The sequence below is a fragment of the Coregonus lavaretus genome (assembly GCF_964263955.1).
Source record: "Coregonus lavaretus genome assembly, chromosome: 30".
Classification (NCBI taxonomy): domain Eukaryota; kingdom Metazoa; phylum Chordata; class Actinopteri; order Salmoniformes; family Salmonidae; genus Coregonus; species Coregonus lavaretus.
Window position 1 is genome coordinate 23,980,729 of NC_140017.1, and position 138,683 is coordinate 24,119,411.

Here is a 138,683-nt window from a genome sequence, read left to right on the forward strand (position 1 = left end):
GTAGGTGGAGGTGTGGGTACCCCTCTGGCCTCCAAACGGTGCAGGGTGTTGATGACGTCCTGCAGAGCTGTCCCCAGTTGTCGGATCTGGTCATCCTGGCCGCGGACATGTTCCTCAAGCGACCCAGGTGCTGCTGCTCCTGCTGATTCCATATTTAAGGTGTGTAATTCTGTCACGAACTCTGATGCGGATGTGGTGCGAATCAATAGCAGGACACAGGAGCTCAGTTAATCCAGACTTTACTAGAAAATCCAAAATGATAACATGGGTCAAACAACCCGGAGGCGAAACATACGCTACAGTGCATAAAGTACTCCCAAACCGAACTGCGCACGAACAATAGTGCGACGGTAAAACAAAGAGAGTCTAGCAAACAGCACTGCACCAAGCGACAGGAAAACAATTACACACAACACAAGACAGAAACCACGAGAACGTATAGGACACATAATCAACACTAAACATGAACAGGTGTACTAAACAGACCAAACCAATCAAACATAGAAAACAAAGAACGGTGGCAGCTAGTACTCCGGAGACGACGACCGCCGAAGCCTGCCCGAACAAGGAGGAGGAGCAGCCTCGGCCGAAACCGTGACACCAGGCCTCTACTTCCGGTCTATACTTACTATCTACACCTTATGGACAGAGTTATTTTTACAATAATTCTATTATATATATATATATATATATTATATATATATTTTTTTTGCTCCTGAACTTCTACTCTCAACCTCTCCGATCATTTTCATGATGTCCATCCGGTTTGCTTCTATATGCCATATCTTTCTAACTGTGCTCTTTCCCAAAAGCTCCCAACATACAACCTATATAAATCTTACCAAATGTTGCTTATTTCGGTCAGAAGCTATCGTGGCGAGGCGGAATACAAGTGCTAGTTAACAGGGCCGGTTCCATTTTTGTTTTTTTACTATACAAGTGGCACTCGCCTTGCCACGCTAGCTTTGCCCTCATGTGGGTGCTAGCAAGCAAGCTAGGTAGTGCGCTTCAATTGGTCACTCATGTCACTATATCACAGGGGATTTGCCTAAAGTTGAGCTTTCCCCAACTTTAGTCCTGCCCTGTTCAGCTCCCTCGCCCATGCTCGCTTCGCTCAATGGTCCCCCGCCCACTGCGCTTCTCTTCGCTTCTCTTCGCTTTCACCTTCCATTGAATTTGAATTGCTTCCGATGTTTCACCATGCGATGCCGCTCTATATTAATACAAGGTGATAGCTAACGTTAGTGAAGGGTCGCAGCTAACACAAAACAAATCGAAGATGTTGGCTAACATTTGCAAACTATATCCCTTGTTGAACGCACCTCTGCCCTACATTTTGTAATAGGCCTACACAAGTTTAATATCTTTACGAAGCTTAGACTCTGTGCTTTATTCATTTTTTTATTAATTCTGATATGTTGTCTACTGTTTATAATTTCTTTCTAATCAAATAATGTTAGTGTGTGAGGAGAGAGCCAAAGCCCCTAGAGCGTAGAGTGCCCTTGCCTCGCGAGGCCTGCAGTGGCGTGTCCTACGCATCACAGAAACAAACACACACATTCACACACAGATACAGAAGCTGATGCATTCTGACTGAGCTGAGGCATCTCATTTACAGCAGGGCTCTTGCCTCCAGACACACTTTCCTCCAGACTCACCTGAATCTTCATTACTGGAGAACTCCATAATAGCTCAGTCACAACTGAAAATGAAGATTAAAATATATCTGTTTATCTTTGTTTTCAATCTCATGTGTGTGGTGTGTGACAGAGAGAGAGAGCTAGGGGTTCACTGTTTTGTGATACCATTTTCTTATTGGGCATTCATGACAGTTGAAGTACTGGCTACTACTGTAATTTACCAATCAATATTCTCTATTTCTTTGTTTCCTCAAAGGCCTGTGATATTTATTTATTATTTATAGAAGTGCATTGTTGTGTTTATGGCAGAAATGTTTTTCATATCAGCCCTGTATCTTCTTGGGAAATCCAAGTTTACACCATTTGGACCTTAAAAATACATTTTGTGAACAATATTTAATTGAGATTAATAGGCTTACCGTACCAATACAGTTTAGCATACATGCAATTAAGGAATCTATATTCGATAAGTGCCTTTTTAATTGTGCGCAGCCGTGTAACCTGATGCTTGTGCTTGAGTTTCCTGCTTACTTCAGTACACTCCCTTTGTCATCAGCCTTCACACAGTGAGAACTGCAGCATTGGTCAGAGCAGATCTCACACTGATAGTATCACCGAAACCTACCGGTGCAGTCTGTCTGTCGGCGCATTTCCATACAAGATTTACCCTGTTATCATTACTCATTGTGTATTTATTATTACCTTTATTATTACGTGTTTTACTTTTCTATTATTTCTCTATTTACTTTCATTTTTGAGAAGGGCCCATAAGTAAGCATTTCACTGTTAGTCAACACCTGTTGTTTACAAAGCATGTGATTAATTAAATTTGATTACATTTTTTATTGATCCCAGTGTTTTAAGTTTTAAGTTTTAATGTTACGTGTACATGTACAGTTTAATGCCTTTCTTGCAAGCCCTTTTACAGCAAGGGTCGTTAGTGCATTTTAATAGACAAACAAAAATAAGCCTGTTTCATTTACATTTACATTTTAGTCATTTAGCAGACGCTCTTATCCAGAGCGACTTACAGTTAGTGAGTGCATACATTTTCATATACATTTCCCTTTCAGTGGAGGATGGGGAAGATTCATCTGAATGCACAGCTGGCGGAAACTGGATTACACATTGGCAGATGTATCACGGAAAACCTGTGTAGTCTGTGCATATTATAGTGTGTGCATATTTCGCTTTATTTAATGTACAGAAGGCCTACATAAAAATATATATTATAATATATTCAAAAATATATATAAATCAATGAAGAAATGTAAACGATAGCATTAAAATCAATGAATGCCACAGAACATGTATTCAGAGAACATCAATTGATTGCCCAAATGGAGTTCCAATGAACAAAGGGTTGTTGTGTTTGTCACGGGTGAGATGACGGAAACAAACGTGACACATATTCTTCGGCCTATAAATGAATGACGGTTTCTTTTGTTGACAGACTGACAAAGAAAGGTGTTAAGGCTGTAACAATGTTGTTGACTGTCTGAAATCAACAGAAACCCATCACTCCCTGAATACACACACACACACACACAAGACCTAAACCAACTCAATAGAGCCCTCACTTCACTGCTGTGAATAGAGTCATACCACCATGAACAGAGCAGATAAGAGCCCTGCACCTCTATCATGTAGACAATGCTGTAGATAAACTAGATAAACCACACATTGTCTGGGTCAGTAACTCAACCTCATTATAGACCTGAACCACTAACGAGACAGGCACAGGGTAAGTCCTAAATGGCACCCTATTCCCTACATACTGCACTACTTTTCACCAGAGCTATGGCCCTGGTCAAAAGTAGTACACTATATAGGGAATATGTACCATTTGAGACATAGCCACCCTCTCTAGTTTCCACATCTAGTAAACAATCTGCAGTGAAAAGTGTATGTTAGGTAATAACATATTTTTGATGTGATTCTAACTTCCACCCATTGATTCCTGACACTTTTATGAGGTGTCTCTCATCTCATGAGATCTCATAAATGTGATGATCTCTACAGATTGATTTACAACCAGTCAAGCAGTTTCAGCTGTTCTTATCTTCCCACTCAGGTACATACTAAGGGCTGTAACGTCAGTAGTTTCGGTGAGCACCCTACACTACACATTCAAATAGTGCATTCCTGGACATTGACATCCATCCATCCAGTGACACACACACACACACACACACACACACACACAAACACCCCCAGTGATAGCACACACCTCAAAATGAAAGGACAAACATGTCACCTAGCAGGTCCAGGTAGTGTGAGAGAGAGTGCACATTTGAGTTCAGCAAGGTCAACAAACAGTGTAAACAGACACTGTTAAAAATGATTTTCACCAGTGCCAAGGTACAGTGATGTATAGTCTAGATCAGCATGTGGTGTTGGAAGATGTATCTGAGAATAATCAGAAAATGTGCTGCTTCAAGTGATGAGGGCTGTGATGTGTAGCCAGTGCATTACAGACCTGACAAGGCCTTGTCAGAGAGAACACAATGTGTTTGCTACGGCCTGCATTAGAGCAGAGACGGAAGCAGAGAGGACAGGAGCAAAGCTTGGCAGCTGCCTGCTCATCTCAGCCGAAGGGAAGGCACTCCATAATTAAATGCTGTCTAGACACTGTTACCTGCAGTCCTACCTAGGTGAGGAGAGAGATAGTGTAGGAATTAACTCTCTCTCGCACACACTTACACGCACCACACACCACACACACACAACAGTATTTCTGATGACAATGTTTCATTTAGTACAATTAAATGAAGGAGCATTCAATGATAGCCTATAACAAAAAGCCTTTGTATAACCACAAATAGCCCTAGACTCAGGATCAAGGAAAACAGAAGAAGCTTGCTTTTAGACTTGTTTCAGAAGCATGCTTTTTGTCCCTAGTTGTTCCCTGTAGGAGCAAGGACGTGTTGCCTGGAAACGACTTTGGATGTTTTTTACAGCCTTGAGCAAAGGAGATGGAAAAGTACGAGAAAATCAAAGTGGTCGGAAGAGGAGCTTTTGGGTAAACCAAAAGTTATTAACTTTGAACTTCTTGATGAAACTACACCGCTAAGTCACAGCAATCTTATTCACACTTTGTTTGTGATGTTTAATTTGTCTTCCTGTCAAACTTAAGTTAGAAGTTAAAGTTCGCTGCTTGTCTCCTTTGCCAAATCACGGAATGTAAATATGGTTCAGGCGCGCGCATATTTTAGAAATATAATTATGCACTCATTCTATTTCTATGGCCGCCCTGTCAATATTGTACAATACTAGTACATGATGAGTGCAAAGCTACTGTGTTGTCGTTCTAGTCATAACTGTAATGTGTTATGTTATTTAACCATTATATAAATGGTCAGATTCTAGTTCTAGATTGTTTGCTAATGCCCTCATGCATGAATGCATTACAAAGCACCAATATCAGTGGCAATAATGTACAAGAGTGCACAAGCTAGTAGGCACACTGTAAGGGGATAGCCTACACCAGAACACACTTTCCCAATTCTTCCCCATGCTACTCATTCTCTGCCTTCCCATGTCATGTGTGACAGGATAGTGCACCTGTGTCGCCGGCGCAGTGACGGGGCCTTTGTGATCCTGAAGGAGATCCCAGTAGAGCAGATGTCCCGTGATGAACGCCTTGCCGCCCAGAATGAGTGCCAGGTGCTGAAGCTGCTCAACCACCCCAACATCATAGAGTACTATGAGAACTTCCTGGAGGACAAGGCTCTGATGATCGCTATGGAATATGCACCAGGTACTAGAACATTACCCCCCATTGTTTGTTACATAACACATAAGGTACATAGCTCAGTGTTCTCATGTAAGTCTGACACCTATACTGTAACATAGGGTGTCAAATATGTTTTGCTTGTCAGACGTTCCCCATGAGGTGTTATTCAGTCTCATCAGATGTCAGTCCCTGTTGTAGTGCTTCAGGAGACATATGATAAAGGGCACTGCATTATGTTACATAACTCTGGGTGGCCTGAGAGCATGATCTATTCTGCTGTAACTGTATTATTTTCCTGCTTTCGTACTGTAGGTGGAACCCTAGCTGACTACATTCAGAAGCGCTGTAACTCCCTGCTGGATGAGGACACCATCCTGCACTTCTTTGTCCAGATCCTGCTGGCCCTGTACCATGTGCACAACAAGCTCATCCTACACCGGGACCTGAAGACCCAGAACATTCTGCTTGACAAGCATCAAATGATCGTCAAAATAGGCGACTTTGGAATCTCCAAAATCCTTGTCAGCAAGAGCAAAGCCTACACTGTGAGTGGACATGACGTAGGATTGGTCACCTGACTACATGTAACGGCCAAATGCGTACTCTGATGATAAGCATAGTCATAGGCAGCACTGGCAGTAGAGTTGATCTTTTGTTTTTGTTTTATTTCCATTCAGGTGGTGGGGACCCCATGCTACATCTCTCCGGAGCTGTGTGAGGGGAAGCCCTACAACCAGAAGAGTGATATCTGGGCCCTGGGCTGTGTTCTATATGAGCTAGCCAGCCTCAAGAGAGCTTTCGAGGCTGCTGTACACATCTTTTCATAATGCACTTCATACATTGTCATTCCAATTTCATAAACTGTCCTTGCACTTTGGAATTGTAGATCCAAAAGATCAAAAAATGGCATTGAAGTTAATCATATCTTACATTAGTCTTTGAAGCACTTATCTTTCCATCTCCATGTAAAATGGATTTAATTTGTGGGATGATGCCTAAAGCTTACTGGTCCAAAAGTAAACCCATAAAGAAATCAAGGCATTAGCATAGTTTGAATATTTAACTCCTCTCCGTGGGCTTACTCACACTTCCTTCTCTTACAGAACCTACCTGCCCTAGTGTTGAAGATCATGAGCGGTACCTTTGCCCCGATTTCAGACCGGTACAGCCCAGAACTCAGGCAGCTCATCATGAACATGCTCAACCTGGACCCGTCCAAACGCCCACAGCTCAATGAGATCATGGCCCACCCTGTCTGCATCAGACCCCTGCTCAACCTCTACACTGATATAGGCAACGTCAAAATGCGCAGGTAATGAATGCCACAAAAGTCTATATCCCAAATGGCACACTATTCCCTATACAGTTCACTATATAGAGAATAGAGTGCCATTTTGGATGCAACCAAAGCCTCTAGCTTCTAGTCACCAGACTCATCATAAGAAAACAACATGTATCTGATGTATACATACATTACCATTGATGGAAATGTAGGTATACAATATTCAAAAGACATTTTGATTTCTGGTCCAGAATTGAGAAACCACTGTCCACCGTGCAGTCAGGAGGTCATGGTAGACCAGGAGGGCGAATGACCGGCACAAGGTCATTCAGAGGTCAGTGACATTCCACCCACATCCATGATTGAACCAGTTCTGTAATAATTAACACCTTTAGTATAATGTTCTGTCCTGTATTAGATGGACGGATGGGAACAGGAAAGTTGCACTCCCTCCCCCTGTCATCAGTGTACACATGGGGCAGTGGCATCTCTGCGCCCCTGCGTCTACCCATGCTCAACACAGAGGTGCTGCAGGTGGCCCTGGGACGCACACAGAAGATGGGTGTCACCAAGTCAGGCCGACTCATCACCTGGGAGGTCAGATTGGATTTCTTGATCCCCTTTTCCCTTCTCTGTCTGAAATAGGCTTGTCAACCTCAGTTAGGCTTCATAGATAAATATTTCCCTTAACCAACTAAGCTACTAGCTGCCTCTTTAATACCCTCAGATTATGCATTAGGATGGTTAAAGGCTGATAAGATAAAGGATTTGTTTTTAACAATATGAAAGTGTTATCTGGATAGTCTTTAGTAACACCAGTATTTACACATTTCCTAACCTAATGGTGCCGTGCCAGGCTCCGTCAGTAGGATCTGGTGAGCCCACTCTGCCTGGTGCAGTGGAACAGATGCAGCCGCAGTTCATCTCTCGCTTCCTGGAGGGTCAGTCTGGAGTCACCATCAAGTCTGTGTCCTGTGGGGATCTCTTCACCACCTGTATGACAGGTACAGGCCATAATAGCATCTCAAATTGCACCCTATTCCCTATATAGTGCACTAATTTTGACCAGGGCCCATAGGGCTCTGGTCAAAAGTAGTGCATTTATAGGGAATAGGGTGCCATTTGGGACGCACAGCATCATTGTGTTTCCTGCTGGTGAGGACAGCATCCGTGTCAGATCAGCCTCAGTAGGGGAGCTTCACTATAGGAAATCAATATTTATTCACTGTGTGTTTTTGTTGCCTCACACACACACACACACTGCAGTATATAATACTATCATAAAGCACTGGAGCAGCATTGGAAAGTGTGGATGTAATCACCTCTTTTACTGAACATTCATCAGTGTTTGTGTTCTCCAACCGGGATACACCGTTAGTCACAGTCAGAGTCTTGAGGGAGCTGTCATTAGTCCAATACCAAAAGCAGATAACACAGGATTAAAGAACCTCTCTGAGTCCCAGCTGTATTTCATCACCATTTATCACCGTGGTGGAGCAGAATAGTATTCCCTTGTTAGGGATTAAAACCCAAACTGTTGGCCCACACTGTGATATAGCCATACCCATCAACTCATCGTACCTATAATCTCCTCTATTTATTTTCAATTTGCAGACCGAGGTATTATTATGACGTTTGGAAGCGGAAGCAATGGCTGTCTCGGACATGGGAATGTTAATGACGTAACACAGGTACATTTGAGGTTTGTTATAAACATTATTGTCGTCAGTCGTTCTGGTGAAAAAGCTTCAAATTATTTCTCTGTATGTATTTATGTCCAGCCCAAGATCGTGGAGGCCTTACTCGGATACGAGCTGGTCCAGGTGTCATGTGGTGCTTCCCATGTGCTTGCTGTGACCAATGACAGAGAAGTATTCTCCTGGGGAAGAGGAGACAATGGTAAATGAGCAAGTTTATTTTTGGGGTTGTCAGTCACTCTCTGTCTTCTTGGTTTATGTCAGCAGTGTCTGTGGGAGAGCTTGGCATTCTAACAGAATGTTATGCTTTCTGCCCCCTCATGTTCCCTATCTGGTCCCCTCTGTGGCAGGTCGCCTGGGGCTGGGCACCCAGGACTCCCATAACTGTCCCCAGCAGGTGCGTGTGCCAGGGGAGTTTGAGGCCCACAGGGTGCTGTGTGGAGTGGATTGCTCCATGATTATCAGCACCCAGAACAGCATTCTGGCCTGTGGCAGCAACAGGTAAAGTTACCTTCTCTTATAGGCTACTTAGTAGAATATTTCAGTTCCAGTTAACCAGGAAGCAAACATCCTCTAATAGGATGAAGATGTAACAAACTAGTCTACATTTAAAATCTATTTCCTCCTCTAAACAGATGCTTGTTTTCTAGCCTAAATATTGTGCATTTATTATGACAGTAACAACCTAATTAACATATTCAGTCATTGCATGAAAGTGCTGTGAAATTGCACAGGCTTTCCACAGAGGTCACTGTTAATGCGAGTGATACTTTTCATTAACAACTCACTAAAGAGCAGCGCTCACATTAAAGGTGAAACATGCCCTTGATTTCCACTGCACCAACACCCTGCTTGCTTAAGCACTGACATAGCTCTTCATTGACTTGCTTTGTTGTGTTAAACTAAAGCATGGATGTAGAGATTATGGCATTATCTTCTGGGCCAATATCCAGTGAGGCAGCATTCTCTTACAGTGACAAACACGCTCTCTGATAGTTAACCCATCCACCAGAAATCCTCATGGGCAGGAAGCAGGGTTCTATTACAGCGAGGGTTAGGAGAATGAGCACAGTGCTATCAGACCTGGGTTCAAATACTTGATCTGTGCTTGATTGAGTTTGCCTGGTTTAATGGACCAATATAATATTCTCAAAACTGCAAACCTTGCCTATCTGCCACTACAGACAGGCTAAAGCAAACGCTCATACTATTGGAAAGAATTAAAATAGTATTTGAATCCAGGTCTGAGTGCTATAGCAGGGCAGAGTGTGGTGCTGAGTGGAGACAGCACTGCCCAGATACCTGTGGTTTAGCTACTTCCTGCCCTCCCTAACTCTCTTACCCACTCCATACTGAATATGTATCTGCCTTGAACACAGAACAAGAAACTCCCCCTCAATTAATTCTTACAGAACATGACACAGCATTTCTTAACTGTTCTCCTTACAATTGTGTAGTGTGATATTGTAGAAAACACATTTCAGCTGATAAGGTCAACTGGATCTAGTTTACTTTTAAGATATCAATGTTTCCCTTTTGATACGATTCAAACGTTCTTTAATTAATTCGCCAGAATAGTAATTTTCTTCTAAGGCTGTGTTTACGCAGGCAGCCCACTTCTGATAGTTTTCCAATAATTGGGTTTGGACCAATCAGATCAGATCTTTTGCATGCCAATAATTGGGAAAAAGATCAGAATTGGGCTGTCCATTATCCTATGAACGTGTTGCCATGAAAATAATTGCAACTCCTCTAAATGTGCTTGGTTAGGTTCAACAAGCTGGGATTGGATAAGATCAACGCTGCAGAGGAGCCAGCCCCCTGTGAACAGATTGAAGAAGTCCACTCGTTCAGTCCTGTCCAATCAGCACCGTTGAACGTGGACATGGTTGTTTACATTGACATTGGAACAGCCCACTCTGTTGCTGTCACAGGTTAAATTATATTTTGTCTTCGCCTCGTATGCCTGATATGTCACCATGCAGTTCCTGAACCCATCGTAACTAGAAACCCAAAGTTCCTATAAGCTGCAAGGACGTGACATCCCTGTGTCATGCTTACACAGTAAAACATGTAGCTGTATTGCTATATTGTCCTTTGACAATACACAATATCAATCTTCTTCACACATTTAATTCCCCTGTTCCGTGTGTCCAGAGAAGGGTCAGTGTTTCACGTTTGGTAGTAACCAGCATGGTCAGCTGGGCTGTAGCTCCCGCCGGACCAGTCGTGTGCCCTTCCCGGTGCCGGGCCTACAGGGCATCACCATGGCAGCCTGTGGGGATGCCTTCACTCTAGCCATTGGATCAGGTGTGTAGGGGGCATTGGCAATCAGGGAAGATGCTTTAAGGGGATATTTTCAGTTTATATAAAATATTGGAGAAACGTGATGCCCTCAGTAAACTTTGGATGTTAGATAACGCACTTTATTAGAAGAGCTAATTGAACACTGTACCAATCTGTTTCTGTAATGTCTATGTGAAGGTGCTTTCAGAAAATGCTTTAAGGTCCTTAATATGTTGTAACAGATGTGTATTAGACATTTTCCAAAGGGTAGAGAGTTGTGGAGAATGACACAATACATGTCAGAATGTGTCAATGATCAGCTCAACCTCCCATAGGGAGATGGCAGGCACAGTCACCTCATTGTTCAGGGCTGGCTTTGTTCAGCTCTGCTCTCCCAGGGATAGATAGAGCCATTATGCTGGCATGGCAGGAGAGGAGAGGAGAAGAGAGGGGAGGGGAGGAGAAGAGAGGAGAAGAGAGGGCAGGGGAGAAGAGGTATAAGGAGAGGAGAGGGGAGGGGGAGAGTGGGGAGGGGAGGGGAGGGGGAGAGAGGAGAAGAGAGGGCTGTCTGTTAAGGATTGTGCAGATTCATGAATCCTGGGGTGTGCGCTGAAGAACGTAACTATTCTGTTCTCTCTATCTTGGTGTAGAAGGGGAGGTGTATACCTGGGGAAAGGGGGCCCGTGGCCGCCTCGGAAGAAAAGAGGAGGATTCTGGGATACCAAAGGCAGTGCTGCTCGACGAGAGCCACCCGTTCACGGTGACGTCGGTGGCCTGTTGTCATGGCAACACTCTACTGGCAGTGAAACGTAATAGTTTACCTATTAACTTTTTGTTAAACAAAATGATGTGAAATTGCCAGTAGCACATACTGTTTGTGGTGAAATCAAACAGCAATCACTAATCCCGGGATGAAAGAAAAGTGAAATTTGAGATAAGCTCTTTAGATGATGCTGACAGAGATCCATGTTTTTTTCCTTGTAGAACAGAAGGTCTGAAAGAGCCTATTTGTTAATAGCTTGATAATTAGCTAACCCCACAATGCAGATTTACCTGTAGCTTTCTCCCAGTCAGTCAATTCGGAAGTGACCACCAAGCCCCATGTTTGGCTTTTTGTTTCTCCATAGCCTCAGGGACTGTAGTAACAGAGGCTCATTAACGGTGGATGAGGCAATCAGTTGTGTCTTGCTCTCCACAAGCAATAAAATGAACAACAGGGGCCTGCCTCCCTGTCATGCTTAGCTCGTTAGCCATTGGGGAGATGAGCTGGGGTTAGCTCTGTCTATAAACCTGAATGTAAAATCCAGTGTCTCTGATAATAGGCATCCTCTGTGCCATCTCCACAAAACCAGGCAGAGGGTTGGTTAGGTTGTATGTCTGTATCCATTTACACCAGTAATCATTTACTCACATTTCACTATTACCTTACTCTGCACATTTATAGTTATTGATTTCAGGTTGCTTGCATGCAGTTTATGGATCTTCAGGTAATGTGAATAGTTCCCCAACCTCAATAAGATAATGTATTATCCAGCCTGTGAGTAATGGTCCCTCTCATCAGGAATAGCGGACAAGCTAGCAATTCCTCTGCTTTAAAACAATGATGGTTTCCCAAATGGCACCCTATTCCCTTTGTAGTGCACTAGTATTGACCAGAGCCTGTAGGGCTCTGATCAAAAGTACTGCACTATATACGGAATAGGGTGCCAATTGGGACGCAACCAATATCTATTAAAATGACGCATGGATTAAACTAAAGCAACCCTCCCATTAACAATAGATGCAGATTTAGAAAGATTAAATTGCACATAAAATCTAATCAGTAAGTAAGAGAGACGTCTCTAATCTTTGGAAGAGACCCAAGTTACAGTCCTGTTCCAGTGTAACTCTGACCTGGCTGCGTACCATGTGGTAGTGACCTGAAACGCCAACACAGTAGCCAGAGTGCCCTCACACAGGTCATTTCACCCACATTTGACTTCCATGGGGTTTGTTATTTTATCAATGTATGAGTAGTACATTAGTCCAGATACAGTATGACTAAATCCATGGTAGACAATGGCAGTGTGTAGGCATTCGAAACATTCTTGTGCCACCACACCTACTGCATTGTGTCTAAGTGAAATAATCAAGAAGTAAATGTGGGTGTATCTACAGTACCAGTCAAACATTTGAACACACCTACTCATTCAAGGGTTTTTCTTAATTTTTTTACTATTTTCTACATTGTAGAATAATAGTGAAGACATCAAAACTATGAAATAACACATATGGAATCATGTAGTAACCAAAAAAGTGTTACACAAATCAAAATATATTTTATATTTGAGATCCTTCAAATAGCCACCCTTTGCCTTGATGACAGCTTTGCACACTCTTGGCATTCTCTCAACCAGCTTCACCTGACATGCTTTTCCAACAGTCTTGAAGGAGTTCCCACATATGCTGAGCATTTGTTGGCTGCTTTTCCTTCACTCTGCCGTCCGACTCATCCCAAACCATCTCAATTGGGTTGAAGTCGGGGGATTGTGGAGGCCAGGTCATCTGATGCAGCACTCCATCACTCTCCTTCTTGGTAAAATAGCCCTTACACAGCCTGGAGGTATGTTGGGTCAATGTCCTGTTGAAAAACAAATGATAGTCCCACTAAGCCCAAACCAGATGGGATGGTGTATCGCTGCAGAATGCTGTGGTAGCCATGCTGGTTAAGTGTGCCTTGAATTCTAAATAAATCATAGACAGTGTCACCTGCAAAGCACCCCCACACCATAACACCTCCTCCTCCATGCTTTACGGTGGGAACTACACATGCGGAAATCATCCGTTCACCCGCACCGCGTCTCACAAAGACACGGCGGTTGGAACCAAAAATCTCCAATTTGGACTCCAGACCAAAGGACAAATTTCCACCGGTCTAATGTCCATTGCTCGTGTTTCTTGGCCCAAGTAGGTCTCTTCTTCTTACTGGTGTCCTTTAGTAGTGGTTTCTTTGCAGAAATTCTACCATGAAGGCCTGATTCACACAGTCCCCTCTGAATAGTTGATGTTGAGATGTGTCTGTGACTTGAACTCTGTGAAGCATTTATTTGGGCTGCAATTTCTGAGGCTGGTAACTCTAATGAACTTATCCTCTGCAGCAGAGGTAACTCTGGGCCTTCCATTCCTGTGGTGGTCCTCATGAGAGCCAGTTTCATCATAGCGCTTGATGGTTTTTGCGACTGCACTTGAAGAAACATTCAAAGTTCTTGAAATGTTCCGTATTGACTGTCCTTCATGTCTTAAAGTAATGATGGACTGTCGTTTCTCTTTGCTTATTTGAGCTGTTCTTGCCGTAATATGGACTTGGTGTTTTACCAAATAGGGCTATCTTCTGTACCTTGTCACAACACAACTGATTGGCTCAACCGCATTAAGAAGGAAAGAAATTCCACAAATTAACTTTTAAGAAGGCACACCTGTTAATTGAAATGCATTCCAGGTGACTACCTCATTAAGCTGGTTGAGAGAATGCCAGGAGTGTGCAAAGCTGTCATCAAGGCAAAGGGTGTCACAAACCTTTGACTGGTAGTGTATATCTAAAATACATGAGGGAAATAATTCAATACCTTTCCTGAAACCTTTTACAAGACTCAGTCCCCTTATAGTATGTAACTGTACACATGCAGGCATTGTGTAAGATGGTATATTCTTGTCTGTCTTTAGTGCTAATGTAAGTGATATGTTGATGGCTTCTCTGATTACTCTTCTCTTTCTTAGCTTTGCTTGAGGAAGCCGTCCCCAGATGATACAGCTCTGTAAACCATCCCACCACCGTCCACCCCTTCGGTAGCGGTCAAGAGAGAAACAGTGGCACAAGGTGAAGGACTGCTAGACTCCGCTGAATAACCTCTTCCAGTGGCCTGTCCTTTACTAAGCCTTTAGAGGATTCCTGCACATCTTAAATAGTTTCAGTTGCTCTGTCTCAAGTCAGTTTATATTAACTTTTAATGTTATGTTTTTCATACAGTATTATGTAAACGGTGGTGCCTTATTAATGGCACAATTTATGGAACAAATGCAAATAATTCAAAACTTTTCATTTTAGAAGCTATTTAGCTTCCTAAGCTTGTGTAGCTGGTAGCTAATAGAATGCTCTACCAAAAGTATTGGAGTGAGATTGCAGGAGGAAGTCATTGGGGAGCTGTCATGCAGTAAGGCTTTGTCTTCTCTCACCAGCGAGGTTAGCATGATACAACACACAGTCCCAGGATGTCTAACTGGTTTGGTAGCTTTATTTACCCAGTATTGAGTTAGGCAAAACAGTGTGTGTGAAGAAGAAAGGCTGCTTGTTTAGGACTGCCACTACAGTGTGAGCCGACTTGTCAGTCAAATGAAGCAAACAAGTACGGCACTTTAAATCTTGAGCACATTATCAGTTCTCTCATTGTGCTTTTAGGATTAGTCCTCATCAATTGGATTAGTAACTTTTGTTTTCATTCACAATAACAGATGGTTTGTTTAGTGTCATAGTAAGGTACTTTTACACAACACATGAACAGTGAAAGTTTCTTTAAGACTGTTGACTAAAGGAGGCCACTTCTATAGTAAATGCAATTCAAGACACATAGACCTTTCAACCCTCAAGTGTTCATAGATTGTTTAAGATTTTTGATGTGGAAGTGTCACTAACAAAGCATGGCACAGGTGTGAGAGACACATTAAGAGTCAATATTGTCTCTTCAGCTGTGTGTGTGTCGTAGGCATGAGTCAGTTTGATATGATGTGCTTAATTAGAACACTGGCTTCATCCCAAAGGGCACCCTATTCTCTACATAGTGCACTACTTTTGAACAGAGCCATATGGGCCCTGGTCAAAAATAGTGCACTATATAGGGAAAAGGGTGCTATTTGGGACGCATGCACTGGCTTGATCTTACTCGGGAAAGCCTCCAAACAGGCTGGGATGGTAAGTGCTCCAGACAGAGGAAATCAATGTTATTGGCCTTCTCTTTACTATCGCTCTGTCACCCACTCTAGTATCAGTGATGTAGTGGTAAAAAAATTGGTGGGTAAACTGATCGCCGGTCGCGGTGAAAAAAGTTACTCTCCCTATACTTTCAATGCATTTTCCCCCAAAAGGTGGGTCACTGTCTAGTATCCAAGATTATGATTTCCAAGCAGATTTTTTGTTTTCCATATTGGAAGAGATGTGAATATGATTCATGTTAGTGGTTTGCCTGCAGTATTGCTAATTTGCCAAAACAATCCTATTCATTTATCTTATGTGTGGTACCACTGACAGGTTTTTCGTAACAAAATATGAAGTATCTTATTTATCAATCATTATGTAACAGATACAATGTGTATTTGCACTGTTATTACATAGTTACTGCCTTTGTTGTTGGTATATGAATATGCCATTTTATAAATTCTGTGAAATAAGAGGGAATGGTATTTTCTTGTGTTTCATTATACATACCAGATAATTGATTAACAGTGAATAGGACGCCTATTGTATGTAATACAATGCCCACTTTTCTGTAACATCAACCAAATGAGAAATGAATAAGGGAAAGACATTTGAAACGTATATTCTTTGTTTGGGTTGCTATGTCATGTCAGATTACTTATAGTAAATACTGAGCTAAATAATCTGTATTGATTGTGATGAATTGAGGCAGCAATAAATCAGGAGTTAGAAAAAGTAGAAAACATGTATTGGTTTGTTCATGATTTCTATAAATCTACTGTGTATATATAGATATAGAATGTATATAGAGCCCCACAGTGGAGGTGTCATAATACCCATAAAACCTAGCGGTCAAACTGAAATGGTTCCAATCGTTTTTCCACCATACAATTTTCCCATAGGGGACTTTAGAAACACTTAAAATAAGGGCTGTGTTTCGTGTAGGCTTATCCTGGCGTGACGTTTTGATAACCATGTAAATCTCTCTCAGACAAGGTGACTTTTATCAATATATTCGAAGTAGACATCATGCAAACCTACAAATCCCTGCAAGCTTCTGCACATCATTTCTAGCTGACACCTTTGCTAACAGGTATTGTGTCAATTTAAAACTTGCACAAGACAGTTCTCAGAATTGTCCATTTAAAGAAATGTTGCTAACATTAGATAGTTAATGCAGAGATTCTTACCTTTGCCTCGATTCGGCACGTCCAGATCATCATGGCATTTGTAGTTTTTTATGATAGCCACATTAGCAGCTAATTAGCATTTCATTTTTGGCTGATAAATACAGGCGAATATATTGATAAAAGTCACCTTGTCCTGGAGAAATTTACATGGTTATTTAAAGGTCACGCCTGGGTAAGCCTACACAAAACACAGCCTTGATTTGAAGGGTTTCTAAAATCCCCTATGGGAAAAATGAATGGTGGAAAAACGATTGGAACCATTTCCCTGTTTGACCGCTAGATTTTATGGGTACTATGACTCATACTGTGGTACTCTATTGATGACAGGGTCTATGATTTAGTAATACTACAATGCTGTGGCGGGTTTTCGCCAGTTATTTGAAGAAAGCACATGTGGCTGTGCCTGTGTGATGATGTAATCCTGAAGCAACAAGGTTGGTGATGACAACCTATGGTATTGAATAATTGTAAATGGACACAATTGTAATGATTTTAAAGACAAATTGTTGTCCTGCCATTTGAAACCACTTCCGACAATTATCGAAGTCAATGTTTCATATTGATGATCATATTTATCTGCAATTTATGAATATCAGGCTCTTCTTTTTCACGTTCACCACCAGAGGGCAGCTGTTCCTAATTAGTGATTAATGTGTCTACTTAGGGTCAATTAATCAATATATGTTATGTTTTCTGTGCAGACTTTAGGATATGTCAAAACATATGTAACTTTTTTATTCAACATTAGATACTGTATCTGTACCCTTTAAGTGAACATGCTCATTTCAAGCTATTAAATCAAGCCACATAATTTGCAGGTGAAAGCCTACATTATTTCCATTCATTTTAGATTGATATCATTCATCTCATAAAAAGAGAGTTGAATTAAATAGCTGACAAATAAATCAAATCAGAGGAGAAGATGTAATTGACCCATAGCATAGAAAAGCAGATAGGCTATGTTGATTTCACTTTCGACTCCTCCCGCAAGAAAAATAGTAGGCGGGGCTATGTACCTAAACAGATGGGATGAGAGCATTGTCTTCAATCTGTCAGTGTTACCTCTGCGGAGAGACATGCGGAAGATTTTCCTGCATTTGTAGACCCAGAGGAAGATTGTCAGAAGAAGACATCGCCAGGTTTGTATGCAATACCGTTTGTACTGTCGAGGATTCCCTTTGTTTCCATGCACTCGGTCACCCGTTTGCTGGAGAGACGGCGGAGCTGAATCGGTCAATACTTTCGTCTCGCAAACCGATCTGTCTCTGACTGGCGAAGGGGACATTAATATTGGAGAATCTCTCTGCTGACGGCCATCAGAAGAGAGACATTGGTGGCATCATACCACAAATCGCGCAAGTGGACAGGACACAGAGGCGAAGGGAGAGACATTCATCTGTAGTGTATTTCTATTAATCCTGTAGCAATGCCGGGGTTTGATTACAAGTTTCTGGAGAAACCGAAGAGACGGTTTCAATGTCCCTTATGCAGTAAAGCCATGCGCGAGCCTGTTCAAGTTTCTACGTGTGGCCACCGATTTTGTGACACATGTCTACAAGAATTTTTAAGGTAAACTGCTGGTCTGTGTCTGTCTCTCTCTCTGTGTGTCTGTCTCTCTCTCTGTGTGTCTGTCTCTCTCTGTGTGTGTGTCTGTCTCTGTGTGTGTATGACTCTCTGTGTGTGTCTCTCTGTTTGTGTCTGTCTGTCTCTGTGTGTGTGTGTCATAGTCCAGACACAGAGCGATTAGGCTATTGGATTGCAAATAATGATATTATGTTGTAATGTGTTCTGTATACACATTACCTCTCTCTCTCTCTCTCTCTCTCTCTCTCTCTCTCTCTGTGTGTGTGTGTAGGCTACATTTACATTTTAGTCATTTAGCAGACATGTGTCTTGTCTATAGGTCACACTATATGAACTAATCATGAATGTCAAGTTTTGGTTGGAAAGTATAAATCTAAACATATCCTGTAGGCGTGTCCTTCCTTTGTAAGGCCTGTGCACTCACAGGTGAAGCAACAATATAGGTAAAAGGAAGTGGTGGTGGCTTAAACCCTTAAACCAGTGGTATTCAAAGTCAGAGTCGAAATGCAAAACAAAATGCAAAAAGAAAATGCCAAAAAAACAACAAATAAATAAATAAATGAATATATACAGTTATAAGTTTACATACACTTAGGTTGGAGTCATTAAAACTCGTTTTTCAACCACTCCACAAATTTCTTGTTAACAAACTATAGTTTTGGCAAGTCGGTTAGGACATCTACTTTGTGAATTTTTCCAACAATTGTTTACAGACAGATTATTTCACTTATAATTCACTGTATCACAATTCCAGTGGGTCAGAAGATTACATACACTAAGTTGACTGTGCCTTTAAACAGCTTAGAAAATTCCAGAAAATGATGTCATGGCTTTAGAAGATTCTGATAGGCTAATTGACATCATTTGAGTCAATTGGAAGTGTACCTGTGGATCTATTTCAAGGCCTACCTTCAAACTCAGTGCCTCTTTGCTTGACATCATGGGAAAATCAAAAGAAATCAGCCAAGACCTCAGAAATTTTTTTGTAGACCTCCACAAGTCTGGTTCATCCTTGGGAGCAATTTCCAAATGCCTGAAGGTACCACGTTCATCTGTACAAACAATAGTACGCAAGTATAAACACCATGGGACCACGCAGCCGTCATACCGCTCAGGAAGGAGACGCGTTCTGTCTCCTAGAGATTAACGTACTTTGGTGTGCGAAAAGTGCAAATAAATCCCAGAACAACAGCAAAGGACCTTGTGAAGATGCTGGAGGAAACCGGTACAAAAGTATCTATATCCACAGTAAAACGGGTCCTATATCGACATAACCTGAAAGGCCGCTCAGCAAGGAAGAAACCACTGCTCCAAAACCGCCATAAAAAAAGCCAGACTGCGGTTTGCAACTGCACATGGGGACAAATATCGTACTTTTTGGAGAAATGTCCTCTGGTCTGATGAAACAAAAATAGAACTGTTTGGCCATAATGACCAACGTTATGTTTGGAGGAAAAAGGGGGTGGCTTGCAAGCCGAAGAACACCATCCCAACTGTGAAGCACGGGGGTGGCAGCATCATGCTGTGGGGGTGCTTTGCTACAGGAGGGACTGGTGCACTTCACAAAATAGATGGTATCATGAGGAAGGAAAATTATGTGGATATATTGAAGCAACATCTCAAGACATCAGTCAGGAAGTTAAAGCTTGGTCGCAAATGGGTCTTCCAAATGGACAATGACCCCAAGCATACTTCCAAAGTTGTGGTAAAATGGCTTAAGGACAACAAAGTCAAGGTATTGGACTGTCCATCACAAAGCCCTGACCTCAATCCTATAGAAAATGTGTGGGCAGAACTGAAAAAGTGTGTGCGAGCAAGGAGGACTACAAACCTGACTCAGTTACACCAGCTCTGTCAGGAGGAATGGGCCAAAATTCACACAACTTATTGTGGGAAGCTTGTGGAAGGCTACCTGAAATGTTTGACCCAAGTTAAACAATTTAAAGGCAATGCTACCAAATACTAATTGAGTGTATGTAAACTTCTGACCCACTGGGAATGTGATGAAATAAATAAAAGCTTAAATAAATAATTCTCTACTATTATTCTGACATTTCACATTCTTAGAATAAAGTGGTGATCCTAACGGATTTAAGACAGGGAATTTTTACTAGGATTAAATGTCAGGAATTGTGAAAAACTGAGTTTAAGGTGTATTTAGTGGTTAAGAGCGTTGTGCCAGTAACCGAAAGGTCGCTGGTTCTAATCCCCGAGCCGACTAGGTGAAAAATCTGTCAACGTGCCCTTGAGCAAGGCACTTAACCCTAATTGCTCCTGTAAGTCGCTCTGGATAAGAGCATCTGCTAAATGACTAAAATGTAAATGTAAAATTACGACTTCAACTGTATATATACACAGTACCAGTCAAAAGTTTGGACACCTACTCATTCAAGGGTCTTTGTTTATTTTTACTGTTTACATTGTAGAATAATAGTGAAGACATCAAAAATAAACAAAAACCCTTGAATGAGTAGGTGTGTCCAAACTTTTGACTGGTAATCTATATATATATATATTACTACTGTTCAAAAGTTTGGGGTCACTTAGAAATGTCCTTGTTTTCCATGAAAACATACATGAAATGAGTTTGAATAGGAAATATAGCAAAATTAATAGGAAATGTAGCCATTGACAAAGTTAGAAATAATGATTTTTAATATAAATAATAATTGTGTCCTTCAAACTTTGCTTTCGTCAAAGAATCCTCCATTTGCAGCAAATTCAGCCTTGCAGACCTTTGGCATTCTAGTTGTCAATTTGTTGAGGTCATCTGAAGAGATTTCACCCCATGCTTCCTGAAGCACCTCCCATAAGTTGGATTGTCTTGATGGGCACATCTTACGTACCATACGGTCAAGCTTCTCCCACAACAGCTCAATAGGGATGAGATCCGGTGACTGTGCTGGCCATTCCATTATAGACAGAATACCAGCTGACTGCTTCTTCCCTAAATAGTTATTGCATAGTTTGGAGCTGTGCTTTGGGTCATTGTCCTGTGGTAGGAGGAAATTGGCTCCAGTCAAGTGCCGTCCACAGGGTATGGCATGGCGTTGCAAAATGGAGTGATAGCCTTCCTTCTTCAAGATCCCTTTTACCCTGTACAAATCCCCCACTTTACCACCACCAAAGCACCCCCAGACCATCACATTTCCTCCACCATGCTTGACAGTTGGCATCAAGCACTCCTCCAGCATCTTTTCATTTGGTCTGCGTCTCACAAATGTTATTCTTTGTGATCCGAACACCTCAAACTTCGATTTGTCTGTCCATAACACTTTTTTCCAAACTTCCTCTGTCCAGTGTTTGTGTTCTTTTGCCCATCTTAATCTTTTCTTTTTATTGGCCAGTCTGAGATATGGCTTTTTCTTTGCAACTCTGCCTAGAAGGTCAGCATCCCAGAGTCGCCGCTTCGCTGTTGATGTTGAGACTGGTGTTTTGCGGGTACTATTTAATGAAGCTGCCAGTTGAGGACCTGTGAGGCGTCTGTTTCTCAAACTAGACACTCTAATGTATTTGTCCTCTTGCTCAGTTGTGCACCAGGGCCTCCCACTCCTCTTTCTATTCTGGTTAGAGCCAGTTTGCGCTGTTCTGTGAAGGGAGTAGTACACAGCGTTGTAGGAGGTCTTCAGTTTCTTGGCAATTTCTCGCATGGAATAGCCTTCATTTCTCAGACCAAGAATAGACTGACGAGTTTCAGAAGAAAGTTATTTGTTTCTGGCCATTTTGAGCCTGTAATCGAACCAACAATTGCTGATGCTCCAGATACTCAACTAGTCTCAAGAAGGCCAGTGTTATTGCTTCTTTAATCAGCACAACAGTTTTCAGCTGTGCTGATATAATTGCAAAAGGGTTTTCTAATGATCAATTAGCCTTTTAAAATGATCAACTTGGATTAGCAAACACAACGTGTCATTGGTACACAGGACTGATGGTTGCTGATAATGGGCCTCTGTACGCCTATGTAGATATTCCATAAAAAAATCAGCCGTTTCCAGCTACAATAGCCATTTGCAACATTAACAATGTCTACACTGTATTTCTGATCAATTTGATGTTATTTTAATGGGCAAAAAAATAGCTTTTCTTTCGAAAACAAGGACATTTCTAAGTGACCCCAAACTTTTGAACGGTAGTGTATATTTTAACAAAAAATTATGAGGACAGATTATTCAATGGGACAACATACAAAAGTTTTTGAGAAAGATAATTGGAAAAATAAAATGTTATTGAGTAAATCTATTCATTAGTTCCTTTTCATTTTGATAAGAGATACAAATGTAATGAATTGAAGGTTATTTGTTGATGTAAAAATCGAAATGTACCAATTTTTAAGGTTGTCACTATATTTGGGGTGGGGTGAGGTCACAAGAAATTATTGCGAATAAAATGGGGTATAAATGCGGAAAGAAATGGGGTCCCCACTGAAAAAGTTTGAATACCACTGCCTTAAACCATAAGGTATTTCACCTCCCCATACTATGGAATTGAAAATGTTAATAACATATTTCAACATTCACTCCTTGGAAAGTTTCACTCATGTCATTGATCCAAATATGATTTGTATATTTCTGAATCTGATATCATCCGGGTAGATATGTGTGGTATATTATGATACAGTATGATGACACAACAGCCGTTGGGGGTGTTTTTTATACATGCAAATCTCTCATGAAGTCAGTTTAGTTATTTTCCATAACTGAATTCAAGTTGGCCCAACTGGCAGAAGTCTGGGAGCCACCAATGAAAACTCAAGCTCCAAAAGGCCATTAAACAGAAGAGAAAACAATTGCTTGTGTGTATCATAATTTGGCCCAATGCAATTGTAATATTATGCATATAGTTTTCAGATAATAAAAACAGTCAAAGATTCAATGCTGTGATGAGGGTGAAATGTTTCAGTGGTTGTTGGTTTTGCAGATTTTGCTGCCATTCTAGCAGTAGTCGCCTACCATGTTATCTAATGTTAAGAACTCAGGATCAGGGACAGCCAGAGAGTGGGGAGAGGCACTTTTAAGGTTGTCTGTTGTGTGAACCTGCATGGAAATATGTCTGTGTGTAATTGTCCACGTGTGTATGCATGTTAATGTGTGTGTGTTTTCACCCGGGCAGGCAGAGAGGATCCTGGCCTATCTTCCCATCCTGTATGTCTGTCTTTTTGCCCTGAGGCTGTGGCTGTGTGCCTGCCTGACTGCGTTTTGGGTCAGGGGGAGGGTGCAGGGTGGTAGAGGTGCTCGGGTCGGGGCAGTCAGCAATGGCGCTGCCTTGGATGAGGGGGGATTAGACAGATTCCTTTATTGGAATCAGGGCACCAGTGTGCTGAGAGATTGGCAGACCATTCACTCGGAAGTCATCAAATCCGAATCACTTTATAATCATTTTATTTGTCACATGCTTCGTAAACAACCAGTGAAATGCTTACTTACAGGCCCTTCCCAACAATGCAGAGAGAAAAATAGAGAAATAATAACACGAGGAATAAATACACGATGGGCCATGTCTGAGCCCGAGAGAGGTTGCATCCCAAATGGCACCCTATCCCCTATATAGTGCACTACTTCTGACCAGGGTCCATATGGCTCTGGTCATAAGTAGTGCACTACAGTATATAGTGGATAGGGTGCCGTTTGGGACACAGTCTCGGTCACATAGTGTGAATTTTGGCAGCTATTTTAGATTTAGTTTTGAGCCACTTGAGTTCCTCATACCCCTTCACCCCTACCACATTCCTCCACCCCCATTGAAAGATGGCTGAAATACTTGGGAGTCCTACTTTATGTATATTTAATTGGATTTAAATTAAACCCTCTTCTAGTTGTTTATTGCTTCAGAAAGTATGCAGGAAGCAGAGGTGGGTCTACCTGAACTTTGTACTACGTCATCTTGGAACACAGCTTCTGTGTTATTGTTTGAGTAGACAATGACTGGACATATTTCAGTTATGGCAGGTATGGTTCCCCTTTATGTTGTTGCATTTCACTTCGTTGCCAGAGACAACCAGAAGTGGGATCTTTTTTTCACAGTATAGGTCTTATCTATTTCTCCACATATATTTAGACTATCTAGGGTTATGTCCTAAATAGCACCCTGTTCTCTGCATAGTGGAATACTATGCCCCAATGCATAGTGCCAACTGTAACATTTGGTGGAGGAGGAATAATAGTCTGGGGCTGTTGTGGCAGCAGTTTGGGGAAGGCCCTTTCCTGTTTCAGCATCACAATGCCCCCATGCACAAAGTGAGGTCCATACAGAAATGGTTTGTCGAGATCGGTGTGGACGATTTTGACTGGCCTGCACAGAGCCCTGACCTCAACCCCATCGAACACCTTTGTGATGAATTGGAACGCCGACTGCAAGCCAGGCCTAATCGCCCAACATTAGTGCCTGAGCTCACTAATGCTCTTGTGGCTGAATGAAAGCAAGTCCCCACAGCAATGTTCCAATATCTAGTGGAAAGCCTTCCCAGAGGAGTGGAAGCTGTTAAAGCAGCAAAGGGGGGACCAACTCCATATTAATGCCCATGATTTTGGAATGAGTTGTTTGACGAGCAGGTGTCCACATACTTTTGGTCATGTAGTGTACAGTGCCTTCAGAAAGTACCCCATAATGTCAAAGTGGAATTATGTTTAGGAACATTTTTACAAATTAATTAAAAATGAAAAGCTGAAATGTCACATAATAAGTTGCATGGACTCACTCTGTGTGCAATAATAGTGTTTAACATGGTTTTTTAATGACTACCTCAACTCTGTACCCCACACATACAATTATCTGTAAAGTCCCTCAGTCGAGCAGTGAATTTCAAACACAGATTCAACCACAAAGACCAGGGAGGTTTTCCAATGCCTCGCAAAGAAGGGCACCTATTGGTAGATGTGTTTAAAAAAAATAAAAAATAAAAAATAAAAAAAGCAGACATTGAATATCCCTATGAGCATGGTGAGGTTATTAGTTACTTTGGATGGTGTATCAATACACCCAGTCACTACAAAGATACAGGCATTCTTCCTAACTCAGTTGCTGGAGAGGAAGGAAACCGCTCAGGGATTTCACCATGAGGCCAATGGTGACTTTAAAACAGTTACGGAGTTTAATGGCTGTGATAGGAGAAAACTGAGGATGGATCATCAACATTGTAGTTACTCCACAATACTAACCTAATTGACAGAGTGGAAAGAAGGAAGCCTGTACAGAATACAAATATTTCAAAACATGCATCCTGTTTGCAACAAGGCACTAAAGTAAGACTGCAAAAAATGTGGCAAAGCAATTAACTTTTTGTCCTGAATCCAATACAACACATTACTGAGTACCACGCTCCATATTTTCAAGCATAGTGGTGGCGGCATCATGTTATGGGTGTGCTTGTAATTGATAAGGACTAGGCAAAATCCTAGATGAGAACCTGGTTCAGTCTGCTTTCAACCAGATAATGGTAGATTAATTCATCTTTCAGCAGGACAATAACCTAAAACACAAGGCCAAATGTACACTGGAGTTTCTTACTAAGAAGACAGTGAATGTTCCTGAGTGGCCTAGTTGCAGTTTTGACTTAAATCTACTTAAAGATCTATGACAAGACCTGAAAATGGCTGTATAGCAATGATCAACAACCAATTTGACAGAGATTTTAAAATTTTGAAAAGAATAATGGGCAAATGTTGCACAATCAGGTGTGGAAAGCTCTTCGAGACTTACCCAGAAAGACTCACAGCTGTAATCGCTGCCAAAGGTGCTCCTGCAAAGTATTGACTCGGGTGTAAATTAGAGATTTCTGTATTTAATTTTCAATACATTTGCAAACATTTCTAAAAACATGTTTTCACTTCGTCATTATGGGGTATTATGTGTAGATGGGTGTATTTTTATTTTTTTATCCATTTTGAATTCAGGCTGTAACACAACAAAATGTGGAATAAGTCAAGGGGTATGAATACTTTCTGAAGGCACTGTATATTAACATATTTTAATAAGATCTCTGAAGGCAAAGCTCTCCAAATATACTGTATCAAGATGACAAGCTCGTATATAGAAATAGAGAGACAGTTGAAGAGGAAGAGTGAGAGATCATTGGTGGTCAATGCCTTTTGCCCTTGGCTTTGTGTCTTCCTCAAAGGCCTGTCTGTCTGTGTTCTCTCTCCCAGTAGTGAAGAGAGAATATAAATCCTTTACTCCCTGCATCCCACTCAATGACTCTTTTTAAAACACAAAGACACACAGAATATTGATTTTTTTCAAGACAAAAAAAGACCAAGCCAGTGTTTTTGTAAAGTAGTGACGACTCGTGATCGTAACAGACAAAGAGAGCACGATTCAACAGACAGTTGCAGCTGCAGCATACTGTAAAGACGTGACAACCAGACAACGTCAGGGAGAGCAATCTGCACCTATTTTGTGGATTCGTAGAGTGACTAATGTTACTACCAGTTATATTTGGAGTTAATGGGGAATTGATTGCACTATTTGTTTAGCCCACATTTTTATGGATTTCCATTTCAATGTTGGTGACCTAGGATGCTTCCCAAATGGCACTCTATTCCCTACATAGTGCACTACTTTTGACCATAGCACTATGGGCCCTGGTCGGAAGTTGTGCATATATAGGGAATAGGGTGGCATTTGGGACGCGTACAATGTCAGTGACTTATAATGTCAGTGACATTATTGACTTGGTAAGCTTGCTAAACTGTAGCGCCAAACACAGCCAAGAGAGGGGGGCCTCTGTTTTCATAACACATTGTTTTCTCAGATAGCCTAGAAAACATCACACTGTTATTCTGAATGGTATTTTATCTTCTAAAACATTTTAGTGCCTCAGAGGTCTGTCCACAACGACGTTACTCTTCATCTGTCAGGATCCTATTGGTCCAGCTGACAGGGGGTTTAGGCTATTTGACAGCCACTTCACCACTCCATCGATATCACACAGAAATGAATCTAGTCAATTGATTAACCCAGTAAAAAGCCACACGTAGCAGAGTTCACTGAGTGTGTTTCCATTGGCTTAATTATACACTGTGCAAACCGAGTACACAGACTGTGCAATCCCTGCGTGCGCAACTAAGGGCAGTTGGGATCATTCTGGAGCAAGCACAAGTAAGCCTATACCAAAGCTCCCTGAGGTAATTTTTATACATTTTGTACACAGAGTGGATCCTCTCCCAGTGAGTCCCAGCTTTAGTGTACAGCTTGTGAAATCAGTCCAGGTTTCCAAGCCTGCTTTCACTTTGACACCGATAGCTCTACCAGCGTCTCTGGGACCCACCTGGATTCACCACTCTTTTGTAACAGGCCATAAAAACAGCTTATTACTTAAGAGCATGAATCACCAAATTGACACTTCCACTTACTCATAAGTATGAATTATATATGGCTACATCTCAGCATGTCTCTCTACTTCCTCTCTATCCAAGTTTAATCTCTCATCTTCAACTTTTCCTCATGGAATCCCTTGAAACAAGTGGCCTCCACACCCTCGCTTCAGGTTTTATGCTTTTCATATGCTATCGTACAATAACTTTTCCATTTTCTCTGACAGACCCACTGCTTTTGAACTAACACAATAATTAAATTTTTTGCTGAACCATGACTTTGTGATGAAAAGGCTTAGCTTGCCTGTCAGTCTGTCAGCGTGTTAGCATGTGATGCTAATGGGCAGTTTTTTCACCCAGGGAGAGATCGAGGGAATGGAGGAATGTTTAAATACAACAGGCCAACAGGCAGAACCCCTGGAGGTTCCCTGGCCCAGCTCTGATGTAGAGTCATGGGGTAGTAGAACGAGCACAGCCCTGAGGCTTATCACTTCTGCAATCAACTGTAAGTCACATGCATGTACCGTGTATGCTGATCGTGGTCTGCGTCCCAAATGGCACCCTATTCCCTACTTTTGACCAGGGCCGGAAGGCTCTGATCAAAAGTAGTGTACTGTATAGGAAATAGGGTGCCATTTGGGACGCAGCCCTGGTTGGCTTCAGCAAACCCCTTATCATAGGCCTGGGCAATTGGCTCAAGGCCTCATTAGCAAAGGAGAATAAACACTCAAACAGTATTAAAAAATAATAAAACATTCTCCCCATGATATAGGGTGAGAGTGGCCTTTCATGCCAAACCCATCCCATACATGGTATGATACATGGAGTCATATCTTGGGTTAGTGTGTGTGTGAGCCAAGGCAGTGTCACACTTGCGTTACTGTGTCGTCTCTGGCCTTGACAGGAGCAGTAATTGGTTTGTTCTGCCCCATAACTTCTTCCTGGATGTGTTTCCTCAACACTATGGTAGCCTACTGTAACTTCTTCCTGGATGGGCCTCCTCAACACTATGGTAGCCTACTGTAACTTCTGACTTCCTCTGCTGTCCCGAGGCGCTTACAGTCTAATTGGTGTGCCATTTGGGAATAGTGTGCCATTTGGGAAATTGCCATGGGGTTTATACATGTGGTGATTAATCATCCCCACAGGCCAAGGAAGTATGAGTTGGAGTGTTATGAGAGGGAAGATGATTCATTAAACATTGGCAGCATAGTGTCCATGAGATGTGGTGATTGTGTTGTGCTGTTTTACTGATGCAGGCTATAGGCCTACTCATCTCTTCACTCTGCTCCCTGACTTGTCAGTATGGCTTCCCAGTCTCCCACACATGTAAAAACACTGAAGTCCCTTTTGATGCAGCATCACCAGCATTATCAGTGCCTCCGCAATCTCCAACTTCCTCTCTCCTTCCCCACATCCCTCTTCTTCCTTCCATCCATTCCACTGTCTGGGAAAGCGAGTGCACAAAAAGCTTATTGTGAATGAGGAAAGAGTTTTGAGGGAAGAAGGGGATGATTGATGTGAGACAGTGGAGAGATACAGGTCTGGCTTTCGTCAGCCAAGGGAATCTGGTTGTGGTCTGAGACAGTGGAGAGAGAGAGGTCTGGCTTTCGTCAGCCAAGGGAATCTGGTTGTGGTCTGAGACAGTGGAGAGATACAGGTCTGGCTTTCGTCAGCCAAGGGAATCTGGTTGTGGTCTGAGACAGTGGAGAGATAGCGGTCTGGCTCTCGTCAGCCAAGGGAATCTGGTTGTGGTCTGAGACAGTGGAGAGATAGCGGTCTGGCTCTTGTCAGCCAAGGGAATCTGGGTGAGCGTCTTTGGTCTCCGTTAAAGCCAGATGAATTGACTTCTGTCTATTGTGTGTGCAGATTGATAGGGGAACGCAGAATAGAGGCACTTTTGGCCAGGGATTTAGCTTGTGTCTGTTAAATGACTAAATGGGGTCCAGGAGTACTGGTGCCCAGCTCTGTGTGTGAGCCAGGCCTGTTCTGTCAGCTGGGCCTTTGAAAAAGCGTGTGTTTGTTTGTGTGTTCAGCCGGACTAATAATGAATGGCTCAGTGAATGAGGATCTCCAGTTCCCAGCCCCACACACATCCTCCAGTATCTTCACAGAGACCTTCATAGACCCTCACAGGTGTCCAAAGGAATTTATTTATGTATGGCACATGGGGATGCGGAAGGGAACGGGTTTTCGATTTGTCTATTGCTGAGCACAACGTAGTTCACTGTGCTTCGTTGAAGGGGGTTAGCGGAGTGAAAGCCCCCAGGCCTCTGCTCTGGTCTACTCTGCTCTGCTCTGCTCTCTGGGTGGGTGTTGAAGACCTCTCAAAGCTGAGTAGTGCTGTTCCAGCCAGGCCAGCTGATGAACTGGGAATGATGGAGTCTAGAATCCATCTAGAAACACTGAGGCAGTAGTAGCCCATAAAAAGGAGGAGGGTTAAGTTGCTCCTAGACACTGATCAGTTTTGCATTTTCCCCCACTAATGGTTTCCGGTTAGGATTGATGGAGGGGAAGCTGATTATTAGATCAGTACATAGAGGAAACTTCACCCCAGAGCTAGGACATTGAGGCAGTTCCTGATATACAGTAAAGGGGGAGGCAGGGTGGACACATCCTGACATGGAATTATCCCAATGTAGGCTATCCCTATTGAGAGAAAGTAAACTAGTACTTCCTCACACGTGCATGGACTTTGAAGCGATCATTGTTTGAAAGTCCACTGATCTTTTAAAGTTGAACATGTCAGTTACACTTCCCCTCTACCTAAGCTAAGAGGCGTACTGCACCTGGTGAATCACAAATAGAGCTCTGCAAACATACAGTATGAATTATAGCTCTGCCCTTCAGAATGACTCCATGACCTATATGGTGCTCATTCACCCAAATCAACTGGTACAGTAGTCATTACTGTACATGAATGGACACACTGATTTGATGGCCTTGGCCTCTATACAGATATGGCTCAATAAAAAAATACTTGGTCTGCATTCCATTAGGTTTTTCAACATTAGTCTTACTCAGGTAACCTGGGGAATGCGTGAACCCTTTGTTTGTTGACCTCACTAAAACAATAAACCAACAAGGTTTTATTTTGTCAACATCTATGGAATACAATACCTGGAATGGAACTTACACCACCAGGATATTTGTATTGCCCTGATAAGAGGTTTCTGTTGTGGGTGTAACTGTAAAACAACGTCTACACTTGCAAGGTTGATGATGTGTGCTTGTGTTCATGTGTGAGTGTGCGGCTGGGCGTGAGTGTATGTGGTTGAGAGAGTATTGTATACTCACTGAACATTTGTGTGTCACTCACATGGCATGATATACTGTGCATGCTTAAACCTGAAGTCACCCATCCATTTAACTTAAGGGCACCATCTTTTCTCATTCAGCTCCTTGGCAGAACATAAGCCTTACTGTTCTCTAAGCGTTTTCACATAAGACCCCCTGTACCATTAGAGGAGTTATATGGATGTGAGCCAGGACATTGAAGGATGATGTCATTGTATGGGGTCTCATGGGAGGAAGCCGAGGGACTTTAGAGGTCCAGCTGACATCGCTGAGAGAAAGTTATCGGACTGTTTCACACAGCTGCAAAGTTGCAGAGGTCCTTTATTTTTTTATTTTTTTATTTTTTAAAGTCATTTAGCAGACGCTCTTATCCAGAGTGACTTACAGGAGCAATTAGGGTTAAGTGCCTTGCTCAAGGGCACATCGACAGATTGTTCACCTAGTCGGCTCGGGTATTAGAACCAGCGACCTTTTCGGTTACTGGCACAACGCTCTTAACCACTAAGCTACCTGCCTGCCGCCCATCCTTCACACAGACTCGCTCCACATGGACCGGACGGCCCAGTTGTTATTGTCAAACTCCCTTAGTGGGAACTAGGGGTCATTTGGTTGAATGTTCTAGCAATAGTCATTTTCTATGCCTTGATCACTGGCGTAAGGTCTTGGTGGTGCTAATTGCTGGTCTAAGCTAGGCAAATGTGAGCAAATCTATGTACTTATTCCGGTACTAAATTTCACACCTCTCAGAGGGAAAGCAGTTAAGATTCTTTGCTGGAATTTTCTCCCCCATTGAAATGTCTAGCCTCTCCAAACGCGCTGACCACATTCCGGCAACAATGCCCCAATGCTCCTGTTCTCTATATGTCAACTCTTTATCAACATTGTTGGTCAATGTGCAAACAAAGTGTGCGGACGAAGCATCCCTAGAGCAGGTTCGGGACTTGCTGAGACTATAGGAGGTCTTATTCAAAGGGCTCAGAGTCTGGCAGCTCTTCAGGCCAAACAAAGGCGGTAGGCATTCCAGTTATGCAGTGGAGCACCTTGCCCCTCACACAGAGAGCATGCTGGGGCCAAGCTGCCAGAGTCCCAGCCCTGTCGCTGGAGCCTGGCCAGTTGGCAGCCCTCCCCCAGCATGGCCAGTGCCTACATGTGCATGGGTATGTGTGTAATGTGAAAGGGCTAAGGTAAGGTGTTTATTGTGAAACATACTGGCCCTCGTCTCAGACTATGCCATAGCCGCTGTCTGTCACACAGCATAGTGTAATCTGCTGGAGCCTCTTCAGACCAGACAGAGCAGACCAAACGCAGGATGTGTTAGTCTACACAACAGCAAATCCAGAGAGCGCCAACTTCTCTGGGCCAGTAGTTTTTACGATTTGTACCATTTTAATTGAGATCAGGATTAATGGACAATGTAGAACGGAGAGAGTCTGGGTTAAGGATTGTGGGAACTGGGAAGCGATGAGGGCTGTTAGGAGGTGGATGGATAGGCAGATTACCCTAATGACCAATTCAAGGTTACACAGCGGACATGGGAGGGTCTGCTCGGCTATTAGAAGCGTGTCTGTGAGGGATTGTTTATGTTGTGAGAGGCTCATTAGCAGTAGGCAGGCAGGCAGCTGACTGACTGACTGACTGACTGACTGACTGACTGACGACTGGGTCTGGTTGCCGAGTGGACGCCCAGGCATGTGCGGAATCTGTGTCTGGGCTCTGAAAGGAGAGCAGCTGGCCGGGGGACAGGAAAGTGGGGAAGGTGGCGGCCCTGTCCTGCGAGGCACCTGTCTCAGTGAAAGGCTCCACTATGGAGCAGAACAGGTGTTGGCAGAGCAGTTAAGCTCTTCACTAAAAGCATACACACACATCCTGAATTATAGTCATTTATTCAGGAGAGGCCCCTTCAATGTTAAGGTCATTGCCATTCAACCCTTCCGTCCTGCCCCCTCCCCCTGGCCAGTGAAAGGGCCGTTGTGATGATGGCTTCCTTCCTTCTGCCCTACCTCTGCTGTCCCTTAACATCAGCTAGCTGTACTTACTGTGTTGGTCAACTAACTAAAAGCTAAATGACCACCACCACCACTCTCTGTCTGTGTGGCGTCCTCCCTTCTCTCTCACAGCTCATTTCAGATATGTCAACACAGCACAATGCACAGCCTCCTCCCAACCTCCCTTCTCCTCCCCCTGCACAGACGGGCTATTGATCCTATGAAAGAGCCGAGCGGAGGAAGTAACTAGCTCACGTGCGCGGCCAGATGCATCATTCACTACCGCTCTGTTCGGGATGAGAGAGCATTTGCCTCATTACAGCCTCTCATCTCATTCATATCTTAATTAATTTCCCATTCCATCCTCTCTCAATTTGGCTTTGGTACCGTGTCACTCCTTTCAGTCGTCATCCTGACCCGTAAATCAATACCGCTGAACAAGAGAAACCTGCTGAATTCTCTCTCTCTCTCTCTCTCGCTCTCGCTCTCGCTCTCGCTCTCGCTCTCGCTCTCGCTCTCGCCATAGAAAGACTTGTGTACAAAAATAGTGTCACACCAAACTGGGCCATTGTGCTTTGTTTTTATTTAGTAAAACCACATGGCTAATCGTCCCCTCTGTTCTCCCTCGTCGCACTCTCTCTGTCTCTGATTCCAAAAGCTTTGTCATTTACCTCAATGTTGTCACTCCTGCCAGGAGCAGGTTAAAGAATGTGTGCAACAGGAGCACTGCTTTCGTTTTGAGACAAAGGAGTCTTTTTGACGTCACTGCCTCGCCTGGCTAAACAAAGAAAATGCATCCTTGAAAAGAGGAGTGGACGGCAGCTTGAGCTGCAGCTGAATGCTGGTTTCAAACATGTATGGCTCAAGGAGAAGGGGACAGAGGGAAGGAGGGAATTGGATTTCTCTGGCAGGTTGTTTTTGTCTCTGTCTGAATGTATGTGGGCTTCAGATTCAGGCTGATAAGGGAAACAGGAGCCACAGCATGTCTGGTGACAAGCTACTGGGCTTATCGTGTGTGTGTGTGCGGTCGGTGTGTGTGTCTATACTGCCGGGTAAAGCACAGACAGCAGCCCCCTGTCTGCTTACTGAGCTCACTTGACACAAAAAGCCTCACCTTCCCTCACTGTTACCATGGCCACAGCCAGCACAGGGCCCTCCCAAACTGTCACCATCAGTGAGGTGCACAGCTCAGACACACCGACTTGAAATGAATTGGCTTACTGAAAAAATAAGAAAAATTGCTTTTTCCTTCATGTCAGATCAATGGAAATGCAGGTAGAGCAGAAATATAAATTATTATTATGTAACGCTGTTTTTGCTCTGAAGTGTCGCTGTTTTTGCTCTGAAGTGTCACTGTTGAAAAGTGCCAGGGTAAGGCGTCCTTTTGATCACCTTTTTGAAGGCAAGCGGCATTTAGTGAGGGAGTTTGAAGAAGGCGAGGAGGAAAGTTTGGACAGTTTTGTGGCTGTGAGCGAGGAGGAAGCCTGTGATGAGCGACTCATGGCGTACGAGTGAAGAGAAGACGCGTGGTTGTGTTCTGTGCCATCCGCTGCAATGATGACTGTGTGTGCATCCCAAATTGAACCTTATTCCCTTCATAGGCCACTAGTTTTGACAAGTGCCCATAGGGTCTATGGGCTCTGGTCGAAAGTAGTGCACTATGTAGAGAATAGGCTGTTACTTATGCAGAGGCAGGTCACACTGCCAGGCAGGCAGGCACAGGGAGAATCCACGATCATGAACTTCTCCACCGTGCACTCCTCCTCAGATCACCACACCCTCACACAAGTTCCTCACAGCTTTACTTCTGTGGAGGAGTTGAACATAACTGATAACATGCTGTTTACTTATCTACAAGCTATACCTTCAAGGCACATTAGGACATAAGGTTCAGCAATTGGGGTTTATAATTTTGTCTATTAATTTCTCATGGGTAATCTTTGTGGTGTTTTCCTGATTTAAACATCTCTCCTTCTCTTACACAACCTGCTAATGAATGAGTTCAACAACACTAAAGGCGTGGCAGAATGTTTCCACAGATGTTCCGTTGGGATTGAGCTAAATTAAGCCTCCCAGACACCACACAGCATGGATGAAAGTAGTGTACACACACCTGGTATCTCACTCACACACACAGGCCTACTGTACATTCAGGAAGTGAGATCAAGGGACAGAGAACATCCTCTGACCTCCCTGTTGGTAAAGCCATAAATAATATAAATCTCTATGGTTCAGCATTAAGCTATGGATAAAGCATTAAACACAGTAGATCAACTATATTCAATGTAAGCCCTATTAAGGTGAAGAAAGGAGAGCAAGTTGGAACTTGACCTTGGTGCTATCCCTTTTAACATAACTAGACATTTAATGTCAACAGGTTCTCCATTCAGTGCACCCATTCAGGCTTTTTGTATCAGCAACTCCTAAAAGGTGACAAGAAGGACATTTTATTTTTCTCCATTGTTCCCTTCAGACACAAATACAGGCTGCAATGAACCACTCAGGTCTTTACAGCCAGCGAAAGGCTTTATGGTTGTTGTGGGCATTGAGTATGAAATGGGAGCACGGTGGTGAATCACAGGTCAGATAGGTTAGAAACAAAAAAAATATTGCTTTCAACAGTCCTCAATTGTATCTTATTTGTCTAACTTACTCATCATCTATTGATGTGCCATAGAAGCAAGGTATAAATAGCTTGATGTTAACTTATTCACTGCATGCCTTGTCCCAAAAGCCTTTTGTTGCATTCTGCTGACATCTCACACAGAGAATGTTTTGAAAGTAATGAGTGGTGATGAGAGGTTGTTATACAAAAATAAGTCTCACCAGTGCCATCTTTAGCCAACACTAGCATACTGCTACATGTTGCATGTCTCTGTGCAGGCCTGAGAGCAGATGCAGGCTAATCAGATCTGTTTTCCATAAGACATTATTGGTAGCAGGGAGGGATTTTGTGTCCAGCCCACCTGCTGTCCCTGGGACAGTGTGCTAGGGAGAGGCAGCATGGAGATGGTGAGGTAATCTGCCTTTAGCCACCAGCTCCCTGGATTAGCACAATGCTAATGTGGGCCTGCCACCGTGTGATCCTGTTGGCAGGCCATTGTTGTTCTCTCTAATTTGTGTCCGTTTTTTGTCATCGCCTAAACTTTTCCATGGACCGGTGTGACGAAAGAAGTTCACGCAGGATTATAGGAGAAGGACACTTCAGATAGTGTTTTCTGCTTTCCTCTGTATAGTCTCTTTCTGTAGGACCTCATTACATTTACATTTTAGTCCTTTAGCAGGCTCTCTTATCCAGACTGACTTACCGTTAGTGCGTTCGTCTTAAGATAGCTAGCTGAGACAACCACATATCACAGTCGTAGTAAGAACATTTTTTCCTCAATAAAGAAGTTATCAGCAAAGTCAGTGCCAGTAGGAAAAGACAAGTGCAATAAAAACATTTAAAATAAATCATTTGTTTATGACTCATCCTTTCTCTGTGTGAGGAGTAGGAACAACAGTCACTCTCTTATGAGTGCATTATTACCGCCACACCGGCAGTCATGAGTCATGACGGCAGTCAAATTCCACGTGACCGTTTAGTCATGGTAATTAGGCTTCTCCAAGCTCTGATGCTGCTGCTGGTCATTAGTAGCCTACCAAACTTGCTAACTGCCTGGTACTCAGCACTCTATTGTCCCTCTAATCACTCTGACATCAATGCAAATGTAATCAAAAATGTAATCAAACACTTAATGAGAGCCCATGAGCTCATGTTGCGCAACATTTCTATAGGGTATGCAATTGTGTGAGAAAACAACAGAGTTTTGATGGCCTCTATTAAAAAGATGAGGATCCCCTCAGCTTTTTATAGGCTAGGCCTACTATATTTATTTCTCAACTTTCCTAATATTAAGCACATTGCTTCTCTTTACAACAGGAGTATAGCCTACCTGGCTGGCATGAAAATGAACCACGGGAAAAGCGTCCTCCATTCGCTTTTTAAGTGCATAGATGACATTAATTTTTTCCCCTGCCCCTGTTTTGAGACAGGTGAATGATAATGGTCCATTCTAAATCAAAACAAATTTCACACATATATTATTTAGTATATGTAAAGACAAGATTAAATCAAGAATAGTCTGATGGGTGACAATATTAACCTATCACTTGTGAATGATGCCCAGCTTGTGTGCAGTAAGGCAAGAAAATATGCATGGATTTTTCTGCAACCTTTTCTAATCGTAATCGCACACCTCATGTAGCCTAGCCTCTAGGCCTATACTGGATGTTTTGCTAATGTTTGTATCACAACTAAAGTAGCCAAATAACTAAAAAAAATAAGCATATTAATCCGCTTTACAACGGTTGTAGAGCCTGACTGGCATACATACGCATCGCGTGAGTTTTTCAAGTTTGGGGAAGATATTTTTCAAATTGTGAATGAAAGACTGATGAAGTGTCTACAACCTGTGCAAAAAACAAAGCAGAGCTCATGCCTTTCATGCAACTTTTTTCAAATCATTATTAGAGTCACATCATGCAACCTTAGAATATATTACAAATAAGAGCATATAGCCCAACGTTTGTATCACAACTAAAGTTACATAAATAACTCTAAATGAAGCATATGGGAGTATCTGTTTTATTCAGCTTTGTTTAATTGTATTCTTCATACTATAAAATAATACCACGGAATTCTAAGCAAATCTTGTCTGCTAAATGAACTAGTGTAGCCCACAGCCATATGGCATAGCCAGATCAGGACCTAACATAAGGACAACTCAGAGTATGCTATTCTGTTCTTCTCTGGTAGAGCACGGCGCTTGTAACGCCAGGGTAGTGGGTTCGATCCCCGGGATCACCCATACACAAAACATTTTATGCACGCATGACTGTAAGTCGCTTTGGATAAAAGCGTCTGCTAAATGGCATATTATTATTATTATTATTATTCTGAAATAGACTACATTTTCTTCATATCATGTTTCTTTAGACCTGTCTAAAATAAATAATGGATTTATTGTGATGGTGTAGGCTATATTACATGGATTTATTATACTTTTTTTAATGTAGATGTTCCAAAGGTCTGCATCAGTGGCTTGTAGGCTATGTGTGCAAGCCAGGAGATGCAAAATGTGTTTATGCTAATGAACGGTCAATTACCGTGCGACTGGCAATAATTAGCTTGACAATCGGCTGACGAAATGTCATGACCACCACAGCCCTACTCATGTCTAGAGGATGATAGACGTTCTACTCACAGTACTCTGGCTGTGTTTTTTGGTGGTGGAATGCCTTCGTTATGATATGTGTCTGCTGATTACGTCATACTTCAGTTTTGTCGTAAGTATCAAGGCAACTTTTGTGGTAAGTAGTGAAAAAGTGCCATTTTAATCTCTGGCAGTCTTAGTTTTATGCCTTCGTTAGAATGTGCAGAGGATTTACTTACGCTCTCTCAGGGATGCTGTAGTCTTTATCCCTAAAGTAGCCTGTCCCATGAGGTCACAAATAGACTTAATTTCCCAACGAGGAACCATCTCACCCCTGCATTAAGGAGCTGATACCTCCAGCAGCGTCTTAACTAATCACAGGTAGTGCTTTAGGAAGCAGTTCTTTATCCTCCAGGGATGGAATGGTACTCTTCTGTGTCTCTCATCCCTCAGGATTAACACCAAACCTGCACTCTTCTCCTCTGCCGGTGAATACCTGAGATTAGTGAGGCGTTTGTAAGAGGAGTCTGAATACCTCCTGTGAGTTTGAGAAGGGGGCAGGATGTCACCTTTTATCTCTCAGATGTACTGTGTTGATGTATGCTTTACATGTGGTCCTCTGTAGCTCAACTGGTAGAGCACGGCGCTTGTAACGCCAAGGTAGTGGGTTCGATCCCCGGGACCACCCATACACAAAAATGTATGCACGCATGACTGTAAGTCGCTTTGGATAAAAGCGTCTGCTAAATGGCATATTATTATTATATTATTATTATTATTATTCTGGCTCCAGTAGCTCACTCAGGTTGGGTCCTGGTCAAAAGTAGCGCACTACATAAGGAATAGTATGCCAATTGTGACACATCCTCAGTGTTTGAGGGGTGATGGCAGGACAGTCTCTCAGTCCTATGCTATGTGTGTATGAAAAGACGAAGTGCCTCTTTTAATAAGCCAGTCAGCGCCCGGGCTAGTCATAAGCCAGTCTCTGAGCCCCTCTGCCCAGCGTTGGTTGGAATTCTATAGGATTACTGTGGGGGCACCACAGCCCGTCAAAGGCAGCAGACGTCGCTTGCTGCAGATCACCCCCACAGCAGACATCTGCCCCCTGAAAGCAAAGCTAGAATTAGATGTGCCATCTGTCATTAAAACGTCAGGAAATGCATTTACTGTGTGTGTGTGTACCTTAATTTGAGTCCAATATATGTAAACTGAAGATTAAGCTTCCACTCTTTCTTATAGTGCCCCAGTTTACCAGAGTTGTGTGGGTGTGTGTGCAGGTAGTGAAGAGTGTATGAGCAGACAGTACTGACCAGAGTGTGGTGTTTCACACCTCTAATACCTTGACAGGAGCTCTTAGCACTTCTTCAGAGGCAAGTGGCTCCTTCTCACATGTGTGCCATGTCAAACCCAGAACCTTCATTGGCCCCTGGTGGTAGCCAAGCACTGTGAGAAGCCCAGCCCACCCCACTCCACTACCTCCACACCCTTGGTGCATCTCAAATGGCACCCTATTCCCTATATAGGGCCCATAGGGCTCTGGTCAAATGTAGTGCACTATATTGGGAATAGGGTGCCATTTGGGATGCAGCTCAAACTAAAGATCAAAGACAACCTTCTCCTTTTTATGCCCTCATCAAGCCCCTATTCTTAGATGGGTTCTCATGGGTTCAACTGAATTGCTCAGAGCAGTGATACTGCTGGTCCTGCATGGTGGTGTGTGTACAGTGTGTGTGCTTAATCTATGCTGTGAGTGTGTTGAGTATGAGGGCGGCTGCAGTCATGCGTGGTGTGCAGCCAGAGCCCAGCTAGCTCCCAGTAGGATTGATGGGACTGCTATCCATATCATCCCCCACCCTGCCCACCCTGGACCCAGATCAGCAGGAGTTAATGCAATTGAATTGATTTCCTTGTACTTCCTGTACCGTTGTTTCAGAGTGCCCTAGAGAAACAAGCGAGTGCAGATTCGTTAGCGTCATGTTTGCACCATTACTACAGCGACAACGGCTTGCTTCTAACCCAACTAGGTCAAAAGATCTGACCCATATTACTGCCGCAACATTTTTATCTTCCTATAGTGGATCGCCAGGACCGAAGTTTACCTTCATAAACCATGTCATGGGCCGTTCTAGAACTACTTGCGCGTTATTAACTATTTGTTTACACTTTGTTCAGTCATGTTACCTCATTGGCTGGCTAACAACCTGGTAACTTTACCAGTCATAAAAGTTTACTTTATTTACTTTGAAGAACTACTAAAATTGTGATTTTGTCAGTATATCCCAAAATTTGGGGGCACGGAAAAAAGGAAAAGGGATAGCTTCTTCAGGAGATCAATAGAGAGAAATTGTAATGGCATCTTTTTGTAGGCACTAACTCTGCCATGGTTCGTTGGACAAAGCCTATCGGAAAATGTATTGTGGTTTTTGGATAGATGCCAAAAATAAGGTCTGTGGTAAACACAGGCTTGGGAGATCTGATATGTTTTGTTCTATGAGATAATCTTCATCAGCTAACGTCACTTTTTGTGGATTTTGAAGAATTTATGTAATAGAAAAAGCACATAAACACTTCATAATTCATAAAGGTAATGTTACCTGACTGATATCTCATAGAACAAAAGGTATAAGATCTCCTAAGCCTCCAGACCTTATTTTCGGCAATTATTCCAAAACCCTATTCTTACCCTATCCATTTTTCCCATAGGGATGGCTGAACGAACCAGAGGTAACTCATTTCCGGGTTTAAGGAGTACAAGCTGGTGAGCTCTATGATCATAGCAGAGAGGAAGAGGAAGAGAGAGGCCCAGCTCGGCAGAAAATCTGTCTCCCTCCATAAGGTGGCGTTTTTTCGTTGTTTCGCCCGACAAGCAGGGAGTTTTTGTATGGAGGTCAATGAGTGTGTCGAATTTGGTCTACAAAGAAATTCATGGCTTATTTGCTACGTGAGGTTTATTTGTTCTAATAGAAGTTTCGTAATGTTTAAGTTGTTACGAGTGTACTGATATAAGTAGGACGCGTGACATCCTGGCAACTTGGAGAAAAAACACTTTATATCGGAGTTGTCTGGAGATGGTAGTGCTGAGCGATTAACCAAAATGTCGATCATTTTTTGTTGCCTGAAGTCGGATCAGTTATTTGAATTCCAGTTTTTTTTATTTATGTGAGCTCAGTGTGCACATTGCACAGTTTCTCTAGAGATAAATCAGATCCAGCCTGAACTGTGCGATGTAGTAGGGAGTTGTCGTTTCCAACAGGCCAATATTCTACATGGTAATTAACTACAATGACCATAATCCATTGCGCATCTACTTTTCAGGTCTGTTTCTTTTACGCCTGCTACGGAAGAGACAGAACAATGCACGATCGTGAGGTGGTATAGAGAGCGGCTGTTGCTTCCAGAGGTATCTCTACCAGAAAATACATGGTCTAAGTGATTGATAGTTGATTTTCAGCAGTCATAAAAGTTTACTTTATTTACTTTGAAGAACTACTAAAATTGTGATTTTGTCAGACAGCATAGGCAGCAGCTCTATAGAGATGAGATGATGACTTGGAATGAAATAAAGTCAGCAAATAAAACAAATGTAATATACACAACAACTGAATATATTTTATTCAAGTAAAGTAATGTGAATAAATTATGGTTAATAAGTGATAAGCAGTAATGGGCAGCAGTCACTAACATCATGGGACTTGTATAATTTTTTTTATTCTGTGTTGTTACCGTGATAAAAAATAAGATAATCGAACCGACCTCAAAAAGCAGTAACGGCTCAGCACTACGAGATGGCTATGCATATATTTATGGCATAAGGCTAGTAGCATATCATCTCTCTTCATTGAATACAGGTGGTTGACGTCAACATCCCTCATCGAATATTCAAAAAAGGATTACAAAATTTGAGATTTATCCACCAATCAAAAAAAGGTTAGGCGGTAGCTAGACAGCCCGCCGTGCCGCTTTGTGGACGACTCCAATTGTTAGGGCGGAGAGACATGTATCTTGTCAGTATATCCATAATCTTTGATCATAGCAATAAATGAATTACAGTTCTCTTTCATGTCATCATCACAAACCTGACGTTTTTAAAGTTACCATTTTCAATTTAATGCATCTCAATAGGAAAATAGTGCTTTTACACAATGTAGAACGCATCACATTTGCTAATTTATTTATCCTATTTGAGTACCATCCAAGTACATGTAGGCTAAACAGTACAGTTAAATCCAGCCTTGTATGCAGTCCTTCCCATTGGAAGAGGATTCATTACAAACCCAATTTAAGCACTTAACCCTGCCAGCTGAGCTATAGATCACCAGTCAAGGGTTGCCAGTTCAAGCGAGTTCAAGGAAACCATAAAATTACTCAGTTGACAGTATTTTCATCCGATTGACTATTACAAAAGTACAAAGTCGACAAGAAAGGGTTTCATATTGCGTGGTCTGCTGAGAAGTGCTGGGTTGGCAGTTTGTAGGCTACGTGAAGATTCTGAGGTCCTTGTTCCCCTGATGAAGACTCCATGTCTATAGCACAGTCACATTGATGGAAGGAGACGGCAACAGTGATTGTGAGGGAGTGTAAGCTCCGCCTCCCCTCCTCTCACACACTTGAGCCCAATTTGCAGATTGCTGCATCCCTCCCTCTCGCCCTCCCTCCTTCTGTTCCCCCTCTCCTCTGTGCTCTGGCAGGTGGCTGGACTCTTTGGGGAGTCGCAGTGTTTTCTGTTGCGCCGGAACACAGTCGACTTGCATCAGAGCTGTGCCACTATGAGTCACAGTGTAGACTAACGGCGTAGAGCAGACGCTCCTGGTTTCAAACCGATCAACCACCTCAGATCCCTGTCTGAACAGTGTTCAGAACCTATTCCATGATGTATTCTCTGGGAACTGCCTGTGGCTCAGAACAGACGTCTGATATCATAAAAGTCAAAGAACTATCCGTCTGTTCCTTTTCTTACAAGGATGTCAGCAAACATAGCTTTGCCCTTTTTTGCTGTCAGGTTTTGACGTGCTAGCTTGTTCCCCTAAGCTCTACTCGGGGGGGAAGAGCTGCTGCCATGCATGCAATTCGAAGCAGCATTCAAAAGCTTGATTATGATGCAATTCTAAAACCCTTGGAAAATATACCTTAACACATTATTACCCTTCAAAAACTGCCTGCGTTAGTGCTGCTAAACAAATATGGCATTTGAAAAACACATTGAAGTTTCGCTAACCTTTGAATGTGGCAGGACTGTGTGAATTAGCTCACAGATGGCTTGTGCTCACAAATGTCAGCACACTGAGTGCTCTGAGAAGTGCAAAGAAAAATGTACACTACTGTTCATAAGTCTGGGGTCACTTAGAAATCTCCTTGTTTTCGAAAGAAAAGCAATTTTATTTGTCCATTTTAAAATAACATCAACTTGATCAGGTCCTCAACTGGCAGCTTCATTAAATAGTACCTGCAAAACACCAGTCTCAACGTCAACAGTGAAGAGGCGAGTCTGGGATGCTGACCTTCTAGGCAGAGTTACAAAGAAAAAGCCATATCTCAGACTGCCCATCTTAATCTTGTATTTTTATTGGCCAGTCTGAGATATGGCTTTTTCTTTGCAACTCTGCCTAGAAGGTCAGCATCCCAGAGTCGCCTCTTCACTGTTGACGTTGAGACTGGTGTTTTGTGGGTACTATTTAATGAAGATGCCAGTTGAGGACCTGTGAGGCATCTGTTTCTCAAACTAGACACTCTAATGTATTTGTCCTCTTGCTCAGTTGTGCACCGGGGCCTCCCAATACTCTTTCTATTCTGGTTAGAGCCAGTTTGTGCTGTTCTGTGAAGGGAGTAGTACACAGCGTTGTACGAGATCTTCAGTTTCTTGGCAATTTCTCGCAACAAGAATAGACTGACGAGTTTCAGAAGAAAGTTATTTGTTTCTGGCCATTTTGAGCCTGTAATCAAACCCACAATTGCTGATGCTCCAGATACTCAACTAGTCTCAAGAAGGCCAGTGTTATTGCTTCTTTAATCAGCACAACAGTTTTCAGCTGTGCTAACATAATTGCAAAAGGGTTTTCTAATGATCAATTAGCTTTTTAAAATGATAAACTTGGATTAGCAAACACAACGTGCCATTGGAATAAAGGACTGATGGTTGCTGATAATGGGCCTCTGTACGCCTATGTAGATATTCCATAAAAAATCAGCCGTTTCCAGCTACAATAGCCATTTACAACATTAACAATGTCTACACTGTATTTCTGATCAATTTGATGTTATTTTAATGGACAAAAAAATTGCTTTTCTTTTCGAAAACAAGGACAAGTGTATATTGTTACGTAAGCAGCGCAAACTAGTGCCGTCACTTGCATCTAAACAACTTCCATCTTTGTGCATTTTTCTACAGAGCTGTCCTATGATCAATACCTGTGTCTGTAATGGCACCCTTTCCCCTATATAGTGCTCTACTTTTGACCAGGTCTCTATATGGGAATAGGTTGCCATTTGGGACGCAGCCAGGCTCACCTCAGCCCTCTTCTTTGTCCCTGGGAGGAGAAGGAACTACCTCCACTTTCTCTATGCATGAATGGCATCACCGAGACACACAGTGGGAGTGCACTATATAAAGGGAATAGGGTGTTATTTCGGACGCAGCCAATGGCTCTTTATGGTTCACCTGACCCCCACCTGAGTTATGGGAAGCTCTCATTTAACACAAAATGGCATCCTTACCAATACTGTTTATGATTCAAAAAGTATTGTCTATTTCTGAGACACATCCTCTTTGTGTGGAATAAGGAACTGATATGATGACCTTGGTATAGGCCTACAGTTGTGGCCAGAAGTATTGGCACCCTTGCACTTTATAGTATTTGGTCTCTACAATTCTTTATTTCACTGTTAATATTACAGAACCTTTGTTTTTGATTCAGAACTTAATATATCCATTTAAATCAGAAAATAAACAGAAATGGCATTGACAAAATTATTGACACCCTAGACTTAATATTTGGTAGAACAGCTTTTGGTCAGAATAACTGCAATCAAGCACTTCCTATAGCCATCGATGAGCTTCCCGCACCTCTGTACTGGCAGTTTGGCCCATTCCTCTTGTGCAAACTGTTCCAGTTCTCCCAGATTTGAAGGGTGTCTTCTCCCAACTGCTGTTTTCAGATCTCTCCATACGTTTTCAATGGGATTTAGATCTGGACTCATTGCTGGCCACTTCAGAACAGTCCAGCGTTTTGTCTTGAAACATTCCTGGGTGCTTTTTGAAGTGTGTTTGGGGTCATTGTCCTGCTGGAAGACCCATGACCTTCGACGGAGACCCAGGTTTCTGACACTGGATCTGACATTGCACTCCAAAATGCCTTGGTATTCTCCTGATTTCATGATGCCATGCACAAGTTCAAGGCACCCAGTGTCAGAGGCAGCAAAGCAACCCCAAAACATCACTGAACCTCCTCCATGTTTGACTGTAGGGAAGGGGCTCTTTTGGTTGAAGGCTTCATTTTATTTTCTGTAAACATAGAGATGGTGTGCTTTACCAAAACGCTCTAATTGGGTCTCATCTGTCCACAGGACATTCTCCCAGAAAGATTTGGGCATGTTCAGGTGTGTTTTGGCAAATTGCAGTCAGGCTTTCTGATGTCTCTCTCTCAGCAGTGGGGTCCTCCTGGGTCTCCTATCATATAACTCCCTTTCATTGAGTTGGCGATGGATGGTGCGACTTAAAACTGTCATACCTTGAATCTGTGTGGCAGTTGATCGAGGCGCTTTCTCCACCATTCGAACAATCCTTTGCTGCAATCTTCCATCAAGTTCTCTCTTGCGGCCACATCCAGGGAGGTTGGCTACAGTGGCATGGGCCTTAAACTTCTTGATAACATTACCTACGGTGAAAACAGGAACATCAAGGTCTCTGGAGATGGACTTGTAGCCTTGAGATTGTCCATGCTTGGCTACAATCCTGTGTCTGACCTCAAATAATTATGTTTATTTTTATTTTCTCCATGCTCATTGCTGTACACACAGTGACATAAAACAGGAGAATGAGTCCTTTTCTCTATTCAAACTGATTGAATGAGTGATTTCTATATTGCAGGCACCTGCAACTCACCACAGGTGAGTTCAATTCCAAAGTAAAGGAGAATCACCTGCTTGAACTCGAATTATTCCTAACTACCTCTAGAAGGTGCCAATAATATTGTCCGGGCCATTTTAGGATTTTTTTGTGGAATAAGCTAACATTTAGTAAATTATTCAGATTTTTTTGTTTTGTTCAACTACAAACCAAAGACATACATATGTGGATACCATAAAAATTCAAATAAACTCAACAGTTTTCTGGAAGAAATGGTGCACTATTTGAAAAAATATGTTTATTTTGTGTTGAGCATGAAGCTCATCTTTTGGGTGGGGATGCTCACTGTCTGAATGCTATGTCTGTCTGTAGGCTATTTAAACACCGTTTTCCCCATGGGTTTCTTCTACCTTAGTCAATACCTTTCATCCTAGTGAGGAGAGTGGCTGTGTCCCAAATGGCACCCTATTCCCTTTTATAGTGCAGAGGGACCATAGAGCTCTGTGCACTATATAAGGAATAGGGTGCCATTTGGGATGCATACAGTATGTTGAAGGGAGAGCAGGAGGAGAGAGAGAGCCATGGAAACGCTGCCAGACAACCACCCACACACTTGTCCTTGTAGTATGAGGCCTAGTCAGCTTTCCTCCACTTGCATCATTTGTGCTATTGTGGCTGAGAACAACGGTAGAAAGACTCATGAAAATGCCTTAAGAGTGTCTGTTGTAGAGTAGATACATAATACATACCGTCTGGATTCAGGCTTGAACAAACTGGGTCTTGAGGAACTAGGCCTAATACTTATAAGGCTGAATCAACTCTTGTTGATGTCCGTGACCTTCAGATAGTCAGACATGGTCAGTTCACATTAAGCTGTCACTGACTGGACATTGCCAACACCAATGATGTGAGTCAGATATGATTTTACAAATAACATTTGCTGTACAAGCATGTCCTCTATGCATGATTAAAAAAGGCTAAACATAACAAGATGTGTATATACTCAACTAAGTGAGCTTTTACAGAGTGAAACCAAAATAAACTTCACAGCATGTTTACTTGCTGCACATGAAGTACTGTAGCCAACTGTATGTTTTGATTTATCCCCAAAACCCTCCGGATATGATTGGCATATCAAAAGGTCATGGGTTTCTGCACAACGTTCAACTAATCTCAGATGAATTTTCAGAAGTGTGACATTTCACGAGTCGTCATGGCACAGTAAACTAAACTCCATAATTCTCTGAACCAGTCAGGCAGTGAGGAGTTAACCCAAGCCGCCACCACTGTGTGTGTCGGTGATGTCATTCATGCATAGAAAGTGGAGGTAGTTTCTTCTCCCTCCAGGGCCAAATAAGAATGCTGAGGTGAGGTGAGCCTCCCTGCGTCCCAAATGGCACCCTATTCCCATATAGAGCCCTATGGGTCCTGGTCAAAAGTTGTGTACTATGTTGAAAATAGGGGGTGCATATTTGGGATGCTGCCCCTGCCTTTGTCCAGGCTGTAAACTGAGTCAGCATTCAGCGGGAGCAGGGAACGCTACCCTCCCATCATATTGGGTTACATAGGTACAAACACCTGCTTCACCCTGTGTCCTCCACCTTCTTTCTCGTTCAGGAGATCCCTCTGAATGCGTCTCAAATGGCACCCTATGCCCTATATAGTGCATTTATTTTGACTGGAGTTTATAGGGCTCTAGCCAAAAAGAGTGCACTATAGGGAATAGGGTGCCATTTGGGAAGCACATTCTGACTGTTCTTTGGCTAGGGGGCATTCCATCACCCGGTCACTGCCCAATGACTCTCCCTCCACTGTCCTACAGACCTCTTCACTCATGTGGATATGGAGTGTACTTCGGATCACTTCTCTAATCTCCTTTGCCTCTTCTCTGAATGAAAAGGTACAGTATATATACAAAAGTATGTGGACACCCCTTCAAATTAGTGGATTCTGCTATTTCAGCCACACCCGTTGCTGACCGGTGTATAAAATCGAGGACACAGCCATGCAATCTCCATAGACAAACATTGGCAGTAGAATGGCCTTACTGAAGAGCTAAGTGACTTTCAATGTGGCACCGTCATATGATGCCACCTTTCCAACAAGTCAGTTTGTCAAGTGTATCCCCTGCTAGAGCTGCCCCGGTCAACTGTAAGTGCTGTTATTGTGAAGTGGAAACGTCTAGGAGCAACAACGACTCAGCTGCGAAGTGGCAGGCCACACAAGTTCACAGAATGGGACCGGCAAGTGCTGTAGCGCTTAAAATCGTTTGTCCTCGGTTGCAACACTCACTACCGAGTTCCAAACTGCCTCTGGAAGCAACGTCAGCACAATAACTGTTCGTAGGGAGCTTCATAAAATGGGTTTCCATGGCCGAGCAGCCGCACACAAGCCTAAGATCACCATGCGCAATGCCTAGTATCGGCTGGAGTGGTGTAAAGCACGCCGCCATTGGACTCTGGAGCAGTGGAAACATGTTCTCTGGAGTGATGAATCACGCTTCACCATCTGGCAGTCCGACGGACAAATCTGGGTTTGGTGGATGCCAGGAGAACGCTACCTAGCCCAATGCATAGTGCCACTGTAAAGTTTGGTGGAGGAGGAATAATGATCTGGGGCTGTTTTTCATGGTTTGGGCTAGGCCCCTTAGTTCCAGTGAAGGGACATCTTAACACTAGAAACTAGAGGCTGATAATTTGACGTTAGTTATAATACACACACACACACACACACATTCATATACTCACAAAAAACTGTTGGATTTGGGGGATTAAAGGAACTCCTGCTGAGATGAAACAAGATACCTGTTTTCTCCCAACATTCTGGAAGCAGAAGCATGGAATTGGGATCAGCTGGGAGACTGAAAGCCAGGAAACCTGAATAAAGGGAACTGATGGCATTTAAATTCTTGTTTGTGTAGAAGAGATAATCCACTTCTTTACTTGAAAATAAAATTATTTTGCATGAGGATGAACATAAAACCTCAGGGTAAGCTTCCAGAGAAGACAAGCAATCCAGGCCTGATACAGCTACTAGCCAGTCAAGTGTCTTGATGAGATCTTCTGAGTAAAATTACCTATGGGCCCTGGTCAAAAGTAGTGCACTATTTAGGGAATAGGGTAGCATTTGGGACGCATACAAACTCTCACAGCGATAGTAGAACTCTCTTTTGGACGTTAATGTGTCACAGACGTCCTGCTCTCCAGAACGCTCATAAACCCATCTGAGAGCTGTTTGTTTAGCTCTCCACAGCCATGCCCTCTACTATTGTAAACATGGTTAGGGTCTCCCTGGCAGTCAAGAGACCAGGCCTCAGGGTCATTCTTAATCCTCAGTCTGTGAGGTAGCAGCCATCAGGAGCCATCTCTTTCTCTGTGTGTGGTGGCTGTACTGTACTGTCCCTGACAGGCCGTCTGCAGTCTTCTGTAGGCCAACCAAACCTGGGGGATTTGTCTTGTTCTTCTTGGCGGCCGTCTGCCTGTCAGGAGGCGTATGGAGGGTGACGGAACAGTGTTGTGACTGCTGTCCTCATCGCTATCACTGGGCTCAATGGATGGCTGTTTAATCTGCTCTCAGGGCCTACAAGAGGATTTGAGGGCAAGAGAGAGGGTTCAATTAGGGGCTGGGGAGTGGGGGATGGGCCAGTGGGGTACAGGGAAATAATAGGGTGATGCTGGGGGGGGGACTTTCATCCATGGAGGGGAAATGGGAAATGCCCCTAATTAGAGCTGGGGTGAATGCTGTTGTCTGACCAGATAAGTGGATGATTTTGAACATGTAATTAGCTGTGGGGCATACTCATCCGGCCTTCTGCTGTTTTGGTCCACAGGCCTGCTGGATCTGATGTTGGCCTCCCTGTGCTGCAGCACAGCAGCTGTGGAGCATAGGCTACTGTCACGGTATGAGAGACAGGGAAAGGATGGGAACCCATTGACATTTTAATGTGCTGATTGTATTAAACACGGTATGTGGGTACTGAGCGGTTCTGTCTGCAGTGCTTTCCCAACATGAGTGGTTGGTTAGTTTGTTGTTTATCAGCCTCTCACCCTGTATAATCATTGACTTTGCTTGTGAGAGCTGTTTTCAAGTCAGGCACAGTTATCTCTGCCCTGTGTATCGTAGTAGGCACATATTTTTCTCCCGTGAAACTGTAGCCTAGTTGCAGTGAAACTGTTGGTATCAGTAGGGCCGTTGGTTGGTGAGTCAATATTGTTTATCCTCTCACAGCCACACAGTGCTGAGTGATTGGAGGTGGGCATTGAAGTAGTCAAGGGCAATGAACAGTCATTAGTGCAATCTTACTCTCCACTGTAAGGAGGCCTTCAAGTAGTCATAGAAATGGTTTGTCAAGAGAAGGGGAAGACTTGTATAGAAGCTATTATTAATCCAATGTCCCCTCCTCTCTCTGCTAATGTGCTGTCTCCAAGCGGCAGTGAGCTCCACAAACAAGCGGGCTGGAGAGTCGGGTAGCATTATGAACAGCGGGCCAAGCAGATGAATGCGTGGCTGGAGGACTTTCTCTGCGAAGCGGGGAGGGAATCATCCTGACAGCCTGTGACTACACTCTTTTCGCCTGTCTGCCTCTGTGTCAGGCAGAGCAGAGGAGCAGCCTGGGTGGGTCCTTTACCTGTAAACCCTGCTTTCCTGCGCTGCTTACATCTCCCCTGTCTAGTCCAGCAAGGAGCCCCTTTGTCTGTTTCTATTTCCTTTCTCTATATGGGGGAAGAGTTACTACAAAGCCCCATGTCCCAAATGGCCCCCTATTCCCTATACAGTGCACTACTTTTGTGGGCGCTGGTAAAAAATACTGCACTATATAGGGAATAGGGTGTCATTTGGGATGTAGTCCACAGCTCTGCGTCATGCAGTCAGGCCGTGTGGCTCTAAAATGCATCATCAACATCAAATAGATGAGGCTCTAATGACGGAGATGAGTAAATTATTTCACAGTACATAGGAGATGTTCTTCTGACTGGACTCTTTCCCCTGACGATCGATAGATTGTCGTTTATTAATTGCTCTCCAGCTCTCTGCTGACAGAGTGACCCTAATGGACTGGAATTACTGCTGTCTCGTAATGCATTAAACTCCCCCTCCCTCACCTCTCTCTCTCTCCCTCTCTCCCCCTCCCCCTGTCATCCCTCTGGTCTGTTATTCTGCATGCAGCTGATTCCACAGCAGCTGGAGAGGCAGGCCAGGCAGCCCAGCCTGGGAAAGTGCAGGATGATCACTGATCATGTGTTCCACCATCACGTGGCCCTGGGTCTCTGGTCCACTCCCTGGGGGCCTCAGGTTCTGTCAGTTGACATTGAGGCCAACTAGATTACAGGGTAACAAGGGCCACGGGAGCCCTGGTCAATAGGGACGTTGTGTGCATCCCAAATGGCACCCTATTCCCTATATAGTGCAAAAGTAGTGCACTATATAGGGGAAAGAGTGCAATTTGGGAGGCACCCATTGTAGGACCCTGGGAGCAGAGACCACTGCCCTCCCTGCCCCCTTCGGGCTCTTTGTTTTTCCATTAATCTATTAATGTACTTTAGAGAATGGAGAGGTCAGGAGAAGTCTGTTCATTAAAGCTTTTCTTTCTGTTGTTTACCTCGTACATGGTAGTAGGACAGACGGAGCTTCAGGGCCTTGTGGCTTCCACCCAAAACACTGAGGTTATGAAAAGGTATGCAAAGCAAAGTGTGGCCATTGTTGCAACAAGATGCCTGTCTGGCTGCGGCCTATGAAAATTATATTACGATCCCATGTATGTGCACTGGGCCACGAGGAAAGGGAAGTACATCCTCATCTCATGTCACTGACTGACTGACCCTCTTGATCCCCCTGATCCATGTCCCAGCTGCCCCTATGGCTCAGCAGGGGGCATGCAGCCCACCACTATACTACAGACACGTCTCTTTAAGGGGTGCACACATCGCACAGAGTGTGGATTTCCTGTTCGTCTACCATTCATTCAGCACGCTGTTGACATCTGACTGCTGACATTTTCACGTGATTGTACATGGAAAATCAGTTTGCACTTGGTTCGCAAGTACTCTCAGCAGGCAACCGTTATTGGTGTGTTCCAGCCCTAATGCATCTCAGGGGATCAGCCACTGATGGCCGTTTTAAAGTTGCTCTTTGTGTCACTGATTGACTCGCTTTGCTGTAAATAAAATAAAATGTTATTGGTCACATACACATATTTAGCAGATGTTATGCGGTTGTAGTGAAATGCTTGTAAGAAATAACACACACAAAAAATACTGCAAAGTTGCTTAGGAGCTAGAAGCAGAGCTGACATGTCTGTCGACGCCATGTTTATAGATCTGTTGTACAGTAGATCTCTGGGCTCAGCACGCAGTGAGCTCACCCCCACTGCCTGCCTACACTACTGCAGTGACGTCATCTCCATTTATTTACCAGAGTGAATATTTAATGGTGACATCAGGACTGGAGACGTGCTGCGTTGTTACCAGAGGGCCACCGACACCCATCTCAACTGGCCCCTTGGTAAAAGCCCTCTAAATCAGGGCAGTGAGTGAGTGTTTTATTTTTGGCGCTGCCTGTGTGATAAAACCAGAGATCCCAGATCTTCATTTGGGTTTTATTGCCGCTGGAGAAAAGAGAGGCAGCAGCTAGTTGCCCAGACCCGCCACCATCCTCACTGGGAAATCAGCAATCAATATTTCCTGAGGGAGGGAGGGAGGGACAAAGACCAGGCGTACCGTCCTCCTGCTCTTTTATAGGAAGCAGGAAGTCTCTTCACACATGATCAGATTGTCATCCCCCTGCCTTCAAAAAGAGGGGTAAAAATTTACACCTTTGACATGACAGCGAGAGAGAAAGGGAGGGGTAGGGCGGGGGCGAGCGAGAGAAGCCCTTAATGTATTCTAGATAGACAGTTCAGGCTCCAACGTGTTCTCTTTTCCTCTCCAGTAATAAAACTGTGAATTTGTGGATATAAATCCCTAGAGGGAGGGAAGATGAAAGGACAACTACATAAAAGCCAATGGCTCAGATAAAGTAATCTGGCTTTATTGTACAGTGCAGTGTGGTTGGGATGGGTGTGTGAGAGCAGAGATGCTTTTGAAGGCAACTGAAGGAGAGGCAAGGACACAGTGTGGCACTGTGTGTGGACCTCTTAGGACAGTGGTACCCTATCATGAAAATGGATTGTCAGTGATTATTAACGTGTCCTTTCCTTCTTGTGTCTTACAGTGAGGGGGTCTTCAAGTGCCCAGAGGACCAGCTGCCCCTGGACTATGCCAAGGTACGATTAAAACCCACTTACCCACTTTCTCACATGTCCCAGACAGTCCCACCCATTCAAGTTTGAATACGATATGTGTGCCAGTTAAGCAATACTTAAGCCTACAACCATAGTTAAGCCTACAACCATAGTTAAGCCTACAACCATGCCACAATCAACAGAATTCACCCTCACTTTCTGATGTGCTCCTTCTTACAAAATCATGTCTCCGGGCTACCCAGTAACACACTGATTATGAATGTAGATCTGTGTGTTGTACCACGTCCTGGTCAGGCTAAGATGAGGCCTTATTTTAACTGTGAATATGAAGGGGTGTGACCCAAATGGCACTCTATTCCCTAAATAGTGTACTACTTTTGACCAAAAGTAGTGGACTATATAGGGAATAGGGTGCCATTTTGGACACCGCAAGGACACATGAGTCACCATGTCCCTTTCCCCAGACCCATAGACCAACAGACAGAGAGAGGGCTCAGGCAGCTAGCTACCCATCCTAGTATAGGCCCACTAATTGTGCTAACGAAGGACCACAGGGTACTCATTCCCCTTGAAATGTCAGGGTTGATGACGGTCCGTTTCTCAATGCACAAAACAGTTCACTCTCGCACACTACTGTCAACATGGAAGTTTGATAGTTTAATACAGTACACATGAAAAACAAATGAGCAGACATTATTACACAACCGGAGAGAGGCTGGGGAGTGGTAAAAGCACTCTCCAGCCTAGCAGCCAAAGTCAAAAGTTGTGTTATATTTTTAAGTATTGCATTGCTGGAGAAAAGCAGGGTATTGGGTTGATCTGATAGAAAAGGGAGGCAAAATCACTAAAACAGTAGCTCTCCTAAACCTCTTCATCCCGGTCCAGAGAAAGAATACCACATCTAAATCTCTTTAATTAAACTTTTGGCTTCTTACTCAGTCTTTTCTTTTAAGCATTTAATCAGATTGTACTGTGGGGGGAGATGGTGGCAGTCTCTATTCGTAATGAAAGAATGACTCTCTCACAAACTTGATTTCCCCATTGTGCCAGAGTGTGCAACGAAAGGATAAGGACTTAATTCTGCTCTGTGCATGAGAGGACCCCAAGCTTAACGCTTAACAAAGGAATTAAAACACCAATGACCACTAATTCATCATGTCAGTTACTGTACAGTCTCACTGGCTAGTTTTCCATGAATTAATCAATTGCCCATCATGTTCTATACTAAAACATTAGCATGCTAAAGTGTGTTAGGAGTTCAGAGGAAGTAATCCAGTGAGGTGGTGACGGTGTGGTCAATGGGGTAGCGCTGCTTATGCCGAGCAGCAACTGCTAGCGAAGCTCTTAAGAAGACTGTAGTCACGACAGAGAAGCAGAACACGGGTCCCCACAGGGAGGACGTGCTCATTGCTAACCTGTCAGACACTGTTATTTACTGATGCCTTCACAGCCTCCCAGTCACCTGTAAATTACCCCCCTGCTGGTGACTAGGGGTGCGTCCCAAATGGCACCCTATTCCCTATATAGTGCACTTCTGTTGACCAGAACCCTGTGAGTAGTGCAGTATATAGGGAATAAGGTGCTGTTTGGGACACAATCTAGCTCCCTGGGTACAGCTCATTACACTATGTCCCTGTCCTTGCCCTCCCCTGAACACCGCTCAATTCTAATAATGCTCTCATTTCACCCAGGCAGTGCAACATGTCATTAAAATATGGCCCTGTTGTCAAAGAGAGGAAGCAGAATGTCAGTAATGTAAAGGGATGGGTTCTACTGTGAGACTGGAGCTGACTGTCTCTTCCAAAACACAGACAGACAGAGCTAGAGCTCCAAAGAGCTTTAGTTCCCTGATCCGCCAGGGACTATGTTATTAAAAGGTCTTTATTGCAGACTCCCAGGCTGGAACACTGAGGGAGTGTTAAGGTTTACTTTAGAGGATTTGGTTTCTTTGTCATCTTGGCTCAGCGCATGTGATTTCCAGTAGGAAATAGTATTGCGGTTATCTGCTTCAATCACACATCATGCATTATTATGCTGGGTACATGCTGCAGTACATTGTAAGAGACAGTGCTGTTCTGTAGCACAATACAATACTTGCTTTATTGGTCCATTTGCACAGATAGACTATTCTTTATTTAGTACCCAACCTGACACACAACACGCACATCACAGGCTGGGAGCAGCACACTAATTCTCTGCCATAGTGCTGTGCTCTTTTCAAATGGCAAGATTCTTCTCTACTTTATATTTTGATGATTTGAAGGCAGTTTTCATTACAGCATGGTTAATGTGATATATAATTAATCCTCACTAGTTAAACTACTGTAGTACACAGCTGTTATTTACGATGACATAACAGTTCATATAAGTTAATGGACCAATAAAAATGGACCAGTGAAAAGTTTTACTTTAGATCTACTTTTGGCCCTAATGTATTATTCACTGGACCCTTTTTAATTCCACTGCACATTTACCTTTTACAATTCAGACTTTTACAGTTCTAATAGGGTGCCAAGACCATAAACATTTACAGTGTACTTATGTATGTATAAATAACATTTAGGCTCTGGTAAAACCATAGTATCTCAATGTTTTGATTCATAGCCTATAGAGAAAGAGACCGCCTCTCGTATGAAGGCGTGTGACTACAGTTGAGCTGTTATTTGTTTTAGCGACAGCTTTGACATTTTGAGGAAGTTCCTTTTCTCTTCGTGTGACAGAGGCAGCCTGGGCACCATAGGGACGGAGATGCATGCAGTGCTGCCTCACATGGGTTGTCACACAGAGAGAGTGTGTGTGTGGCCTAAATCTGTAAAACCAGAGGATACTGTTCTGTAGGGAGCGGATTTGGCTTGATTGGATAGAGAAGGACCTCATCCTTCTTGATCAGTGACTATGGGGCGTTCTCTCTCTCTCTCCCTCCTTCCTCACTCTAATTCTCTCTCTGATGTTTTCTAAATGTCATGAACTATAATTCCATAAACATTGCAGTATGTGTTCTTGTGTTCACAGAAGTTGAATTGTTATTCCTAATTTTTGGACTGATTCATTCATGTCACATGTCCAGGACTAGTACTTTGAACTTCCTCTTCTGCTGTTTTGCTGCTGGTCGCTCAGACCCTCTTTGTCAAGGCTTCATTGTATTATTAATGCAAGCTTCCTGTCCAGGGGTTGTACTTGTACATCAAAAACCTGCCTCATGCTACAGAAACAGGAGATAGGCTGGACAAGGCGTATCTATACCTGTGAGCCAGTGCTGATCATGTCCTCATGGTTGTGTCATGGTTACAGATCTACCCTGACCCAGAGCTGGAGCAGCAGATCCTGGCTCTGCCCATCCGCTGCATCCACAGTGAGGAAGGCTGTCGCTGGACCGGACAGATGAAGCAGCTCCAGGTCAGTAGCTGCCTGCCTGGCTTTCTAACCCTTTTTACCCCCCCCCCCCCCCCCCCCAAATCTCTCCCTCATCCTCTCCCTCTCTCATCCTGTCTAAGATACCTTTTTTGTGACCATAGCCCTGTGTCTCGTGCCTCCAGTGTGTTGTGTTATCTGCTAGCGGAGGCCTGGTTAAATGCTAAATGCAGGCTGAGAGAGCGTGTCGGTGTCTGGCTGCTGACACATCCCCCCCCCCGTCTCCCTCCGTCTCCCTCAGGGTCACTTCTCCACCTGCGCCTTCAATGTGATCCCCTGCCCCAACCGCTGCTCCATCAAGCTGACGCGCCGTGACCTGCCCGACCACCTGCAGCACGACTGCCCCAAGCGCAAGGTCAAGTGCGAGTTCTGCGGCAGTGAGTTCACCGGGGAGGCCTATGAGGTAAACAACAACAAGCAGAGACCTATTTTTTCTTTTTTTTACAGAGTAGCACTTGCAAGTAAACAACCTGGTTAAGGCTACATTTTTCACTGAGTGAATAGCAATCTTTGTAGTGTCTACTCCAGGAAGCCAAGTATGTAAATGACGCTCGCTTTCGATGGTAGCAGTGTATTTAGAAATAACACTTGTGTTGGCGTGAGGGGAGAGAGGTAGAACTGTGCACCTTTCATGTGTTTTTCTCTCCGTACAGGAGAAGTGGTGCCTCAGGGTTAAAGTTAGCCTCTCTCACTAACACCTCTGTTACTGTTTACAGGCTGCCCCTCCTCTGTTTATACAGGCCCAATGTGGCCTTTCCACCATAACAGAATCATTAATATGGCTCCAGCTTTTTATAGGATAATTATTTGTTCATTTTCAGTGGCAGTGAGATCATAGAATTACTGAATACCAATAACTTTTTTTTTATCTGACCAATTGTGACCCTCCACCTCGATTCGGTCTTATGTATCAACATTAGAAATTGTGTTTTTTACGTTGGATGAAAATTGTATATCATACACTGCAGTTGAGGAACAATGGGAAAGTAATTCTGCTTTGAAAGTTGATAAACTTGTAACCCCACTTTTGAGAAAATGGCCCTTGAATGTTTTGGTACACCTACTGGAGAGCTCTTCTTTGACTACACCCATTCAGCATCGTTCACACCCTCTTAAGCCTTAGCCTCACCCATATCTTAAAGGATTCACATGTGCTAAACAGAGTGAGCTAAACAATGAACCATAATAATAATAATAATAATAATAATAATAATAATAATAATAATATTGTCAGAGGAAGGCCCTAAAAATTGTCAAAGACTCCAGCCACCCTAGTCATAGACTGTTCTCTCTGCTGCCGCACGGCAAGCGGTACCGGAGCACCAAGTCTAGGTCCAAAAGGCTTCTTAACAGCTTCTACCCCCAAGCCATTAGACTCCTGAACAGCTAATCAAATGGCCACCCAGACTATTTACATTGTTATTTTACTCTTGCTCTTTACCTACCACTTATTTTTCTTAAAACTGCATTGTTGGTTAAGGGTTTGTAAGTAAGCATTTCACTGTAAGATCTACACCTGTTTGTATTCGGCACGTGTGACAAATACAATTTGATTTGACCTGTGTGTGTGTCCTGTCTTCTCTCCCAGAACCACCAGGGTATCTGTCCCCAGGAGAGTGTGTACTGTGAGAATAAGTGTGGAGCGCGGATGATGCGCCGGCTCCTGTCCCAGCACAGTCTGGCTGAGTGTCCCAAACGCACGCAGCCCTGCAAGTACTGTGGCAAGGAGTTTGTCTTCGACACCATCCAGGTCAGTCAACAACACCAACACACCTCCTCTGACCGAACAAGCTCTAGGACTTCTTCCTTCCCTACATTCTCCTGCATGTCTTGTTTTACAATCATATTTGTCATCACTTGATTAATGGGTACATTTTATTTTCCATCAATGTAGTATTTGTATTACTGCTTGGAAGGCCAGACCTAAATTAGTGCCCAAACTCCGACCTGTGTGAATGAAGTGTTTTGAAGGTTTATTCCAGAGGTTTGTTATGAGTCCTTCCCCTATTTCACTGTGTGTGATAAAGGAACAGTGCAGTCTCAGTCCTGGATGAAGGAGGGTTCTCAGTCTCTGTAGAGCGGGATGGCACTGGGCCCACGGCTGCATGAACACTGGCTTTCATGGTGCCACCTTCTCTGTGCCAGCCCGATGTGTGTGCCTGCTGCTGTTTGTGCTGGCAGTGCCTGTGTCTGCACACATCCTGTCCTCAGGCCCAGCGGCCGGCCAGCCACTCGCACTCTCCTCTCATACCCACAGTTTATTCATTATGTCTCCCTTTCAGAGCACATGCTTTATGATGCAGAGATCAGCTCTGTAATCAACTCGTTTATCCCATTCATACATTTTAATAGACAGCCATTTGTTCAATATGATACACAACGTTTGTTAATCACTCATACAGTGATTCTGCTGTGAATAGTGCTTCATGTTATCTTGTCGATGCTATTTCTCTTAATCGGTGGCAAAGATGCTTGCATGATATACCGAGCGCATTTTGTTTGATAAAAAAATTCTGATCCTGGCTGTCTAAATCTGGCACAGTTACAGAAATGTTGATTTTCTATGTCAAATGAATGTAATAAATTAAAGAATAAATTAAATGACTTTTTTCTACCCTCCAGAACCATCAGTACCACTGCCCTCGGTTTCCAGTCGCATGTCCAAACCAGTGTGGCACCCCCAACATCGCCCGGGAGGACTTGGCCAATCACGTGAAGGAGAACTGTGGCAGTGCCCCCATCCTCTGCCCCTTCAAAGATGCCGGCTGCAAACACAGGGTAAGGCTGACCTGCTGCGCTCGAGCTGCTTTTTCATTACTTCAGACTCTGAAAGAGAAACTTTGATTCTAGCTTCTTGCAAGAGGCAGAGTTTTATTTTTCATTACTGCCCACTGCTTTATTGACGTCAAGTTTTATCATTTTTCCACTCTCGGGTTGTTTTTTGTGCATGTTTCCAAAATTATATTTGGATTATTATGCTTCATGCTCCAGTTGCGTTGAAACCCAGTAACTTATGTCCAAAGCGATGATTGTCTCCAACATACAGCGCTTTCTGCCCGTCCGTGCCTCTACGCTCTATTTTAATGAGAGTCACACATCTCCTCTGCTCTGACAGCGCATTTTAGTCTATTTTTGAAACTGACGTCAATCTGAGAAAATGTGGAGAGCTCCCAGAGTCAGAGCAGATAGGTTTCATTGTTTGTGTTGTCAGCTTCTGTCCTTCTGTTTGGAAAGCTCAGTCCATAGCAATGCAGATGGTCTGACAAAAATACATGAATGACTCTCTCCCCGACCGCGAAGGCATCAGGCAACAGAATACAACCAAGCGTGCAGATGTTCAGTACACCAAACACAAGTTTGTATGGCAGGGCTCCCAAAAGAGCAGCTGATCAGCAGACGGACACAACATTCACTTACTGTAGGAGGCTTGAATGTGAAACACAAACAGACAAAACAATCTAGTGTTCTGTGCATACTCTACCACATTATTAAATCCAACACATTTCTATACTGAGTTTGTACTATACAAAGTTTCACCCTCCTTGCTACACACAGTGATTGACCTCTCCCTAACCAGTCTCTCCTCTCTCTTTGCAGTGCCCAAAACTGGCGATTGGGCGTCACCTGGAGGACACGACCAAGGCCCACCTGACCATGATGTGCAGCCTGGTGGGGCGCCAGCGGCAGGAGATCCTGGAGCTGCGGAGGGAGATGGAGGAGCTGTCAGTCAGCAACGATGGAGTGCTCATCTGGAAGCTCAGCGACTACTCCCGTAAACTCCAGGAGGCCAAGCTCCGGAACAACCATGAGTTCTTCAGCCCGCCCTTCTACACCCATCGCTACGGCTACAAGCTGCAGGTGTCTGCGTTTCTCAACGGTAACGGCAGTGGGGAGGGCTCGCACCTGTCCATCTACATCCGGGTGCTGCCGGGGGAGTACGACAACCTGCTCGAGTGGCCCTTCTCCTACAAGGTGACCTTCTCCATCATGGACCAGAGCGACCTGTCGCTGTCCAAGCCCCAACACATCACAGAGACCTTCAACCCTGACCCCAACTGGAAGAACTTCCAGAAGCCGTGCAGCACCCGCAACTCGCTGGATGAGAGTACCCTGGGCTTCGGCTACCCCAAGTTCATCTCCCACGAAGAGATCAAGAAGAGGAACTATGTCCGAGACAACTCCATCTTCCTCAAGGCTTCCATAGAGATCCCGCAGAAGATCATGGCCTGAGGGAGAGCTGGTTTTGGTTTATCAGGAGGGAAGGGAGGGTGAAAGACAGGCTTGAGACTGATATGACATTTACCTTGAGAACTTCACCACACTTATCCTTTAGACACTGACTGACTGTCCATATCCATATAGCCACTCCAGTGTAGGAGCTTCTAGTCTGTTGGGTTGTGTTGGAGGACTGGAGGACCCCGCTATATTTAAATGGATGAGAATGCTAAGGGTTAGGTCTGCCGAAACCATCACTCTCTGATTCTTATTTGTAAATGTTTGTTTTCTAAAAAAATTCTTCTCAATCTGCAGAAAAAAGCCTTGGAAATCAACAGTGCCTAGAGAGTTTATTTAAAGTTATATTTTGTTGTTTTTCTGCAGCACAGATGTAAATATTAAGAAAGGATAGAGAGATGTTCTGGGGGTTGAAGTCATCCTTAAGCCTTTGCACTTAGAAATAATGTTTGGCTCTGGTTTGAACCATCCCATCTGATCACGAGCGGTCCAAAGAATAGGGTAAAGCGCAGGCTAGTGGAAGGAGCTCATCACAATCTCAAGCCCAACTGCCGTTTGTTTACATGCTCTTATAGTATCTCCCACTGATCCCTTAACAAATGCAAAGCTCTTGGTTAGCAAATTTGAGATTGCTGTTAAGCCTACTGTCAGCAAACAATATTACAGCTGTGAATTAAGTGTGTTTCTTCTTGTCACTGTTCCATCACTCTCTGTCTACAATTTGTCATTTGGCCAATTCTATAATGCTTAGAATGAGAGGATCATGATATTTAGACAAAAAACAACAATCATTTTTCACAGGCAGATTTATAAGCCTCTAAAGGGCATCTCCTGTGGGGTCCTGAGAAGATAGATACAGTAGATGGGTTCCTATGCTTTGCTGGTCAAAGGTGCTAATGTACAGTATGACGGTCTTTGAGTGGGTAGAACTGAATCCACTCAGTCCTGTCAAGAGGCGATATGGTACATGTGCACTTAAGTGTGAAGGGAAAGCCATGAGGTCTAGGTAGGTAGGTAGGTAGGTAGGTAGAGGAGCAGGCCCCATCTGATTCCCACGGGGGGCCAGTATAAAAAAAATATGTATTCACTAACTGTAAGTCGCTCTGGATAAGAGCGTCTGCTAAATGACTAAAATGTAAATGTAAATGTAGGTAGGTGAGAGATGAGCTCAAGACATCAACAGAAAAACATGCATCTTTCAATGCGATACAACGTGGACCACATTTTTGTACTGTAACCTGTATTCTTGAAATCTTCTCCCCCGATACTGAGGGCTTTTTTGCAGTGGAGGAACTGTTAAACGGAACCAAATTCTTTTTATATTTGAATAATGTGAGCAACATTTGTTGATAATGTGTCATAGATAGAAAGACATAGGAGTGAATTAGCTTAACAGAGGGCTGTGAACTAAAGTGCATTCATTGTTTTTACTCAGCCCAGGCGGGTATGGGGGCTGTTTGAAAGATGGTTTATGTGTGGTCCTGAGAATGACGTGTGGGTGCCTTGGAAAAGACTGCATCTCAATGGTGTGGTGCTGCTGGTTACCATGGCCACCAGCGTGCATCTTCACCTCAGCATGTAAGCTGGCCATGAGGAAAGGTTGAAGAGGAGCAGCCATGTGCAATTCACCTGTCATAGGCTCCATCAGACCAGTAACACCTGCTGTGGAGGACTTGATCATACATTCATGACATATGTGAATAAAATGTAAAAAATGCAGAAGCACATTCTGTTGTTTTTTATTCTACATGAAAATACCTGGTTTCTTGTTATAATACCAGTCAATATTTTACAATGTTAAAAAATATTTAAAGTAAAAAAATAAAAACAAACATTTTGTAAGATTATGTATTTTGCGAAGTACTTAAATGTTTTATACAACTTTTTGTTGGGATTGAGCTTGGGAATTTTATGGACACTTTTAAAAGTTTAATCTCTTCTGAATCTGAATAACTGGTTTGTTTGTTTCATTTGGATCTCGCATATTCTGTCTGAATTTCGTTTTTAAAAGTATTTATTTTAAGGCGCCATTACGTAAGCTTGATTAACTAGATTGCAAAAATGTTTTAATATGCTGATTGATGAGTGCTTCTCAATTTCTCTTTTAAAATAAAATACTATCTATTACCTCTTGCTTCACTATGCTGTTAATTTACTCTTTATGTCGTTGTACAGTATGTCTGAGTGTTCGCATCGCCTACTGAGCTCTCAGCTTCCATCTCATTGTTGACATTTTCCCCCCAGAAAATGTTTGACTGATTGCACTGATGATTCTGCTCGTCTTGTAGCACATACAGTAGACCACACTAGATACAGTGCCTGGCTCAGCTGTCTCGTAGGCAGACTTCACTTGTCTTAAACTACAGCAAATGTTACCTTAACTCTTGCTTCCTTGATGAAAAGGTGCAATTTCTGTCTGACATTCCTGCCTTTCTCAGCACTTTAAGTTTCTCTGAGTGAAATGTCTTGCCCCACCATGTTTCACTTATTTTATTTAGTCCCATGCTGAGCACCCACTCCAAGCATCATAGTCTGAATTGACTTTTCACAGTAGCGCTGTCTGAGGAGCAGGCCCCATCTGATTACAACACACAAAGCCCTCCTGGTCGCCTCCCTCCCTCGCTCCCTTCCTCCCTCTGTTCCGACACCTCCAGAGATGGAGGGAACAGAGGAAAGGGGGCAGAGGGAGAGGAAGCGAGGCAGACGCATGCCCTGCTTTGATGTGGTGCCAGGAGTTTGCTGTAGCTCTCAGCTTGAATGATGTTGAATGTGGAGGTTAAGGAAGGGGAAAACCAAATCAAATTTTATTTGTCACATGAATACAACAGGTGTAGACCTTACCGTGAAATGCTTACTTACAAGCCCTTAACCAACAATGCAGTTTTAAGAAAAATAAGAGTTAAGAAAAATATTTACTAAATAAACTAAAGTAAAAAATAAAATGACAATAAAATAACAATAGCAAGGCTATATACAGGGGATACCGGTACCGAGTCAATGTGCAGGGGTACAAGTTAGTTGAGGTAATTGAGGTAATATGTACATGTAGGTAGGGGTAAAGTGACTGCATAGATAATAGGTAATAAACAGCGAGTAGCAGCAGCATCAATGCAAATAGTCTGGGTAGCCATTTGATTAGCTGTTCAGCAGTCTTATGGCTTCGGGGGTAGAAGCTGTTAAGAAGCCTTTTGGACCTAGACTTGGCGCTCCGTACCGCTTGCCGTGCGGTAGCAGAGAGAACAGTCTATGACTAGGGTGGCTGGAGTCTTTGGCCATTTTTAGGGCCTTCCTCTGACACGCCTGGTATAGAGGTCCTAGATGGCAGGAAGCTTGGCCCCAGTGATGTACTGGGCCGTACGTACTATACCCTCTATAGCGCCTTGCGGATAGTAGGCCGAGCAGTTGCCATACCAGGCGGTGATGCAACCAGTCAGGATGCTCTCGATGGTGCAGCTGTAGAACTTCTTGAGGATCTGAGGACCCAGATGAGCTTTTACCTCCGTTACTCAAATATCCTTCAGGAAGGACACTGTCTTTCTTCACTTGTTTTAGAATAGTTTGGGGAACTCTTTTCCCCAAAAGCTAAACTTTTGAAGTTACACAAAGGGTGATGTGGAATGGCAGTTAAGCTCTACTGTCAATTCTCCAGGATATTTGGGCATAGTCCTACTTACATTTCTCTTTAAATGGCTACTTATCATTATGGGAAAATTGTTCTCAAGACAAAATATGTTTCCCTGCTGTGGGTAATGTATTCAGTGGGATGATTCATCTGTGGAAGGGAGGGGTTCTCTGGGTAGGACAATCCCCACTCTGTCTGTCCCCAGACTAATGGCTTTCCACAGAGAGAGTGGCTTAATTCTGAGCTGCCTTATATAAAGTTAAGCATAATAACCAAAAGCCATACTGACAGCCTCAAACTTTCCTGGCGCTGGGAGTTCAAACAACAACCTAGCTCGTGCTGCTCTGGGGCTGTACAGCAGCATTAAAATAGAAACGGCTAATTACATGTTAGCTTCATGTTTCCCATGCCAATGCTCAACGTACTATACAGTACTGCCCTTCTCTCTCGCTCATGTGATGCTTCACCTGGTAAATGAGCCCTTGGGTAGCCTACATCCAAGCTCTCACACTACAGTGTTGTTCCCTATAGGTTAGCTCACCCAGACGTTGGTCAACGTAAAAACATGAGTGGAGTGTCAGAGCAGGTTGGGTGAAAGAGGCTGACTAAAGAAGGAGGATCCACCCCAGCCCATAAGGCTTTCCTCTGCCATAAAACACATCAAAGAGTTGTGGTGTGGGTTTGTGTAGCGGTGCCATGTTGTCATCTCCCTCATGTTGAAGTTAAACAATGACTGGTGTGGAGCGGGAGGGAGGTTAAGTGGAGTGGTGTGTGTGGCTCGGCCCGACTGTGTCCTTCAGAGTTGAAACAACACATCCCCTGAGTGATCAACATCTGAGCTGAGAGGCTGAGGAAACAGCCCAGCGCAACAGTGGTCTCCTCAGAGCTCTGTCTGACAGATGCCTTGCACCTTGGCTACAGATAATATGGTTGAAGAGCCAGCTGATCCAACAGAGCTTTACCAGCAGTTTTTCTATACAGTACTTTACTATACCCACAATGGCAAGTGCTGGTGCTGGTAATGAAAAATAATCTGATTGTGGATATCATGCCACTTAACTAAGTTGATTCTCTCTCCCTCTGTCCCACATGTAAAAGCTGTGATGTTCAGTGTTGTGGCAGCTTTCAGATAGATCAGATAACTGCCCCAGGAACACAGAGCAGTCCTCTCACTCTCTACATACTGTAGCTGAGCAGAGCTCCCAAGGCCAGAGACCTCGGGATAGACACTGCTTTGATTCAGGGAGTCATTCGATTGAAACTGCAATATCTTCTTATTTTGTACAGCACTACTGTTGTTGCTCAGTCATAGTTATTTTGTTTCTCCAAGACAACCACAATGGTTGCTGTCTTCCTAACTTCAATGTGAAATAGTGAAACTATAAGGAAAGATGGGGGAGATTGATTTCCATCCAAGTGCCTCCTTTCACTCAATGTTGCCCTTGATCCCAAACAAACATGATCTTTATCTTTAATGGACATGATAAAGGATTACGCCAAACTGATAACAACCACAGTCAATGGTCATGTCTCATCACGATGGCACCGTACTGGATGGATGCAGTTTTGCAAGCTCAGACCCAACTTTGCTATTTTGTGATTCTTCTGGCATTTAACTATACATTATTTTCACAGAATGTATCTGTTATCATTTCTTATAACCGACAATAACTTTTGAACATCAGATCGGCAGTTACTTACCCAGATTCCGGCTTCAACTTCGACTCATCTACCCTGGGCTCTTTCTGTAATTCAGACCCAATTTTCGGGGTATTCAATAGGAAACGCTGGCATAACAGAGGCAAGAGAAGGGGTCCTGGTGAGATTAAGGCGAAGGGAAAACCGGCCACCTCGTCTCTCCATTCTATTGGCCAATGTACAGACACTTTATAATAAGATGGATGACCTCAGATCGCAGATTTGCTACCAACGGGACTCTCGTAATTATTTTCTGAAACATGGCTGTCGGACAAGATACCCCCCATGGCTATCCAACTAGATGGATTCTCCATTCACTGAGCGGACAGGACAGTGGAGTCACACACACTCACATACAATCTCAAATACAATCATCATATACACTGCTACTACTCCGATTATCATATATCCTGATGCCTAGTCACCTTACCCCTATACATATCTACCTCTATCGCGCCAGTATCCCTGCACATTGTAAATATGGTACTAGAACTGACTGACCCTGTATTTGCTTACTTATTTTCTCGTGTTGTTCTTATTTTTATTTCTTGTGTGTTTTTGCTCTACCTTTATGTTATTTTTAGTGCTACATTGCTATTGATTACTGCATTGTTGCGTTTACAGCACACAAGAAAGGCATTTCACTGCACTTGTGCACGTGACATTAAGACTTGAAACTCACCACTCTCCAGCAGACTTTACCAGCTGTGTTTCTCTTACATGTGTGTGTGCGTGTGTGTGTATGCGTACGCAATGTGCGTGCTGTGCATTGAAGTTTGGAATGGGGGTAGTTGCCTGGAGATGGGAGTCTGCCTGTAGATGGTAAATCGTTTAACCTCTACGGGATCGGTGTCCCATATACGGGAGGGTTGAGCTAACGTGCGCTAATGTGATTAGCATGACTGTTGTAAGTAACAGCAAACTTTCCAGGACATAGATTTATATGGGCAGAAAGCTTAAATTCTTGTTAATCTAACTGCACTGTCCAATTTACAGTAGCTATTACAGTGAAAAGCTACCATGCTATTGTTTGAGGAGAGTGCACAACAACAAAAAACTTATCACGGCAACTGGTTTGATACATTCAACTCTGAAGGTAAATAATGTACTTACATTCAGTAATCTAGCTCAGTTGGTAGAGCATGGCGCTTGCAACGCCAGGGTTGTGGGTTCCATTCCCACGGGGGCCAGTATGAAAAATGAATGCACTCACTAACTATAAGTCGCTCTGGATAAGAGCGTCTGCTAAATGACTAAAATGTAAATGTAATCTTGCTCTGATTTGTCCCAGAGATAAAATGTAGCATCGTTTTGTTTGATAAAATCAATTTGTGTGAAAGTTAGTGTATAAGCTAATGATCCATCATGTATGACATTCCTGGGAGTTTGTAAACTTACATTTTGTATTACCATATCATTTTTGTATGTTCTCTATAGTTATGTACTTGAAAATGTATCAATTGACCAATTCGGCACATTTGGGCAGACTTGATAAAAAATTGTCCAGTATTGCAATGTTTCACTGGATCAATCTGAAACTTTGCACACACACTGCTGCCATCTAGTGGCCAAAATCTAAATTGCGCCTAAACTGCAATATTATATTGTGGTCTTTCTCTTGCATTTCAAAGATGATGGAACAAAAAACAAAGAGAAAACACATGTTTTTTTTGTTTGTATTATCTTTTACCAGATCTAATGTGTTATATTCTCCTACATTAATTTCACATTTCCACAAACTTCAAAGTGTTTTCTTTCAAATGGTAGGAGGGGATGGCTGCAGTTTTATGGACTCTTAACCAACTGTGCTATATTGTGTGTTTTTTCGCATTGTTTGTAACTTATTTTGTACATTATGTTGCTGCTACCGTCTCTTATGACCGAAAAGAGCTTCTGGACATCAGAACAGCGATTACTCACCTTGAACTGGACGAATCATTTTTCTTTAATGAGTCGGACGAGAGGGATTTGCTCCAGACACCCGACAGGGCCCGCATCCCTGTCATTCGCAGTAGAAAGAAAAGGAGATATCGCGGAAGGAGATCGGGTTGCCTGGTAAGGAGCCGGCGACATGTGGCTAAACTGCCTTTGCAATCGATACTGTTGGCCAATTTACAATTGCTTGATAATAAAGTGGCGAACTACAAGCACGTATATCCTACCAACGGGACATTAAAAACTGTAATATTGGTGTTTGCAACGCCAGGGTTGTGGGTTCGATTCCCACAGGGGGTATGAAAAAATCAAAATAATGTATGCACTAACTGTAAGTCGCTCTGGATAAGAGCGTCTGCTAAATGACTAAAAATTTAAATGTAAATGTAATATCTTATGTTTCGCCGAGTCGTGGCTGAACGAAGACATGAATAACATACAGCTGGTGGATTATACACTGTATCAGCAGGTTAGAACAGCAGCCTCTGGTAAGACAAGGTGTGGCGGTCTATGTATATTTGTAAACAACAGCTGGTGCACGATATCTAACGAAGTTTCAAGATTTTGCTCGCCTGAGGTAGAGTATCTCATGATAAGCTGTAGACCACACTATCTACCAAGAGAGTTTTCATCTATATTCTTCGTAGCTGTCTATTTACCACCACAAACCGTTGCTGCCACTAAGACCGCACTCAATGAACTGCATAAGGCCATAAGCAAACAGGAAAACTCTCATCCAGAGGCGGCGCTCTTAGTGGCCGGGGACTTTAATGCAGGGAAACTTAAATCCGTTTACCTCATTTCTACCAGCATGTTAAATGTGCAACCAGAGGGGGAAAAAACTCTAGAGACCACCTTTACTCCACACACAGAGACACGTACAAAGCTCTCCCTCGCCCTCCATTTGGAAAATCTGACCATAATTCTATTCTCCTGATTCCTGCTTACAAGCAAAAACCCAGATGGCATTGAGGAGTACACCACACCAGTCACTGGCTTCATCAATAAGTGCATCGATGACGTCGTCCCCACAGTGACTCTATGTACATACCCCAACCAGAAGCCATGGATTACAGGCAACATCCGCACTGAGCTAAAGGGTAGAGCTCCCGCTTTCAAGGAGCAGGACTCTAACCCGGAAGTTTATAAGAAGTCCCGCTATGCCCTCCAACGTACCATAAAACAGGCAAAGCGTCAATACAGGACTAAGATCGAATCGTACTACACCGGCTACGACACTCGTCGGATGTGGCAGGGCTTGCAAACTATTACATACTACAAAGGAAAGCACAGCCACAAGCTGCCCAGTGACACGAGCCTACCAGACGAGTTAAATTACTTCTATGCCCGCTTCGAGGCAAGTAACACTGAAACATACATGAGAGCATCAGCTGTTCCGGACGACTGTGTGATCACGCTCTCCATAGCCGATGTGAGTAAGACCTTTAAACATATCAACATTCACAAGGCCGCAGGGCCAGACGGATTACCAGGACGTGTACTCCGAGCATGCGCTGACCAGCTGGGAAGTGTCTTCACTGACATTTTCAATCTCTCCCTGTCTGAGTCTGTAATACCAACATGTTTCAAGCAGACCACCATAGTCCCTGTGCCCAAGAACACTAAGGTAACCTGCCTAAATGACTACCGACCCGTAGCACTCACGTCTGTAGCTCAGCTGGTAGAGCACGGCGCTTGTAATGCCAGGGTAGTGGGTTTGATCCCCGGGACCACCCATACACAAAAAAAATTATGCACGCATGACTGTAAGTCGCTTTGAATAAAAGCGTCTGCTAAGTGGCATATTATTATGAAGTACTTTGAAAGGCTGGTCATGGCTCACATCAACACCATTATCCCAGAAACCCTAGACCCACTCCAATTTCCATACCACCCCAACAGATTCACTGATGATGCAATCTCTATTGTGCTCCACACTGCCCTTGCACACCTGGACAAAAGGAACACCTATGTGAGAATGCTGTTCATTGACTACAGCTCAGCGTTCAACACCATAGTGCCCTCAAAGCTCATCACTAAGCTAAGGATCCTGGGACTGGATCCTGGACTTCCTGACGGGCCGCCCCCAGGTGGTAAGGGTAGGTAACAACACATCCGCCACGCTGATCCTCAACATGGGGGCCACTCAGGGGTGCGTGCTCAGTCCCCTCCTGTACTCCCTGTTCACTCATGACTGCATGGCCAGGCACAACTCCAACACCATCATTAAGTTTGCCGATGACACAACAGTGGTAGGCCTGATCACCGACAACGACGAGACAGCTTATAGGGAGGAGGTCAGAGACCTGGCTGTGTGGTGCCAGGACAACAACCTCTCCCTCAACGTGCTCAAGACAAAGGAGATGATTGTGGACTACAGGAAAAAGAAGAGGACCGAGCACGCTCCCATTCTCATCGATGGGGCTGTAGTGGAGCAGGTTGAGAGCTTCAAGTTCCTTGGTGTCCACATCACCAACAGACTAACATGGTCCAAGCATACCAAGACAGTCGTGAAGAGGGCACGACAAAACCTATTTCCCAGAAGGAGACTGAAAAGATTTGGCATGGGTCCTCAGATCCTCAAAAGGTTCTACAGCTGCACCATCGAGAGCATCCTGACCGGCTGCATCACTGCCTGGTATGGCAACTGCTTGGCCTCCGACCGCAAGGCACTACAGAGGATAGTATGTACGGCCCAGTACATCACTGGGGCCAAGCTTCCTGCCATCCAGGACCTCTATACCAGGCGGTGTCAGAGGAAGGCCCTAAAGTTGTCAAAGACTCCAGCCACCCGGAGCACCAAGTCTAGGTCCAAAAGGCTTCTAAACAGCTTCTACCCCCAAGCCATAAGACTCCTGAACATCTAATCAGACTATTTGCATTGCCCCCCCCCCCCCCCCCCACCCCCTATTTTATGCTGCTGCTACTCTCTGTTTATTATCTATGCATAGTCACTTTAATATCTCTACCTACATGTACATATTACCTCAATTACCTAGACCAACCGGTGCCCCCGCACATTGACTCGTTACCAGTACCCCCTATATGTATATAGCCTCGCTATTGGTATTTTTACTGCTGCTCTTTAATTATTTGTTACAAGGTAGGGGAGGGTTTGGCCGGCAGGGATGTGGGTTCGTTTCCCACGGGGGGCCAGTATAAAAAAAATAAAAAAAATAAAAAAAATACATGTATGCATTCACTAACTGTGAGTCGCTCTGGATAAGAGCGTCTGCTAAATTACTAAAATGTAAAATGTAACTTTTATTTCGTACTATTTTATATTGTTTTTTTTGTGTGATTTTTATGGGTATTCCTTCTTAAAACTGCATTGTTGGTTAAGGGCTTGTAAGTAAGCATTTCACTGTAAGGTCTACACCTATTGTATTCGGCGCATGTGACAAATACAATTTGATTTGATTTGATTTGAATATGCATATCCTTGCTTCAGGTCCTGAGCTATAGGCAGTTAGATTTTGGTATGTCAATTTAGGCGAAAATTGAAAAAAAGGGTCAGATCCTTAAGAGGTTAAAGCCCTCTGTCTGAACGTGAGAGTGGGGAACGGGGTACGGAAGCCTGTAGCCTCTGATGTATTGATCTCCCCAGGCAGACTGTGATTCATCCAGCCAATGAGTGGTTGACCTGCTGTTTTCTACCTCTCAACAGCCAGCGGAGCAAGACCAGAGGCAGTGACCTGGAAACAGAGGCCACGGTGTGAGTCCCAAATGGCACCCTATTCACTATATAGTGCACTACTTTGGACTTTTTTCTAATGTAGTGCACTAAATAGGGAATAGGGTGCCATTTGGGACACAGCCGTGGGCCTCCCTGACAGCCTCTCCTCTCAGCAATGCCTGCCTGGATCAATGACTGACCTGCTTTACCCATTGTGGAATGGGGCTGGGAGAGGAGGCTGTGAGAGGGGGGGGAGAGCTCTGAGGCCTCCCACTCACTCACACTGCCCCCTGATCTCAATCAATACACTGCAAATTGTGTTCTGAGGTTTGGGTCTGCATGACAGGTTAGGCGAGGGATTTGTGAAAATACACACGCATGGTGGGTGCAGTGTGTGGTTATGATTTTAAAACACATTGTCATTTGTTTGTGTTTTTTATGTGCATAAAGCTGTGAATGATACTCTTCATTCATGGGTGGAACATGTTTTTTGTGCTCATTCTAATTCCCCTTGTATTTTGCAAATATCTGTATTAACAACCATAGGGGGGAGATGTGAGGGGCAAGGCTGGGTGGTAGTCCATGTGTAAGCATCTCACATACTTGTCCTCCCGACCTCACACAAAACTGTTATGTTTGAGCTCACCTCTGTTTTCGCCCCAGTTGAAAACACTAACACAGATTACTAAAGTTTCTCTCCTCTCACTTGCCCTCTGTACAAAAACTGTACAAAGACAACGCATACCTACAGAGGTCAGGACCAACGTCACCTGCTCCTAGTCTGCTCAGGGTACTGGGTGGTCAATGTCAAACATTAGGGATAAAGGATGAGCAGCCCAGACCTCACTGACAGTCTGTGGACTGAAGGCTGTGAGAGGAACTAACTGTATGTCTCCTGCAGGGGCGGCCTGTTCAATAGGGCGATATGGGCGACGCACTGCCAAACGGGAAAAGGAAGGGATTTTTTTTCTAATCAATTATATCACGGCAACAGTAGTTATCAGTGTTGTAATCTATACGTCTGATCTGCCACAGTGCCACACTGCCACTAAATGTCGAATCAGGCTAAAGTCGTGCTTCAAATGGCTCCCCCCCTTTTGGGGCGATTTCAGTCAGGTTGAAAATCGCCCAGAAGTCTGTCATAGACTCCCATGTAAAATCTATTTTTTTCAAATTTCAGAGCCTTCAATACAATCTCAATGGGTGTCTGTGGGCTTGCACTTACGCGCTTTCGTCATACGTTACGTAACCATGAACGTAACTGAGAAAAGAGTGGATTGTTTGAAAGAAGTTCCTTTTTGTCGGCGAACAAATGAAGATAAATTGGCAACGAAACAATTAGGACCTCCCAGACCAAATTTAATAATTCAACAGGTTTCTACTAAAGGCGGAAAGTCCTACACCCGAGGATTTTCCAAAAATTGGTACGAACGAAAAAAGACATTGCCACTCACTCAACTGGATGACGAGGGATACAGGCTAGCTGTCCGCCGCCACAACGATGAGGTTAGTGTTGATAATCACAAGTTTACTGGATGTGGATATGGTGTAATAAAGGCAGTTTATTCAGAGGTAAATATATCTGGAATCGCGTTCACGGACCCGTTCGTCAAACTCTTAGGGAGCTATAAATTAAGCCCCATTACTTACCATATCAGATAAGAGAAATTGCTGCAGCTACATATATTTTACATCCTGGCCCTACATAGTTCACTATTTGCATCACTTACCAAAATATTACATGTGGTCATATATGCTTGGAAATTGGAGATGCCATAGAACGTCAAAAAAGTAAACATTGCTGGAGACACATTGCCGTTTTGGAGAAGACATCGCGTTTGCTAGCGAAGAGATTTGTTGTGGCAAATGAACTTGGGCTGGGAATTGCCAGGAACCTCACGATAAGATATATGCATCAGCATTGCGAGTCTCATGATTCTATACGTATTGCGATTCGATACTGTGATTTTATTGCGCACCATATGTCTGTTGCAGAGGGATCAGAAAGCCATGAGAACGAGTTTTGATCAGTCATGGAAATAAAAGTGCTGAAAACAAATTGGCTCCCAATGTGAAAAGATTGAGAACAAGCTATGAAGGAACAATAATGGTGTTTTGGTGCAGGTACAGCCAACTAGCGCTAAAATATTGCCATATTGTCAATACAGTATATCGTAAAGTGTCACTATGTAACTCGATTTCTTTCACCCCAATCCCTCAAATTAACGGTAAATAACTGAATTGTTTGCCCCACATTTAGCTAAGATGATTAGCTAGCCAGCTAAAATGTTTTATTTAGTTAGCAGTCGCATCTACAATAGTTTACTGTCAATAACATGTCTCCAAAAATGACGTGGTGTCTCCAATTGTGTTGACATTTTACAATTGCAATGCGCATCCATGAGTATCCACTTTCTGTAGCTCAGCTGGTAGAGCATGGTGCTTGTAACGCCAAGGTAGTGGGTTCGATCCCCGGGACCACCCATACACAAAAATGTATGCACGCATGACTGTAAGTCGCTTTGGATAAAAGCGTCTGCTAAATGGCATATTATTATTATTATTATTATTATTATTATTATTATCTGAAGAGAGCCCCGAAACATTGTGTGCAGACATTTTATGCAATAAATGAAGTAGGTTCAATCTAGTAGTTCTGATCTTCTGATTGGTCCTGATGAGTTGGGCGAGGTCCCCTGCAGGCTACTGTCACTGTTGCATTGGCTCTGAGTCGGGTTCTCTGTCTTCAAATGTTCAGCCTAAGAGAGGGGATTTTTGTGTGTGTGTGTGTGTGTGTGTGTTTAACAGTGATGATGTGTGTGTGTGTGTGTGTGTTTAACAGTGATGATGTGTGTGTGTGTGTGTTTGTGTGTGTGTGTGTCCTCAGAGCAAGAACTCGTGAGTTGGAAGAACTGAGAGGCCTATGGCGTGGGTGTTGTCCTTGGCCACCTGCTGACAAGGCAGGACCCTTTTGTCCATTGTTATTGGATAGGAACAGAACTTATAACCAGCTCCTGACCTAAATAGATCTTAGCACAACATTTTACTCAACATATCATATTCCATATTCACTATAACAAATATATTTACTACGACATTAGCAAGAACCGCCACATCCTCAGCCGGCTAATCCAGTGTGTGAAGTTTTGCGGAGTGTTTGAGTTAGCTTTGCGAGGCAAAGATGAAACTGAGGGCTCCACCAACCCTGGTAAGCCAACACTTTTGAGATCAGTCAATAAATGCTTCTGGTATTGACTTATATGCTGCCCCTGTCTTCATGTTGTTGCTGGACATATCTTTTTTTAAATGTGTGTAGGTCACCTAAATCATCAGAAAAATTGCCCCTCCTGAGAATTTTTTCAGGAGCCGCCACTGGTCTCCTGTATGGTGGTCAGAAGAACCAGTATCTGACACCTCTGTGAGGATTCCCCAACTGCCCAGATGCAAACAAGCAGTGAGGTGTCTGACTGGAGAGAAGCCATACAGCCCATCAGGTTTAGAGTCAGACAGGACTGGAGAGAGCAGGGTGGATAGATATATACTGTATATGACTGGGAATACATTTGTAAACTATGTCATATCCTCATAACGCCCTATTGGTTAGTTAAACAATTGAATCCGTAATGTTTTTGGATATGCATATTTAACAGTCAGTGTCTCTGAGAGAGGGAACAAAATAATTGCATAACAAAAAAATTAACAACAACTGGGTATACATCATGATCAATGCTACTATAGCTGCATCAAGATCAATGCTACTATAGCTGCATCAAGATCAATGCTACTATAGCTGCATCATGATCAATGCTACTATAGCTGCATCAAGATCAATGCTACTATAGCTGCATCATGATCAATGCTACTATAGCTGCATCATGATCAATGCTACTATAGCTGCATCATGATCAATGCTACTATAGCTACATCATGATCAATGCTACTATAGCTGCATCATGATCAATGCTACTATAGCTGCATCAAGTTCCATGCTACTATAGCTGCATCAAGATCCATGCTACTATAGCTGCATCATGATCAATGCTACTATAGCTGCATCATGATCAATGCTACTATAGCTGCATCAAGATCCATGCTACTATAGCTGCATCATGATCAATGCTACTATAGCTGCATCATGATCAATGCTACTATAGCTGCATCAAGATCCATGCTACTATAGCTGCATCATGATCAATGCTACTATAGCTGCATCATGATCAATGCTACTATAGCTGCATCATGATCAATGCTACTATAGCTGCATCAAGTTCCATGCTACTATAGCTGCATCATGATCAATGCTACTATAGCTGCATCATGATCAATGCTACTATAGCTGCATCAAGATCCATGCTACTTACATATTTCATACTGTTTAGTTTATTGGGGAATACTGTTTTATTCACACCATAAACAAACCATAAACAATGAACATACTTGCATACATTACATTCTCTGCACATGCAAGAGAGTCCCTACACCCCAAATATATAAAGACGACTCTCTATCTCACAGTAATTAACACAGAAGCTAAAGCCCCATAAAGACACAAAACTGACAATGGTGTGATTAAGGACCATTCTGTGGAAGAAAATAAGGATGTGATTCGGAGGGGCTGGTGTGTGTGTGTGTTTTGAGATGACAGGCAGGCTCTGAGAGATCCTTACAGAGGGAGTGTGTGTCCCTTTCAGAGGAGAGGGCCTAGGCTATCATAGTCAGGGAGGACTGATTGCATTGTACTCCATAGAGAGACCACTTCATCTCAGCAGAGAGAGGGGTTGTTTCCCAAATGTCACCCTATTCCCTATATAGTGCACTACTTTTGACCAGGGAATACTTTTGACAAGGGCCTGGTCTAAAGTAGTGCATTATATAGGGAATAGGGTGCCATTTGGGGCACGCACGACTTCATCTCACGAGAGAGAGACAGAACAGCGCTAGTGTCAGGCACAGAGGATATACTGTAGCTTGAAAGAGAGTCAGCTTCATGAGTGCATACAGTAAGAACATTCACTGTCATGACCACCATACCAGGAGCTCCATGAAGCTCCACCCTGAAGCTACTGAAAGGAGAGAAACAGACAATGCAGAACAGAACAGGTTTTTCCCAAATGCAAAATGTGTATCAGAATAATGGATTGCTTCAGGACATACAACATCGACTGTATGCATCTTGAACTTACAGTAGATAGGAAAAACTGGTTGGTTGTTAGGTTGTATTCCAGCTTAATTTCTTCTTACTCCATGCATTGGCAAGGTTCGTGGTGTGTGTGTGTGTTCCATCCCCCCACCCCAAGTGCACTGTATGATGGAACCAATGGAGCTGGTGGACAAGAATCTCTCAGGACCTACCTGGATAGCACAGTGATTAATGTTTTTCCCCATGTTAAACAAAAAGCTATTCCTCCTGAGCCAGGAAATGTTTGGTCAGGGACTACATGAGGGGTATGACCCAAATGGTACCATATTCCTTACTGCCTTCAGAAAGTATTCACACCTCTTGAAATTGAGATTTTGTTTCACTGGCCTACACACAATACTCCATAATGTCAAAGAGGAATTATGTTTTTAGACATTTTTACAAATTAATACAAAATTAAAAGCTGAAATGTCTTGAGTCAATAAGTATTCAACCCCTTTGTTATGGCAAGCCTAAACAAGTTCAGGAGTAAAAATGTTCTTAACAAGTCACATAATAAGTTGCATGGACTCACTCTGTGTGCAATAATAGTGTTTAACATGGTTTTTGAATGACTACCTCATCTCTGTACCCCACACATACAATTATCTGTAAGGTCCCTCAGTCGAGCAGTGAATTTCAAACACAGATTCAACCACAAAGAGCAGGGAGATTTTCCAATGCCTCGCAAAGAAGGGCACCTGTTGGTAGATGGGTAAAAAAAAAAGCTGACATTGAATATCCCGTTGAGCATGGTGAAGTTATGAATTACACTTTGGATGGTTTATCAATACACCCAGTCACTACAAAGATACAGGGGTCTTTCCTAACTCAGTTGCCAGAGAGGAAGGAAACCGCTCAGGGATTTCACCATGACGCCAATGGTGACTTCAAATCAAATCAAATTTTATTTGCCACATGCACCGAATACAACAGGTGTAGACATTACAGTGAAATGCTTACTTACTTAACCAACAATGTATTTTTTAAAGATTTTTTAAAAAAGTGTTAAGTAAATAAAATACAAGCAAATAACTAAAGAGCAGCAGTAAAATAAAATAACAGTAGGGAGGCTATATACAGGGGGGTACCGGTGCAAAGTCAATGTGCGGGGGCACCGGCTAGTCGAGGTAATTGAGGTAATATGTACATGTGGGTAGAGTTAAAGTGACTATGCATAAATAATAGACAGAGTAGCAGCAGCGTAAAAAAGGGGGGTGGGGGTGGGGGGGCAGTGCAAATAGTCCGGGTAGCAATGATTAGCTGTTCAGGAGTCTTATGGCTTGGTTGTAGATGCTGTTGAGAAGCCTTTTGGACCAAGACTTGGTGCTCCGGTACCGCTTGCCGTGCGGTAGCAGAGAGAACAGTCTATGACTAGGGTGGCTGGAGTCTTTGACAATTTTGAGGGCGTTCCTCTGACACCGCCTGGTATAGAGGTCCTGGATGGCAGGAAGCTTGGCCCCAGTGATGTACTGGGCCGTACGCACTACCATCTGTAGTGCCTTGTGGTCGGAGGCTGAGCAGTTGCCATACCAGGCGGTGATGCAACCAGTCAGGAAGCTCTCAATGGTGCAGCTGTAGAACCTTTTGAGGATCTGAGGACCCATGCCAAATTTTTTCAGTCTCCTGAGGGGGAAGAGGCTTTGTTGTGCCCTCTACACGACTGTCTTGGTGTGTTTGGACCATGATAGTTTGTTGGTGATGTGGACAACAAGGAACTTGAAGCTCTCAACCTGTTCCACTACAGCCCCGTCGATGAGAATGGGGGCGTGCTCAGTCCTCTTTTTTTCCCTGTAGTCCACAATCATCTCCCTTGTCTTGATCACGTTGAGGGAGAGGTTGTTATCCTGACACCACATGACCAGGTCTCGGACATCCTCCCTGTCTCATCGTTATCGGTGATCAGGCCTACCACTGTTGTGTCGTCAGAAAACGTAATGATGGTGTTGGAGTCGTGCCTGGCCATGCAGTCATGGGTGAACAGGGAGTACAGGAGGGGACTGAGCACGCACCCCTGAGGGGCCCCCGTGTTGAGGATCAGCGTGGCAGATGTGTTGTTACCTACCCTTACCACCTGGGGGCGGCCCATCAGGAAGTCCAGGATCCAGTTGCAGAGGAAGGTGTTTAGTCCCAGGATCCTTAGCTTTGTGATGAGCTTTGAGGGCACAATGGTGTTGAACACTGAGCTGTAGTCAATGAACAGCATTCTCACGTAGGTGTTCTTCTTGTCCAGGTGGGAAAGGGCAGTGTGGAGTGCAATAGAGATTGCATCATCTATGGATCTGTTGGGGCGATTTGCAAATTGGAGTGGGTCTAGGGTTTCTGGGATAATGGTGTTGATGTGAGCCATGACCAGCCTTTCAAAGCACCTCATGGCTACAGACATGAGTGTTACGGGTCGGTAGTCATTTAGGCAGGCATATCTTAGTGTTATTGGGCACAAGGACTATGGTGGTCTGCTTGAAACATGTTGGTATTACAGACTCAGTCAGGGACATGTTGAAAATGTCAGTGAAGACACTTGCCAGTTGGTCAGCACATGCTCGGAGTACACGTCCTGGTAATCCGTCTGGCCCTGCGGCCTTGTGAATGTTGACCTGCTTAAAGTCTTACTCACATCGGCAACGGAGAGCGTGATCACATAGTCATCCGGAACAGCTGGTGCTCTCATGCATGCTTCAGTGTTGCTTGCCTCGAAGCGAGCATAGAAGGGATTTAGCTCGTCTGGTAGGCTTGTGTCACTGGGCAGCTCGCTGCTGTGCTTCCTTTTGTAGTCTGTAATAGTTTTCAAGCCCTGCCACATCCGACGAGTGTCAGAGCCGGTGTAGTACGATTCAATCTTAGTCCGGTATTGACTCTTTGCCTGTTTGATGATTCGTCGGAGGGCATAGCGGGATTTCTTATAAGCGTCCGGGTTAGAGTCCCGCTCCTTGAAAGCGGAAGCTCTACCCTTTGGCTCAGTGCGAATGTTGCCTGTAATCCATGGCTTCTGGTTGGGATATGTACGTACGGTCACTGTGGGGACGACATCATCGGTGACTGGTGTGGTGTACTCCTCAATGCTATCTGAAGAATCCCGGAACATATTCCAGTCTGTGCTAGCAAAAGAGTCCTGTAGCTTAGTATCTGCATCATCTGACCAGTCACTGGTGCTTCCTGCTTTAGTTTTTGCTTATAAGCAGGAATCAGGAGGATAGAGTTATGGTCAGATTTGCCAAATGTAGGGCGAGGGAGAGCTTTGTACGTGTCTCTGTGTGTGGAGTAAAGGTGGTCTAGAGTTTTCTATCCTCTGGTTGCACATTTAACATGCTGGTAGAAATTAGGTAGAACGGATTTAAGTTTCCCTGCATTAAAGTCTCTAGCCACTAGGAGCGCTGCCTCTGGATGAGCGTTTTCCTGTTTACTTATGGCCTTATACAGCTCATTGAGTGCAATCTTAATGCCAGCATTGGTTTGTGGTGGTAGATTGACAGCTAAGAAAAATATAGATTAAAAGTATCTTGGTAAATAGTGTGGTCTACAGCTTATCATGAGATACTCTACCTCAGGCGAGCAAAACTTGGAGACTTCCTTAGTATTAGATTTTGTGCACCAGCTGTTGTTTACAAATATACACAGACCGCCACCCCTTGTCTTACCGGAGTCAGCCGTTCTATCCTGCCGATGTAGCGTATATCCCGTCAGCTGTATGTTGTCCATGTCGTCGTTCAGCCACGACTCGGTGAAACATAAGATATTACAGTTTTTAATGTCCCGTTGGTAGGATATTCGTAATCTTAGGTCGTCCAATTTGTTCTCAAATGATTGAACATTGGCTAATAGGATTGATGGAAGAGGCAGTTTACTCGCTCGCCGTCGGATCCTTACAAGGCACCCCGACCTACGTCCACAATATCTCTGTCTCTTTCTCATGCGAATGACAGGGATTTGGGCCTTGTCGGGTGTCTGTGGAATATCCTTTGCGTCCAGCTCGTTGAAGAAAAAATCTTCATCCAATACGAGGTGAGTAATCGCTGTCCTGATATCCAGAAGCTCTTTTTGGTCATAAGAGACGGTGGCAGAAACATTATGCACAGAATAAATTACAAATAATGCGAAAAAACACACATAATAGTACAATTGGTTAGAGGGCTGTAAAACGGCAGCCATCTTCTCCAGCGCCACTTCTCACAAAGACTTTAAAACAGTTACAGAGTTTAATGGCTGTGATAGGAGAAAACTGAGAATGGATCAACAACATTGTAGTTACTCCACAATACTAACCTAAATGACAGAGTGAAAAGAAGGAAGCCTGTACAGTATAAAAATATTCCAAAACATGCATCCTGTTTGCAATAAGGCACTAAAGTAAAACTGAAAAAAATGTGGCTAAGAAATTAACTTTATGTCCTGAATATAAAGCCTTATGTTTGGGGCAAATCCAACACAACACATCACTGAGTACCACTCTTCATATTTTCAAGCATGGTGGTGGCTGCATCATGTTATGGGTATGCTTGTCATCGGCAAGGACTAGGGAGTTTTTTTGGGATAAAAAGACACGGAATGGAGCTAAGCACAGGCAAAATGCTAAAGGAAAACCTGATTCAGTCTGCTTTCCAACAGACACTGGGAGACAAATTTACCTTTCAGCAGGACAATAACCTTAAACAAGGCTGTAATCACTGCCATGCGGCCAGGTCAAAAGTAGTGCACTATGTAGGGAATAGAGTGCCATTTGGGACACAGACGAGGTCAAATGGGGGAAATGACCTTCAGTGCAGAGTACCATGAGGATGCACACTACATGATTGTTTGAGAGGGAGATGGGAGAAAAAGTGGAGGGTGGGGATGATGGTTATACAGCACAAGCAGCATCATAACATGACTGAGTAATGTTGTGTCTATTCCCTACTCGACTGCACACATCAATTCACAGCGTGAGACAGTGCCTGAGCTGAAGTTGTCTGAAAGTGATATGCCTCCCACTGTGTCCCTGTTCTGTTCACTCTATTTTGTTTGTTTAAATAGGCTGTAATGCCACTAACAATAACATTAACCATTAACCTTACCAATAACACTAAACTGTTACTCTGTAATATACCTGGGGTGGTTGATGGAGATATAAGGTGCATCCCAATTGGCACCCTATTCCCTATAGAGTGCACTACTTTTGACCAGGGCCCATATGGTCAGAAGTAGTGTACTGTATAGAGAATAGGATACCATTTGGGACGCAGCCATAGGCTGTGAGAATCCTATGTTTTTGAGGTCATGACTGACGACAGTAACAATAGTCTCCAGTCTGTACACTCAGTACTGTACTGTCTATCTAGCTTTACTGAACAAAAATATAAATGCAACATGTAAAGTGTTGGTCCCATGTTTCATGAGGTGAAATAAAAGAGGCCAGACATTTTTCATACGCAGAAAAAGCATATTTCTCTCAAATTTTATGGACAAATTTGTTTACATCCCTGTTAGTGAACATTTCTCCTTTGCCAAGATAATCCATCAATCTGACAGATTTGTCATATCAAGAAGCTGATTAAACAGCCTGATCATTAAACAGGTTCACCTTGTGCCGGGGACAATAAAAGGCCACTCTAAAATGTGCAGTTTTGTCACACAACAAAAAAAAATGCCACAGATGTCTCAAGTTTTGAGTGAGCGTGCAATTGGCATGTTGACTGCAGGAATGTCCACCACAGCTGTTGCCAGTGAATTTAATGTTAATTTCTCTACCATAAGCCGCCTCCAACGTCGTTTTAGAGAATTTGACAGTACATTCAACCGGCCTCACAACCGCAGACCATGTGTAACCACGCCAGCCCAGGACCTCCACATCCGGCTTCTTCACCTGCGTGATCGTCTGAGACCAGCCACCCGGACAGCTGATGAAACTGAGGAGTATTTATGTCTGTAATAAAGCCCTTTTGTGGGGAAAAACCCATTCTGATTGTGCATAGGCCCACCCACTTGGGAGCCAGGCCCACCCATGGCTGCGCTCCTGCCCAGTCATGTGAAATCCATAGATTAGGGCTTAGTGATTTTATTTGAATTGACTGATTTCCTTATATGAACTGTAACTCAGTAAAAAATATATGGTCTGCTACATGACTGCATGGGATGCCCTTGAAATGCTTCTCATCCTGCATTAGCTCTTGTGTCTGTAATCTGTGTGTTTGGGTTTAACCATTGTCACGCTAGAATCCACAACTGACTTCTTTGGAAGTCAGTCGTCCTACAGTCAGTCAATCTTGACTCTGGCCTTTAAATGACTGCTCTGTAGTTCTGACCCAGGGCCGGCTCAAGCCTTTTGGGGGCCCTAAGCGAGATTTGGTTGGGGGGCCCCCACATCACAGAAAAAACATTTTGGTGGCCCTCCTCTTGACAGTGGAGATTTTATTCCTGCAATGGGGCAGAGGGAAAAATGCAATTTTATAACAAATTTCATGCAATTATTTTGCGATGGGGCAGGGAGAACAAATGTGCAGTTTTACAGTTAATTTCCTACAATTTTACCCATTTTGCCATGGGGTGGAGAGACATGTTTGCAGTTTTAAAGTTGATTTCCTACAATTCTACACATTTTGTAATGACTTACAATAACAGTCAAAATTTTGGACACACCTACTCATTCAATTCTTTTTTTTTTTTTTTTTACTATTTTCTACATTGTAGAATAATAGTGAAGACATCAAAACTATGAAATAACACATATGGAATCATGTAGTAACCAAAAAAGTGTTTAACAAATCAAAATATGTTTTATATTTTAGATTCTTCAAAGTAGCCACCCTTTGCCTTGATGACAGCTTTGCACACTCTTGGCATTCTCTCAACCAGCTTCACCTGGAATGCTTTTCCAACAGTCTTGAAGGAGTTCCCATATATGCTGAGCACTTTTTGGCTTCTTTTCCTTCACTCTGCGGTCCAACTCATCCCAAACCATCTCAATTGGGTTGAGGTCGGGTGATTGTGGAGGCCAGGTTATCTGATGCAGCTCTCCATCACTCTCCTTCTTTAACGTTAGGTGGTTGGTAGCTGCTGTACTTAATTACGGCTACTGATTGCAGTCTGCCAGTTTGGCTTTATACATAGCTTGGGCTTTGTCGAGTAAGGCTTAAACTATGTATTTAGATTGTAGTTAGGTATTATAGGTAGGCATCGTGGGCTGTATATTATTAAGTAGTATAGGTAGGCATCGTGGGCTGTTGTGGGTAGCTGTTGTGTAGTTATTGTAGGTTACTTTTGTATTCGGCGGTGCCGGGTGTAGCACGAAGCTAGCTAGCTAACTCACCTCCTGGATTAGCTGGCGAGTAGCTATTAGCAACGGTAGCAACTAAAAACAATATCCTTTTAGCCAGCTACATTCGTTCGCAGCGACGCCGTTTTTCAAACAAAGTCAACACAGCAGCCATTGCTAGCTAGCCAACACTACCAGCTGGCTGTACTGTAGTAGCTAAATACAATATCTTTGTGCTAGCTACCCAAGGTTTAATCATTGCTGCGTTATGAAAGGTAAGCTTGGCTTCTTATATGGTGTTGAGTTAAGCTTAAACCATGTATTTAGATTGTAGGTAGGTATTGTAGTTTGGTATTATAGGTAGCTTACTCAGGTAGTTATTGAAGGTTATTGTAGGTAATTACTGTAGGTAAGTATTGTATTCGGCAGACCCCGGCGAAGCACGAGGCTAGCTTACCCACTACTTGGACCAACAAAGCTAGCTAGCTAGCTAGCGGGTAGCTACTGGTAACTTTTAGCAACTGTGGTTAGTTGTTTCCAATGTTATTTCATGCTTAAGAGTACCTGTGATTGAGCCAGCTAGCTGCTACCATTCAGCTGTTTTTCTAACCTCATCCGAGGCATTAACGTTAGGTGGTTGGTAGCTGCTGTACTTAATTACAGCTACTGATAACAGTCTGCTGTAGTTTACAACAATTCTAATTTCTAAAGTGGAAGTTGGGAGAGTTTTATTCGGGTGGTTCAGTGAAACAATTATAGTTTCTGAGGTGGAAGTTGGGAGAGTTATATTAATTTTTTTGGTGAGGGAGGCCTGCTCTCTCCTCTCCCAGATGTTTAGTTCATTTCATTCCGATCTCCTCTGCATTATTGTAGCCATCTGCTGCAGCCTGTCAACTATGCCTCTGCCTATCCCTGTTCTCTCCTCTCCGCACAGGCTACACAAACGCCTCACACCGCGTGGCTGCTGCCTCTCTAACCTGGTGGTCCCTGCACGCACCACACACCTGGAGTTCCAGGTCTCAGGCAGCCTCTGGAACTGCCGTTCTGCCGCCAACAAGGCTGACTTCATCCCAGCCTATGCTACCCTCCAGTCCCTCGACTTCCTGGCGCTGACGGAAACATGGATTACCACTGAAAACACTGCTACTCCTACTGCTCTCTCCTCATCTGACCATGTGTTCTCGCATACCCCGAGAGCATCTGGTCAGAGGGGTGGTGGCACAGGAATCCTCATCTCTCCCAAGTGGTCATTCTCAATTTTTCCCCTAACCCATCTGTCTATCTCCTCATTTGAATTCCACGCTGTCACAGTCACTAGCCCATTTAAGCTTAATATCCTTGTCATCTATCGCCCTCCAGGTTCCCTTGGAGAGTTCATCAATGAGCTTGACGCCTTGATAAGTTCCTTTCCTGAGGATGGCTCACCCTTCACAGTTTTGGGGGATTTCAACCTCCCTACGTCTACATTTGACTCATTTCTCTCTGCCTCCTTCTTTCCACTCCTCTCCTCTTTTGACCTCACCCTCTCACCATCCCCCCCCCCCCCCCACTCACAAGGCAGGCAATACGCTTGACTTCATCTTTACTAGATGTTGCTCTTCTACTAATCTCACTGCAACTCCCCTCCATGTCTCCGACCACTACTTTGTATCCTTTTCTCTCTCGCTCTCCTCCAACACTACTCACTCTGCCCCTACACAGATGGTAACGCGCCGCCGCAACCTTCGCTCTCTTTCTCCCACTACTCTCTCCTCTTCCATCCTATCATCTCTTCCCTCTGCTCAATCCTTCTCCCTCCAATCTCCTGATTCTGCCTCCTCAACCCTCCTCTCCTCCCTTTCTGCATCCTTTGACTCCCTGTGTCCCCTATCCTCCCGGCCGGCTCGGTCCTCCCCTCCAGCTCCGTGGCTTGATGACTCATTGCGAGCTCACAGAACAGAGCTCCGGGCAGCTGAGCGGAAATGGAAGAAAACTAAACTCCCTGCCGACCTGGCATCTTTTCACTCCCTCCTCTCTACATTTTCTTCATCTGTTTCTGCTGCTAAGGCCACTTTCTACCACTCTAAATTCCAAGCATCTGCCTCTAACCCTAGGAAGCTCTTTGCCACATTCTCCTCACTGCTGAATCCCCCCCCCCCCCCCCCCCCCCCCCCCCTCCCTCTCTGCGGATGACTTCATCAACCACTTTGAAAAGAAGGTTGACGACATCCGATCCTCGTTTGTTAAGTCTAATGACACTGCTGGTCCTGCTCACACTGCCCTACCCTATGCTTTGACTTCTTTCTCCCCTCTCTCTCCAGATAAAATCTTGCGACTAGTGACTGCAGGCCGCCCAACAACCTGCCCGCTTGACCCCATCCCCTCCTCTCTTCTCCAGACCATCTCCGGTGACCTTCTCCCCTACCTCACCTCGCTGATCAACTCATCCTTGACCGCTGGCCATGTCCCTTCCGTCTTCAAGAGAGCGAGAGTTGCACCCCTTCTCAAAAAACCAACACTCGATCCCACTGATGTCAACAACTACAGACCAGTATCCCTTCTTTCTTTTCTTTCCAAAACTATTGAGCGTGCCGTCTTTAGCCAACTCTCTTGCTATCTCTCTCAGAATGACCTTCTTGATCCAAACCAGTCAGGTTTCAGGACTGGTCATTCAACTGAGACTGCTCTTCTCTGTGTCACGGAGGCTCTCCGCACTGCTAAAGCTAACTCTCTCTCCTCTGCTCTTGTCCTTCTAGAGCTGTCTGCTGCCTTTGATACAGTGAACCATCAGATCCTCCTCTCCACCCTCTCCGAGCTGGGCATCTCCGGCGCGGCTCACTCCTGGATTGCGTCCTACCTGACCGGTCGCTCCTACCAAGTGGCGTGGCGAGAAGCTGTCTCCGCACCACGTGCTCTCACCACTGGTGTCCCCCAGGGCTCAGTTCTAGGCCCTCTCCTTTTCTCCCTATACACCAAGTCACTTGGCTCTGTCATATCCTCACATGGCCTCTCCTATCATTGCTACGCTGACGATACACAACTAATCTTCTCCTTTCCCCCTTCTGATAACCAGGTGGCGAATCGCATCTCTGCATGTCTGGCCGACATATCAGTATGGATGACGGATCACCACCTCAAGCTGAACCCTGGCAAGACGGAGCTGCTCTTCCTCCCGGGGAAGGACTGCCCGTTCCATGATCTCGCCATCACGGTTGACAACTCCGTTGTGTCCTCCTCCCAGAGTGCGAAGAGCCTTGGCGTGACCCTGGACAACACCCTGTCGTTCTCCGCTAACATCAAGGCGGTGACCCGATCCTGCAGGTTCATGCTCTACAACATTCGGAGAGTACGACCCTGCCTTACACAGGAAGCGGCACAGGTCCTAATCCAGGCACTTGTCATCTCCCGTCTGGATTACTGCAACTCGCTGTTGGCTGGCCTCCCTGCCTGTGCCATTAAACCCCTACAACTCATCCAGAATGCCGCAGCCCGTCTGGTGTTCAACCTTCCCAAGTTCTCTCACGTCACCCCCCTCCTCCGCACACTCCACTGGCTTCCAGTTGAGGCTCGCATCCGTTACAAGACCATGGTGCTTGCCTATGGAGCAGCGAGGGGAACGGCACCTCCGTACCTTCGGGCTCTGATCAGTCCCTACACCCAAACGAGGGCATTGCGTTCATCCACCTCTGGCCTGCTGGCTCCCCTTCCTCTGCGGAAGCATAGTTCCCGCTCAGCCCAGTCAAAACTGTTCGCTGCTCTGGCACCCCAATGGTGGAACAAGCTCCCTCACGACGCCAGGACGGCGGAGTCACTCACCACCTTCCGGAGACATTTGTAACCCCACCTCTTTAAGGAACACCTGGGATAGGATAAAGTAATCCTTCCACCCCTCCCCCCCCCCCCCCCCCCACAAAAAAAAAAAAAGTAGAATTGTAAAGTGGTTATCCCACTGGCTATAGGGTGAATGCACCAATTTGTAGTCGCTCTGGATAAGAGCGTCTGCTAAATGACGTAAATGTGCCCTTGAGCAAGACACTTAACCCTAATTGCTCCTGTAAGTCGCTCTGGATAAGAGCGTCTGCTAAATGACTAAAATGTAAATGTGAAATGTGGTCAAATAGACCTTACACAGCCTGGGGGTGTGTTTTGGGTCATTGTCCTGTTGAAAAACAAATGATAGTCCCACTAAGCGCAAACCAGATGGGATGGCGTATTGCTGTAGAATGCTGTGGTAGCCATGCTGGTTAAGTGTGCCTTGAACCCTAAATAAATCACAGACAGTGGCACTAGCAAAGCACCCACACACCATCACACCTCCTCCTCCATGCTTCACTGTGGGAACCACACATGCGGAGATCGTCCGTTCACCTACTCTGCGTCTCAAAAAGACACAGCGGTTGGAACCAAAAATCTCAAATTGGACTCATCAGACCAAAGGACAGATTTCTACCGGTCTAATGTCCATTACTCGTGTTTCTTGGCCCAAGCAAGTCTCTTCTTATTATTGGTGTCCTTTAGTAGTGGTTTCTTTGCAGCAATTCGACCATGAAGGCCTGATTCACATAGTCTCCTCTGAACAGTTGATGTTGAGATGTGCCTGTTACTTGAACTCTGTGAAGCATTTATTTTGGCTGCAATTTCTGAGGCTGGTAACTCTAATTAAGTTATCCTCTGCAGCAGAGGTAACTCTGGGTCTTCCTTTCCTGTGGCGGTCCTCATGAGAGCCAGTTTCATAATAGCGCTTGATGGTTTTTGTGACTGCACTTGAAGAAACTTTCAAAGTTCTTGAAATTTTCCGGATTGACTGACCTTCCTGTCTTAAAGTAATAATGGACTGTCATTTCTCTTAGCTTATTTTAGCTGTTCTTGCCATAATATGGACTTGGTCTTTTACCAAATAGGGCTATCTTCTGTATACCACCCCTACCTTGTCACAACACAACTGATTGGCTCAAACACATTAAGAAGGAAAGAAATTCCACAAATTAACTTTTAACAAGACACACCTGTTAATTCAAATGCATTCCAGGTGACTTCCTCATGAAGCTGGTTGAGAGAATGCCAAGAGTGTGCAAATCTGTCATCAAGGCAAAGGGTGTGAAGAATCTGAAATATAAAATATATTTTGATTTGTTTAAAAAAATTTTGGTAACTACATTATTCGATATGTGTTATTTCATTGTTTTGATGTCTTCACTATTATTCTACAATGCAGAAAATAGTAAAAATAAAGACATTATTTTTAATCTTCAACATAGGAATGCTACCAAAAATAATTTATTGAAACTGGTTACAAATGACGGAGTCACCCATGATTCACCAAATGATATTTTGAAGGAGGAAACAAAGTACTTTAAGCATATGTTTTCATTTCAGTCGCCTCCATCTCCTCTAACTGAAGCAAATTGTAGAGGTTTTTTTTCTATTGATAATGTAAAATTAACAGCCATGCAGAAAGACTCGAGAAGGTGAAATTACAGAGGAGGAACTTCTGGATGCAATTAAAGACTATAAGTCCGGGAAAACTCCAGGGTTGGATGGCATACCAGTCGAGGAATACCAAACCTATCAGACACTCAAGAAGAAGGTCTGATTTCATTATTACTGAAACAGGATACAAGTGGGAAATATAAAGATCCAGTCCATTTAAAAAACTGTGTTGTGATGCAGAAATGTCAGTGTTGTGATGCAGAAATTCTAGCAAAATGTATAGCGCATAGAATTAAAAAGGTATTGTCGGACATTATTCATTCTAATCAGACAGGTTTTTTACATGGACGATACATTGGAGAGAATATAAGGCAAGTACTGGGAACAATAGAACACTATGAAACATCTGGGAAGCCAGGCCTACTATTCATAGCAGACTGTGAAAAGGCATTTGATAAAGTACGACTGGGGTTTATATATAAATGCCTGGAGCATTTCAATTTTGGAGAATCTCTTATAAAATGGGTTAAAATCATGTATAGTAATCCTAGGTGTAAAATAGTAAATAATGGCTATTTCTCATAAAGTTTTAAACTGTCAAGAGGAGTAAAACAAGGTTGTCCACTATTTATTATTGCCATCGAGATGTTAGCTGTTAAAATCAGATCCAACAATAATATCAAGGGATTAGAAATCCAGGGCTAAAAAGGTGTCATTGTACGCTGATGATTCATGTTTTCTTTTAAATCCACAATTTGAATCCCTCCACAGCCTCATAGAGGATCTAGATACATTTTCTAACCTCTCTGGATTACAACCAAATTATGATAAATGTACTATATTACATATTGGATCACTAAAAAATACAATTTTTACATTACCATGTAATTTACCAATAAAATGGTCTGATGGTGATGTGGATATACTCGGAATACATATCCCAAATGAAATAAATGATCTCAGTCCAATACATTTTAATAGAAAATTTGCAAAAATAGAAAAGATCTTGCTACCATGGAAAGGTAAATACCTGTCAATTTGTGGAAAAATCACCCTGATTAACTCTTCAGTATTATCCCAGTTTACCTATTTGCTTATGGTCTTGCCTACGCCTAGCGAACAGTTTTTTAAATTATATGAGAAAAAAATATTCAATTTTATTTGGAACGGCAAGCCAGACAAAATTAAACAGGCCTATTTATATCATGAATATGAATTCGGAGGACAGAAATTATTAAATATTAAAGCATTAGACCTATCACTAAAAGCTTCAGTCATACAAAAGTTATACTTAAATCCGAACTGGTTCTCAAGCAAATTAGTAAGATTGTCTCACCCAATGTTCAAGAATGGTATTTTTCCCAAATGTTTCTAAAACAAACCATAGAAATGTAGTTGCAATTTCAATTTAATCCTCCAGAAACGACAGAACAAATAAAGGAACAAATATTGTGGTTAAACTCAAATAAACTAATTTATAAAAAACATTTTTTTAATTAAAGGTATAATCTTTGTAAATGATATTATCGGTAGGACTGGTGGAGTTATGTCACACATGCAGCTAACTAAAACATATGGAAATGTCTGCTCTACCCAAAATTACAACCAAATAATTGCAGCATTACCGCAAAAATGGAAAAGGAAAGTGGAAAGGGGAAAAAGTAAGGAACTTGTCTGTCGGCCTTGCATTAAAGAATATAATTTGTTAAAGAAAATTCTGATAAATAAAAAAGTATACCAGTTTAATTTAAGGACCAAAGGATTGACAGCCGTCCCATATAGATTGCAAAATAGTTGGGAAGAGATTTTTGACGTACCGATTCCATGGCATAGTGTTTATGAATTGATACGGAAAACGACCCCTGTTTCAAAACTTAGAATTTTTCAATTTAAATTATTATATAAAATTCTTGCTACCAATATAATGTTATTTATATGGGGGATACAATCTTTCCAGCTCTGCAGATTTTGCTGCGAAGAGACAGAAACATTAGATCATTTGTTTTGGTTCTGTCCATTTGTAGCTTGTTTTTGGACACAGGTCCAGGAATGGCTAAAGGATTGCAATATTTACCTGGAGCTAACCCTGCAGATAGCACTACTGGGTGATCTGAAAAGTCATAGTCAATCGATCAATAATATAATAATACTTTTAGCAAAAATATTTATTTTCAATTTACGATCTGTAGAAACAATGAGAATAGAAAGGTTTAGAACTTTTGTAAAACATCACAGTACAGTTGAAAAATATATAGCAAATAGAAATCCAATATGGATTGTGTTAAGAGATAGATGGGAGGTGTTGAATGGAGCTGAAGGATGGGACTAATAACAACAACTAATAACAACAAGATAACTAATGTAAAGCATACTGTGTCCATAATAAGTATATAGGTTATAGGTTGAGAGCTTTTGTGAAAGAGCACAGTTAGAAAAATATGGCATATAGAAGCAAACCAGATGGACATCATGAAAATGATCGGAGGAAGTTCAGGAGTAAAAACAAACAAAATATAATTATGGTAGAATTTGACTGTGTCCATAAATTGTATATAGTATGTATGGGCTGGAAGTAGAGGCCTAAGCATTGTTGTTCACTAATTTACTCCAATTGGGGAAGGGGTGGTGGAGTTGGAAAGTAATGAAGGGAAATATAATTTAAAAAAGGATATATGTGTGTGTATGGATGTATGCATATATATGTGTGTTTATACAGTGGGGAAAAAATGATTTAGTCAGCCACCAATTGTACAAGTTCTCCCACTTAAAAAGATGAGAGAGGCCTGTAATTTTCATCATAGGTACACGTCAACTATGACAACAAAATGAGGGAAAAAAATCCAGAAAATCACATTGTAGGATTTTTAATGAATTTATTTGCAAATTATGGTGGAAAATAAGTATTTGGTCAATAACAAAAGTTTCTCAATACTTTGTTATATACCCTTTGTTGGCAATGACACAGGTCAAACGTTTTCTGTAAGTCTTCACAAGGTTTTCACACACTGTTGCTGGTATTTTGGCCCATTCCTCCATGCAGACCTCCTCTAGAGCAGTGATGTTTTGGGGCTGTCGCTGGGCATCACGGACTTTCAACTCCCTCCAAAGATTTTCTATGGGGTTGAGATCTGGAGACTGGCTAGGCCACTCCAGGACCTTGAAATGCTTCTTACGAAGCCACTCCTTCGTTGCCCGGGCGGTGTGTTTGGGATCATTGTCATGCTGAAAGACCCAGCCACGTTTCATCTTCAATGCCCTTGCTGATGGAAGGAGGTTTTCACTCAAAATCTCACGATTCATTCTTTCCTTTACACGGATCAGTCGTCCTGGTCCCTTTGCAGAAAAACAGCCCCAAAGCATGATGATTCCACCCCCATGCTTCACAGTAGGTATGGTGTTCTTTGGATGCAACTCAGCATTCTTTGTCCTCCAAACACGACGAGTTGAGTTTTTACCAAAAAGTTCTATTTTGGTTTCATCTGACCATATGACATTCTCCCAATCCTCTTCTGGATCATCCAAATGCACTCTAGCAAACTTCAGATGGGCCTGGACATGTACTGGCTTAAGCAGGGGGACACGCCTGGCACTGCAGGATTTGAGTCCCTGGCGGTGTAGTGTGTTACTGATGGTAGGCTTTGTTACTTTGGTCCCAGCTCTCTGCAGGTCATTCACTAGGTCCCCCCGTGTGGTTCTGGGATTTTTGCTCACCGTTCTTGTGATCATTTTTACCCCACGGGGTGAGATCTTGCGTGGAGCCCCAGATCGAGGGAGATTATCAGTGGTCTTGTATGTCTTCCAGTTGATTTCTTCAAACCATGCTGCTTACCTATTGCAGATTCAGTCTTCCCAGCCTGGTGCAGGTCTACAATTTTGTTTCTGGTGTCCTTTGACAGCTCTTTGGTCTTGGCCATAGTGGAGTTTGGAGTGTGACTGTTTGAGGTTGTGGACAGGTGTGTTTTATACTGATAACAAGTTCAAACAGGTGCCATTAATACAGGTAACGAGTGGAGGACAGAGGAGCCTCTTAAAGAAGAAGTTACAGGTCTGTGAGAGCCAGAAATCTTGCTTGTTTGTAAGTGACCAAATACTTATTTTCCACCATAATTTGCAAATAAATTCATTAAAAATCCTACAATGTGATTTTCTGTAAAAAAAATTCTCAATTTGTCTGTCATAGTTGACGTGTACCTCTCATCTTTTTAAGTGGGAGAACTTGCACAATTGGTGGCTGACTAAATACTTTTTTCCCCCACTGTATGTGTATGTGTATGTGTGTATATATATATATATTTGCGAGAAGAAAAAAAAACATATGGGGGATTGGAAGTAATGCAGACAATTACATTGATGGAAGTTAAAATCTATCTGAAATATTAAAGCTGATCTACCCCCTAAAAAAAAAAGAAAAGAAAAAAAAAAGAAATGTAGCATTAACACTGGAGTGATAGATGTGCAGAAGATGATGTGCAAATAGAGATACTGGGGTGCAAATTAGCAAAATAAATAACAATGTAAATAACAATACGGGGATGAGGTAGTTGGGTGGGCTAATTACAGATGGGCTGTGTACAGGTGCAGTGATCGGTAAGCTGCTCTGACAACTGATGCTTAAAGTTAGTGAGGGAGATAAGTGTCTCCAGCATCAGAGATTTTTGCAGTTCGTTCCAGTCATTTGCAGCAGAGAACTGGAAGGAATGGCGGCCAAAGGAGGTGTTGGCTTTGGGGATGACCAGTGAGATATACCTGCTGGAACGCATACTACGGGTGGGTGTTGCTATGGTGACCAATGATCTAAGATAAGGCGGGGATTTGCCTAGAAGTGATTTATAGATGACCTGGAGCCAGTGGGTTTGGCGCCGAATATGTAGTGAGGGCCAGCCAACGAGAGCGTACAGGTCACAATGGTGGGTAGTATATGGGGCTTTGGTGACAAAACGGATGGCACTGTGATAGACTACATCCAATTTGCTGAGTAGAGTGTTGGAAGCTATTTTGTAAATGACATCGCCAAAGTCAAGGAACGGTAGGATAGTCAGTTTTACGAGGGCATGTTTAGCAACATGAGTGAAGGAGGCTTTGTTGTGAAATAGGAAACCGATTGAAGATTTAACTTTGGATTGGAGATGCTTAATGTGAGTCTGGAAGGAGAGTTTACGGTCTAACCAGACCCCTAGGTATTTGTAGTTGTCCACATATTCTAAGTCAGACCCACCGAGAGTAGTGATTCTAGTCGGGCGGGCGGGTGCAAGCAGCGTTCGATTGAAGAGCATGCATTTAGTTTTACTAGCGTTTAAGAGCAGTTGGTGTCACGCCCTGACTCTGAGGACTTGTATTTGTTGAGTCAGGGTGTGTATTTTCTGGGTTTGTGTTTGCTATGTCGATGTTCTGTGTTTAAGATCTAGAATGGGTAGATCTATGTTGGCCTGTGTGGTTCCCAATCAGAGGCAGCTGTTGCTCGTTGTCTCTGATTGGGGACCATACTTAGGCAGCCTGTTGGCACCGGTTGGTTGTGGGATCTTGTTCTGTGTAAGGTATGTTGTTTGTATGCTACCTTGGACTTCACGTTTCGTTTGTTGTTTTGTCGTGTGTTTAGTTGTTAATAAACATGAATGCATATCACGCTGCGCCTTGGTCCTTCTCGTCCGTAAGCGATCGTGACAGTTGGAGGCTACGGTAGGAGTGTTGTATGGCATTGAAGCTCGTTTGGAGGTTTGTTAACACAGTGTCCAGTGAAGGGCCAGATGTATACAAAATGGTGTCGTCTGCGTAGAGGTGGATCTGAGAGTCACCAGCAGCAAGAGCGACATCAATGATATACACAGAGAATAGAGTCGACCCGAGAATTGAACCCTGTGGCACCCCCATAGAGACTGCCAAAGGTCCAGACAACAGGCCCTCTGCAACAGAAAATAAAAACAATTGTTTCTTATTGGACATCTCTCTCTCTCTCTCTCTCTCTCTCTCTCTCTCTCTCTCTCTCTCTCTCTCTCTCTCTCTCTCTCTCTCTCTCTCTCTCTCTCTCTCTCTCTCTCTCTCTCTCTCTCTCTCTCTCTCTCTCTCTCTCTCTCTCTCTCTCTCTCTCTCTCTCTCTCTCTCTCATATCATCCTGAGCCTCTTATCCTAGAAACATTAGAGGCTTTAATCTCATTAGTCAATTCAGGTCAAGTAGACAAACAGGAGTAGTGTAAATGCTCCACAGGTGTCTGTGTCCTCAATATAACCCAGTTTCACTTATAACGAGCAGCAATAATGTTTGCTCATTTTTTTCTATAAGCAATGCCTTTTTTCTGGCCACTCTTCCGTAAAGCCCAACTCTGTGGAGTGTACGGCTTAAAGTGGTCCTTTGGACAGATACTCCAATCTCCGCTGTGGAGCTTTGCAGCTCCTTCAGGGTTATCTTTGGTCTCTTTGTTGCCTCTCTGATTAATGCCCTCCTTGCCTGGTCCGTGAGTTTTGGTGGGCGGCCCTCTCTTGGCAGGTTTGTTGTGGTGCCATATTCTTTCCATTTTTTAATAATGGATTTAATGGTGCTCCGTGGGATGTTCAAAGTTTCAGATATTTTTTTATAACCCAACCCTGATCTGTACTTCTCCAAAACTTTGTCCCTGACCTGTTTGGAGAGCTCCTTGGTCTTCATGGTGCCGCTTGCTTGGTGGTGCCCCTTGCTTTGTGGTGTTGCAGACTCTGGGGCCTTTCAGAACAGATGTATATATACTGAGATCATGTGACACTTAGATTGCACAGAGGTGGACTTTATTTAACTAATTATGTGACTTCTGAAGGTAATTGGTTGCACCATATCTTATTTAGGGGCTTCATAGCAAAGGGGGTGAATACATATGCACGCACCACTTTTCCATTATTTATTTTTTAGAATTTTTGGAAACTAGTTTTTTTTTTTTTTTTTCACTTCACCAATTTGGACTATTTTGTGAATGTCCATTACATGAAATCCAAATAAAAATCCATTTAAATTACAGGTTGTAATGCAACAAAATACGAAAAACGCCAAGGGGATGAATACTTTTGCAAGGCACTGTATACAGTATGTCTGGGACTCTTCTCCTACAGCCGAGAATCAAGCCAGCCATGTTCAGTATGCCACCAGTGGATCTGAGAGCTATCCAACCTGTTCGCCCACCCTGCCTGCCTCAATTACACTTTCAATTTTACCTGTCCCAAATGTTGTAGTTGTTCTCCTGCAATGATAGGAAGAGGAGGTCAATCTAATCCCCACTGACACTTGAAATAGTTTCAAATTGCTGTCAGTGTTTACAAAAGGAACATTTCATTTTCATTTTGGAAAATGGGAGGAAACCAGAAATACAGAGAAAATAGAAAATCTTGAGCAGATGGTCAGAGGAAAATTATCCACTGAACATGACCTGCCTGGCTCTCTGAGCCCCTAATGGGAATACTGTCATTTAGAGCAGGGATCTGCTGAACTCATCATGAAGGACAACAGTTTCTCGCGGGTCTACGTACCCACATCCACATTTCTAAATTGCACCTTGTGTATTCTACTATTCTAACTCACAAAAGTACGTTGTGACCCTGACTGAGTTTTGGTCAAGGGCCTATCCCTGCTTTAGAGTAATCAGTAGAGAAACAGGCAATACTATGTTGATATAGAGGAACTATTGCCCAACAATGAAGAGATGGCACAGTGCATGTTATGTTTGTTTGTCTGTGTGTGTGTGCTTGGAACCATGTGTGGGGTGTGGCATGTATGTGTGTGCGTATGTGTATGGTAAAGGAAGTTTTACATCAGAAAATAGTGATTTGATGTTTTGATGTATTGAAACATGCAGCACCATCCATACTTGACTTGGACAGTTTTCCTACATCTGTGCTGAGGCTCAAATGTCTCATCTTCCCCCACGAGCATCTGCTACAGGCACTGAACCCACCCAGCCCTGTTTAAATCTGGGTCAAATCTCACACTATCCCACAGTGTCAGTCTGAAACCAATAACAAAGTTATCCAAAAATAATAGTGTGGATTATGTATAATGTAGTATTCTGACGGATGACATATAAAAAGTAAATACTGTATACTGCCATGTGTTGAAATACCACCCCCCAATCTGCCACATAACCTGTCCTCCAGGGTCGCTATGCTATATGAATCAGTCTCCTGCTCCCTCCCCTGCCAGCTCTGCCTTCAGGGGGAAAGTCAGATGAGTTTACCTGAGGAATGACCAGTTTTGGTTGGCCAGTGGGTGTTGATTTTGACCATCTGACAGAGGGAGTAGACTGACTGACTGTGGGAGAAGAGAACACATCAGCTGGGAAAAGGTAGAGTGGAGTGAGTGGTTGCCAGGGTGAGCATAATCTGTTCCACTAAACTGGCCTCTGATAGGCCAGAGCTGCCATTGAGGGAAATAATCCTGCCAATTGAAAACAATTGATGTTTTGTTGCCAGGCCAAGCAGTCCCGACACAAAGCTGTGAGTGTCTGCTAAATGACTAAAATGTAATGTAAATGTCATTCATCTCATTAGTTAACTCTGTGAGAAGCAGACAGCCTTTTCTCCACAGAAACTGCACAGTTACCTGTGTCATCTTCTTAGAACCAACATTAAATTTTAACTCTTAACATTGTTGATTTGTACCATTTGGGACGCACACCAAGAGCACAACACTGGACTGGGCGCCATTCACAACCTCCCAGCAACCAGCAGCCAATGTTGGTAGAAAGAGGAGATTGTGGATATTATTATGGATTTAACAAGTCTGATCAAATCCAAATTGAGTCACTGCTTGTGAAAAGGATGTAGCTGGAGCTCCATCAACCTCAAACCGAACAAGTGGCCAGGGACTTTAATGCAGGGAAACTTAAATCCGTTTTACCTCATTTCTACCAGCATGTTAAATGTGCAACCAGAGGGAAAAAAACTGGCTTCATCAATAAGTGCATCGATGACGTCGTCCCCACAGTGACTGTACGTACCCCAACCAGAAGCCATGAATTACAGGCTCCTCCTTCAAGGAGCGGGACTCTAACCCGGAAGCTTATAAGAAATCACGCTATGCCCTCTGACGAACCATCATCTGTAGCCATGAAGTGCTTTGAAAGGCTGGTCATGGCTCACATCAACACCATTATCCCGGAAACCCACAGATGATAAAATCTCTATTGCGCTCCACACTGCCCTTTCACACCTGGACAAAAGGAACACCTATGTGAGAATGCTGTTCATTGACTACAGCTCAGCGTTCAACACCATAGTGCTCTCAAAGCTCATCACTAAGCTAAGGACCCTGGGACTAAACACCTCCCTCTGAAACTGGATCCTGGACTTCCTGACGGGCCGCCCCCAGGTGGTAAGGGTAGGTAACAACACATCCGCCACGCTGATCCTCAACACTGGGGCCCCTCAGGGGTGCGTGCTCAGTCCCCTCCTGTACTCCCTGTTCACTCATGACTGCATGGCCTGGCACGACTCCAACACCATCATTAAGTTTCCCGATGACACAACAGTGGTAGGCCTGATCACCGACAACGACGAGACAGCCTATAGGGAGGAGGTCAGAGACCTGACAAAGGAGATGATTGTGGACTACAGGAAAAAGAAGAGGACTGACCACACCCCCATTCTCATCGACGGGGCTGTAGTGGAGCAGATTGAGGGCTTCAAGTTCCTTGGTGTCCACATCACCAACAAACTAACATGGTCCAAGCACACCAAGACAGTCGTGAAGAGGGCACGACAAAACCTATTCCTCCTAAGGAGACTGAAAAGATTTGGCATGGGTCCTCAGATCCTCAAAATGTTCTACAGCTGCACCATCGAGAGCATCCTGACTGGTTGCATCACTGCCTGGTATGGCAACTGCTCGGCCTCCGAGCGCAAGGCACTACAGAGGGTAGTGCGTACAGCCCAGTACATCACTGGGGCCAAGCTTCCTGCCATCCAGGACCTCTATACCAGGCGGTGTCAGAGGAAGGCTCTAAAAGCCACCCTAGTCATAGACGGTTCTCTCTGCTATCGCACGGCAAGCGGTACCAGAGCACCAAGTCTAGGTCCAAGAGGCTACTAAACAGCTTTTACCCCCAAGCTATAAGACTCCTGAACATCTAATCAAATAGCTACCCAGACTATTTGCATTGCCCCCCCCCCCAACCCCTCTTTTACGCTGCTGCTACTTTCTGTTTATTATCTATGCATATTCACTTTAATAACTCTACCTACATGTACATATTACCCCAATTACCTCGACTAACCGGTGCCCCCGCACATTGACTCGGTATCGGTACTCCCTGTATATAGCATCGCAATTGTTATTTTTACTGCTGCTCTTTAATTATTTGTTACTTTTATTTCGTATTATTTTATATTGTATTTTTTTGGGGGGGGGGGGTGTGGGTATTCTTTCTTAAAACTGCATTGTTGGTTAAGGGCTTGTAAGTAAGTATTTCACTGTAAGGTCTACACCTGTTGTATTCGGCGCATGTGACAAATACAATTTGATTTGATTTGATTTGAACAAGACTAGGTCAATAAAACCACAGTGTGCTGTGGTTTGGAGCAGTGGATTGGCTCTATTTACATATTTTATTGAATCAGAGCCACTTCGCAGACAGACCCCCTCTCTCTCCATGTCTAAATCAGAATTAGATAACAATATCCCCCCCTTTGATTTCCTGCTTTTTGAAGTCACAGGACTGTTCTTAGGGCTCTATTCAATCCGTATTGCAGAAGGTCAGCATTACAGCGTGATTGAAATTTAAAGGCAATGTTCCCGCTTTAGCGGACACTGCATTCACGGTAAAAGCTGCATATGTTGGCTCAATCGGAAATTACCTTTATATTTCTAACGAGATACAGATTGAATAAAGCGATACAGATTGGATAGAGCCCTTAATCTAGTCAGTGAGTGAATCCAATTGCAGTACACTGACATTGTGACTTGTACAAAGCAGATGAAAAACAACACAGTTAGCACGTTCCTCTCTGAGCTTGGTATCCATCAGCATTTTTCAGTTTTGCTTCTACTAATGTCTCGCTCTCTCATCCAAAAAAGGTTAAAGAGGATGCAATAAAAAATGGTAAGAAACTCTAGACAGAGTTTATTGTACGTAGTTTACTTCTGGGTACAAACGTCAGTAGCTGTACTGTAGCACTGTTCAAATGCTCTACATTACACAACCATTCTCATTACAGCACGATGCTAGCTGACATTAGCAGAGAGAGCATCAAAGCCAACCAACACCAAAGGGAGCTCTCTCTCTCTCTCTGATAACAATCCTCAGTACACACGACAACACCCAACTACATTACACTATCTCTCTCTACATGTGATTGACCTCCTGATAATGAGCAGTTTAATTTTTATGAATATATCGGCTCCCGACCCTAATCTAACACGAGGTGGCAGTGCATCCTGATTCATGCATCTCAAATAGCCAGGCGATAATTGTCAGCTGCGCATGAGTAATTTAATTGAGCGGGCACACTTAAACAATGGGCTTTAATTGCATTATTCTGTTGGGCCATGACAACAATGGGTAGGCTGAAACCTGCCCTCTCAGAAGTGCTAATTGCATATGTAAATCAGTAATATTTGGCCTTAACAAGGGGGGAGAATGAATGTCCTATAGACAGACTACTCTGATTCATGTAAAGCAGGACTGGCAAGCTTTCATTTCACTGGTGTTTAGTGTGAGAGACTGAGGCTGAGCCCCATCCAGTTCCAGCTATCATCTGTGTTGGACTTGATCTGATTGCCACATACATCGCCACACGTTCAAAGATAAATGTGATTTTATGGGCTCCCTTTTGAATGATTTAGTGAACTAATCCAAACTTCCCAGGTTTTACTGGCTCACATGTTTGTGTCACGCTTGGTGGAGAGAGTGAGAGAGTGGAGGACCAATGGGGAGTAAGAGGTCACAGCTCTCCATGAATTCCCCATAGGAGTTCCACCTCTCTCTCTCTTCCTCCTCCCTCATTTTTATCATTCCCCTTCTCCTTTCAGCCCTGCTTGGAGCCAGCACCACACACACACAAGTCACATGTCCCAAAGGTCACTGATGCTACAGTTGAAGTCGGAAGTTTACATACGCCATAGCCAAATACATTTAAACTCAGTTTTGCACAATTCCTGACATTTAATCCTAGTAAAAATTCCCTGTCTTAGGTCAGTTAGGATCACCACTTTATTTTAAGAATGTGAAATGTCAGAATAATTGTCACGGATTCAGCCGAGGCTGCTCCTCCTTGCTCGGGCAGGCTTCGGCGTTCGTCGTCCCCGGAGTACTAGCTGCTGCCGATCGATGTTTCGGTGTTTGTCTTGTTTAGTCTTTATTGTGTACACCTGTTTCCCATTATGTTGTATTGTATTCCCTATATTAACCCCTGTCTCTCATTGGTTATTGTGCGTGATTGTTCTTTGTCATTCCGGCAGTTGCTTTGGTGTACGGGTTATTGTGTTTTCCTCCCTTTTTGGAGGTTTGTTGTTTTTGTACTCTATTTACTGTGTTCAGTAAAAGTACGTTGCCAGCCGCTCTGTGTCCTGCGTTTGACTCACACACCACGACATGGAGTCAGCAGGAGCGGCGGTGCCAGCTGGATCAATGGAGGAGCGCGAAGCACAACAAGTGGCCATGATCCAGGCTCTCGGCACCGCCATGGAACGGGTGGTGAACACCATGGAGCGATGGGAAAGAGGAGGTTTGCCCACACCTCCTCCGACGATACCACCACCATCAGCTACACCCATCGCTTCACCTCCGGGGTCCAGTGGGATTCGGCTCTCGCTCCCGAGGGCTTATGATGGCACAGCGGCCGAGTGTCAGGGTTTCCTGCTCCAAGTGGAACTCTACCTGGCAACCATCCACCCGGTGCCCTCGGGATACGAGAGCGTGTCCGCCCTCATCTCCTGTCTGTCCGGCAAGGCGCTGGAGTGGGCCAACGCCGAGTGGGGGGAAATAGATGCCGCTACAGTCAACTATGCGGAGTTCACCTGCCGCTTCAGGGCGGTGTTCGATCATCCCCCAGAGGGGAAGGCGGCGGGTGAGCGTCTGTTTCACCTCAGACAGGGGAAGAGGAGCGCGGAGGAGTTCGCACTGGACTTCCGGACTCTGGCTGCCAACGCGGGATGGAATGAGAGGGCCCTCATCGACCACTACAGATGTAGCCTGAGGGAGGACGTGCGTCGGGAATTGGCCTGCAGGGACAACAACCTAAGCTTCGATCAGCTGGTGGACATGTCGATTCGCCTAGATACCCTGTTGGCTACCTGCGGACATCCGGAGTCGGGGCCGTCCATTCCATCCCCCAGCACTTCCGAGCCAAGCCCTATGGAGCTCGGGGGTGCTGGTGCTAGGGAGACCAGGAGAGAGACCAGGAGAGAGGCCGTCCGCTGCACCAACTGTGGCCGCAGAGGACACACTGCGGGTCGGTGCTGGGGAGGGTCTCCTTGGAATCGAGGCAGTAGGCAGCGCACTGATGAGTCATTCCAGGTGAGTAAGCACCCAACTCACCCAGAGCTCTCTGTTGCGCATATGTGTATTAAAGTTGTGTTTCCCGAGGTTTCTCCTCACTCCCAGCATAAGGCACTAGTAGATTCAGGCGCAGCTGGGAATTTTATCGATCGCCGGTTCATGTATAAGTTAGGGATTCCTATTGTACCAGTTGATGTGCCCTTCCCCATCCATGCCCTAGATATCCTCCCTTTGGGGTCGGGATTGATTAGGGAGGTCACAGCGCCACTTAAGATGAAGACACAGGAGGGCCATGAGGAGATTATACGGTTATATCTGATTGATTCTCCTGCGTTTCCCGTGGTGTTGGGGCTTCCCTGGTTAACATCTCATGACCCCAACATTTCATGGCAACAGAGGGTTCTCAAGGGATGGTCTGATCAGTGTGTCGGGCGGTGTGTAGGTGTTTCCGTAGGGGCAACGACGGTTGAAAGCCCAAACCAAGTTCCCACCAAGCACATTCCACCTGAGTATGCCGATTTGGCACTCGCCTTCTGTAAAAAGAAGGCGACTCAATTACCACCTCATCGACAGGGGGATTGTGCGATAGACCTCCAGGTAGGCGCTGCGCTTCCTCGTAGTCATGTGTATCCTCTGTCTCAGGAGGAGACGGCGGCTATGGAGACATACGTCACCGAATCTCTGAGACAGGGATACATACGATCGTCCACTTCCCCTGCGTCCTCGAGTTTCTTTTTTGTGAAGAAGAAGGATGGGGGTTTACGCCCGTGTATTGATTACCGTGGTCTCAATCAGATTACAATCAAATACAGCTATCCTCTCCCTCTGATTGCTAGTATGACGGAGTCATTACACTGGGCGCGATTCTTCACAAAATTGGATCTCAGGAGCGCGTACAACCTGGTGTGCATTAGGGAGGGAGATGAGTGGAAGACAGCATTTAGGACCACCTCGGGTCACTATGAGTACCTCGTCATGCCATACGGTTTAATGAATGCTCCTTCAGTCTTCCAATCGTTTGTGGACGAGATTTTCCGGGACTTGCATGGACAGGGTGTAGTGGTGTATATTGATGACATTCTAATATACTCCGCTACACGAGCCGAGCATGTGTCCCTGGTGCGTCGGGTGCTTGGTAGACTGTTGGAGCATGACCTGTAGGCAAAGGCGGAGAAATGTCTGTTCTTCCAGGAGTCCATCTCCTTCCTGGGACATCGGTTGTCCGCGTCAGGGGTGGAGATGGAGATTGACCGCGTTTCAGCCGTGCGTAATTGGCAGACTCCCACCACGGTGAAGGAGGTGCAGCGGTTCTTGGGTTTTGCCAATTACTACCGGAGGTTTATCCGGGGCTTTGGACAGGTAGCAGCTCCCATCACCTCCCTGCTAAAGGGGGGCCCAGTGCATCTGCAGTGGTTGGCTGAGGCGGACAGGGCGTTTAGACATCTGAAGGACCTGTTCACCTCGGCTCCGGTGCTGGCACATCCGGATCCCTCTTTGGCGTTCCAAGTTGAGGTGGATGCGTCCGAGGTGGGGATCGGTGCTATACTGTCTCAGCGCTCGGGTACGCCACCAAAACTCTGCCCCTGTGCTTTCTATTCTAAGAAGCTCAGTCCGGCGGAGCGCAATTATGACGTGGGGGACAGGGAGCTGCTAGTGGTGGTTCAAGCCCTGAAGGTGTGGAGGCATTGGCTTGAGGGGGCTAAACACCCTTTTCTCATTCTGACTGACCATCGTAACCTGGAGTACATCCGGGCAGCGAGGAGACTGAACCCTCGCCAGGCTAGGTGGGCCATGTTTCTTACCCGATTTGGATTTAAGCTCACCTATAGACCAGCGTCACTGAACGCTAAGGCAGACGCCCTGTCCCGACGATATGACACAGAGGAGAGGTCCATAGAGCCCACTCCCATACTTCCGGAGTCTTGTCTGGTGGCACCGGTGGTGTGGGAGGTCGATGCGGACATCGAGCGGGCGTTACGTGCCAACCCTACTCCCTCACAGTGTCCAGAGGGACGGAGGTACGTGCCGCTCGAGGTTCGTGATCGATTGATATATTGGGCTCACACGTCACCCTCCTCTGGTCATCCTGGTATTGGTCGGACAGTGCACTGCCTTAGTGGGAAGTACTGGTCGCCCACTTTAGCTAAGGACGTGAGGGTTTACGTTTCCTCCTGCTCGGTGTGTGCCCAGTGTAAGGCGCCTAGACACCTGCCCAGAGGGAAGTTACAACCCCTACCCGTTCCACAACGGCCGTGGTCTCACCTATCGGTGGATTTTGTCACGGACCTTCCCCCCTCCCAGGGGAACACTACGATCTTGGTCGTTGTGGATCGGTTTTCTAAGGCCTGCCGTCTCATTCCTATGCCAGGTCTCCCTACAAACTGCTGACGCCCTGTTTACTCACGTCTTCCGGCACTATGGGGTGCCTGAGGATATAGTGTCTGATCGGGGTCCCCAGTTCACCTCTAGAGTCTGGAGGGCATTTATGGAACGTCTGGGGGTCTCAATTAGCCTTACCTCAGGTTTTCACCCTGAGAGTAATGGGCAGGTGGAGAGAGTGAACCAAGATGTGGGTAGGTTTCTGAGGTCCTATTGCCAGGACCGGCAGGAAGAGTGGTCGGGGTATATCCCCTGGGCAGAGATAGCCCAAAACTCAATCCGCCACTCCTCCACTAATCTTACGCCTTTTCAGTGTGTGCTGGGTTATCAGCCGGTCCTGGCACCCTGGCATCAGAGCCAGATCGAAGCCCCTGCGGTGGATGAGTGGTTTCGGCGCTCGGAGGAAACATGGAACGCTGCACATGTCCATCTGCAGCGGGCTATCAGGCGGCAAAAGGTGAGCGCCGATCGCCACCGCAGTGAGGCTCCGGTGTATGCACCGGGAGATCGGGTCTGGCTCTCGACCCGAAACCTGCCCCTTCGCCTGCCCTGCCGGAAGCTGGGTCGGAGGTTTGTGGGGCCATTTAAAGTCCTGAGGAGATTGAACGAGGTATGTTATAGGTTACAACTGCATATTAATTACCGCATTAACCCCTCGTTCCATGTGTCTCTCCACAGGCCGGTGGTAGCTGGTCCACTCCATGAGAATGAGGTACGAGAGGCTCCTCCGCCCCCACTAGACATCGAGGGGGCTCCGGCGTACTCGGTCCGTTCCATCTTGGATTCGAGGCGTCGGATGGGGGGTCTGCAGTATCTCGTGGAGTGGGAGGGGTACGGTCCGGAGGAATGGTGCTGGGTCCCTAGGAGGGACATCCTAGATCCCGCCCTGTTGAGGGATTTCCACCGGAGTCATCCGACTCGCCCTGCTCCGCGTCCTCCTGGCCGTCCCCGAGGCCGGGGTCGGCGCATGGCTGGAGCCGCGCGTCAAGGGGGGGTACTGTCACGGATTCAGCCGGGGCTGCTCCTCCTCCTTGCTCGGGCAGGCTTCGGCGTTCGTCGTCCCCGGAGTACTAGCTGCTGCCGATCGATGTTTCGGTGTTTGTCTTGTTTAGTCTTTATTGTGTACACCGGTTTCCCATTATGTTGTATTGTATTCCCCATATTAACCCCTGTCTCTCATTGGTTATTGTGCGTGATTGTTCTTTGTCATTCCGGCAGTTGCTTTGGTGTACGGGTTATTGTGTTTTCCTCCCTGTTTGGAGGTTTGTTGTTTTTGTACTCTATTTACTGTGTTCAGTAAAAGTATGTTGCCAGCCGCTCTGTGTCCTGCGTTTGACTTCGCTGACCGCATACACGTCGCGTGACAATAATAGTAGAGAGAATGATTTATTTCAGCTTTTATTTCTTTCATCACGTTCCCAGTGGGTCAGAAGTTTACATACACTCAATTAGTATTTGGTAGCATTGCCTTTAAATTGTTTAACTTGGGTCAAACGTTTCGGGTAGCCTTCCACAAGCTTCCCACAATAAGTTGGGTGAATTTTGTCCCATTCCTCTTGACAGAGCTGGTGTAACTGAGTCAGGTTTGTAGGCCTCCTTGCTCGCACACGCTTTTTCAGTTCTGCCCACACATTTTCCATAGGATTGAGGTCAAGGCTTTGTGATGGCCACTCCAATACCTTGACTTTGTTGTCCTTAAGCCATTTTGCCACAACTTTGGAAGTATGCTTGGGGTCATTGTCCATTTGGAAGACCCATTTGCAATCAAGCTTTAACTTCCTGACTGATGTCTTGAGATGTTGCTTCAATATAGCCACATAATTTTCCTTCCTCATGATGCCATCTATTTTGTGAAGTGCACCAGTCCCTCCTGCAGCAAAGCTCCCCCACAGCATGATGCTGCCACCCCCGTGCTTCACGGTTGGGATGGTGTTCTTCGGCTTGCAAGCGTTCCCCATTTTTCCTCCAAACATAACGATGGTCATTATGGCCAAACAGTTCAATTTTTGTTTCATCAGACCAGAGGACATTTCTCCAAAAAGTACGATCTTTGTCCCCATGTGCAGTTGCAAACCGTAATCTGGCTTTTTTATGGTGGTTTTGGAGCAGTGGATTCTTCCTTGCTGAGCGGCCTTTCAGGTTATGTCGATATAGGACTCGTTTTACTGTGGATATAGATACTTTTGTACCTGTTTCCTCCAGCATCTTCACAAGGTCCTTTGCTGTTGTTCTGGGATTGATTTGCACTTTTCGCACCAAAGTACGTTCATCTCTAGGAGACAGAACGCGTCTCCTTCCTGAGCGGTATGACGGCTGAGTGGTCCCAAGGTGTTTATACTTGCATACTATTGTTTGTACAGATGAACGTGGTACCTTCAGGCATTTGGAAATTGCTCCCAAGGATGAACCAGACTTGTGCAGGTCTACAATTCTTTTTCTGAGGTCTTGGCTGATTTCTTTTGATTTTCCCATGATGTCAAGCAGAGAGGCACTGAGTTTGAAGGTAGGCCTTGAAATACATCTACAGGTACACCTCCAATTGACTCAAATGATGTCAATTAACCTATCAGAAGCTTCTAAAGCCATGACATCATTTTCTGGAATTTTCCAAGCTGTTTAAAGGCACAGTCAACTTAGAGTTTGTAAACTTCTGACCCACTGGAATTGTGATACAGTGAATTATATGTGAAATAATCTGTCTGTAAACAATTGTTGGAAAAATTACTTGTGTCATGCACAAAGTAGATGTCCTACCCGACTTGCCAAAACTATAGTTTGTTGACAAGAAATTTGTGGAGTGGTTGAAAAACGAGTTTTAATGACTCCAACCTAAGTGTATGTAAACTTCCGACTTCAACTGTACATTGCGGTGACACTGACTGGTTGGGTTAACATCCCAAAAATGATTGCGTCTCAAATGGCACCCTTTTCCTTATGTAGTGCACTACTTTTGTAGGGAATATAGGGATATATATGGACTATGGTGCCATTTGGGACACACCCATTGATTCTGGGGTTTAATATTCACCACTTTATTCATAATGCATGAAAACAGCAATCTGGAACTCTTGCATTTTTGGTCACACAAGGAGGACCCATTTTCATGTGGCTTGAAAAGGCAATAAAGCACTGACCTACTCACTTGCTTCACATAAACATACACTGAAAGTACCCCTAAAAGCTTCTCTGATTAAAATGAACCTCAGCTAAGCAAGCCAATATAAACATAAGAGAAGTACTATTCCTAAATCTTTTAGGCCAGTCAGACCCACATGCATGTTAATTGTTCACGGCTTTTATAAACCATTCCTGTTCCACATATGGGCCTGGATCCAGTTTGTCTGTCTGTTTTAGATTAAGATGCAGCTACGTGTCTCTGGTGTAGTGGGTACAGGATCTGCATCCCAAATGGCGCCCTATCCCAAATGGCGCCCTATTCTCTATAGTGCTTTTTTATGGCACTTGCCACTCTAGGCTTTCGATCCGACATCTCCCGTAATCCTCAATGGCGTTTGGAAATGAAACATATTTGTCAGTTGAAATGTTAGTGTCCAAGTCAGTCTGTGCCTTTGTTTGTCAGCATTTAATTTGGAAGGCCATTAGAAACTAAAGAGGAGGGACGATTGCATGCTGTGCTAGGAAACAACACAACTGCCAGAGAGATGTGTCTCTGTGTCCCAAAAGCCTCTACAGAACCACAAATCATGTTTCCCAGCCCTCTCACTCCATGACAGTCAATGTCCCAACAGAAGAACATTGAGGAGACACAAGAGAAAGCCACAAGGAGGGAGAATGCACAGCCCTCTATCCCCCCAGCCAAGACCCTCGTCTTTAACAGCCCATTTTACAGTTAATTTGGCTGTGGTGCAGCCCAGACAGACGGCTATGAATCCGGGCTCTCTGCGGTCCCCCTACCTAGTCCCTAGTTGCATCCCAAATGGCACCCTATTCACTATATAGTAGTGCACTGTATAGGGAATAAGTGTCATTTGGGAAGAAACCCCTGTGTTTATGGTAGTGTAGCGGGCGCTTGAGGATGGATCAGACCAGGCTGGGGGAGGACAGAGGGGGGATGGAGACGGGGACAGGGTGGTTAAGCAGCGGCCAGCGGTTCTCAGGGCTGATGGGACACCAGGGAGCCCTCCATCACTAACATGGCTGCCCATCCTGTTGTGCCTCAGCGCTCCCTCGCTCCCTCTAGCCATGTCTGTGTGTGTCAGGTTTCAAGCACATGGAGTACATTATCTGTGTGCCACTAACAGGGCGTCCACCACACACACACACACCCTGCCCTCCCTGAGCCCTGAGCCCGGGCCTTCCAGCGCCTGGTCTGATAACCCCCTGTGTGAGGATGTCCCTCTCTGTTCTCTCTACAAACACAGAGTAGATTCAAGACTTGTTGTTGCAGGACAGGGCAGGTTTACTACCGCTCAAACCCGTGTTGTAAAAATCAATTAACAGGTTGAGGAATGTTACTGGAATGTGGAGACACTCATTAATGATGGTAAACTGTTTCATTTGGAGTAAACATCTCAAATTGACTACAGTTGTGATGGATATTTTCATAAAATACTCTGACTCTGAGGTCAGTTCATTTGGGTAACCAAACGTCAAAACCCAACCAAAACCACAGCTGGGGACAAAAAGCAAGAGCTCAAAACCCCTGGTTGCATTCTCTTGTCAGTTTTATGTCATAACAGTGAAATCTCATCTGATTCCTGTCGCATAACAGCCATATCTATCAACAGGCACTGAGGCACCACTCCCTCTCCTTGGCTCCATCCCAAATGTCACCTGATTCCCTTTATAGTGCACTACTTTTGACCAGGGCCCTCTGGTCAAAAGTAGTGCACTATATAGGGAATAGGGTGACATTTGGGACGAATCCCTTGACTCTAATGTAATTGAATAATTCTCCAATGTCCTCCCCCTCTTCCTGAATAAGCTGCCGTTGCCACAATCAGTAAGTCAGGAGAGGAGAGTATAGCACTGTAACATGTGGTCCACTACTCAATTACTCGTGTACATTACTCATATATTGATTTAGGCTTTTATTAGTGGAGGGAAAAGTACAAAGGTGTCTCCATCCATCAGCTTGGATTGTTCCCAACATTCTCCCCTCTTAGCTAATGACTTCACTGTCCTTCGTTGTATACTCTCACCTTGATTCACACATTCCATCTGCATAGACTCACACTTCATCAGCAGGAGAACAGTTAAACATTAAACCATGTTAAACTTAACACGTCAAATCAGGGACTTTTCTGCTCTTGTCAGTCACCCTGACCTTGATGCACACCTATAATCTCACATCATTACATCAGTAACCCTCTCCCTCTGTATTCAAATGCCTGGCATGAACCCCAGGTACCTCACTATTCTTGGCTCTGGTCAAAAGTAATGTACTATATTGGGAATATGGTGGCATTTGGAACTCAGCTTGTACCTGTAGCTGAAAAAGCAGCAGGGTGCCCTTCCACTTTAGCAGTGCATTTTGATGTGGTTGAGACAGGAATATGAGAGCTCAGTCAGCTGACACAGGAGGTAGCACCTGTTCCCCTGGTCTACAGCACTGAGGGGAGAGAGGGGTGGAGGGATGTGACTTTGAGAGAGAGGCCATTGTGTTCCAACCCAAAGCCTGCAGTGTAATGCTAGGTGTCCAATTTCGTGCTGTAATCAGTGTGCAGCTGAACACAACCCCGTCACTGCCTTAGGAGTTACACGGAGGGAGGAAGCGGTCTTATGAATGCTGTAAGGGGTTTTACTCCAGTAATGTGTAAAAAGCACCATGAGAGAGAGGGCAGAATTCATAAGTGGAAGAAGGGGGACTACACCTCGGCAAGTGACAAAGTACTGCAATTATATCAGCATCCTGCACTTGTCAGTCTCAGACTGTTGCTGTTTAGATGCCTATCTGGCTGTAATCATTGTCATGGTAGGGGAAGACAGTGTGGTGATCTGATCTCACCTGAGAGGCAAACTGATCAGACTTCTCCTATTCTGCCCCTGGAGCGGAGAGCTGTGTCTCTGACACATTTCCACCACCTACCTAGACAGATCCCTGTCTCTCTGTCCGTCTCCTGGCTGCCAGCCTCTCTCCTCTCCTTTGCATCGCCGCTCTAAATGCATAATCATAGGGTGGCTTACACATACACAAAACAAAAATGTATGCACGCATGACTGTAAGTTGCTTTGGATAAAAGCGTCTGCTAAATGGCATATTATATATTATATATTATATTATATATTATTATTACAGAGCCCGCTCAAAATAGATAATGATCAAATCAAATCAAATCACATTTTATTTGTCACATACATGTGTTTAGTAGATGTTATTGCGGGTGTGGTGAAATGCTTGTGCTTCTAGCTCCGACAGGGCAGTAATATCTAACAAGTAATATCTAACAATTTCACAACATATACCCAATACACACAAATCTAAGTAAGGAATCGAATTAAGAATATATACATATATGGACGAGCAATGACAGAGTGGCATGGACTAAGATACTGTAGAATATTATAGAATACAGTATATACATATGAGATGAGTAATGCAAGATATGTAAACATTATTACAGTGACTAGTGTTCAATTTCTTAAAGTGGCCAGTGATTTCAATAGGCAGCAGCAACCTCTAATGTGCAAGTGATGGCTATTTAACAGTCTGATGGCCTTGAGATAGAAGCTGTTTTTCAGTCTCTCGGTCCCAGCTTTGATTGACCTCGCCTTCTGGATGATAGCGGGGTGAACAGGCAGTGACTCGGGTGGTTGATTTCCTTGATTATCTTTTTGGCCTTCCAATGACATCGGGTGCTGTAGGTGTCCTGGAGGGCGGGTAGTTTGCCCCCGGTAATGCGTTCGGCAGACCGCACCACCCTCTGGAGAGCCCTGCGGTTGTGGGCGGTGCAGTTGCCGTACCAGGCGGTGATACAGCCCGCCAGGATGCTCTCAATTGTGCATCTGTAAAAGTTTGTGAGGATTTTAGGTGTCAAGACAAATTTATTCAGCCTCCTGAGGTTGAAGAGGCTCTGTTGCACATTCTTCACCACACTGTCTGCGTGGGTGGACCATTTCAGTTTGTCAGTGATGTGTACGCCAAGAAACTTTAAGCTTTCCACGTTCTCCACTGTGGTCCCGTCGATGTGGATAGGGGGGTGCATCCTCTGCTGTTTCCTGAAGTCCACGATCATCTCCTTTGTTTTGTTGACATTGAGTGAGAGTTTATTTTCCTGGCACCACACTCCCAGAGCCCTCACCTCCTCCCTGTAGGCTGTCTCATCATTGTTGGTAATCAAGCCTACTACTGTTGTGTCGTCTGCAAACTTGATGATTGAGTTGGAGGCGTGCATGGCTATGCAGTCATGGGTGAACAGGGAGTACAGGAGGGGGCTGAGCACGCACCCTTGTGGGGCCCCAGTGTTGAGGATCAGCGAAGTGGAGATGTTGTTTCCTACCTTCACCACCTGGGGGCGGCCCGTCAGGAAGTCCAGGACCCAGTTGCACAGGGCGGGGTTCAGACCCAGGGCCTCGAGCTTAATAATGAGCTTGGAGGGTACTATGGTGTTGAATGCTGAGCTATAGTCAATGAACAGCATTCTTACATAGGTAATCCTCTTGTCCAGATGGGATAGGGCAGTGTGCAGTGTGATGGTGATTGCATCGTCTGTGGATCTATTGGGGCGGTAAGCAAATTGAAGTGGGTCTAGGGTGACAGGTAAGGTAGAGGTGAAATGGTCCTTGACTAGTCTCTCAAAGCACTTTATGATGACAGAGATGAGTGCTACGTGGCGATAGTCGTTTAGTTCAGTTACCTTTGCTTTCTTGGGTACAGGAACAATGGTGGCCATCTTGAAGCATGTGGGGACAGCAGACTGGGATAGGGAGAGATTGAATATGTCTGTAAACACACCAGCCAGCTGGTCTGCGCATGCTCTGAGGACGCGGCTAGGGATGCCGTCTGGGCCGGCAGCCTTGCGGGGGTTAACGTTATTTTCCTTTTTGTAGTCCGTGATTGTCTGTAGACCCTGCCACATACGTTTCGTGTCTGAGCCGTTGAATTGCGACTCCACTTTGTCTCTATATTGATGTTTTGCCTGTTTAATTGCCTTGCGGAGTGAGTAGCTACACTGTTTTCTATTCTGCCATATTTCCAGTCACCTTGTCGTGGTTAAATGCGGTGGTTCGCGCTTTCAGTTTTGCGCGAATGCTGCCATCTAGCCATAGTTTCTGGTTAGGGTAGGTTTTAATAGTCACAGTGGGAACAACATCTCCTATACACTTCCTGATAAACTCAGTCACCGTTTCAGTGTATTCATCGAAATTATTTTCGCAAGCTACCCGGAACATATCCCAGTCCACGTGATCAAAACAATCTTGAAGCGTGGATTCCGATTGGTCAGACCAGCGTTGAATAGTCCTTAGCACGGGTACTTCCTGTTTGAGTTTCTGCCTATAGGGAGGAGCAAAATGGAGTCGTGGTCAGATTTGCTGAAAGGAGGGCGGGGGAGGGCCTTATAACCATCCCGGAAGTTCAAATAGCAATGGTTGAGAATTTTAGCAGCCCGAGTACAACAGTCGACATGTTGATAGAACTTCGGCAGCCTAGTCCTCAAATTTGCTTTGTTAAAATCCCCAGCTACAATAAATGCAGCCTCAGGATATGTGGTTTCAGTTTGATATTTGGTTTCCAGTGAAGTTATTTGAGGGCCGTCGTGGTATCGGCTTCAGGGGGGATATACACAGCCGTGACTATAACCAAGGAAAATTATCTTGGGAGATAATACGGTCGGCATTTGATTGTGAGGTATTCTAGGTCGGGTGAACAAAAGGACTTGAGTTCCTGTATGTTACTACAATTACACCATGAGTCGTTAATCATGAAACACACACCTACGCCCTTCTGCTTCCAGGAGAGATATTTATTTCTGTCTGCGCGATGAACTGAGAACCCATCTGGCTGGACCGATTTCAACATAATATCCAGAGAGAGCCATGTTTCCGTGAAACAAAGTATGTTACAGGCCCTGAAATCTCTCTGGAAAGAAATCCTTGCCCTGAGCTCGCCGACTTTGTTATCCAAAGACTGAACATTAGCGAGTAATATACTTGGAAGCGGTGGGTGGTGTGCGCGCCTCCTAAGTCGAACCAGCAGGCCGCTCCGAGTGCCTCTCCTCCGCCGGCAATGTTTTGGGTCAGCCGCTGGAATCAGTTCAATTGCCCTGGGGAGAGCAAACAAAGGATCTGCTTCGGGAAAGTCGTATTCCTGGTCGTAATCCTGGTGAGTTACGACAGCAAGAATGTACATAATGATGCCAGTGCCTACGGGGAACGTGGGTGAGGAGAGGAGAGGAAGGCTGCAGCTGGTTTCGCCCACCGCTGGCTGGCTGGCTGACTGGCTATCATGTTCTGTTCCGTAAGGCTGCCTGTTTAGGTCTTCACTTCTCCTAACTATTTCTCGTCCTATGTCACAGTGAAGGGGTGTATGTGTGGAGGAGGGGAGAGCTAATAAGGTTGGCGTGGGACATCAGGACTTAGTAATGAATGACTCAGACAATGTTATCTTTAGTATGACACAGAGCTGTGGGTGAGGTCACCCTATTTTCTATCTCTCCTCATTCTCTAACACTTTCTTTTGCAACAATGAGTCTGTGTGGGACGTTTGTTTGCTGTGTTTGAGATATGGGGACTTGCATTTGTTTTTCATTTGGGTTGATGATTAAGAAGTGCTGCTTGCATACATCATGAGGTTTGTTTTGTCAAGTGCTGAAAAAGTTCCTGTATTTTTCCTGGACAGAAACAAACTCCTATGTTGCTTGCATGATACCACCATACCAATTGTAACTGTGTTGTTCATGGGCCATTAATAGTTGCTTGGAACTTAATTCAAAGTTAGTAATACCAGGGTGTGCTATAATGTTGGTATCATCTTACTGCTAGTAAAACATAGCAGGTTTTTACGACCTCAAAGTGAGAGTTAATACCCACCACCCTATAACTATATAGTGGAGAGATATGAGGGTCAGTGTAGGGCAGCAACCATCCAATTAAATCACCCTGCATGTCTTTGGGAGGCAGTAGTTAAATTTGATAGCATTTCTTGGGTTGGTTGAACACATTTATAACAGATAAATCAAAGGGGATTAATCTAGCTGTTATGCTTACTACACTATGCTTTGGATACATCATTGTATATATTTTAAAGGTCCCACGGTTTCATTTCATTCCTCACTCAGACATTCATATTCACAAAGCCAACATGACAAGCAGTATTGTCTGGAAACTGTGCTATTTCAGCAATCAATATACAACAGACAATACATTTCTATACATTTCAATAGAAAGGGTAGGAGTAAGTAGAAAGAAAATGAGAGAAAAAGGAAGGGAAAATGTTATGTTCTGCTATATTAACAGCTGCAGTCTCTGAGCCCTTTTCAATATAGTTACAGCTTTGCCTACTACCAAACCCACAGCTGAATTAATTTGCATTTTTATTGATTCATAAAAAGGCTGGATAAACTGTCAGGGAGGATCATGATTACTGTGGAAGCTTCAATTACTCTGGGAGGAAATGCAATACCTTGACCTTTCAATTCTCACTGCCACCTTCCATGTGTTTCTCTCCCTCTCTCTCTCATGTCAACTTCCTGCTCGGTCTCTTTTCACACAGAGATAATCTATGTTCTCACTGTAATCATGATACACCAATCTCTCGGACAGGGGAGCTGCAGATTAAAGCAGTTCTGTGATGATGAGACAAAGTTCTGAAGTATGTGAGAGCGAGAGCGAGAGCGAGAGAGAGAGAGAGAGAGAGAGAGAGAGAGAGAGAGAGAGAGAGAGTGAGAGTGAGAGAAAGAAAGAAAGAGACTGACAGAGAGAGAGAAGAGAGAGAGAGTGGCTGGTTGAGGAAATAGACTTGTGTGGTCAAACAAGGAGAATGAGAATCTCCAAACGAGGTTAGAGAGAGGGAACCTCGAGAGAAGTGCCCCAATGTGCTCAGTTACTGCTGGGTGATTGACTCGATAAGTAATATGTCAAGAGGCAGTGAGAGATTGGGCAATAACGGTGTAATGGCCTTGAGTGGGCATAAATCTGAGGCAGTGAGGCCTTCTGCAGACAGCTGAGGATGAAGGAGCTGGGGCGGAGAGGTTGTGACCTGTCTTTATGAGCCTGCTGGTGACAACTGGAATAAAGATTGATGAAGGCTAGAGGAGGTGGCTTCGTCCTCTGCCCCTCCCCCTATCCATCCTCTCCTCTGTCAGCGGCCCTACTGCTCCCCCCACACAGATACAATAGGACAGGTACTGCTCCCCCCACACAGATACAATAGGACAGGTACTACTCCCCCCACACAGATACAATAGGACAGGTACTGCTCCCCCCACACAGATACAATAGGACAGGTACTACTTCCCCACACAGATACAATAGGACAGGTACTACTCCCCCTACACAGATACATTAGGACAGGTACTACTCCCCCCACACAGATACATTAGGACAGGTACTACTCCCCCACACAGATACAATAGGACAGGTACTACTCCCCCCACACAGATACAATAGGACAGGTACTGTCTTAGCCCCACTGGACAAAAACAGAAAACAGAAAACTGGGACAGAACGGAAGCGTTGTATAAACAGGGCCTCTCTCTCACCACCCACGGCCATATTTGAACTGCAGGAGCCGGAGAGGAGACTATAGTAGGAGGAGCTTGTCTGCGTTTCAAATTGCACCATTTTTCCTATATAGTGCACTATGGGCCCTAGTCAAAAGTAGTGCACTATAAAAGGAAAAGGGTGCCGTTTGGGATGCACCCTCATCTGTAATGTGAGCTCCCTATACAGCCCTGCAGCCTGTTGGCAGATTGATTTCAGCCTGCAGATGGACAGAGTGCTCCTCCCACCAGGCAGACAGGCAGGGGGGGCCCTAACCTTTCACCCCAGCAGGACGCCTCCATCCTAGGAGGCTCTCCTGCCCCAGACCCCTCTCCCCCCTCCTCCCCCTGCTGCTGCCACACTGCTGTTTGGATAACATGACGAACACCGGGAGAATGGCCATCTGTCATCAAAATGTGCAGATCACACAGGAAATACTTCTTCATGTGCCATCAGCTCGTCGCAAGTTGCTGAACCCCCGCCCACCCACAGAACCTGCCTGGCTGGACACAGTATTGACTATTGTGAGAGTTTTACGACATCTGTGAGATGTTGAATTCGATTTATGTAATGGCAGAGCGATGGGCTTGTGTCCCAAATGGCACCAGGGGTCAAAAGTAGTACACTATATAGGGAATAGGGTGTCATTTCAAATCAAATCAAATCAAATTGTATTTGTCACATGCACCGAATACAACAGGTGTAGAGCAACAATGCAGTTCGAAATGAAGTTAAGAAAACTGAATAAAATAAAGTAAAAAATAAAATAGAAAGTAACACAATAAAATAACAATAACGAGGCTATATACAGGAGGTACCGGTACAGAGTCAATTAATTGTTCAGCAGTCTTATGGCTTGGGGGTAGAAGCTGTTAAGGAGCCTTTTGGACCAAGACTTGGCGCTCCGGTACCGCTTGCCATGCGGTAGCAGAGAGAACATTCTATGACTAGAGTGGCTGGAGCCTTTGACAATTTTGAGGGCCTTCCTCTGACACCGCCTGGTATAGAGGTCCTGGATGGCAGGAAGCTTGGCCCCAGTGATGTACTGGGCCGTACGCACTACCCTCTGTAGTGCCTTGCGGTCGGAGGCCGAGCAGTTGCCATACCAGGCGGTGATGCAACCAGTCAAGATGCTCTCGATGGTGCAGCTGTAGAACTTTTTGAGGATCTGAGGACCAATGCAAAATCTTTTCAGTGCCCTGAGGGGGAATAGGCTACAGCGTGGCAGATGTGTTGTTGCCTACCCTTACCACCTGGGGTGGCCCGTCAGGAAGTCCAGGATCCAGTTGCAGAGGGAGGTGTTTAGTCCCAGGGTGCTTAGCTTAGTGATGAGCTTTGTGGGCACTATGGTGTTGAATGCTGAGTTGTAGTCAATGAACAGCATTCTCACAGAGGTGTTCCTTTTGTCCAGGTGGGAAAGGGCAGTGTGGAGTGTGATTGAGATTGTGTCATTTGTGGATCTGTTGGGGTGGTATGCGAATTGGAGTGGGTCTAGGGTTTCCGGGATGATGGTGTTGATGTGAGCCATGACCAGCCTTTCAAAGCACTTCATGGCTATCGACGTGAGTGCTACGGGGCGGTAGTCATTTAGGCATGTTACCTTTGCTTTCTTGGGCACAGGGACTATGGTGGTCTGCTTGAAACATGTAGGTATTACAGACTCAGTCAGGGAGAGGTTGAAAATGTCAGTGAAGACACTAGCCAGTTGGTCCGCGCATGATCTGAGTACACGTCCTGGTAATCCGTCTGTGAATGTTGACCTATTCAAAGGTCTTGCTCACATCGGCTACGGAGAGCGTGATCACATAGTCATCTGGAACAGCTGGTGCTCTCATGCATGCTTCAGTGTTGCTTGCCTCGAAGCAAGCATAAATGGAATCTAGCTCGTCTGGTGGGCTCGCGTCACTGGGGAGCTCGCGGCTGGGTTTCCCTTTGTAGTCCATAATAGTTTGGAAGCCCTGCCACATCCGACGAGCGTCAGAGCCGGTTTAGTAGGATTCAGTCTTAGTCCTGTATTGACGCTTTGCCTGTTCGATGGTTCGTCTGAGGGCATAGCGGGATTTCTTATAAGCTTCCAGATAAGTGTCCCGCTCCTTGAAAGCGGCAGCTCTAGCCTTTAGCTCGGTGCGGATGTTGCCTGTATTCCATGGCTTCTGGTTGGGATATGTACGTATAGTCACTGTGGGGACAATGTCGCCGGTGACTACTGAGGTGGTATACTCCTCAATTCCATTGGATGAATCCCGGAACATATTCCAGTCTGTGCTAGCAAAACAGTCCTGTAGCGTAGCATACGCATCATCTGACCACTTCCATATTGAGCGAGTCACTGGTACTCCCTGTTTTAGTTTTTGCTTGTAAGCAGGAATCAGGAGGATAGAATTATGGTCAGATTTGCCAAATGAAGGGGCGAGGGAGTAAAGGTGGTCTAGAGTTTATTTCCCTCTGGTTGCACATGTGACATGCTGGTAGAAATAAGGTAAAACTGATCTAAGTTTACCTGCAGTAAAGTCCCTTGCCACTAGGAGCGCCGCTTCTGGATTAGCATTTTCTTGTTTGCTGATGGCCTTATACAGCTCGTTGAGTGCGGTCTTAGTGCCAGCATCGGTTTGTGGGGGTTAATAGACGGCTACCAAAAATATAGATGAAAACTCTCTTGGTAGATAGTGTGGTCTACAGCTTAACATGAGGTACTCTACCTCAGGCGAGCAATACCACTAGACTTCCTTAATATTAGACATTGTGCACCAGCTGTTATTGACAAATAGACACACAACCCCACCCCTCGTCTTTCCAGACGTAGCTGTTCTGTCCTGCTGATGCACAGAAAATGCACGGAAAACTCAGCCAACTGTATATTATCCGTGAATATATTTGTATTATCCGTGAATACATTTGGGATGCAGCCATGGTCACAGGGGTGAGTTGACTTGCTCTGGCCCCAGCATGTTGATGAATAAATCCCAGTGGATGATGTCTAATGGGTCCCTGTAATCTGCAGGTGAAATGTTGAACATTGTCATTGTGAGGATGGGATGGGGCATGCAGATAATGCCACTGTTAGTCATAATCTAATCCCCACCTGTAATGAATGCACTGGGATCGCAGTAATCCAGGCTCTGCTGTGCAGAAGCAGGTTCATACACGCAAAGCATTATGGGAAAACTACTGAACAGGTTTCTCTATAAGGCTTCCAATAAAGGACAAAACACACCGTGCCAACAAACGACTAAAAGCAGCGTGCCGTGGTGTGTTAGAGATCACCTGCTGGGTGTCGACGAACAGTGGCCATTCAACATGTAGAACCGTCTGGAAATTAACAGAAAATGATGGCCGATGTTCTAGTTAGAGGCGAAGGGACGGCTACGAGCAGCTTTTAACTGTTCGTTGACACAGTGTGTTTGGTCTTTCAGCCCCTACTCTGACCCATAGAGTCATTGTCTAACAGGTCCCACAGCCCTCTTTGAATGACTTAAAGTCTAAATGAATGATCAGTGATTCATGGACTGGCTATGCCCTGGCAGAGAATACTTTGATCATCTCTCTGCGTGTATTAGGGGGACTCTGGGCTGACCGACCGCCTCACTGTATGGAGCACCACTTCACATGCACTTGGGCAAAGTGGAGCTGAGTTCATGGAATAAAACCAGCCACAAACAGGAAAGAAAGTTTACAGTTAAGTGGCCTAAAGCAAGCTTTTACAAACCATCATGCAACAGTGGTATCAGCATTTTTTGATTCAAAATGCTTTTCCTATACTAATGTCATCAGCTAGCAGTGTTAATTTATAACTGAAAGGGGCATGTTTTGTACAAGGAGACAGCTTCCATTTGAACTGATACACAGACGCAGGCAGGCATAAAACACTGGTGAGGGTTGTCATCTCCTCATGAATAAAACACTGGTGAGGGTTGTCATCTCCTCGTTAATAAACATTGGTGAGGGTTGTCGTCTCCTCATGAATAAAACACTGGTGAGGGATGTCGTCTACTCATGAATAAACCACTGGTGAGGGTTGTCGTCTCCTCATGAATAAAACACTGGTGAGGGTTGTCGTCTCCTCATGAATAAAACACTGGTGAGGGTTGTCATCTCCTCATGAATAAAACACTGGTGAGGGTTGTCGTCTCCATATGAATAAAACATTGGTGAGGGTTGTCATCTCCTCATGAATAAAACACTGGTAAGGGTTGTCATCTCCTCATGAATAAAACATTGGTGAGGGTTGTCATCTCCTCATGAATAAAACATTGGTGAGGGTTGTCATCTCCTCATGAATAAAACACTGGTGAGGGTTGTCATCTCCTCATGAATAAAACACTGGTGAGGGTTGTCATCTCCTCATGAATAAAACACTGGTGAGGGTTGTCATCTCCTCATGAATAAAACACTGGTGAGGGTCGTCATCTCCTCATGAATAAAACATTGGTGAGGGTTGTCATCTCCTCATGAATAAAACATTGGTGAGGGTTGTCATCTCCTCATGAATAAAACACTGGTGAGGGCTGTCATCACCTCATGAATACAACACTGGTGAGGGTCGTCATCTCCTCATGAATAAAACACTGTTGAGGGTTGTCATCTCCTCATGAACAAAACACTGGTGAGGGTTGTCGTCTCCTCATGAATAAAACACTGGTGAGGGTTGTCATCTCCTCATTAATAAACATTGGTGAGGGTTGTCGTCTCCTCATGAATAAATCACTGGTGAGGGATGTCGTCTACTCATGAATAAACCACTGGTGAGGGTTGTCGTCTCCTCATGAATAAAACACTGGTGAGGGTTGTCGTCTCCTCATGAATAAAACACTGGTGAGGGTTGTCATCTCCTCATGAATAAAACACTGGTGAGGGTTGTCATCTCCATATGAATAAAACATTGGTGAGGGTTGTCATCTCCTCATGAATAAAACACTGGTAAGGGTTGTCATCTCCTCATGAATAAAACATTGGTGAGGGTTGTCATCTCCTCATGAATAAAACATTGGTGAGGGTTGTCATCTCCTCATGAATAAAACACTGGTGAGGGTTGTCATCTCCTCATGAATAAAACACTGGTGAGGGTTGTCATCTCCTCATGAATAAAACACTGGTGAGGGTTGTCATCTCCTCATGAATAAAACACTGGTGAGGGTCGTCATCTCCTCATGAATAAAACATTGGTGAGGGTTGTCATCTCCTCATGAATAAAACATTGGTGAGGGTTGTCATCTCCTCATGAATAAAACACTGGTGAGGGCTGTCATCTCCTCATGAATACAACACTGGTGAGGGTCGTCATCTCCTCATGAATAAAACACTGGTGAGGGTTGTCATCTCCTCATGAACAAAACACTGGTGAGGGTTGTCGTCTCCTCATGAATAAAACACTGGTGAGGGTTGTCATCTCCTCATTAATAAACATTGGTGAGGGTTGTCGTCTCCTCATGAATAAAACACTGGTGAGGGATGTCGTCTACTCATGAATAAACCACTGGTGAGGGTTGTCGTCTCCTCATGAATAAAACACTGGTGATGGTTGTCGTCTCCTCATGAATAAAACACTGGTGAGGGTTGTCATCTCCTCATGAATAAAACAGTGGTGAGGGTTGTCGTCTCCATATGAATAAAACATTGGTGAGGGTTGTTATCTCCTCATGAATAAAACACTGGTAAGGGTTGTCATCTCCTCATGAATAAAACATTGGTGAGGGTTGTCATCTCCTCATGAATAAAACATTGGTGAGGGTTGTCATCTCCTCATGAATAAAACACTGGTGAGGGTTGTCATCTCCTCATGAATAAAACACTGGTGAGGGTTGTCATCTCCTCATGAATAAAACACTGGTGAGGGTTGTCATCTTCTCATGAATAAAACACTGGTGAGGGTCGTCATCTCCTCATGAATAAAACATTGGTGAGGGTTGTCATCTCCTCATGAATAAAACACTGGTGAGGGCTGTCATCTCCTCATGAATAAAACACTGGTGAGGGTTGTCATCTCCTCATGAATACAACACTGGTGAGGGTCGTCATCTCCTCATGAATAAAACACTGGTGAGGGTTGTCATCTCCTCATGAATAAAACATTGGTGAGGGTTGTCGTCTCCTCATGAATAAAACACTGGTGAGGGTTGTCATCTCCTCATGAACAAAACACTGGTGAGGGTTGTCGTCTCCTCATGAATAAAACACTGGTGAGGGTTGTCATCTCCTCATGAATAAAACACTGGTGAGGGTTGTCATCTCCTCATGAACAAAACACTGGTGAGGGTTGTCATCTCCTCATGAATAAAACACTGGTTTCATCAAAGCCCACAGAGAGGGTTACTTCATTGTCCAACAGCATGGAACATTTAGTAGATAACAGTACTGACTGGGCTGTGTGTGCGTGTGCGTGTGAGTGCACTGTAGTATCCCACACAGAGTTAGCATTAGTGCACTTACCTCACCACACTGTAATAACAGCCTCACAAAGTACATTATTATAACCAGGGGTTAGGGTTAGGGTAAGGGTTAAGCTAGATTTGAATGTAAGGCTAGGGTTAGGGTTATGCCTAGATTAGGGTTAGGGTTAGTACTTTTATTCTACTTTCTATCCTACAGATGTCGGATCTTAATTTGACCAGTATTGTTGTGGCAAAATAATCCTGCAGCAACAGGATTTTAATGTTTAGTCCATAGTGTTGCTTGATCGGTGGTTAGGCTATTAGCTGGACAGAAGCAGGCTACATGAAAAGTGCAATTCTGTTAATATAACCGTGTGTTAGTACAACAAAAGAGTGATCAAATTAAGATTGTACATCTGTGCTCCTCTTTGGACTCGTAAGGTGCTGGAGCTGGGCTCCTTCTGGCTCTCTCTCTGACCCAAGGTGCAGGAGCCCGGCTCCGGGTATCTCCTGCTCAATTTAGCCACTTTTTATAACCCTCAGTAATGGCACATACTCATCCCTGGGCTCATTAAAAACACTGAGCTTAACAATTAACATCAGCATTTCCCCAAAAATGGTTAACATACAGTATCAGAATTTTTTCACCACACATCTTTCTTTCCTCCCCATTCTTTCCTCTGCTCTGAGAGGGGGTTGTGCCAGAGTTTACAGCGAGCGACGCTGCTTGTGGTCTTGGCAGGCCCGCCAGGCCTTCCTGATGCCCAGGGGTGTCTGACAGGATGCTCAACAGAGGAGGTCAAACGATCACAGAGCGGCTGAGGATGAACGAGATGAACCAGTGTCCTCGGTCTGGAGAGGTCTTTCATCAGGGAGGTAATATGTCACTGTCACCACCAGAGAGCAAGGAGGTGTAGGCTACATCCCAAATGGCACCATATTCCCTATATAGTGCAATACTTTTGACCAGGACCCACAGGGCTTTGGTCGAAAGTAGTGCACTATGTAGGGAAAAGGGTGCAATTTGCAATGCAGACATAGTGATCAGGTAAGGGTGTGAGGAGGTGCGGAGAGGCAAGCCAAGCAAGGTCTGAAGAAAGAGTTGAGTATTCTGTTTGGGTGTTTTCCTTTGTAGTCTGTCCTTGTGGGCTCTGTTGTTGTTGGGCAATATGGAGATTAATTAGCACACAACAGTACTACAACACCACATTTACATTGGAAAGCAACAGAGTATTGAAGGTGTAGCCAGCTTTCTCCACGTGTCTAGTATCCGGCATGTACTGTATATGACCAATCCAACCGCCTCTGAGTATCAGCAGCTATAAGGTATAGAGACAGGGGTGTTATTATGTGACATCCCTATTATTGCTCTGTTGAAAAAAGGGACACTGCACGTGGTGGCTCTGCACTGTAGGGTGGCTGCCTTAGGAAGCATTTGGAAGATAATTATTTCTGCATCCCAAATGTCACCCTATTCCCTACATAGTGTACTACTTTTGACCAGGGCTCATAGGGCTCTGGAGAAGACATCTCTCGCTGCCAGAAAACAGCATTGCCAATGAGCTCATATTAAACTCAGCCTGCGCCCATGCCAGCAGCCTTGGCAGGAGGCTTTACTCAGAGTTTACAATGTGTCCAGTGTCAGCCCTGCTACTGCTCCCCAAACAGACTGCTCAATTAAGAGCGTCTGCTAAATGACTAAAATGTAAAAATGTAAATGTTAAAACACAACAACACTCAAACAGTAGACCTCCATTCCGGGTGCATTCTGTTTAGGGGTCAAGAGGCCTAGTGGTTATTGTTCAAACCCTTGGTTCCTCACCAGCTCGCTGAGATGGTGTTGGGCTGTTAGACATCACATACTGAATACTCACTCACTAGACCCCTATGCGTGTGTGTATGTGTGTGTGTGTTTGTGTGTGTGTGTGTGTGTGAGAGAAACAGAACTCAATAGCCCACTGGATGTGTGTGTGCCTCGCTGTGTGTCCCGCTGTGTGTTGAGTGAGATAAGTGTGTTGTTCAGAGCCTTGCGCCAACCAGGGGCCCATTCAGGCAGGAAGTCCTAGGCCACATGCAGGAAGTGTGTAAACTGATCTGGGACAGCAGCAACAGGAAGAGAGTAATGGATTACAGGTTGTCTGCGATGGAAAGAGGGGTCTGTGTCCAAAATGGCACCCTATTCCCTATATAGTCCACTACTTTTGACCAGAGCCCTGGTCAAAAGTAGTGTACTATATAGGGAATAGGGTGTCATTTGGGATACAGTGTAGACAAGGTATATACTGTATCCCCCACTCAATCAAGCAGATGGTCTCCCAGCAGTTAAGCACTGTGGATGGGGCAAGACAGGAAGAAGAGTTGCTGTGGCCACACTGGGTCAGTCAGTTCATCTGGCTTTTTTAACTAGTTTGGAGAGTCACCAAGCATTGTGTGGCTTGGAATGGATCTCTGAGGCATTTGTAATTACAAAAATGTTTCCAAATTAAATGTGCAAGATTTCCTTTTGTTGTTTGCCAGGAGTAATTTGGCATATTGATATTCTGAATTGTCAAGGAAATAATTGTCTCAGCGTGCAACCAAAAGTTTGGTGTTCAATAGCTTGAAGCCCTTTTACTTTGAATTAGTCAAATACTAACTTTAATTTTCATCCACCGGATTATTCCACAATGTTCTGTTCTCATATATTTAATCTTACGTCTATTGAAATCTTTACTCAGTGCTGACATCACACATTGTTTGCTAAAAAAAACATTGATCTGTCTGTACCGCATGTCTGTAGGCATTATTCTAGTCAACAAGCTCAACCCCTCTATAGCCCTTTACAGTAACATGCTATACATGAGGTCAGAGCTCTGTTTCTGCTCTTCACAGCGCTGTATGGGTTTTGACTAACAGTCGTTCTGAATTTGAGGACCGCGCGCAACAAGAAGTTGCCCCCATCCCTCCTGGTAATTGGGCAACTTGTGCAAAAAAAATTTGTCTGAGTGAAATGCTGTAAATGAAGATGACTCGGTGTAGTTTGAAAGATTTGATGTTGATGATTATCATAAATACCGCTTTGATATCATACAAGCAAGCCAAACACCCGTGAGTCCATTTCCAAATCATAAAACTCACGTCATATACAGTGTCAACATTTCTGTTTTTCTGAATTGCCTTGTGAAAGCCTAACACTGTAAAATGGTATTGTATAACTTAGCTAGTCATTTTGGCAATATAACAAGCTTTCGAATCATGCCCACCTGACCCAGATTGTGATTTATAATGGAACGTTTTTGGATTGCGTAAACAACAACAGTAATTGTGTGATTGTGGGGAAGCAGAGTTGTGTTCCAAACGAAAAAACTATAAGTATGCTTGCTCTAGATCCTAAACAGCACAGCTAGGAGAGCAAAAAAAAAAAGTACCTTATAGTTGAAAACTATTCTTTGAGTCATAAAAGTGCATTAAAATTGCTTAGGAACTGTGCACACTTTGGAGAGGTGTGTGGCCACTTGGAGACACAAGTTAGTCCTCTCACTCAAACCCTTGTCATTTGTTTGTTTTATGTTGCATCTACCCCACATTTTCCAGGAATAGTATTATCATGTTACTGAATGTATCCAGAGTATTTTCGTTATCAACAAATGTGGCGAAAAATACAGTAAATGTAAAATACACATAAAAACAACAGTATAATGTTTGTATTCAGTCTTGTGTCAGATTAACTGTTGTGCACTCACCTTTGGTCTAATAATTTTTACAGTATCTTTAAACTGTTCCCTTTCAATTGCTACCATGCTTATGCATATGCATTTCATATTTCTTCTGTAAGAACCATTTCAATTTTGCCCTATCCATATAGGCCAATTCTCAGGAGTGTAAAGGGTTAATGGAGTTGTCACTTTGAGTGGCAGCTTCAGAGAGTTTGACTGGCCTTAGTATGATGTGGTTCATTGGTCCAGACAGGTAATCCTAACTCAATGAAACCTGCCTGTGGTCAGGGCAGTAACAGTTTCCCAAACCATGGTGGTCTGATGCCTAGGTCATGGCTACTTGTGCTGCTCAGCAGAGACAGGTGGTGCTGCCGGCAGCCACATTTATCTAAAGGCACCTGCTGCTGACAGGACAGGACAGGAGACCTAGCAGGCCGTTTCAGTCAACTGCCTCATAGAGACCCAGTCTTGTCCCAAAAATGCACCCTATTCCCTATATAGTGTACTAAGTAGTGCACCATGTAGGGAATAGGGTGCAATTTAATTAACACTGACTAGAGAGATTCCACACAGGAAGTGAGTGATGGATTACAGGTTATTCCACACTCATAGGGGTCTGTTTCCATGGCAAGAAGATCCTGGCCAAACATAGCCTCATGGACAATCGATTCCTCAGTGTCGAAAAGTGCTTATTACAGTAATGAACACGCGTGATGCAGTGCTTCATCAGCAGTATGCTGGTGTTGAAAAATATTGTTGCTCCATTTTGAAGTTTTATGTGTTTCTTGCTGGTATAATATTATGGTATATGGTCCTAGCAGTAAAACATCAACTCTTCTATGATAGTTTCACAATTGTTTCTAAGACCTAATGTAGGGACATAGAACACAGAAACAATGCTTAGAATCTGAAATATCATGAATCCACACACTGAATACTGATAACCAAGAAAAGGTTTAAATAGCCCAAGGGAATTTGCATGAACAATTTAGCCATAATCATCTCAGTATACATGGAGTAACACCACTGAAAGACACTCATTAAATGTGTCATAAACAGGCAGTATTCTAATTTGACCCGTGACATTAACCACCCAGTTGGCAAATGAGCCACCTAACCACCCTGCTGGGTTTTTGTTAAAAAGGAAAAGAAAATGTGCATGTTCAGAAGATGTATACCAATTTTGTGCCAAGTTGCCTCCCTTCCTACTGCAGAGAATGGATTGTTCATAATTAATTTGGGAGTTAATTAAATATGGTTTGGGCGGGTCTGGGAGGGAGGAAAGGAAGGAGTGGGACGATTGGTGGAAGTGGCATGGTGCCTGTCACTAGTTGTGCTATCCTGTGCTTTCTGTCTGTCTGGCAGCAAGTGGGGGTCTTAATGAGCTCTCTGCTTCAGGGGAGATAAGCCTATTACAATTATCTAAATTAACCAGTCAGTCCATACCTGCTGATGGGACTGATACACCAGAGACTGAGCTGGCTGGCTGGCTGGCTGGCTGGCTGGCTGACTGGCTGAGCTTACTGAGCTGATTGGCTGGCTTGCTGAGTGGTTGGCTTGCGGATTGGCCAATAGTTTCACTATGCATCTATGAGTACTGTACCTCCTTCATGCAAAAATGATCTCGCAATAAGTTACACAGACATTTCCAACACTGCAGACTATGCAGATCTCTGTTTTCCTCAGTCTTTTAAAAGCATTAACACACATGTATGAGGTCACACATTAACAGTTTTACCACAGCTGTAACACCAGTAGGATTTCAGTTTTTGAAAGCATTGATTCACCATGTTGTGTTTGGTAATCTGATGTTGAAAATACACAATCAGTTTCACGAAGCCATCTGATGGATTACAGTGCACAACAATGGTATTTTCAATCATTGCAATTGTTAAAGACACACTGCCAAAAGAAACGATGGTAAAATGATTATCTGTATATAGACACAGTAGACAATGCCAGAGATGGCACACCCCACAGCTGTGTGTGTGTATGCGTGTGCGTGTGTGTGACTTCATTGTGTCCATTAATTGTATTGATAGACTCCTCAGGCTGTGTTCTAACATGCCTGTATGTGTATGTGGTAGGGGCTCCTAACCATCACGGATTACAAAAACAAAGCCAGCCACATCGTGGTCACCAACTCCACCCTACCGGACGAGCTAAACATATTTTTCTCACGATTTGAGCACAATGACCCTGAGTTGCCGAGAAGAGCCCCCGATGACAGCGTGGGCTACACACTCACAGTCTCCACTGAGGACATAAGTAATTCATTCAAAAGTGTTAACCCTCGCAAGGCTGCTGGCCCAGACAGCATCCCTAGTCGTGCCCTCAGAGCATGTGCAGACCAGCTGGCTGTTAAGTTCTCTGACAATTTAAATCTCTCCCTAGCGCAGGCCGCTATACCCACCTGCTTCAAGATGTCCACTATCATCCCCATGCCCAAGAAAGGGAAAGTAACTGAACTGAAAGCACTCACTTCTGTCATAATGAAGTGCTTTGAGAGGCTCGTCAAAGACCATATCACCTCCTCCCTCCCAGACACACTCAACCCTCTTCAATTCGCCTACCGCCCTGACAGACCCACGGACAACGCAATCGCCATTGCACTGCACACTGCCCTTACCCACCTGGTTAAAAGGAATGTATATGTGAGGATGCTGTTCATCGACTACAGCGCTTCCTTCAATACCATAGTGCCCTATAAGCTCATCACAAAGCTCACGGCCCTGTGTCTGAACTCCTCCCTATGCAACTGGGTCACGGACTTCCTGACGGGCCGCCCCCAGGTGGTGAAGGTAGGATACTTTACCTCCTCGACACTGATTCTCAACAAAGGGGCCCCACAAGGGTGCATCCTCAGTCCCCTCATGTATTCCCTGTATACCCACAACTGCGTGGCCTCACACAGTTCCAACTCCATTATCAAGTTTGCTGACAACACGACAGTAGTAGGCCTGATTACCAACAACGACGAGACAGCCTACAGGGAGGAGGTAGGCACTCTGACTGCGTGGTGCCAGGTTAACAACCTCTCCATCAATGTTAACAAAACAAAGGAGCTAATTGTGGAATTCAGGAGGAACCAGGCTGGACACGCCCACATCCTCATCAATGGGGCCACCGTGGAGACGGTCAATAACTTCAAATCCCTCAGCGTACACATCTCAGAGAAGCTCAACCTCAGGATGCTCCCCCTATGGTCATCCCCCCCCACCCCGTCAACAGTCTTTACTCTGCCTCCACCCCAATGGACATTTATTTATCCATCACTGCTACAGTTGTTATGATGTATATAGTGCTATTTCTATTGTTGTTTTTATTACCATTTTCATTCTTTTATTTAACTTAGTCCTGCATGTTGGAGCTTGGAGCCTAAGATTTTCACTGTACCCTGCAATCACACCTGCAACCCTGTACATGTGACTATTCAACTCTCTCTCTCTCTTTCTCTCTCTCTCTCCTGGCAGACACAGCTGTGGTGGCTCTAAAACAGTGGTCCCACTCACTACTGACACATTAACGCCACTGGGAGAATTCTGGCCTTGCGACCCTTCACACCTTCCAGATTCCATTTCACTGTCACAGGAAAACCATAAGTAGTGCACCATACAGTGAATAGGCTACCGTTTGGGACTCAGCCTTTGTGGTGCTGCACATTTTCAATGAAACCTGCATGAGCTGTGCTCCAGCTCGAATGATGTGGCTGGAGTCTGGACCATACCAGAGTAATGCGTTTCAGACACCCTATATTATTCCAGTTCATTATAAAATAATGAAACATTCTAGAATCAAGGAAGCAGCAGCAAAAGATTGGCCAGAGTTTCTTAAGGCTATGAAAGCCTACTACTAATAGGGTCCACAGAATAAGAACAACTTCCGTCTCATAGGCTGGAAATCCCATTACAGTAAGTGACATAACAGTTGCTTTGGCATGTCACTGTCCTATGGGCAAACACACCAACAGTCACACACACCTACAGGGCAGGCGAACACACATGCTGTAACACATAACAGGGTACAGACATCTGCATGCCTCTCCTGTCTCCCTGTAATCAGCGTCCTGACTACTAGAGATAAGGCCTGGCTGGTGCTCTGGTCTGGGAGGCAATGAGTGACACAGGCTCCTGTGTCTGTCCCCCCTGGCTGCTCCCTGCTATTGTACTGGAGTAGAGACAAGCCTGGTAGCGATGGAGGAGAGAACTACACCTCACACAATTTGTAATACAATATTGTTACTAGACTAATTACAATGTTACTACACAGGAATAAGAGTACCAATGTAGGAGGCAAAGTCATATTTTAGTGCACAGCCTAAGAGTCATTTAATTTCTAACTGTGTTTGGAATATTTGCCCCAAGTCAGCACTATTTTTGTCAAAGTTAGGAAGCCCCTCTACTCTCTTTCCTATACTAAACAATACATTTGAACTGAGTCAGCTCAGTCAGGAGAATCAAACCCATGTGTTAGTTCTGTATTGCATAAGTCAAGTGAAAAAGCCCAGGGCATTAAAACGTGTAGTGATGACCCTGTGTGGCTCTGTGACTGAGGGTCTGCGTCCCAAATGGCACCATATCCCCTACATAGTGCACTACTTTTGAACAGATCTGGTCCAAAGTAGTGCACTTTATAGGGAATATGGTGCCATTATCGATGCAGGCAGGGGCTGGATGTTCTGCAGTCATGCAGCGTCCCATCTTTATGGGCCCTCAGACACAATCACACTGGAACATGTGTTTCTGATCTGCTCATGTGCGAGGCTGCAGCCAGTTAAAGCCCCAATACACAATTATTATTCTCTCCACTGTGTGCCATGGCAATCACAACCACATGCCTTCTTTTTGTCTGTCTCAACCCAAACGCCCAAACCAACCAACCCCCATCAGTCCATGCCTGCTCTGTTTACAATCCTGTCCCAAAGGAATCCTGTTCATACGCTCAATGCCTTCTTATTCATTACATTCTAAAGCAGTTATGGGCCTGCCCTTCTCAGTTATGGGCCTGCCTGGTTCATTGTCATATTGGATGTCTGCAGAAGGAGAATGAAGGGGGATAATTCGTTGCGGTTGGATGTGTCGATATTTTACGCTGTCAGATATGGAGTGGGAGACTGGGCATGTTGAATCCAAATCTGTTCAGGCTTCACAACCTCCTCCTCACGCAGCAAACATGGCTCTCTTTCTCTTCCACTCATCTGTTTATCCCCATATCGCCTCTTTCCTCTCTCACAGATGCTCTGATTTCATCAGCAATAGTTCAGTATACACACTTCTCTCTCTCTGTCATTCTGTTCAAATCTCCATACAAAATCTACATGCAATTAACTTGTCAATCTTCAGTGCTGTTGATCATAAACTACTGATAGTGCTGGCTTATCCAACCTTATTGGCAGTTCCCCCATGATCTTCTTGAATCTGTGAAGTCACCCCGGTCCCCTCTCTCTCCCTGTCTGGACTAAGACATCTGAGTCAGCGGCGACAGCATGTCTGCTGTAATGCTCTGTCAGCGCATTGATCAGCATTCGGATTGAGGTGCTCTAATTTAGTGCTGGGCTCATTGACCGCCGCTAACAATCTGTTAATAGTACTCTTGGTACTCTAGTGAACAGTCAGCTGGGTAATGTTCCCCTCTCAAGCCCCACCACCCCACCTCCACCCTGGGAGCTGTCTAATCTCCTCCACTTTCCCAGGATCGCTCTACACACCTTCACTGAGCCCACTATTGAAACACACTACATGGAGAGTAGTGCTGAGTGATTAGTGCTTTTTGAGGTCGGTTCGGTTTCGGTTTGATTATAAAAAAATAATAATGGTTTACGATTTCGGTTTCGCACATTTTTTTTGACATGAAATGCACTATGCATTATGTGGGTTGAATGCTGTAACAACACAGAATAAAACAATTAACAAAAGTCCCATGATGGTAGTGACTGCCCATTACTGCTTATCACTTATTAACCATCATTTATTCACATTACTTTACATTAATAAAATATTTGTTTTATTTTATGACTTTGTTATTTCATTCCAAGTCATCATCATCACATCTCTATAGAGCTGCTGCCTATGCTGTCTGCCAAAATCACTATTTTAATAGTTCTTCAAAGTAAATAAGCCATACTTTTATGACTGCTGAATATCAACTATCAATCATTTAGATGATGTATTTTCAGGCTCGCGAAGCAACTGCTTTCTATCCCTCTCGATTGCGTGTTCTCTCTTCTCTGTCTCCCTTCTCTGTCTCCATGTCTGCTCCCAACAGACCGGACAAGTTTAAGCGGGCGCGCAATGGATTATGGTCATTGTAGTTAATTACCACGTTTTGTTGCGCTAAACTATGTAGAATATTGGCCTGTTGGAAACTACAACTCCCTACTACATCACACTGTTCAGGCTTGATCTGATATATCTCTACAGAAAATGCAAGAAATTGAATTCTAATAATTGAACCAACCTTGGTCAATTAATTGATTAAAAAACGAAAAATAACCGACATTTCGGTGAATCGCTCAGCACTAATGGAGAGTGCTGTGCCTGTGCTCCCTTGCTAGTGTTGCACATTTCTGCTGTGTGGTAGAAAGTGATAGGGTGGACAGGTCATGACCCATAACTGGTGGCCTGTGGGAAGATGGGAGAGAGATGAGGCTTGTCCCTGTCTGTCTGTGTACCAAATTGCACCCTATTCCCTTCATAGTGCAATACTTTTGACCAGAGCCCATATGGCCATAGTGCACTATGCAGGGAATAGGGTGCCATTTGGCAGGTAGACTCTATGTGCACTGTGCTGAGTGCCAACTCTAATCTGCTGTTACATTCCAGCTCTGACCCTGAGCTTTCATTGGTCACTTCTACTCCTCAACACAAGAGCATGTGGCCACTAAGAATCCTTTCTCTCTAGTGACAGGTTGCATTTCGCCAGAGGGAAGACCTGGGGGATGATATGACTGACATTTATCTCTGCTTGTTGCCACAAGTCATCAGTTGTTTTTTGCAAGGCTAGCCATATTTTCAAATGAGGACATTTAATCAAGCATGGGATACCTTGTCACAATCCACTACAGCCATAACCTCAGGCAGGGCACAAAGTTATCTCTGCTCAGTGCAACAGTTTATCCTTATTCAAAACTCTTTACATTGTCCCGAATGATCCTTTGCTGTGATTACTATGCAATCTGTCAGACTCCACCCTAAATAATACCCATCTCCATTCTTCCTCCAGATTAGTGTTAGGGGGATATTGTGTTAGAGAGTGTGCTGTACCAAATGGCACCCTATTCCCTTTATAGTGCACTACTTTTGATCAGGACCCTGGTCAAGACTTGTGCACTATAAAGAGAATATGGTGCCATTTGGGACACACCCCCAGAGAGGCTCAATGGGCTGGTGTGACCAGGCTGTCTGTGGTGTCTCTGTCTCCCCAGGGCAGCTGTGGAGTGGGGTGGGAGAGCAGGAGTGTGGGAGCGATCAGGCCCTCCTCCACTGATGTGCTCTGACAGTGTTGTGGCAGAGCCGCTCTGCCGTGAAAGGTACAGATAAAACAGCAAGGCCATTCACATCGGGTGCTCTCTCTGTCTCTGCAGCTGCAGTTGTAGCTTAACCTCCGTGGGGTGGACGATGTGTGTTTGTGTGTGTTTGTGCATAAGCAAAAGGGATTTCCTGATTCCAGAAATGCACATTATCCACCAGTCCCCTCTAGACTCTCTTCACATTTGTCTCACTCCTCTTTCTCCCTCTTTCTCTCTCTCTCTCTTTCTGTGTTGTGTTTGATTTAACCCAGTGGCTCCTCAAACACTGTGGCTCATTGGATGCAGCCCCAGGGCAGCCCCCTGGAATTCCCGTCTCCTGGGCAGAGGCCCGATACGTGTTTTCTCAGAGCTTATATGTGTGGAGGTGCTCACTTCGTAGGAAACACGCACATTCCACACTCACTTGTTGACCTTCCAGCTCTCAGCTCTTAGGATTCACACAAAATAAACCCCACAACACATTGGTGTGGGAGCCCATAGATGAAGTTGGCTCGCTGTGGATATACAGTGAGGAAAAAAAGTATTTGATCCCCTGCTGTTTTTGTCCGTTTGCCCACTGACAAACAAAGGATCAGTCTATAATTTTAATGGTAGGTTTATTTGAACAGTGAGAGACAGAATAACAACAACAAAATCCAGAAAAACACATGTCAAAAATGTTATAAATTGATGTGCATTTTAATGAGGGACATAAGTATTTGACCCCTCTGCAAAACATTACTTAGTACTTGGTGGCAAAACCATTGTTGGCAATCACAGAGGTCAGACGTTTCTTGTAGTTGGCCACCAGGTTTGCACACATCTCAGGAGGGATTTTGTTCCACTCCACTTTGCAGATCTTCTCCAAGTCATTAAGGTTTCGAGGCTGACGTTTGGCAACTCAAACCTTCAGCTCCCTCCACAGATTTTCTATGGGATTAAGGTCTGGAGACTGGCTAGGCCACTCCAGGACCTTAATGTGCTTCTTCTTGAGCCACTCCTTTGTTGCCTTGGCCGTGTGTTTTGGGTCATTGTCATGCTGGAATACCCATCCACGACCCATTTCAATGCCCTGGCTGAGGGAAGGAGGTTCTCACCCAAGATTTGACGGTACATGGCCCCGTCCATCGACCCTTTGATGCGGTGAAGTTGTCCTGTCCCCTTAACAGAAAAACACCCCGAAAGCATAATGTTTCCACCTCCATGTTTGATGGTGGGGATGGTGTTCTTGGGGTCATAGGCAACATTCCTCCTCCTCCAAACATGGCGAGTTGAGTTGATGCCAAAGAGCTCCATTTTGGTCTCATCTGACCACAACACTTTCACCCAGTTCTCCTCTGAATCATTCAGATGTTCATTGGCAAACTTCAGACGGGCCTGTATATGTGCTTTCTTGAGCAGGGGGACCTTGCGGGCACTGCAGGATTTCAGTCCTTCACGGCGTAGTGTGTTACCAATTGTTTTCTTGGTGACTATGGTCCCAGCTGCCTTGAGATCATTGACAAGATCCTCCCGTGTAGTTCTGGGCTGATTCCTCACCGTTCTCATGATCATTGCAACTCCACGAGGTGAGTACTTGCATGGAGCCCCAGGCTGAGGGAGATTGACAGTTCTGTTGTGTTTCTTCCATTTGCGAATAATCGCACCAACTGTTGTCACCTTCTCACCAAGCTGCTTGGCAATGGTCTTGTAGATATAAATTATAGACTGATCATTTCTTTGTCAGTGGGCAAACGTACAAAATCAGCAGGGGATCAAATACTTTTTTCCCTCACTGTAACTTCCTGATATAACAATGCCTGCAGTAACGTTATACTGTCTGTGGGTGTAGGAGGTCGACAGAGGACAGATTCCAAATGATATTAACATTGCACTGTGGTAGTTATGCCTCAAGGAACTTCTGCCCCAATCTTTTATATCGTAAATGAATAAAAGGGCATGACATTAAGGGGGCTTCAAACATCCTCCCAGGCTTTATTCAGGGGGTAATTAGTGCTATCAAGTGAGATATGTCATTAAGTAAAGCGCTCATTAGACTATTAAGCACATCCCACTCCCTCAGCAGCAGGAAATACCCAATGTCAGAATACCAGGATATTGACAGGAAGTTGAGATGAAAGCAAACAAGTAAAACAGGAAGGTGGACTCCAGTAGAGACTCTCACTATTTTCAGACCTAAATATCAGGGTTGTATTCACAAATAATCGCAGAGGAGTGCTGATCTAGGATCAGTTTAGCCTTTTAGATAATAATAAATATGATTATGTGGACTGAGGGGAACTGATCCTATATCAGCACTCCTAATCTGAGATACGTTACAGGCTGTTTATTTTCCCCTGGTCACAGATGAATAATGTAAAAAAAAATACTAGTGCCACCCTGAGACCCTGTGTATTGCGTGACTGAGAGGTGCTCCTGAGAGGTGCTCTGGGTCACTGTTGGAATGTCAGCCTCTTTCCATGCCGTTTTGACCACGTTTTCGCAACATAAGACTTCTCTGACAGCTGAGATTTACATGTGATTAACATGGTATGCGTCCAAAATGGCACCCTATTCCCTTTATAGTGCATTTCTTTTAACCAGGGTCCATACTAGTGCACGGTATAGGGAATAGGGTGTCGTCCATGGCCATTAGGATATACTCTCCTCTTGTTTTAATAAACCAGATGGTAGGTCAACACATCAGTTCAAAGGGATCTGTTGATGTTCAAATTATTATAAATTTTTTTCATTTTTAGTAATTATCCAGAGCGACTTACAGTTAGTGAGTGCATACATTAAAAAAAAAAAATAATTCATACTGGCCCCCCGTGGGAATCGAACCCACAACCCTGGCGTTGCAAACACCATGCTCTACCAACTGAACTACATCCCTGCCGGCAATTCCCTCCCCTACCCTGGGCCAATTGTGCGCCGCCCCACGGGTCTCCCGGTGGCGGCCGGCTACGACAGAGCCTGGATTTGAACCAGGATCTCTAGTTGCACAGATAGCACTGCAATGCAGTACCTTAGACCACTGCGCCACTCGCAGGTTTATTTTTTCATTAAAACAACTAGCTAGAGGAGAACAGTGAGATTCATTTTCTTTGTAACAGATACTGATTAACATTGGGTGTTTCACACACAGTCATTAAAGACTAATATTAAATCCCATAAAAAATCTTTGTGGCTCTGGAGCCCAGCCATCAGATCGGCCTGGGTTCATGCCATGCATACTACCGTCTCCTCCTCCATCCCTGAGCAATCACCACCAGAGAGTAATGCAGAATCCCTGATTCGTCTTCATTTTCATTTTAGTCATTTAGCAGACGCTCTTATCCAGAGCGACTTACATTATCTTTTTATTTTTCATACTGGCCCCCCGTGGGAATCGAACCCACAACCCTGGCATTGCAAACGCCATGCTCTACATCCCTGCCGGCCATTCCCTCCCCTACCCTGGACGACGATGGGCCAATTGTGCACCGCCCCATGGGTCTCCCGGTCGTGGCCGGCTACGACAGAGCCTGGATTCGAACCAGGATCTCTAGTGGCACAGCTAGCACTGCGATGCAGTGCCTTAGACCACTGCGCCACTCGGGAGATTTTCTTCAAGCTATGTTTGACATAATACTATTACCCTGTTATTATGCTGCTTTTTCTTAACGAAATATTGGCTCATGTTTATAGATATTTGTTGTGATGTTTGATGTATTTTGATAGATGGCCTGCTTTATTACCATCATTTATCTTTATTTACAGTGCATTCAGAAAGTATTCAGACCCCTTCACTTTTTCCACA

At 44.3% G+C, this 138,683-nt stretch overlaps 2 protein-coding genes across 2 annotated transcripts; both read left to right on the forward strand.

Moving 5' to 3' along the window:
• Window positions 1-4,578: 4,578 nt before the first annotated feature.
• On the forward strand, window positions 4,579-16,303 carry nek8 (NIMA-related kinase 8). The gene is made up of 15 exons (XM_084147581.1): window positions 4,579-4,662; window positions 5,195-5,400; window positions 5,689-5,921; window positions 6,054-6,185; window positions 6,480-6,688; window positions 6,910-6,992; window positions 7,077-7,255; window positions 7,515-7,662; window positions 8,273-8,349; window positions 8,440-8,557; window positions 8,706-8,856; window positions 10,126-10,289; window positions 10,513-10,665; window positions 11,292-11,450; window positions 14,398-16,303. Exons 1-15 carry the CDS (start codon window positions 4,616-4,618, stop codon window positions 14,424-14,426), a joined length of 2,088 nt encoding a protein of 695 aa, XP_084003707.1. The 5' UTR covers window positions 4,579-4,615; the 3' UTR covers window positions 14,427-16,303.
• Window positions 16,304-17,865: 1,562 nt separating this feature from the next.
• LOC311106079 (TNF receptor-associated factor 4-like) lies at window positions 17,866-63,214 on the forward strand. Its single transcript, XM_084148374.1, has 8 exons — window positions 17,866-17,918; window positions 18,204-18,348; window positions 53,420-53,471; window positions 56,742-56,846; window positions 57,103-57,264; window positions 58,450-58,611; window positions 59,484-59,639; window positions 60,459-63,214. The coding sequence occupies exons 2-8, from the start codon at window positions 18,206-18,208 to the stop codon at window positions 61,089-61,091; spliced, it is 1,413 nt and encodes a 470-aa protein (XP_084004500.1). The 5' UTR covers window positions 17,866-17,918; window positions 18,204-18,205; the 3' UTR covers window positions 61,092-63,214.
• Window positions 63,215-138,683: the final 75,469 nt, after the last annotated feature.

Coding starts and splice junctions, on each gene's coding strand:
- nek8 (XM_084147581.1), top strand. CDS start 4,616: ATGGAAAAGTACGAGAAAATCAAAGTGGTCGGAAGAGGAGCTTTTGG. Junction 4,663..5,194: donor GTCGGAAGAGGAGCTTTTGG/GTAAACCAAAAG, acceptor CATGTGTGACAG/GATAGTGCACCTGTGTCGCC. Junction 7,256..7,514: donor GCCGACTCATCACCTGGGAG/GTCAGATTGGAT, acceptor GTGCCGTGCCAG/GCTCCGTCAGTAGGATCTGG.
- LOC311106079 (XM_084148374.1), top strand. CDS start 18,206: ATGCCGGGGTTTGATTACAAGTTTCTGGAGAAACCGAAGAGACGGTTT. Junction 57,265..58,449: donor TCACCGGGGAGGCCTATGAG/GTAAACAACAAC, acceptor CTTCTCTCCCAG/AACCACCAGGGTATCTGTCC. Junction 58,612..59,483: donor TTGTCTTCGACACCATCCAG/GTCAGTCAACAA, acceptor TCTACCCTCCAG/AACCATCAGTACCACTGCCC.